Genomic DNA, 122,030 nt, shown 5'->3' on the forward strand with positions numbered 1-122,030 from the left:
AGCAAGATCCTGGGCAAGGGGAATGCTCACCAGCAGCCCAGCTGCAGAGGTCCTCAGAATGTGATTAAAGTTGATGTAGAGAAAACACCTGACCTTGGGGTTGCAAATTCATGTCCACTACACATTCGCCACATGTGAGGTTATCTGTTTAATGTTTGTCTTCTACGGGTACTCTGTTAGCTCCCAAAGGATAGGGCCATTCTGCCCTGCTCTCCTATCGCCAGGGCTTCCAGGACTTTGGACAGTGTCTGGCACGGTGTGGTGTGGCGGTGGGCCGTGTGGGTTGCTAGCAGCAGCAAATGCCTGAGATCAGATTATAAGAACTGACAGAGCCTGCTCTGTGCGTTATTCTAAGCACTTTACATACATTATTTGTTCCTCACCACAACTCTGTGAGGGAGGTACTATTATTTTCCCCCTATGTACATGACAAAACAGAGGTGCAGAGAGGTTGAATAACTTGCCAGAGATCATGCAAATAGAAACTGGCAAATAGTAGCAGGTGGAGCAGGGATTTGAACCCAGGCAGTCTCACTGCAGAGACTACTGGGCTATACCTCCAAGAGATGTCCTGAGACAGCTACTGTGTTGAATCTTAGATTTATTTCTAATCAATCAATGTAGAAAGGACATATGGTTCTCATTTTCTGACCAAAGGGAGCATAAAAATCAGTCTGGAATGCCCAAGGTTTCCTGGTGCTAAATTCTCATATGGGGGAGTAAGCGTTAGTGGGAGTTCCCCAGACGTGAAGAGCTGCTGAGAGCCTCCGAGATGGGTGTCTCCGGCTCAGCTTGCCTCAGTGCTTGGGGCCAGCTGGTTCCTCCAGAACTCATCGCAGCCAGTGATGACTTTCAGGCTCTTTGGGGCCAGGGAGCGGCAGCTATCTCAACTGCCAGCCCTCCCACCTGAACATCTCTGCCTCTTCCCACAGCCTTTTCTCTCCCTTTCCCCTCAGAGGAGGTGTCCCTCCACTCTTCTCTGTCCCCCATCCAGCCATCTTCTGGGACCCTGTTTTTGCCTCTTTCCCCGACTCTCTCTGCTGGAGACCAGATGCCTAGGTGTCCCATCTTAAAAAATGTCTCCCTCTTCCCTGGGGTCTCTCTAGCCCCAGCCCCACCTCGGATAACAGGGACAGTAGGGCTCACTGTGATCCAGTCTGCTTTCACTGTCTCCTCTCCCTCACTCCTGTTCTCTGTCCACCCAGGGAGGCTTGCTTCCCTGAGACTTAGGACAATTCTCTGCCTTTATTCTGCTTGGCTTCCAGGCTGCAGTCTCTGCTCCCTGCTCACTCAGTGGGGTCGCATCCATTCTCCCTACCCCCTGACCACAGACGCTGGTGATTTCCAAATGGACACCTCTCCTTGCAGGGGCTGTCAGAAGAGCAGGAAGGAGGAAAAGCAGAACACCAAAATGCCTTTAGAAGTCTCACCTGACAACTTTCGTTTACACTCTTTGATTACTCTCACCTGTAATGGAGTCTGGACGTATAGTCTTCTCCCCTTTCCCTGCTGGGCACATTACCCAGGTTTGGCTTAGTAGGAAAAGAATGGGAGAATATTCCTAACATGAGCCAAAGCCTTGGAACCACCAGACTGAGTTCAGGAACCTGCTGAGAGAAACTGCCTCCAGGAGACGTGTTTCGTGGGACAAGGCAATTCCTGTGCAAGAAGCAGTGGCCACAGCCTTTGAAAAGTGCACGTAAGATGCCTACAGACAAGATATGGCAATATATTTCTTTCCATTGTGCCATTTGCAGAAACCACACCTAATGCAGCAATTGGATATTGGGACTATGGAACTTAACGGCAATCAGGAAATTAAGATGTTTGAAACATACACGAAGTGGGGAAGAAGGACTCCTCAAGTAAGATCCGATGATGAAGGTTTTGTTATTGCATGTTTCTCCATTTTTCCAAAAGAAGAGATTGTTCCACACCCTACTCTCTGGAAGAGCAGGCAGCATGCAGAGGTGGAATTCCCCTACTGCTACCATATGCAGAGGACACAGTCACTCTCAGCAGGAGAAATTTCACAATAAGTTCATAGGTTGTGGACTTCGGACATCCAGTGCAGTGCCAACCAACTGATGATCTGGTGAGGCCAAAGCCAAGAAGCCTTTCTCTCCTTTTCCTACTAATTTTCCTCCAGCTACCTCTGAAGCCCAGCTTTGCCTTTTGGGAAAACCAGAGACTTGATTGTATTGAGTACTGAGCTCTGAGAAAGTAAACCAGAAAAAAAATACTGTTTTCTGGGTTAACGGCTTGGAAGGGTGGGAATTTGCTATCATTTTCTAAATTTGTTGGGTGTGGGTCCGGTGCAGTGATAATTTGAGAGTCCTGTTGACTCTGGGGAGCTTTCTTGCCCTTCTCTCTGTTCCTCCATCTCTGAACTCTCAGGGCCTGTGTGTCTAAGACAGTGCTTCTCTATAAGTGTGTCTCTTGTGCAGATACAGGCTGTCCTGCAGGCGGGTTTCCCAAGGTCTAGACCTGAGGAGGGTGTTTGTGACAGACACTGTTGGCCATCTATCCATATTCCATTTTTGTTTTGGGCAGAATATAGTCAAATGTGTTCCTTTGTTATCATGTGATGCATTATTATTTGTCTGAGCCAATCATGACATTCGCATTCCACACTTTCCCAGTTTTCTTGAGAGCTTCCCAATCTTGGCTAATAAGGTATAAGGCGAGGTCTGATGAGACATATCTGGGACAGCTTTCACTCATCTAATAAAAGGGACCAATGAAGCTGGTGCTGTCTCTATTTTATTTCTACCTGGGATGCAGATTCAGTGCCTGGAGATGCATCAACATCTTGTGATAAGAAGGGAAAGGCTGTTTCAAACCTTGTTTCTCCTCCGCTACCCACATATTTCTGGTGCTGAGTGTCATAGGAAACATTCGTATCGTGATAGGACCTCTGACACGTGATAGGACCGTGTCACGATGCGGGGTTGGCACACTGTGGAGTAGGAGTATTCCTGGAAGCCATTCCTGTACCGAGACATTTAGGTATAACTCAACAATACACAGGAATAAACTGTAAACCACAATAAATCAAAACTAAATGTTCCTCAATTCAAATTTCCCTTAATGGGCCTTAAAAAATGCCTATGACCACTCCAACATCACCTGACATGGAGGGAGTTGATAGAAAGATACATGGTCTTAACAGTTTGAGGTTAAAATATTTTACTATTGTAAATTTTATGAAAACACATGGTGTTACTAGCACCCCTCCCAGGGCCTTGGGATGGATCTGTGCAAGTGAAGGATTCTGAAACTTAAGCCTCATTGGCTTCCTGGCAAATATGCCTCAACATACCTGTGTATTCAAGTTTGAGAGAGGGAAATCATCCATATAAATCTCCTACCATGTAGTAGTGACTTGAAAAATGTTAATTCTCTTTTCTCTCTTCAGCTAGCTACAGCCAATACATAATGAGCCCTGCTATGTGCTAAGCATTGGCAGTATAAAGATGAACAGGAAGTGGCCCTACCAAAAGGTGACAGACAGAAAATAGGTGTTTATAATACAAAGTGGTGAGTAATGCAAGAGGGATTTGAGGGAAGCAGACTCTAAGGGTGATGTCATTCTCACCGAGGTTGAGAGAGAGACAGAGAGATCTGTCAAGAGGTGGATCTTAGTGACCAAAAATCAAATGAGGCTTGGATTCTAACAGATGTAAAAACAGCAGATGAAGAAACCGAATTTCACCTTAGTATGGAACCACCTGGTTGATAGGGAGAAAGCGAAGAGGTCAGAGAACATGTCCTTGGATACAGCAGGATATACAGGGACCCGAGGGATGCAGAAGAGAACACAAGTTCAGGGCAAGGTGGCCTTAGGGCTTATGGCTCTATAGTAATATCAGGAAATGCCATCTCTTGGGATATTCTTTTCCTCTGCCAGGCTCATGTCCCTAAGATATACACTCTGTTCTGAGATAGAACTTCTCTACTGAATTCCTATCTCCTGTTCTCTGATACAGAACTAAAAAATAAGAAAGGATGTTCTAAGATTCCCAATCTCACCAGAACTAGTCACAGTAGTATAAACTTATCCCAGGTTAAATGGTGAACAGTTTACAAATGCCCAGAAAAAGGAGCTGTGGAAGCAACTCAGTTTGAAGACAATTGTTATTTAGCCTAACATAAGTGGTTTGTTCTTTGTAAATACACAGATTTATATCTTTGAGTTTTCTTTTGCTTTTCCCCCTATTTATTTCTGAAAATGCTTCTTTTTGAATAAGTCAACTTTTTTTCAGCAGAACCAAGGGGAAGAGGAAACTTCTACATGTGCACTGAGGTAGGGTGGGGTAGTAAGGTATCCTTAGGCACACTGTATGGAGGAAACAGTGGCCTTCTGGGTTTGAAAAAGTGGAAAGGAGCCAGGTGAGCTGGAGCAGAAATATAACAACTTAGGGAAAGAGAAAGCATGGGCAGCTCAGGTTTCTATCTTCCCTTCAAACAAACGCTTGTGCTAGTGTTTTGGACTCCACCCTTACCGGATACAATGTGCTCATGCTCTTTCTAAGAATTTGTCCCTCCATGACACTTCTGATCCTGGCTTTGAAACAGGAAAATGGAATGACGATACAGAAATCTTCCCTCAGCCCCCTTCTACTTGATGAAAGCAACCTGTTCAGGCTCTATGGATGAATAGAGACAAGTGGAAAGATGTATATTCACACAAATTGCAATGACTGATCCCACAACCGCAATCTTGTGCCACTTGAAGTGTCTGATGAATGGGTCTGTGGAAGCCTGGAGGTTTTTACTGGGCATCAGGTATGTGATCAAGACCCTGCATAGACAACAGTGTAAAATCAGAAGGAGTGACATCATAACATGGTGAAATAAGAGTTTTCTACCATCTCCCTCACAAAGAACACCAATTCTAACAATTGTGAGAGGGCTTTTGTAGACATTTAGGTGTCTAGTGGAAAAGTTCCAGCACACCCTTGGAGCAATTACAATCCAGCAATTCTATTCATCTCCACAAAAAACTTATGTAAGAATGTCCATAGCAGCCTTTTCATAATAGTCCCAAATTGGAAAAAGAGAAATATCCACCAATGGAAGAGTAGATAAATAAGTTTTGGTATATTCATACAGCTGAATACCACTCTGTGATAAAAAGAAAACAACTACTGACAAACCCAACAAAATAAATGAATCTCAAAAACATCAGGCTGCATGAAGAAAGCCAAACACAAAAGGTTCATATTGCATGATTCTTTTAATAAAAAATTCTAGAAGAGACCAGCTAATCTATGGTGATAGAAGTCGAGAATAGCGGTTGGCCCTGGGGTAAGGAGTGGATTGGAAGGGGACATGAGGGAAACTCATGGGATTATGGAATGTCCTTTATCTTGAATTAGGTGATGGTTATATGGGTATATACATTTTTCCAAATTAATTATATACTTAAGATCTGTGCATTTGACTATACGTAAATTATACCTCAATAAAAAGGAGGCAAACAAGGACAAGAGAAAAGAAAAATATATATATTCATATAACTCATAACTAAATTCTAGATAATATCAACATAGTAGAGGTGGTGCATGGGGTAAGATTAAGAGATGTGAGAGTATACTAAAGTACTCGTATTGTTCAGTGGGAAATATACAGATATTGATAGACTTAAGAAATCAACAGTGGTAAGTAAATATAAGCCTAAGTTTATAAGACTAAAATAGAATGTAAAATATTTAAATAATCAGAAAAATATTGATTCATTCATTGGAAAGTAGGGAAAGAGAAAAAAGAAAGTACAATAAATGGAAAATTTGAAACAAGTGGAAGAAACAAATTCTAATTTATATACTGTCATTGCAGTAACTGTAAATTGGTTAAACTCACCAATTAAAAGACATCGGAGTGCAATCAAAAACATGTGCTCTCAGTAGACATCTTATTTCCCCAGAAATCATGGAAAAGGAGGGGCTGGGCTTACCACACCCAGTCTCTCCAAAACTAAAAAGTGTACTTTCATGGAGGAAATATCTTCCTCCTCCTTTGAGGCTGGACTACAGAGAAGGGCAGGATTAAGTGGGGCACGGACAGGCGTGCCCCTAGGTACTGCCCTGGTGGCTGGTGATATGTTCAAGTAGGAGAGGACCAAGGACTTGAGGCAGAGGCTGAAGAAGGACCTGTGGCCCAGAAGCAAAGTTGAGGGAGGGCCCATAGGACTACTTATATGGGGCTTGGGGACTCTTTCAGGTTGTCTAGAGTCAGAGAGAGATGTATTGTCTGGAGCTTGAGAACTGGGACTTCCATCATCCGGCATGAATCCTGGGAGTGGCAAAGAGCTAATGCTGCCAGACTCAGTGACAACTTGGCTGTTGGTGAGGATGGGGGACCATCAAGCTGAGGATAAACTGAGACTGCTTTTGACTTTCTGCATTGACTTCTGCCTGTTCTCTAATTCAGAGCTGCAAAGAGCCCTGAGCCAGGTGACAGTACAGCAAATGAGTGGTGTTTCCAATCTCATTGTAATTTTCCATATTATTGTCTCCAACAGAGTCCATATGGGGATTGAGTAAATCTATAATACGCAAGTGTGATTAAAGTTATGAGACCCTGTAAAATTGTGAAGCAGGGACAATGGCAGTAACACAGTAATAGCAGGAACACAGGACACATGGCAGATTTTTAGCTTCCACTCAAATGAGGATGGGAGGTAAGGGGAAGGGTATGAAAGAGCTTCAGTCCCCTAATTGCTATTACCAAACTCAAGATACACTCCCATTTCATCTATTCTCTTGGAACAAGGGAATCTTCGCCTCCAGTTCCACCCACCTACTCACCTCCCTCACCTCCCACAAGCACCTATAAATTTCACCCCTGCTTCCTTGTACCTATAATGTTGGACAGGCTTCCTTAAGATCTAAAAGCCACCAACACTGCCCTAGTAAATCCAGTTGTCTTACACTGTCAGGCATCTGTTTCCAGCATGATTACCACAGCATGTTTCTTCAACATCTTATAAAACCTAAGGCAAATATTAATAAGAGAATTTAACTTAGGACAGAGCCAGTTATCTCTTCTCTGCCTTCATAAAGCAGCTGCTGCCTAACCTCTTTTTACTCCCACTCCAGCCCCTCCTTTAGCATAGAGCTTATGTCCTTCTCAGCACTTACTCTTGAAGCTGATGAAAGACCCAGGAATCCAGACCATTATCCCTTAAAAACTCCAGACCATTATCCCTTAAAAACTCCAGACTCGGTTGATCCTTTTCACTCCCGGGATGAGGTTGCAGGCTCCATAATCTCTCCAACATAACCCTGGGACCCAGGCAGGTACATTCAGCTAGAGAAGACCAAGAAGAGGAATCAACCTACCGAATTGTCAATGATGTCTAGGGCAGAGTCAAACCCCAAAGGGATGCCAGCAAAGCCATCTCAGCTGATGAGTGAACAAGTTGCTGCATACATAGACCAGAACTTACTGTTGGAATTGAGGTGGCAATCATTGTGCATGGTTCCCCAGCCAGCACTGTATTCAGGACCGTCTAGATGATTGCTGTGCATCAGATAGTGTCAATAGAGGCAAAAAGGGAAATGAGAACCACAGTGGTTGAGTCCTCTGCTGGTGCCCAGTGCTACCTCTCTCTCCCCTTTGGCCCACTTCATGAGTAAGAATGAGCATGCAGGGAAACCATGAGGTGGGCTTCAAAACCACAGGGTCAGCTAGGGGCCTATTGGTATAGCACCACACACTCCAAGATATGTTAGCCTCATCCCTGGCTCTGCCTGGTTGGATGCTGGCTACCAGTTTTCAAGGGGTGAACAGCCAGGATCCTATCCTAGAGACACTCCACATCTTTTAGAAGCAAAAGCTCTATCTCATCTCTCTCCCAACTGTGAATCTACTCCCAGTTCTCCTCAAGGTTTCCAGTGCTAATTGTCATCTCCAAGATCTCTTTCTCCAAGTTCTCCATAGCATTTTTCTCAAGTTCTCAGCAGTATTTTAAACTGTTGACCACCTTCTCCTCCTTGAAGCCCTATGCAATCCTAGTTTTTATAACTACCTGAGTCTCCTCTCTTCCTGGTCACTCACATGCTGCCCCATACCCCTATCTGTGGATGTTACCCAAAGTTCTATTTGTTAAGCCCTGAACACATCACTTTCTTGAAATCAGGCACCATATCTTGTGCCCTTCCGTGTATTCCACACAACATTAGGGACAGTAATTTGCCCAGACTGTGATTTTTTTTTTAGGAGGAAGTTGGGAGGGGTTTTTGTTTTGTTTTGTGTTGCAGGGAAAGATTCATCCTGAGTAACATCTGTTGCCAATTTCCTCTTTTTTTTCTCCTCAAAGCCCCAGTGTGGTTGTACATCCTAGTTGAAAGGCGTTCTAGTTCTTCTACGTGAGCCACCACAGCATGGCAACTGACAGATGGGTGATGTGATTCTGCAACCGGGAAGTGAACCTAGGTGGCTTGAAGCAGTGAGTGCCAAACTTTAACACTAGGCCATCAGGGCAGGCTCAGCCCAGATTATGATTTTAATCCATCCTGGTTGCTTGGCAAGGAGACTAAATGCTCTGTTCTGTAAACCCGAGTCTGCCCACATGTCCACTTCCTCTGCTCACCTTTCCTCTCTGAGCCTAAGCCCCTTACCTCATGGCAGGATATCTCTCAGTTCTTCTCCTTCTTTCTCTCCTTCGTCTACAAAGTCCCCAAAGTCTTATTTCTTCTCCTCATAGCAACTCACAGGATGATGTCCTGCTGATGCTTCAGCTGCTGCCAAAGTACAGCACCTCCAAACATGCAGATTATGTGGCCAGTCAGGCACCCAGAGTGAGTTCAAATGTGGAGAGGGGGCAATTGCACTAGGAAAGAGAGAGCCTCGCTTCTTGGCAGAGTAAACTTAGAGGCTGAGAACACAACAGCAAAGGAGAAATGTGGGAATAAGGCTGCAGGCAAGAGGAGCTTAATGCCTGTAGAACACTGGTCTAAACCCCCAGACAAAGAGAAACAACTTCCTCTTCTCACTCACAAAAAGCCTTTCTACTGATGTCTGTAGAAAAAAAGCAGGGTCCTGGGAAGAGGGCCATTTATGTCTCCTTTCTAGATAAAAACTAGACTGGGAGTCCATACCTGAGCAGATGATGGAAATGTGCAGGGGATGGCATATTGTGTTCTTGCTTGAAGACTGAGTGCTTTTTCCCTGAGTCTGAATTTTCCTTGTCTTCTAAGTAGCATTCAGCACTAAAAGGAGAAAAGGGGCTCAGGCTGAGGGCTGGGAGAAGGACTCCAAATGCCATGACTGTAAGAAATGAGTGAGAGGCTGGGGAAAAAGAGAAACTTTGAAATCCAGAGTTTGCATAGGAAAACATTATTTCTATTCTAGTTACAAAATATACCGATGATTTGATTAGAGAAGATAAGAAAGATCGATTTACAAAAAGGAAAACTCTGAAAGTAGAGAGGACAGCGTATCAATCTGAGTCCAGTAAGGAGACAGAAATCACAGTCGATTTTAACATAAAAAATTGTTAACTGGGTATAACGAGTTGTTCATAGGTAACCCAAAAGCAGAACAAGAACACTAAGGTGTCACGTAGGTTGCAACTGCAGGAAGCAGCGACCACTCTTGTGACTGAGAGAATGAAGTGAAGGCATTGGAATGGTGAAAACTTAGAAAAGGAGTCCCATGGAGATAAAACTCAGACCTCTGGAAAGGGGTGCTGCTCAGCTGGTTCTGCAAGTGTTGGAAAAACCACAAACTAGATTCAGCTTCTGCTCCTGGAAGGATAGATTCTGCCAGTGTGAAGAAGGTTGCTGATGCTCAGAGGAACAGGACACAAACAGCAATCCCATATGCAGCATACAGGCAAAATAACAAGTCCTTTTATTTCCTCCAGGCTTGCAGTCTCCCTCTAGCATCCTCTATCGAAAGATCCTAATAGGCCACCAGCAAGTAGAGCGGAAATGTTTTCAGAGTCCCAGCCCCAGACTCACAAAGTAGAGCATAGAAGGATGTGTTTGAAGCTGAGAGACAGTAGCTTAATTACTGGCAGAGGTAGATAAACCAGTAATTAAACTTGTTGCTTAGAAGTTGCTCCACATGAGCAATAAATTTAGCTTTAATTTTTCTAGCGTCAAGGTTAACACTGAACGATATAAAACATGTCTTTTCCCAGCAAAGCTACAACTTTGGGGAAAAAACTCCCTGTCAACTAAACTGTAGAAGACAAAGGGAAAAGAACAGAATTGTTTTGGGGAGAACTTGAGATAACAAGGTCCCTGAGGGAATGGAGAATGGCTGGATAGGGTCCTAGTTGCAAGGACTAAGAGAGGGGAGTCGTGCTCAGGGGTTTGCAAGGTAGGGATTCAGCATGCTGGTTTCTTTCCAGGTCAGCAGTTTCCATCATGGGCTATAGTCACCTTCAGCTAACTGTTCCCTGAATGTCCAGGCAAGTTTGGGAGCTGAACACAAAATAAAAACTCACCTAAAACCGTTTCCAGGTATTGTCAAGGTGTATACCTTTTCCTGGGGTATACATTGCAATGCATAGGCTCTAGCCCTGCTAGTAGTTCAGGAAACAACTTTGAGCATGGTATACAAACTCCTCAGGGATTTGTCGCTTAATTCTGCTATCTCACCTCTTGCCTCATCCTATCCTCAATTCAAAGTATTGCCATGTTATTTTGAGCACCCTTTCTTCCCAGACTGAAATGCCCTTTGGATACTCTGTGCCTAGCTAATCCACAATCCTCTTTCAAAACACAGTTCAAGTATCTCCCTTTGTAGAATTCTTCCCCAGACCTCAAAGGATGGGTTACATCCTATCCTGTGTACTCTCATAGCTCACCTCTATTATAGCACTTACCATATGAAACTGTAGTTACCAAATATCGGGGACAGCATAATCACATACTCTGATTAATCAGAGTTCTTACTTTCCAGAAATGGAAGATAATTCTGGTTGATTAAAGAGTAAACAATACCAATAAAAGGCTCCTGGGTAGCCCGTGTACTGCTGGGAGACTGGAGAAACAGGTCTGAATGCTAAGCTTCCAGGAACTATACCCTTAAACCACGCTCAGAATGCACCTGCTGAGACCTTCCCTCTCCCCCTGCACTGCCCACTGCTGCTGCTTGACTAAGCAGTAGGGGAAATTCCCGCTATCATTTATACCACGGATGCCATTTTTGCTCCAGGGGCCTGACCTTGCAACCACCACCAGCACTATTGAAAGCCAAGTACCTCTGATGCCACCCTCCCCAACAAAGTGGATCCTGTGTGGACCTCATTTTTCAAGTTACATCTGGATTGAAGGATGCGATATTATAGAAGCCAAGAAAAGAGAGGGTTTCAACAAGGTAGGAGTGGTCCGTTATGCAGACAAAACTCAAAAGGTAAGTGCTGAAAATTCTTCATTGGATTTACCCTCAAAGAGGTGCCTAATTACCTTGGTGAGAATAGTTTTGGCTGATTGGAGGGGAAGTGGATTGAGAAGTGAAAGGGAGGGAATGAAGTTGAGGAAACAACTCTTTCAATAATAGCAGCCTTCCAACTTGAAGAGATTCTCACTGGCCAAATCTGGAGTAACTTGAGAATCAAAATTAAGAATGGTGATAATTGACGTAGACCATTGAATAATGAGCCCATATTGATATAAATGAATGAACAAAGAAATAAATAAATGGGAGGGAAAGGAAAGCTCTTCCTTATTACAGTAGAAAGCCACCTAATAAATACATGTAGAAGGAATGATGGATTGAGAAGAATCACCATTTACAGCTATCAAAGTAATAATGGTTTTAGGCAAGAAACCTCAATGTGTGCTAAAACTATTACTGGCTCTTAGTTCATATCAGCTCTGATACTGGTTCCCCTACAGTGAACCTGGCACATATGGGGTTAAAAGTAAAAACCTGCATTCCCAGTTCCCTGGGTCTTTAGTTATGCTCATGTGTAAACGTTTGTTTCTTTAACCTCTAACTCCCTGAGCTTTACAACCAAACAGAAGTTACAAACTGTTAAAGTCCAGAAGCATCAAACTGGGCAAACTAAAGTTATAGCTAATCCCAGGACCTTGAAGTTCTTTAACAGAGAAACTGATGTCCAGATCATATCAAGAAACCAAAACTTCCCAGGCCCAACTCCTCGCCGTTCTGACGTCAGAGTCTACCTCCAAAAGGAAGATAAACAGCCATGGACACTTATCTGAGAAATCCTTTGTCTCTTCTGCTGGAAGCAGCCCCAGACACAGGCTGATGAGAAGACGCTGACCAAGAAATCCACGGTCCCCCTCCCCTACCTAAAACCCCAAATAAAAACCCCTATCTGTTTCTTAAGAGGGAGAAAGCAACTTTGGGGGCACTAGCCCTTGCTTTGCTCCCTCTGCCTGGCAAGCTAAAGCCTTTCCTTTTTCCCCCAAGACTCTGTTCTCATTATTTGGATTGGCATCGGGATCAGAGACCCAACCTTCAGTAACAAAACTGATAGATGAAATCTTGGTGAGGAACGTGGTGTTTACATACTCTCAAATATCTCCCCACACATCATTTATCAACTGAGATGGGAAAATTGTAACTTTACAATGGAAAAAGCTAGTGGACGCACTTTAGTTAAGTGGTGAAAGTAACATCACCAATATTGGGATAAACCGACGTTGTGTGCTTCCTGATGAGATGAACAGAGAACAATACATCACTCCCGTGGGGTTCATGCTAAAAAATGCACAACCTGAAGTTAATTATTAAGGACATCAGACAAACCCAAATTGTGGACATTCTACAAGACAATTGCCCTGTATACTTCAGAAATCATGAAAAAATTTTAAAAGCTAAGGAACAGATGAAAGGAGACAAAAGACACATAGCAACTAAATGCAATGCATGACCTTGTTTTGGATCTTGAGCCAGGAAAAATAATATCTATAAAGGACATTATTGGGGCAATTTCTTAAGTTTTAATATGGACTGCGGGCAAGATTATATCCATATTAAATTTCCTGACTTTGATAATTATACTCTGGCTTCATAGGAGAATATCTTTGTTCTCAGGAAGTTCATACCAAAGTATTTAGGGGAAAAGAAGTATGACGCATGCAACTTCCTCTCAAACAATTTCGGGAAAAAATGAAAGAGCAAAAAGAAGATCAAAAGTTCTGGATGTGAGGGCAAGGATTTTGCTTGGGTTTCAGAGGAGAGTGATTGAGTAGAGCATCAGCCTTATCATAGAGAATCAGCCTTATCTCAGGACAGTGTTCCAACAACATTTAACTTGTTTTTCTTACTCCTACAGATTTTATTATTATTTCATATGGTTCTTTAAAAAATAGTATCATAAATTTTTACCACCAAATTGATCTTCATTTATTCTTACACATTAGGTCTTCCAACTGGAGTGATTTTATTCCTGGCTAAAGTATAGTCTTTAAAATTTTTCTTTTGTAAAGACCTACTGGTAAAGCCTCTATCAATTTATGTTTGTCTGGAATGTTTTAATTTTACTTTTTGTTATGGACTGAATTGTGTACCCCCTAAAATTCATATGTTGAAGCTCTTCCCCACAATGTGACTATATTTGGAGATAGAGCCTTTAAGGAGGTAGTTAAGGTTAAATGAGGTCGTAGGGTGGGACTCTAATCTGGTAGGACTGGTGTTCTTATAAGAAGAGGAAGAGACACCAGAGATCTATCTCCCCATGCACGCACAGAGAAAAGGTCATGTGAAGACACAGTGAGAAGACAGCGATCTGCAAGCCAGGAAGAAAGGCCTCATCAGAAATCAAATCCTTAGCCTCCAGAACTGTGAGAAGATAAACTTCTGTTCTTTAAGAGAGCCCATTTGTGGGGGCTGGCCCCGTGGCCGAGTGGTTAAGTTCGCGCGCTCCACTGCAGGCGGCCCAGTGTTTGGTTGGTTCGAATCCTGGGCGCGGACATGGCACTGCTCATCAGACCACGCTGAGGCAGCGTCCCACATGCCACAACTAGAAGAACCCACAACAAAGAATACACAACTATGTACCGGGGGGCTTTGGGGAGAAAAAGGAAAAAATAAAATCTTTAAAAAAAAAAAAAAAAAAAAAAAGAGAGCCCATTTGTGATATTTTATTATGGCAGCCCAAGCAGACTAATATACCTTTATTTTATAAAAATATTTTTTCTGGTTATAGAATTCTACATTGAAGGTATCATTGTAGAATGATATTCACCGTTTTATGACTTCTCATGGCTGTTTGAGATGTCAGCTGTCAGTCTATTCTTCCTTCGGAGGAAATCTGACTTTTTCCTTACGTAGTTTTGAAGATTTTTTCTTTTTTTTTTAAATATGAGAGTTTTATTTTGCCAGCAAGATTTCAAAATTCAGCTTTATATGTGCCTAAAAATATAGCATAAAATATATAAAGCAAAGATTAATAACTACAAGAAACACACTAATTCATAATAATGAGAGGTTTTAGCACAACTCCTCTCTGTACAGACAGAACAAACAGACAAAATAAATTGATAAGGATATAGAAGCTTTAAACAACACCATAAGCTTTACCTATTGGAACGATATAGACCACTGCCTCCTACAACTGCAGAATACACGTTCTATTCAAGTGCATATAAGCATTTTTAACTAATTGACCATCTGCTGAGTCACAAAGCAAGTGTGAACCAGCACTAAATGATTTAAAACATTCATACTGTGTTTCTAAACATAGCATAATTAAACTACAATAACTACAAAAAGATAACTTTAAAACTCCATATGTTTGCAAATTCAAGAACAAAATTACATTTTTAAATTACCCATGGTTCAAGGAAGAAATAAAGTAGAAATAATAAAACATTTCTTAATGAATGATAATGAATATACTTGATCTTAAAAGATCTTTAGTGCAACTAAAGCTTTACGATGAAGAAAATTTATAGCCTTAAATGTATATATTTATAAAAAAGGAATGCTGAAGTTAATTATCCAGAAATTTACTTAAGAAGGTAGAGATGAACAACAAATTAAAATCAAATTGTACAAGTAAAAAAAAGATAGAAAAAAGCAGAAATGAATAAAATATAAACACACACGAAAGGATGAGCAAAGTTAAAACTAGTTTATAGAAAAATCTGATAAAATTTATTCTCTGAAAGACTAGTTAAAACAAAAAGTTAGAAGTTGCAGAAAAAGGGAATCAAAAGTGTTATCTACCAGAGCATAGAGAAATTAAAATAATTATGAATGCATAGGATGAACAAATTACACCAATAAACTTGAAAACTAGATGAAATAGTAAAATTCCTGGAAAATACAACTTATTAAAACTGGCAAAAGAAGTAATAGAAAATTTGGACATTGCTATGAATACTACATAAGTTCTATCTTTAATAAAAACCTTCCATAAAAGAGAGCTTCAATTTAGATGGCTTGATCTGTATTCTTAAGAAAAAAAATGGAAAATTTACAAGCTCAAGAAAACATAAAACAGTAACTCTGATATAAAAACATAAAGAGTAAAGAAAATTATAGGCTAATCCCAATATTGAATTAGATTTAAATATTCTGAACAAAATATCTCCAAATCAAATCAAGAAATATATGAAGGATATAATATCTAATCAGCAAACAGATTTATCCAAGAAGTGAGAATTTAACCAGCATCCTAAACTCAGTTAACATAATTCTCTACATCCAGAAATTAAGGAGGAAAAATAATTTGATCATCTCTGCTGACAGAAAAGCATTTGATAAAAGCATCAATTCTTTTTTTTTTTTTTTTTTTTTTTTGAGTTTTCAAAGATTTGATTGCTAGGACATTTTGTGAAACCAGTTTATAATAACAAAACAGTTAACATTTATACAATGCTTTTTATGTGCCAGCAGTGATGACAAGCATTTTTTTAATTGCAGTAACATTGGATTATAACATCATATAGCTTTCAGATGTACAACATAACATATTTTGAATTCTGTGTAGATTACATCATGTTCACCACCCAAAAACTAATTATAGTCCATCACCTCACATGTGAGCCTAATCATCCCTTTTGCCCTCCCCCCTCCTCCCTTCCCCTATGGTAACCACCAGTCCAATCTCTGTTGTAATGTGTTTGTCATTGTTTTTGTCTTCTACTTATGAGTGAGATCATAAGGTATTTGACTTTCTCCCTCTGAATTATTTCACTCAGCATAATATCCTCAAGGTCCATCCATATTGTCACAAGTGATGGGATTTCATCATTTCTTATGGCTAAGTAGTATTCCAGAATGTATATATACCACATCGTCTTTATCCATTCGTCCCTTGATGGGCACCTAGGTTGCTTCCAAGTCTTGGCTATTGCGTATAATGCTGCAATGAACAGAGGGGTGCATGTATCTTTATGCATTTGTGTTTTCAAGTTCTTTGGAGAAATACCCAGCAGTGGGATAGCTGGATCCTACAGTAGATCTATTCTTAATTCTCTGAGGCTACTCCATACTGCTTTCCATAGTGGCTGCACCAGTTTGCACTCCCACCAGCAGTGTACGAGGGTTCCCTTCTCTCCACAACCTCTCCAACACTTGTTGTTTCCTGTCTTGTTAATTATAGCCATTCTGACCGGAGTGAGGTGATATCTCATTGTAGTTTTGATTTACATTTCCCTGATAGCTAATGATGTTGAACATCTCTTCATATATCTGGTGGCCATCCATATTTCTTCTTTGGAGAAATCTCTGTTCAGATCTTCCGCCTGTTTTTTAACTGGGTTGTTGGGTTTTCTGTTGTTGAGATATATGAATTCTTTGTATATTTTGTATATTAACCTCTTATCTGATATATGGTTTGCAAATATATTCTCCCAACTGTTAGGTTGTCTTTTTGTTTTGTTGATGGTTTCCTTTGCTGTGCAGAAGCTTTTTAGTTTGATGCAGTCCCATTTGTTCATTTTTTCTTTTGTTTCCATTGCCTGGTCAGACATGGTGCTTGAAAATATGCTGCTAAGATCAATGTCAAAGAGCATACTGCCCATATTTTCTTCTAGAAGTCTCATGGTTTCAGATCTTGTCAGCTGTCAGTCTGTTCTTCCTTTGGAGGAAATCTGACTTTTTCCTTACCTAGTTTTTAAGATTTTTTCTTAATGAAATGTTTAGATGGCAATTTATCTTTTGATAAATTTGCTTGGACTTCATTAAGTTTTTTGAACCTGAGAATTGATGTCTTTCAACAGTTCTGGAATGATCTCAGACATTATTTTTTCATATGTAGCCTCTGCCTCATTCCCTTTCTCCTCTTCTTCTTATGGGACTTCAATCACATCTAACATCTATTTTATATTTTCCATTTATTTTTCTCTTTCTGGGATGGCATGGAATAAATTCTTCAGTTCTTACTTGCAATTCTTTTTCCAGTTATGTCCAGTCTTTTAAATATCCACTAAGCTTTTAATTAATTGTTATATTTTTCTTTTTAGGAGTTCTGTTTTGTTCTTTTTCAAATATTCTTTTTTATCTACATTTTAAAGCCCTCTTTTCTTTTATTAAGGTGGTTAAACATACTTATTTTATGGGGTTTTTTTCTAGTTATCCCAATATCTGAAATTTTTGTACTCTTAATTCTGCTGTTTTTTCTGCTCTTTCTCACTCTTGGTGTCTTGTTTCTTGTGTGTTTCATGATTTCTAAATGTGAACAGCTCTTGTAGTATTATCTTGGGAATGTACCCTTGTAATACTGTCTGTGGAAAATTCTTTGAGATCTGAGATAAATGTAGGTTTCTCCAGAAATCATATGTATTTGCTTCTGTAAGGTGTCTGGAGGTAACATGAATCTAGAACCACTTACATTAACTTTGATCTAGAGACTTTTTGAGCCACTCAAGTAGTGTCAATTTAGGCTGAAAACGAGGATGAGGACCAGCTTACAGTTACAAAGTATTAGCAAACATTGCTCGCCCCGCCCCATCTACATAGCAATTTTCCCAAAATTAGTTTTCACTGTGCTCCCTGGGTCTGGGGTTATAGTTCTATATTACCCTTAGCCTGAGGATAGAGTCCTTTGAGACCCCAGTTTATCCAGGGCTCTCCTATTAGACTTGCCACATTGGAGAAAACCTTAGATCTTGTCTTCCTCCCTTTGCAAGGCTACAAAACAGATGCTAAAGAATTAGACACAGGGACTGGCCCAGTAGCATAGTGGTTAAGTTCGCATCCTCTGCTTTGGCGGTCTGGGGTTTGCGGGTTCAGATCCCAGGGGTAGACCCCTACCACAGCATGGCTTGCCAAGATTACAAAATATCTGGCACTCTTCTATGTGCTTTCCATGTATTATTTCATATATTCTTTTACAAAAGTCCATGAAATACTATTCTCATCTCCATTTACAAGTGGGGACACTGAGGCACTGAATTGTTAAGCCATTTACCCAGGATCAAGAATAGTGGCCTGGGGTTTGTGGGTTTGGATTCTGGGTGTGGACCCACACACCGCCCATCAATCCATGCTGTGGTGATGTCCCACGTACGAAATACAGGAAAACTGGCACAGACATTAGCTCAGTGACAATCTTCCTTAAGCAAAAAGAGAATAGTTGGCAACAGATGTTAGCTCAGGCCCAATCTTCCTCATCAAAATGCAAAAAAAAGAATTAGACATGAACATATACATGGGACAAAGCTGCATAAAACTCAATACTTGCCCATACAAATAAACACAATAAAACTGGGGAAATCTGAATAAGATTGGTGGATTGTACCAATGTTAATATCCCAGTTGCGATATTGTACTGCAGTTTTGCAAGATGTTACCATTGGGAGAAACTGAGGAAAGGGTATGAGGGATCTCTCTGTATTATGACTTACAACTGCATAATCTACGATTAAACCAATAAAAATTTCCAAAAAAGAGAATTAAAAAGAAGGCATGGGGCCGGTCTGGTGGTGTAGCATTTGAGTTAGCACCCTCCACTTTGCTGGCCCTGGGGTTCACAGGTTCAGATCCCGGTTGTAGTCTTATGCACTGCTCATCAAGTCATGCTGTGGCAGGTGTCCCACGTATAAAGTGGAGGAAGATGGGCACGGATGTTAGCACAGGGCTGATCTTCCTCAAAAAAGAAAAAGGCATGTAAAATATCATCTCATTTATGTAGAATTACACACATATATGTGTGATGCATAGGCAAATGTATGAACAGATGGTCACCAAGATGTTAACAGTGATTAACCTTAGGTAGTAAGTCTTGGGTTAATCACTCTTCTCTGAATCACTGCTAGTTCAGGGTCCCATCATGTCTCCGGTCCTCTTCACAATCCCGACGGCCTCCGTCCACACAGCCCCAAAACCTGCAGGAGGGCTTAAGCGCGGCAGATGAAGGAGAGGAGGACGTCCACCTCGTTGCTGACGATAAGCCGTCCTGGGTGGATGTTGTCGGGCAGGGCCAGACTGGAGGTCATTTCCCAGGCGTCCACAAAGGCCACACGGAGGTCAGCAAAGGCAGCTCGGAGGAGCCGGTTAATCTGCAGGGTGAACCGGTCGCTGTCATACACGGACTTGTAGCCGGTGTTGGCCAGTTTGATGATCACAAGAGTGCGGGGTTCCCGGGCCAGCAGTGCAGCCACGGCTGCCCGGATCCCTGCCAGTCGTCGCACAAAGATGGATGGAGGGAAGGTGGTGAAGTGAGCACCCAGGCCCAGCACCACCACCGTGTGGGGGCCCCCGGCCAGGCCGCTCAGCTGCTTGGCCACGGAATGCAAGGAGGCCACTGGTGCACGGAGGCAGCGCAGGGGCCAGCCGTGGGCTCACCAGTTTAACGTGATGCCCCGAGCTGGTTTCCACCGCCATCAGGGGCCCTGCCTGATGTATGGCATGTAGATCCACTGGCTTCAGAGCTGTGGGGAGAAGGAGAGAAGAGGCTTAAGGGTTGATACAGGACTGTGTACCATCCTCTTGTACAAATACGATGTCTAGTCCCTACTTCCCAGGACATAAGCATTCTGTCCCTAAACCCTAAGGCCACCTCCCTAAATTTTAAGATTGCCAAGAATCTCACTATTATCCATCAGAACTCTTTTTCAGTTTCCTTTTAATTCTCTAAGGCATTTGGCTTCCCTATGCTGGTTAACCTCTTCCGAAAATCTTCCTTTCCTTTCTTGTCTTTTGTAGCACTACATTATCCCATTTTTTCCTACCTTTCTGGTCATTCTTTGCTCAATTGTTTGCTTCATGTTTTGCTTGCACTCTGTAAAGGAAGGCGTTCCCTGAAATTCTATCACTATCAACCACATTTCTTTATCATTTACCTTGTGGGGATTTCACTTCTGCCGCTTCAGTTTTTGTCTAAGAGCTGATATCTTCCTGACCTTTGAGGCCACACTTCCCACTGCCCATTCAATATTTTCTCTATATTGTTCCATTGCTTGAACATTCTATACATTGCTGTGATAAATGAGTCTATTATCTCTGCACAAATCTTTCTTTCTACGTCCTCAACTTCCCCCTACTGTGCCATATCAGTCAGCTATTGTTTTGGATGACTTTCCAATGTTTTATCCTTTTTTCTTAGCTCTCCATGGGGAGGGTTTTAGTCACATCTGCTACCTCTCTGCGTCTTAATTTGAAGTTAAATTATTCAAGTCCAGCGGCCGGTGCCATGGCCAAGTGGTTAAGTTCACGTGTTCTGCCTTGGTGGCCCAGGGTTTTGCAGGTTCAGATCCTGGGCGGGGACCTAGCACCACTCATCAAGCCATGCTGAGGTGGCGTCCCACATAGCAGAACTAGAAGGACCTACAACTAGAATATACAACTATGTACTGGGGGGCTTTGGGGAAATGAAGAAGGAAAACAAAAAACAAAGATTGGCAACATGTTAGAATAGGGCCAATCTTTAAAAAAATAATTAATAATTCAAGTCCTATTCCTTGTTCATTTTTAAGGTTTCCTATGTCCAACTCTTGCATTCGACTTTGAGTTTATGCTCATAATAATCTTGGCTGCATTCACCTAACAGTATTCCCCAAGTACAAATTGGCACTGTTCCTGGTGCTTTTGTAAACAACGGTGAAAAAGAGATGGAAGTCTTTGTCCTCATGGAGCTTACTGTCTCTTTGAAGAGAGAGATTTCCTGACATAGAAGGGGAGGTGGAAATCTTGAGAAACCAAAAGAAGGTTGATGCTCTCGGAGCATAACGAATGGCATTAGGTGAGGTTAGAGATATAGGCAAGTTCAGGTCATGTAGTCTCTTGTACATCATGTTAATGATTTTGACTTTTTCCCCAGGAAAATTAGAGTCCAATGAAGGTGAGTAACACGATCCAATTTACATTTTAAAAAGCTCCTACTTGCTCTTTTGTGAAAACCTGTTATGAAGATATCGGGACTAAGAAGTGAAATAGGAAGCCCAGTTTAAAGGACTTTATAACAGGCTTGGCAATGGGCAAGGATGGAGAGAAGCAGAGACAGAGGGAACAGAGTGGGTTCCAGATTTATATATATATATATATATATGTATTTTTTTTATTCTTTTAGTAGCTAAATTTTTTCCAGCTTTATCAAAGCATAATTGACAAATAAAACTGTGTGTATTTAAGGTGTACAACATAATATTTTAATACACATATGCATTGTGAGATGATTACTACAATTAAACTAATTAGCATATCCACCACTTCACACAGTTGCCTTTTTCTGTGTGTATGATGAGAACACTTAAGATCTACCCTTTTACAAGTTTGAAATATAAAATAGATATTATTAACTATAGTCACCATGCTGTACATTAGATCTCCAGATCATATCCTGAACAACTGAAACAATATATTTTTGATGTAGAGTACACAGGACTAGATAATTGGTTGGATGCTAGCATCAAAGCACGGGAGATATCAATGAGTCCCAGATTCCCGGTTTTAGCAATTGGGAGATAATGGTACTTACTGTGTTTCCGGCAGTCTAGATTACATTTTAGTGATTGGGGAAGGAGGAAGGTGATCCAGAAGTTAGTGCTATATTGAACTTTTGGATGCTTGAGAGGCATCCACATGGCAGTTGGAGTTCAGAAGAGAGGTCTGGGTCAGAAAGATTAATTTGGAATTCATTGTAATTATGGATGGTGTCAGAGCCATAGGAATAAGAAAATCGCTTAGGAACATCATGGGATAGGGAGAAAAGAGGAAGTCCAAAATTAACTTCAAAGAACTTCATTATATAAAGCAACTATGCTTACTATGTTCAAGGAAATAAAAGTCTAATTTGAAAATCTCAGCAATGACCCAGGAACTATAAGAAAAGATTTTGGAGATTTGAAAAAGAATCAACCGAAATGATGGAAGTAAAAAACTACAATACCTAAAAGTTAGAACCAGTGATTGGGTTTAACAGCACATTGAACACAACTGAAGAGACAAGCAGTGAGTTGCTACACACATTGGAGAGAAAAATCCAAAAATAAGTGAAGAGGGAAAAAGACAAAAAGCACAGAAGAAAGGGAAGATACAAAGAATAGAGTGAGAAAAATAGAACATAATCTGATTGGAGTGCCAGAGGAAAAAAGAGAAAAAATAGGAATAATTACTATTGGAAGAGATAATGGTGGAAAATTTCCCAGAAACAAAGATGCAATGAAGGGCATCAATCTATTCTTTCAAAGATCCCAACAAAGCCAAAGTAGAATTTGTTGAAAAATCCATTTCTTATCACATTTAACTGAAAATATAGAAAAATCAAGTGAAAAATAAGAGAAGACAAGAATTACCAATGCCAGGAATGAAACAGAGGCTATCACCACAGACTCCGCGGACATCAAAAATATAATAAGGAAATACTACAAACAACTCTGCACCTGTAAATTTGACATCTTAGATGAAATGGACCAATTCATTGAAAAGCACAAACTATTACAAGTCACCTACTAGGTAATAGCTAATTTGAATAGCACTATAACTATTAAGAGAAAGGTAGGTGACTTAACCAAATGCAATGTGTGTACCTTGTTTGAATCCTGATTCAAACAAATCTAGTAGGAAAAGATACATCATGCAAATAGTAACCAAAGGACGTTGGTATAGACCTTAATGCAAACCTCATTTGTAGAAATAAGAAAGGTTTCTCTATAATGATAAAAAATTCAATTTGCCAGGAATGCGTAATAATTATAAATAGCTATGCATCTAATAATATGGTGTTAAATAAATAAAGCAAATTTCAAAATACACCCTAACACATGGACAAGCAGACAAATTCACAATCATCCTGAGAGATTTTCATACATATCTCTCAGTATTTGGTAAAATAAGTAGACAAAAGATTGGTAATGATGTAGAAGATTTGAACAACATGATTTTAAAACCAGTTCTATTTATAAAGCTGTCAATTATAGAATACACATGTGGAACATTTACAAAATTGATTGTATACTGGGTAAAAAATTGAGTCTCACTAAATCTCAAAAGACAAATTATGTGAAATACGTTTTCTGGTCACAATGAATTACATTAGAAATAAATAACAAAAATAGTATTAATGGAAAGATACACCATGTTAATAATATCTCAGTTGATACCAAATTAAACTACAAATTCAATATAATCACAATTAAAATCTCAACAGCAATTTTTTTTAATTCCGCAAATTGATTAAAAAGAGTCATACGAAGGTGCAAAAGGCCAAAAAATTGCCCATGCCCTTTTAAAGAGGAACAAAAATGCAGGTCTTGTCCACCAGAAATCCAAAATTATTACAAAACTATAGTAATGCAGACTGCCTGGTATTGGTTCTGGGGTAGACAAACAGATTCACTGAACGGAATAGAGAGCCCCAAAACAGACCCACACATGGACACATGATTCATGATGAAGATGCACTGCAGAGCTATGGGGAAAGGATGGGCTCCCCAGTCAATGGTCAATCAGGTATTCAAATATCCAAAACTTAAAATAAAATGTGTAATCTCATAAGTAATCGAGAAATTGAAGTTAAAATCACACGAGCCACTACTACACACCCAGAATTTGTGACAAGTATTTAAAAATGGTAATATCAAATGCTGGCAAGAATGTGGAATGACAAGGACTACTGGTGAGAGAGTCAACTGGTAAAATCGCTTTTTAAAAATAGGCAGAATCCATAAGTCTAAAGACACACCTACTCTCTGATCAGCAAAACCACTGCCAGGTGACACCCTACAGAAACACACGCTCATGTGGACTGTAAAGTTACATGCACAAGAATATTGATCGTGGTATTTTTCCTGATAGCCCCATCGATAGTAGAATGTAAAATATAGTGTAATATAATCATACAATGAAATACCACATAACAGTGAAAATGGATGAAGTACTATTACATGAGAGAATACGGATGAATCTTAAATACATACGATTGAGCAAAAGAAGCCAGACACAACAGAATTCGCAGTGTATGTTTTCATTTATATGAAGTTGAAAGTCAGACAAAATTTACATATATTGTTTAGGAATGCCCAGTAAGTTGGCAAAACTATAAAGAAAAACAAGGGCATAAATATTATAAAAGTTAGAATAATGAGCACGACTAGAATAATGGAAGAGAGAGAAGGAGTTATAACTTGGGAAAGACATGCTATCAGGGGGCTTCTGGAATGAGGGTCTTGTTCTCTTTCTTCCTTTGGGTGGGTGTTATATGGGTGATCATTTTATAACAACTTGTTAAACTGTTTTATGCGTTTTCTCTCTGTTTTGTTATATTTTACAATAAAAATTTAAATAAAATTATGTACACCCATTAATATATATACACACATGCATATAAACAAAATGTTATATTTGTAAAAAGAAATATCTGATGGATAAATAAGAAATCAACAAAATAGTTACCATAGATGGAAGGGAAACAGACTTTGCGAGGAAGGTATGTAAACAAGACTTCTCTCTGGGTAATTTTCTGTATGGTTTTGACTTTTTCTTTCTTTCTTTTTTTTTTTTTTGAGGAAGATAGCCCTGAGCTAACATGTGCCGCCAATCCTCCTCTTTTTGCTGAGGAAGTCTGGCCCTAAGCTAACATCCATGCCTATCTTCCTCTACTTTATATGTCGGACACCTACCACAGCATGGCTTGCCAAGATTACAAAATACCAGGCACTCTTCTATGTGCTTTCCATGTATTATTTCATATATTCTTTTACAAAAATCCATGAAATACTATTCTCATCTCCATTTACAAGTGGGGACACTGAGGCACTGAATTGTTAAGCCATTTACCCAGGATCAAGAATAGTGGCCTGGGGTTTGTGGGTTTGGATTGTGGTGTGGACCCACACACCGCCCATCAATCCATGCTGTGGTGATGTCCCACATACAAAATACAGGAAAACTGGCACAGACGTTAGCTCAGTGACAATCTTCCTTAAGCAAAAAGAAAAATTGGTAACAGATGTTAGCTCAGGCCCAATCTTCCTCATCAAAATGCAAAAAAAAAGAATTAGACATGAACATATACATGGGACAAAGCTGCATAAAACTCAATACATGCATATACAAATAAATACAATAAAACTGGGGAAATCTGAATAAGATTGGTGGATTGTACCAATGTTAATATCCCAGTTGCGACATTGTACTATAGTTTTGCAAGATGTTGCCATTGGGAGAAACTGAGGAAAGGGTATGAGGGATCTCTCTGTATTATGACTTACAACTGCATAATCTACGATTAAACCAATAAAAATTTCCAAAAAAGAGAATTAAAAAGAAAGCATGGGGCCGGTCTGGTGGTGTAGCATTTGAGTTAGCACCCTCCACTTCGGTGGCCCTGGGGTTCACAGGTTCGGATCCCGGTGCAGACCTACGCACTGCTTGTCAACCATGCTGTGGCAGGCATCCCACGTATAAAGTGCAGGAAGATGGGCACGGATGTTAGCACAGGGTTAATCTTCCTCAAAAGGCATGTAAAATATCATCTCATTTATGTAGAATTACACACATATATGTGTGATGCATAGGCAAATGTATGAACAGATGGTCACCAAGATGTTAACAGTGATTAACCCTAGGTAGTAAGTCTTGGGTTAATCACTCTTCTCTGAATCACTGCTAGTTCAGGGTCCCATCATGTCTCCGGTCCTCTTCACAATCCCGACGGCCTCCGTCCACACAGCTCCAAAACCTGCAGGAGGGCTTAAGCGGGGCAGATGAAGGAGAGGAGGACGTCTACCTCGTTGCTGACGATAAGCCGTCCTGGGTGGATGTTGTCGGGCAGGGCCAGACTGGAGGTCATTTCCCAGGCGTCCACAAAGGCCACACGGAGGTCAGCAAAGGCAGCTCGGAGGAGCCGGTTAATCTGCAGGGTGAACCAGTCGCTGCCATACACGGACTTGTAGCCGGTGTTGGCCAGTTTGATGATCACAAGAGTGCGGGGTTCCCGGGCCAGCAGTGCAGCCACGGCTGCCCGGATCCCTGCCAGTCGTCGCACAAAGATGGATGGAGGGAAGGTGGTGAAGTGAGCACCCAGGCCCAGCACCACCACCGTGTGGGGGCCCCCGGCCAGGCCGCTCAGCTCCTGGGCCACGGAATGCAAGGAGGCCACTGGTGCACGGAGGCAGCGCAGGGGCCAGCCGTGGGCTCGCCAGTTTAACACGATGCCCCGAGCGGTCTCCACCGCCATCAGGGGCCCTGCCTGATGTATGGCATGTAGATCCACTGGCTTCAGAGCTGTGGGGAGAAGGAGAGAAGAGGCTTAAGGGTTGACACAGGACTGTGTACCATCCTCTTGTACAAATAAAAGCTCTAGCCCCTGCTTCCCAGGACATGCATACAGATGCACAAAAGGTTATATTTGTAAAAAGAAATATCTGATGGATAAATAAGAAATCAACAAAATAGTTACCATAGATGGAAGGCAAATGGAGTTTGAGAGGAAGGTATGGAAACAAGACTTCTTTCAGAGTAATTTTCTGTATAGTTTTGACTTTTGATTCATGTATATGAAACTATTCATGTATATCCATATTCAAAAATTAAATCTGAAATGTGCAATCCATGAAACTGGGAACATAAATGAAAGATAGAAACCTAAATATTTATGAAACTGATAACAAGCACACAGAGAAAGAATTTATTTCAAGTGACTTCACAATACAGTTCTTTGTACTTAGGGAGATGCATTCTAAGGACAAAAAGAATTACAAAGGAATATTGCAGTTTGCTCAGATGGTACAAGTTTCACGCATTGTGATTGGTGGTTACGTCTCTCAGATTTTTTTCAATCTATCAGCTTCCCCTCCTCCACCTGCTTTTTTTTTTCCACTTGCAATTCTTTGTCAAAGAAACCATGTTGTTTGTTCTATAGTTTCCCATAGTTGGCTTTGAACATCAATAGTGTTTAACATTTTCCTCTATCCTCTGTATTTCCCATAATTAGTGGTTAGCTCAAGAGGTTTCATCGAATTCAGATTCCATTTTTGGGGGCAGTGCTTCATTTTGGGGAGCAATGCTTCACAGGTAGTGATTGTGTGCTTCCATCAGGAGCCACATATTGTCTGGATAGCTCCACTCTGTGATGTGAGCAGCTATTGATGATAATGGACTAACTCCATTAATTCATTAGGGGTTACAGAATGATGATATTCTAGTGTTACCATTCCTTCTTTATTTGTTAGTTGGAATATTTTTATAGAGAGAAATTTCCCCTCTCCTGCCATTTGGTTATATAGGAAAGACAGGATAAAGACTTGATTCTCTTTACTTATCAGTTATTAAAATAACAAGTTGGTTGCCTAAAATTGTCCAAAACGTTATCATTATAAATCTGTGGATTTAAGCATGTCTGTTGTGTTTCAATCCACTGCAGTTTTTTGTCTTTGTTGATAATCAAATGTTCTCTTTTGTTTTTATTTTTGGTCCAGTGCAAGCTGACTTCTGAGTCCTTTCAACACAGCCCTGGTCATCTATAAACAGATCTTTCAACTGCATTCAGTGGTTTTATTGTTACTAGTAATGGCGGTATTGTTACTTTGAAATTACTTTTTTCTTTTACTATGATAGGATACAGCAGGTAAGTAATTGTGTTTATATATTTAAATTTAGATTTTTGTACATGTAAATTAGATACAAATATAAATTCAAATAAAATAAAACACTAATTCTAAAATCAATTTGAAATGTCAATATGACTTCATGATTTTTAGTCTATCCATCTATCATCTACCATCTATCTACATCTTCTGTCTGTTGAATGGCCTAGAAATAATGATACCCCAATAATAATGAGCACTTACAAAGCTCAGATATTGATTTCTAATTTCCCATGAATTCTTGAAGAATCAACAAATTCCAGGTCTAGGGCAGACTAGTACAAAGTGAGCCTACAATAACTCTGTGCCAGAAATCAAGGAACCTTTCTAATGCTGGAGGTCTGTCAAAAAGGACAAAGGAGCCAACTTGGCAGAGATTGTGAAAATTAGAATATTAGAGAAAATAATGAAAGAAAGCACTTAGAGAAAATAATGATTTTATAATAAAATACAGGTTCAATCACACGAAAGTTATAAAAATCCATGTATCCATAATGATATTCATAAAAGGAGTCATTTGCCACCATTTTAAACCAGCTCTTTTAATGGTAATTTGGTAATTAAAGGGAAATAGTTTAACATTTTCTTGCCCTCCCAGGAGAAGCTATCTTTCAAGGTAACCTATTAGCTCCACTTAATGAGAGAAAACATTATTTTTACTTAAAAAGGCCAGCTAATAGTGTAGAAAGAACAATCAAGTTAGAAAATCACCCTTTTGTAACACATATATAATGATTGATACAGGCAATAATTGTCAGCTGTGTTAAAATCATTAGGAGAATAGTTAACGGAGAGTTCTGGAATTCATACAATGCTAAAACAACACCAGTAGATTCCTTTCTGGTCCAAAGGGGAAAACATAACTGTACCGTGGAGGGATCGGGTTTTTACCCCCTTATCCAGTGGTTGTTCTTATCATCACTCATGGTAAACAATCAGATACTATACATCCCCCAACGTGCTGCAAACAGAACTTACAACATCACTTATGCCGATGCTCAAGTTGAATCTATCAAGCCTTTAACTCTAAATTCCAGTTTATAAGAAATAGAGGGCAAACTAAATGTCACCATAAGGAAGCAATCAGAAATATCAGAAAGTGAAATATTTGACAAGACAACTGGTCCTGACTTTTCCTTAAAGAAGGGTGAAGGAAAGGAAGGACTAGCCTGGATTTAAAGAAATCAAGGGAGCAAACAACCAGGTCCTGGAATGGATTTGGCTTTGAAAAGACAACTGTATAGATTTTTGAAGGACAATAGAGGAAATTTGAATATCAGCTGGATATTAGAGCTAAGGATTATTATTCATTTTGTTAGGCATGATAATCTTATTTTGATTATGTTTAAAAATATTGTTTTTAAAAGATTTATACTGAAATATTTTGGGGGTGGAATGTCATGATGTCTGTAATTGCCTCAAATACTTAAGAATATGAAAACAAAGTAAAAAGTCACATGTTTATATGCTGGTGGGCATGTGATGGAAATAACGCAGTTCAGAGGAAAGATGATTTAGGAGGCAGAGGGGGAAACTGGTAGAGAGATGTGTTTGAGTAGGCAAGAAGGGATGAGATCTGGAGCTGAAGTTGAAGGACCAGCCGTGGAGAAGAGCATGGAGAGCTAATTTACAAAAGTAGGTGGGAAGACAGAGAATACCAATACTGATGCTGGTAGATGAGGAAATGTGGTAAGAGGGTGTAGAATTTCATTTCCAGTTGCCTCATTTTATTCAAGAAGATATGTTAGATCATCAGCTGAGTGCGAGGTTGAGGCAGCTTTCAGGAGAGAGGAGAAGCTGTGAAGTAGTCAACTAGGAGAGTGATATCTGGGGGACCTGGGACCAGAGCAGTGGCTCTCGAAATTCAGTGCCCATCAGAATCACCTGGAGGGCATGCTGAAGCACAGACAGAGCTCCTCCCCAGAATTTCTGATTCAGTAGGTCTAGGGTGGGGTGTGAGAAGTTGCATTTCTAATAAGCTCCCAGGTGATGCTGGGGAGATCCAGGCACCACATTTTGAGAACCACCTTGATTTCTGTGCAGCATTAGGGCCCCTGGAGGTTCATGGGCATGCATTTCAAGAGGGAGCAGCCAGCACGGTTGAAAGTTTTCCTCCAGTTGTGTTCAGGTGCACAGGTATAATTGGGAAAGAGGCAGAGGGTTGAATGAGTCAGAGATTATTACTAAGATCATCACATAACTGGCTCCTTCTTATCATTCTGGACTCAGCCCAAAAGAAACTGTCTCAGAAGCACCTTCCCTGACTATCTAATCTATCTTCCTCCTCCTCTCCATCTTGCATTTTCATATTTTTTTCACAGAACTTTTCACTATCTGGAATTGTATGTATATTTATTTCGTTACTTGCTTCTGACACTTTCCACTGGAGCTTACACACAACAAAACAGGAATCTTGAATGTGTGTGTGTGTGTGTGTGTGTGTGAGGAGGATTGGCCCTGAGCTAACATCTGTTGCCAATCTTCCTGTCTTTGCTTGAGGAAGATTGTCACTGAGCTAACATCTGTGCCCATCTTCCTCCATTTAAAGTGGAAGGCCACCACAGGACGACAGCATGGCTTGATGAATGGTGCCAGCTCCACGCCTGGGATCCGAACATGCAAACCCCGGGCCGCCAAGGGGAGTGTGCAAACATAATCGCTACAGCACCAGACCAGCCCCAGCAATCTTGATTTTTTGTTTTGTTCACTGCCATATTCCTAGAACAGTGCCTGGACATTGGAGGTGCTCAATAAATAGGTATTGATGAAAAACGAGAGAAAAAGCAAAGAAAGAAAGGAGGGAAGGAGGGAGGCAAAGTGGGAGAGAGGGAAAGACAAGGGAAAACAAAAGGCTACACAAGAACCTAAATCACTGTATTAGTTTTAACTATGAAGAGAAAAATATTTACATGATTATAAAAATATAAACACAGTTAACTGATACGACTAAAATTAATGAAAATACATTGGAAAGTATTGGAAAAACATCGGAAAGTACATGGGAAGAGGAGGCTAGCTAGTTGCTCATGACCTCATTTTCTTTGTCTAAAGACTATGTTTCCCAAATTCTCTGTTTGGACCATGACCAGGTTGTGGTGATGGAACTTGGGCAACGAAGACGTACACCACTTCCACGCCTGGACATAAAGCATCCCATACAACCCTCCACTCTCTCTCTCACTTTCTCTCTGTCTTTCTCCCTATCAGTGGGCTGGGTGCAGAGGATCCTCTGGGGAGGCCCTAGGGGATAGTGGAGACAGAGGATTAAAGGGACCTGGGTTCCGAAGTCACAGCTTTGAGGACAGCAATGCGGAAGGCTGCTCCCAAACAATCACTGGCCTTTGGGTGGGTTTGAAATAAACTTTCAGTGTGTAAAATCGCTGAAATTGCAGGGCTATTTTTATTACTATAAAAATGAGAAATGTCAAAAGTTGAATCATTAGAAATTACTAGTGTTTCAGTCAAGGTCCAATCAGGAGAAAGAAATTGCACATTAATCTGAACAGAGAAAGTGGATATAAAGAGTTATTAACTATAACAGGGTAAAGAGTATTCTACAGAATATTATAGTGCTGAGGGAGATGACCTGAATTCTGGAAGAATCCTTTAGCTTACTAATTTTTCTAATGTGGTATCCATTCTATGTATTCCACCTACTGAGTGTTTTTGAAAAATATCTCTGAGATAGCTAATTGGTTCTTTGTAGTATGGAAAGAATCAAAGTGATATTTACATCAAATCAAAGAAAATTGACTCCAGGAGGGATCTGAGCCTCCACTCCCAGCTGGAAGCCAAATAGCAGAAAAAGGTGGAGAACAGAAATGCTAGTTGGCACTGTGCTCCCTGCCCTTCATGTCAGCAGGGCAACGTATGGAGCTGAACTTCACCTTCACCCAGTGACAACGAGGCTGTGGGAGCTGGTGCTCCATTTTCACTGGGATGGCACCAGCAGGCCTCAAAAGGGAGCTGAAAATACACCCACCTGAACCTGCACAGTACATCTACACAGAGTGACTATCTGCTGGGAAAACAAAGGTAAAATGAGATCCAGAGACTCACAAATTACTACTCAAAAGGTCCTGCAAACAACAGAAAATCCTTCATGATGCCAACAACCCACACAATCACAACTTGAATGAGAAAGGACAATCAGCAAGTGCAAACACCAAGGTTACTCACATGTTGGAATTATCTGAAAAGGGTTTTTAAAGCAGCCATCATAAAAAATGCTTGACTGGGCCATTATTAACACTCATACCTATTAGTAGAGTTAAAATTTAAAAGATTGACTTCTCCAAGTATGGGTGAGAATACAGAGCAACTAGAAGTTTCCATGATGGTGGGAACGTAAAATGATACAACTAGTTTGGAGAAAAGTTTGGAAGTTTCCTAAAAAGGTAAATATACACCTATCACATGGTCAGGCCATTCCACTCTAAGATATTTACTCAAGAGAAATGAAAGCGTATACCCATACAAAGACTTGTACACAAATATTCCTAGCAGGTTTATTTGTTATAGCTAAAACTTAGAAACAACCCACAGGTCCATCGATAGATGAATGGGTATTCAAATAATGGTATATCCACACAAGGGAATACTACACAGCAATAAATAAGGAATGAACTAATGCCATACACAGAAATGTGGATGAATCTCAAAATAATTACGCTGAGTCAAAGAAGCCACACACAAAAAAGAGTACACATCATATGGCTCCATTTATATGAAGTTGTAGCAAATGCAAATTAAGCTAGTGAGACATGAAGCAGATGCGTGGTTGCCTGGGGAAGGAGGGTGGAAGTGAGGGAGTGGGAAGGGTGAAAGAGAGGAGTTAGGAAAGGCCAGGGGAAACTTTTCTGGGTGATGGATATGCTATTTTATTTGTGGAGATTGTTGCCTGGGTGTACACATATGTTATAACATCAGCTTCTAAGCTTTAAATATGTGCTATTTATGGTTTGTCAATTACACCTCTTTAAAATAAAGAGGAACCACAAATTAGGCCTAGTGACTGAGGGTGACAGTATGGCAAATTTCTAAACTTTGCAGGAAGACAGGAATGTATCTGTGATTTCTGTCTGAGATGGGAAATAAAAGCTTAGGTGGACTTTCCTCAAAAACGCGGTAAGCAAGCGATACAATTAGCCAGCTGCTAATTTGCAATTGAGTTCACAGAGATTACGATCAATGAACGGCAGCCCCAGTCTGACGGGCGTTCTGGCTAGCTCTTCTGTTCCACCCTCCTCCTCCTCACATATCTTCAAGACTTGTAATATTTTTGTACCAGGTACCGCTTGCTTAGGACATCATCTTACTTAAAATAACCACTACAGATGCTAAGCATTGGTTTTCTTTTCTAAATGGGAGGTAACTCACAAGTCTTGTGATAGTTTTCTGTTTCCCATTAATCTTGACTATGTAGACAAATGGTACACGTGGAAGATTTGGGGTCAGATTAATTTGACTTTGGAGAGGCTGAGGAAACTACATGCATTCAGCAGAAGTCACTTGGGTTTTAGGTGCAAAGAGAACCAAATTTCCACCAGCTGCTGGTCAGGATGCAGCAGCAAGCAAAAAAAATAAAAGAAAGAAAGAAGTTGAGGTGGGATGGGAGACAAAAGTTTGAACTTTCTGTCCTTCACATGTTGATTTTACTTAAGAGAGGAAATGGGGTTTTTAATTAGAAACTAAATGGGGGGACTGTTTTTGAATTATCAGAAATTGTATTATTTGAAAGGTGTTTTTTTATGCTGTCATTTGAGCTCATTACATAACTTCTGGTAAACTAAACCGGAAAGGTAATAATTACATCCTCCCAGCTCTGATTCCCTTGCTCACTTGCCCTTGGAAAAGTCCCAGCATCCTGCCCCATGTCTCTACCACAAACACAGGAGTCTTGTCTCTCAGAGCCCTCCCTGTTCACCTCTTCCTACATGGGGCTTCAGGTGTCCTGCCCTCTCCCTTCACAGCCACTCACAGGGGACCTTGTCTCGCAGATACTCCCACCACTGCCGAAGCGTGGAGTCCCCGATCATGTGGATGACGTGGCCAGCCAGGCAGCCCAGGATGCTGTCAGCAGTGGAGAAGGAGTGGCCGGAGCAGGACAGTGAGTGCCACACATCTTGGTGGTAGAAACCAGAGGGCTTTGAGGCCGGGAGCCCAGGGCGGCAGGGGAGCTGTGGGGACAGGGCTACAGGAAAGGAAAAAGCAGAACAGAGCTCACATTTACAGCTTACAAAATACCAGGCACTCTTCTATGTGCTTTCCATGTATTATTTCATTCATTCTTTTACAAAAATCCATGAAATACGATTCTCATCTCCATTTACAAGTGGGAACACTGAGGCACTGAATTGTTAAGCAATTTACCCGTGATCAAGAATAGTGGTGGGCAGTGGTAGCATTTGAACCCAAGAAGTCTGACTTTACAGCCCATGTTACTAACCACTATGCTACACTTACCTGGCAGGGGGGCTGTGGTTAAACTCTCAGTCAAGGAATAGAACCCTTCTAAGTCTTTTACCCCTACCTCCCTCCACCCAGCATGTGCCAGTCCCACTCACCCAGGCTGCTGTTCCCTGTGGCTGCCATTCTGATCTGGATTGGAGAAATGCCCTGTGGGAGCACCTTGTCTGTCACATTCCTAGAGAAACACCAAGAGTGAGCACTGAGGGAAGGCAACCAGTGTTAGCTTGAGTCCAGTATGGGCATACAATGGTTGGCTTGTAATTTCTCTTCTTCCTGAGTCCAACAGGGTTTGAGCTAGTTACAATATAATTAGCACGTTTACAGTTTGAGGCAATTACAAAAAGGAGTTCCAAAAAAATGATGGAAGGAAGAGAAAATCGTATGCGGAATCTGGGAGAAGGACCTTCAGTAATCAACCCACCCATTGGCCCTCAGTTCACTAACAGTCCAGGTAATAAGAGTACACCCGAGCTGGAGCATGTAGTTCTTCTCTGATCAAAGGGAATGGACAAGCGTGCCAGGAGAGACAAAGGTTTCCTGGCACTAAATTCTGGAAGGAACACGGAGCAGAATCATTTTTGTTACATAAATGCTCAGACAATAGGGATCATAACCCCCAACTCCTGAAGTGTGGGCTGTACAGAGTGATGTCCAAAGATGGGATGGGGAAAGTAGCTTTGCAGGGGAGAAATCTGACAAACACTGCCCCCGCCAAGTGACTAGGGCAACATCAAGGCTCCTAAATCGTGGTGACAGTGTGTACCCTTGATATGATGTGATGACAATGTAACTTTACCTCTGTGATCTTCCTGCCAAAACCCCATAACCCTCATCTCATCATAAGGAAACCATCAGACAAATTCCAACAGACAGGAATACTACACTATAATTAACCAACACTCCTCAAAACTGTCAAGGTCATCAAAAACAAGGAACGTATGAGAAACTGTCACAGCCAACAAGAGCCTTAGGAGACATGACAACTAAGTGTCATGAAGTATCTGAATGAGATCCTGGAACAGAAAAGGGACATTAGGTTAAAACCAGAAAGACCTAAATACGCCGCGGACTTTAGTTAATAATAATGCATCGATATTGGCTCACGAATTGTAGCAAATATACCACATCAGTGTACGACGTTAATAACGGGGGAAACTGGGGGCGAAAGCAGATAAGGGAACTCTCTGTACCATCTACTCAATTTCTATGTAAATCTACAACTGTTCTAAACAATAAAGTATGGTAACAAAAAGCTTCCAGCAATTCCACACACAGGTGTTTATCGAAGAGAAACAAAAATATTTGCCTGCAGAAGTCTTATACCTCAATGTTCACGGTAGATTTATTCATAACAGCCAAAACCTGGAAGCAACCCTAAATGTTCATCAAGAGGTGAATGGACAAACAAACTGTGGTATATCCATACAATGCAACACAATTCATGAATAAAAAGGAAAAAATTACTGATGTACAACTACAACACGGATGAACCTCAAAAACATTTTACTGAGCAAAGAAGCCAGACACAACAGTGCATACAGTCTGATTCCATTTTTATGCAGTTCTAGAAAAGGCAAAATTAATATATACTTTCAGAAAACAAATCACTGTTTGCCTGGGGCTAGAGATGAGTGAGGGAAATTGGCCATGAAGGGACGCAAGGGAATCTTAGGTGCAATGGAAATGTTCTATATCTTGATTGTGGTGACAGTTATGTGGGTACACACATTTATCAAAACTCATGGAACTGCACCTTGGAAACAACTACGTTTCACTGTATGTAAATTACACTTAATGAAGTAGATTTAAAACAATGTTTTCAATTGAAACAAAAAACTCAGACCATAGGATTAGGCTGTAATTAAACAAATAGCTATTAAATAACAATAAATATTTGTTGCACAAATGTATGAACTGCTGTCTCTAGAATTGATGGGCTGAAGCCAGCTGGCCTGGTGGCATAGTGGTTAAATTCACGCACTCTGCTTTGGCAGCCTGAAGTTCACATGTTTGGATCCCGGGTGCAGACCTACACATTGCACATCAAACCATGCTGTGGTAGCATCCCATATACAAAATAGAGGAAGATTGGCACAGATGTTAGCTCAGTGACAATCTTCCTCAAGCAAAAAGAGGAAGTTTGGCAATAGATGTTAGCTCAGGGTCAATCTTCCTCACCAAAGAAAGAAAGAAAGAAAAAGAATTGATGGGCTCCAGTTCTGGTGACGCTGGAAATACTATTGGGCAGTCATTTCATGTGTTTCCATGTAGATGTCTCTGCCATTCCTCAAAGCTGAGACTGGGCACTCACCTTATCTTTCTCTCTTCACATCCAAGGGCAGGAGAAAGAGAGGTGGGGACAGTACCTCCTTATTTACAGAGGAGCTCTCTCAATATTAACTCCCTTACCAGAAAACATATCAACTTCTACACCCATCCTTACTTCCTCCTTACCATGTTCACAAGAAGAGGTGACACTGAACCCTAACGCTATCTCCTTCTGTATCTTTTAGATGGCACCACTTTCCTTTTTTGCACCATCTTTAACTTCTTCCCTTGAGTTCTTTCTTTCCAGAATATAAAGATAATCACAACCTACTCCACTGAATCAAGCCCCTCTTCCATTACCTCTTCCTGTAGCTACAACTCCATCAGGTTCCTTTCCTTCACAGGACAACTTGTTGAAAGACATCTGCCATGGTTATCTGTCTTCTTCTCCTACCTTCTAGGCACATTTTCAGTTATTTTATTGTGTACTCAACATCCAGCTCTATCATATTTTAACATTTTGCCACGTTTGAATTAGATCTTTCTTTAGAAAGAAAGAAATCCATAGCTAAAATAAAAACTAGTGTTAACACCAAATGTTGCAGAGGTACAGAGAAACTGGACTTCTCAGGCATAGCTGGTGGCAATGTAAAATGGTACGAACACTCTGGAAAATAGTTCGGCAGTTTCTTATAAAACTAAACATCCACCAGTTGCACAACCCAGCAATCGCACTCAGGCATTTATTCCAGAGAAATGAAAATTTATGTTCACGTAAAAACCCATATATGAATATTCATAGAAGCTTTACTTATAATAGTCAAACCCCAGAAACAACCTAAATGTCCTTCAAAGGGTGAATGGTTAAACAAACTTATGCAATGGAATAACAGGCAGCAATAAAAAGGAATGGATTATTGACACATGCAATAACTTGGATGGATCTCAAAGGCATTATGCTTAGTGAAAAAAGTCTATCTCAAATGGTTACAGACTGTATGATTCCACTTATATAATATTCTTAAGGTGACAAAACTATAGAGATGGAGAACAGATTGGTAGTTGCCAGGTGACAGGGACAGGAATGGGGGTGTGGGAATGACTATAATGGGATAGCATGAATGAAACATTTCTATATCTTGATTGTGGTGTTGGTTACGCAAGTCTATACATGGGGTAAATTTGCAAAGAACTACACACACACGCACACAAATAAATGCGTGTAAAAGCTGGTAAAAACTGAATAAGGTCTGAAATCTAGTTAACAGTCCTTTACCAATGTCAGTTTTCCTGTTTTCATGTTGTATAACATATATGAGATGTCATCATTGGCGGAAGCCGGCTAAAGTGTTCACGAGACTCTATATACTATTTTCACAACTTCCTGTGAGTCTGCAATTATTTCACAATAAAAAGTTAAATAAAAAAAGGAAATAGATCAAAGTTACCACAGATTCGCCTTCCACAATACTGCCTTTTCCATTCCGCTGCCCACAAGGATGTAGTCACTATCATAAGCATTCATGATTCTCATCCACATCTTATACATTTTATATATATTTATGTGTCTAAAATATTCAATAGTATTGTTTGCAACTTTTAAAACTTTACATAAATGGTATCATATGTGTGTACTGTTACTTGACTCCTTATGCTTTCAAGATTTATAATTATAAAATTATAAGACATAGGTGCTCTTTATTCATTTTAACTTCTATATGATTCCATTGTTCCAATACACTATAATTCATTTATCCATCTCCTATTGATTGTCACTTAGATAGTTTCTAATATTTTGTTATTACAGACAATGTCTGCAATGAACATTCTTTCACATGTGCCCTGGGTCTCATCTGAGAAAGTTTCTGTACAATTTCTACATAGAAAGCAAATCTTTGGATGGTAGATTATATGAATCTTCAATTTTACTAGGTATTGTTAAATTGCTCTCCAAAGTTGTTATTTACACGCTCACCAGATGTATATGAGATATTCCATTTCTACATATCCTCATCACACTTGTTTTTGTTGGATGAAAAAGCTTTGTGAGGGAGGCCAGCCTGGTGGCATAGTGGTTAAGTTCACGTGCTCCACTGGAGCAGCCTGGCATTCACACTTTCAATTCCAGGACACGGACTTACACACTGCTTATCAGGCCATGCTGTGGCAGCACCCCACACACAAAATAAAAGGAGATTGGCACAGATGTTAGCTCAGGGACAATCTCCCTCAAGCAAAAAGAGGAAGATTGGAAACAGATGTTAGCCCAGCTCCAATCTTCCTCAGCAAAAAACAAAGTTTTGTTAGTATAAAAATTATTAAAGGATATCATATTTTGGTTTTAATTTAAATTTCCCTGATTACTCATGAGTTTGAGTATATTTTTAAATTTTTTCTACTGTGGTTTCCTGTTTATATCTTTTGCCCATTTTTCTATTTAGCTGTATAATTTTTTTATTGTTTTGTAAGAGTTCTTTTTTTAGTTAAACTTTTTTTCTTATAATGATAGACTTTTAAGATCTGTTCTCTTAGCAACTTTCAAATATACAATACAGTATTATTAACTATTGTCACCATGCTGTACATTACATTCCCATGACGTTTATTTTATAACTGGATGTTTGAACCTTTTGACCATCTTCAATCATTTCACCCAGCCCCGATCCTCCACCTCTGGCAACCCCCAATCTGCTCTGTGTTATCTGTGATCTTGGTTTTTGTTTTTGTTTTTTAAATTTCACATGTAAGTGAGATGACATGGTGTTTGTCTTCTTCTGTCTGACTTATTTCACTTAGCATAATGTCCTCAATGTCCACCCATGTGGTCAGCAAATGGCAAGATTTCATTCTCTTTTTTTATGGCTGAATAGTATTCCTTATAAGATTTCTTTATCTATTGTAAGTACTAATCCTGTACCAATTATTTGTGTCAAAAATATCACCTTCCAGTCTACATCTTGACTTAAACTATGTTCATGGGACTTTTTGTAATGGAAACATTTTTGATTTATATATTGCCCAATTTATGAATATTTTATTTTATGAGTTGTGCCTTTGTTATACCTAAAATAACATTTTCTTAATCCAAAATCATAAAGATATTTCCTGCTATTATCTTCTTTGAGTTTTAAGATTTGCTTTTTCACATTTAGGTTTTTAATCCCCCTGGCATTGATCTTTATGCATATACTGTGAGGTTTAGATCTAATCACATTCTTTTCTTTTTATTTACTATCCAATATGTACCCCATTGGTTTGAATACCTACTATGTTTAGATAAAGTTAGTTATGTTTATGGATCTAGTCTCTTCCATGATTTATGTAACTAGGTCTAAACAAATCCCACAATGTCATGTCAAGAGACTTGCCTGAAACTATTTCACAAAGAAATTTTGAAATATAAAGACATGAAAAAAGTATACCAAGAAAATACTAAGCAAATAAAAGCTATAATAGCAATATTCATTGTAAAAATTAGAACATAAGACAAAAAGCAGGAAAGTAAAATGAATAATTTACTAATAACATAAAACACAATCACAAAGTTGAATGTACTAAACAATATAGCCTTGAAATGTATAAACTGTCAAATCTATAAAAACAGTATAATACATTTATGTCTGAAACTAATAGATTAAGCAGACACAATATTAGTGAACATATACATGTTTGGGATAAAAAAAAATAAGCTAAATCAAATAGGTTCAGAATTCCATTCTGAAGGAATAGAAAATACAAATTATTTTCAAGGAAACATAGACTATGAAGGAAAAATCAGGCATTTGCTGCATCACAAATAAATTCTCAACAAATTTCAAAGAATCAATATCATAGAAACCATATTTCTTGTCATAATGCAAATAAATTAAGAAAAAAACATACAAAGATAGCCACCTCCCTACTTTCTATTCAGAAACTAAAAATAATTCCTGAACAATTCATGAGTTAAAGAGGAATTCACTGTAGAAATTATGAAACATGTAAAACTGAATGAAAACAAAGCTCTCATACAAAAATTGTAGGATACAGCTTAAGCTGTAGTCAGAAGGAAATTTATAGTCTTAACAATTTTTACTCCATATAAGAAAGATTGAAATAGATGGATTGATTGTTCTGGATCATGAAACTAGAAAAAGGTAGGAAATCCTAAAAGAAATAGGAGGAACCTATTTCTGAGAAGATACCAGCAGAAACAAATGAAATCGAATGGAGACTTCCTTTTCGTAGTAATATGGCAGACCCAGGTATTCACACCAGCTCTTACATTGAGAATGATTAAAAGTTATGGACAAATATCTTTAAAATCTATTTAAATAATTGAAGATCTAACAAAATAATAAGGAATGTTCAGATGAAAATCTAAGTGAAGATAGCAATTTAGATAAATGAATGACACACTCAAGCCACTTTTGCCCTGATGTCGTTTGCTCTGTCTTGAATACCTTATCTCTTATCTTCCCTGGATAACTCATATTTTTCCTTTAAACCTCAGATCAATTGATAGGCTGACTGGTATAATGTAGTATATGTCAGTCTGGAAATGTCTGTCATATAACAGGTGTTCAATAAGCATGTGTTGAATGAGAGTATAAGTAAATGAGTGATGTAAACTGAGGGAAGGGCATTGGGTTACAGGGACAATATTTAGAAGGAAGGGTGTGGCTTAGGGTTGGGGCAGACATCCTGGATTCTGAGTTTCTTACCATGCCAGCAGGGCCTCATCATGTGGTACAGTCACTTTCAGGTAACTCCCACTTGAGTGTCCGACCAAAGAGTTGCAGGGCAGGGTAGGTGGTTGAGCACAGAACCAGAGCTCACTTGAAACCACATCCCTGTACTGGCAGGTAGGCCCTTTTGCTCCAGTTGACTGGGGGTCAACATTACAAATCACAGTCTCTTCAGCTCCTGTGGGTCCCCGGAAATACCCTCTAAAATCAACTGTGGCCCTTTTCTCTCTCCAGATTCTTCGTAGAACCCCAACTGCCTCACTGGAGTGGATCAGCCGCACTTGTACACGGGCCTGCCCAGCCCAGAGCAGAGGGAAAGACAACAGGTATGTGCCATTCTCCAGATCCTGGACATCCCCAGGGACCCCCGCCTTCAAGCCAGGACCCAGCAGCTGTGCCCGAAACAGATCCCCACCATGGGTCTTGGGCCTGCCCCGGTGGTCTCTGGCCACAAGGATGGCCTCCAGGTAGCCTCCCAGGGCATAGCTGGCCTGGGCAGGACCCCTTAGGCGGTAGGTGGAGGTCTGGGGGCTGGTGGAGGCCAAAATGTCCCCTTCATCCCCTGGGGTTGGAGGCCAGTACAGAAGATGGGTCAGGTTGGCGAGCTCCTGGGGGAGAAAGGACAAGTGGGAAGGATATTCTGTGGGCTTGCAGGCAGATTTAGAGGCAGCACGGGGTCCTGGGGGCCGATGGATGGTGCTGTCAGGCAAGGACAAGATGAAATAGAGGATCTGTGGGTAGAGAAAGAGAAATCTATCAGTGGTTTATGTTTCCCTCACTTTCTTCTGAGAAGGAGATTTCCATTCCCCAAGGCTAATCCCTTCTGCCAGGTAGGACCCAGGAGGCCTGTCCTGCCTGTGCCATCATGCTGTCTGTCACTCATCGGCCTGGGGTATGAGTCACCACCATATTTATTTGAAAGGAGCATCTCATGTGAAGGTAAAGTTAGATCTCTGGTTTAGCTCAACTCTCTCCTTATCTCAGGCTTATTCCTTCCGCTATCATCTTCCCTCCCTCCCACATACTCCCGCACAGATATGTGTGTGGGCCTGCACTCAACCCTCACATCTCTAGCTTGAGGACCCCTCACAAGTCCTGCTTCCCTCCTAGAACCTGGCATTCTGAGTAAGTGTCCCCTTTCCTCTTCTTCTTCCTTCTCTCCACAACTTCACTGCCACAGTCTCCATCCCAGATTTCCACTAAAGATTCAGGGGCGGGTGAGCTCTTTAGTCACTGCTACTGAGGGTTATAGAAGAAGGAGACAAGAACGTCTCTTAGGGAGCTCCCCCTCTAATTGAGCTAAGTTGGCAGGAAGAAGCAATTCAACCACAGAAACCTCTGGAAAATGAAAACCTGTAGAAAAGCACAGACATAAAGGTGGGTTGGAAAAAGGAGTGAGATATGGCAGATTCTTTTCTGGGAAGACATGGTGTTTGCTATGACAAGAAGTCCCATCCTGGAGCCCAGAGGTCTCTGGTCTCATATTCTGAGAAACACAAAGTCACAGATACAGACCAGAGAATATAAGGATCCAAATCGGAAGAGTAGTAGAAAAAGCCCATGCTTTGTGTGCTTGTGGTGGTGGATGTGGGAGGGAGTCTATGCACTCGGCCTGGTTACGTCCCGATAAGCTCATCACAAGTTGAAAATATTGCTAAGTCAAAAATGCATTTAATACACCTAACCTACCAGACATAATAGCTTAACCTAGCCTACCTTAAACGCGCTCAGAACACTTACATTAGCCTATAGTTGGGCAAAATCATATAATGCAAAGCCTATTTTATAATAAAGTATGCAATATCTCATGTAATTCTGCTGTACTGAAAGTGAAAAACAGAATGATTGGATGGGTACAGAATGGTTGTAAATGTATGGGTTGTTTGCCCTCGTGATCGTGTGGCTAACTGGGAATGCAGCTCGATGCCACTGCCCAGCATCACAAGAGAGGATCACACCACATATTGCCAGGCCAGAAAAAGATCAAACTTCAAAATTCAAAGTACAGTTTCTACTGAGTGCGTCTTGCTTTTGCCCCATCATAAAGTAAAGAAATTGTAAATTGAACCATTGTAAGTCAGGGGCCGTCTGTAATAGAATTAGAAGTGTGAGCTTGAGAGTCATGATTATGTTAAACTGTATAACAACCCTCCAAGATGTCCACGTCCTGACCTCCAGATCTGTTGAATATGTTACCTTATATTGCAAACCAGATTTCACAGAAGTGAGTAAGTTAAAGATCTTAAAATAGGGAGGTTATCAGATTATCCTAGATTATGCAGCCCTCAATTTAATCACAAATGTCCTTACAAGGGGGAGGAAGAAGATTTTACTATAGAAGACAGAGAGTGATGTGATGATGGAAGGAGAGGAACAGAGCCAAAGTGAGAAAGAATTGAAGAGGCTGTGCTGTTGGTTTTGGAGATGGAGGAAGGGGCCATAAGCTAAAGGATACAAGCTGCCTCTGGAGGTGGAAAAGGCAGAGAAAGGGACTGTCCCTTGGAGCCTTCAGAAAGAAAGCAGCCTTGTGGACCCATGTTAATAACTTCTGATCTCCAGAACTGTAAGAGAATAAACTGTGTTATTTATGCCACTAAGTTTGTGAAAATTTGTCACAGCAGCCATAGGAAGCTAATACAATTACTACTCAACTAATGAAGTCCAGAGGAACTGAATGGCCTGGCAGCTACTGAGACTGAAATGGAGCTGTTTTATAACAGAACTCCAGAGCTAGTAATCAAGGACTGTGATCACTCATAGACTAAGGCAATTTAAGATACTAGTAACCAAATCAACAGAAGGGAAGGTGCAAAAATGCAACCCCCAGAAGGGGACTCACCTCAAATCATCCCTCCTGAGGCTTGACCCTGGAGAACAATGGATAAAAGACACCCTTTCCAAAAGACAAAACCAAAGCAACTCTTTGGCTGACCAGAGAATTCACTGCACTACCCAGAACATGACTTCTTGCTATCTTTGCCCACCAAATGAACTTTGTGCTCTTAACCCATGACCGTGTACATTGATTTTCCTTTAATTAAATTAGAGTTTATATTGTGGTGACTTATTCCCCCTCCACCATTGTATGGTGAGTGTGTTGGTAGAGATTAAATTTATGATGTAAATAAAAGTTTCAGGATTATAAGGATATGTATCCATTCCTGATGAAGAGGAATCCTGGATTTGAAGCTGAATATACAACTGAATGGGACTTTTGCTTGTCTCATTTGGAGAGGTTGAGAGCATTCTTAGTTTTACATGGGATAGTTGTTTCACATTAGGCTATGGCAGCACATGGGAGGTGTGCTTGTGGCTGCAGTTTCTGTTTTGATTGATGGAAGAGAAAACACTTACAGGATTGGCTCATCTCTGGGCTGGAGAGGAGCAGGGATCAACATTATAGAGTCTAGTATCTGATCCAGTACCGCATGGTTCCTTGGAATGCACTCCAGGCCAGTGTAGTCTTGGGGGAAAGTGTACCTAGTAAGGTATCTGGTCCTGGTGTGGCCTGTTCACAAGCCCTCACTCTGGGCTAGGAGAATATCAGGGGAACAATAAACTGAGAGATCACAAGTCAGAATGGCTTCCTGTCTACACCTTGATAAAGGGCAAAAATGTGCAAATGAACATGTCCCATGTTCCCAGGAGAAAAGATTGTTTTTCCTTCTGTCACTTGCAGCTTTGCCACCACACAAAGGGTCCTGAAGATTTTAACTGAACAGCAAGAGTGGCCTAGACTTCTGGTTACAGCAAATTTGAACAGATCTGAGAGACAGAGACCAAGAATATCAGTTCAATACAAAAACAATTATTAGATGTGGGAGGTTATGTGGATTTTTTTTTTTTTTTTTTTTAAGATTTTATTTTTTCCTTTTTCTCCCCAAGCCCCCCGGTACATAGTTGTATATTCTTAGTTGTGGGTCCTTCTAGTTGTGGCATGTGGGATGCTGCCTCAGCGTGGTTTGATGAGCAGTGCCATGTCCACGCCCAGGATTCGAACCAACGAAACACTGGGCCGCTGGCAGCGGAGTGCACGGACTAAACCACTCGGCCACAGGGCCAGCCCCGGATGTTTGTTTTATTATTCTTGATATGTCATATACATTTTATATATATTCTCCGGTACGTGTGAAATACTTCATAATAAAAACAAATTAAATTCTCTTAAACAAAAGTGGAATTATAAAAATAAAACTACAACCTATCTAGATAGAAATAAAAAGAGAACCTTCAGGAGTAGCATCTTTATGATGGTGGAGTAGGAAGCCCTGGATCATCTTTCCTCCCATGAATACAAAGATTCAGCAACAATTCACAGACTAATTCCCTCTGTGAGAAATACAAAAATTAATTGAAAGGCTTCTCCACTGCAGGAGAACACAAAATTAGACTTGCCAATGCTTGTAGGCAGATTCAGGACACTCTCTTGGCAGGATCCCTACCCCTGGGAGAGTGCCATGTGATCAGGAAGAGAACCCCAGCTCCCAGCTTCTACTAAGGGAAAGAGAGAGTTGGTCTACTTGTCTAGAACCCCAATCTTTCCATGAGGCTCCCCAGAAGACTGGCTTCTATCTTGTCAGTCTTGGAATGCTGATAAGACCAGCAGAATCTAGCTGCCTGGGAAAGAACAAAGACTGGCTTAGGCTGGTAGTCACCATAGCTCCTCCTCCCAGCTCAGCACAGATTAAGCAGACAAAAACTCCAGCTCCTAGATTCTCCCAGGGGTGGGAAAGAGTTGGACAGAGCATAAAATGATCCAGCTTTTCTGGGGGTTGCTTGAAGCATTAGCTTCAGTCTCCCTTGTCCCAAGGGACTGATGGGACCTGGCATACTCTAGATATGTGGGGGCTACAACAAAAGTAGGCAGGTTGGAATAGCACAAAGTTTTGAGGGGCCTCAAGAAACTCTGGGTGAATGGGTGTGAGTCTTCTCCTGTACAAATCCAGTCCAGGACAACTGGGAAAAGTGGCTGCTTTGTCTAATACACAGACACCAATACACAGAGTCAAGGGAGAAGAAGAAACAGGAAAATATGTTTCAAACAAAGGAACAAGATAATCTCCAGAAATGGATTCTGATGAAATGGAGATTTATAACTCACAGAGAATTCAAAATAACCATAATAAAGTTACTCACCAAGGTAAAGAGAACAATGCATGAACAAAGTGAGAATTTCAACAAAAAGATAGAAAATATTTAAAAGTACCAAACAGAAATCATGGAACTGAATAATACAATAACTGAACTGAAAAATTCACTAGAGGGATTCAACAGTAGGCTAGGTCAAACAGAAGAAAGGATTAGCAAACTAAAGACAGTTCGTTGAAAGTTATTTAATCAGAAAAGAAAAAAGAAAATGAATGAAAAAGAGTGAAGAAATCTTAAGAGACTTATGGAACACTGTCACACAGACCAATATTCACATTATGGGAGTCCCAGAAGAAGAAGGGAGAGAGAAAGTCTCAGAAGGCTTATTCAAAGAAATAACAGCTGAAAAATTCTGAATCTGGGAAAGGAAATTGACTTCCAGATCCAAGAAGCCCAAAAGAACCTAAATAACATGAATTCAAAGAAATTCACACCAATATATTATAATCAAATTATCTAATGTCAAAGAAAAAGAGAAAATTTTGAAAATGGCAAGAGAAAAGCAACTTGTCACGTACAAAGTATGCCCCATAAGATTATCAGTGGGTTTCTCAGCAGAAACCTTGCAGGCCAAAAGGGAGTGAGATGATATAGTCAATGTGCTGAAAGGGAAAACCTGCCAACTAAGAATACTCTACCCAGAAAAACTGTCCTTCAAAAATGAAGGCAACATGAAGTTTTTCCAAGACAAACAGAAGCTGAGGGAGTTCATCACAGTTAGATCCGCCCTACAAGAAATGCTGAAGAGAGTTCTTCCAGTTGAAATGAAAGGACAAGAAACAGCAACACAATAGCATAAGAAAGTATTAAACTCATTGGTGAAAGTAAATATGTAGACAAATATAGAAGAATATAACATTATCATGATGGTGGTTAAATCACTTTTAATTCTAGTATAAAAGTTAAAATACAAAAATACTAAAAATAACTGTAACTAAAAAATATGCTAACAGATATGCATTGAAATAGATGTAAATTATGACGACATGAACATAAAGTGCGTTGGGGGGAGAAGTAAAAGTTGAGTTTTTGTATGTGATTGAATTCAAGTTCTTATCAGCTTAAAAGAGACTGTTATGAGTATAAGATATTTTATGTAATCTCCATGGTAACCATGAGAAAAATATCTATAGAAGTTACACAAAAGAAAAACAAAGAAATCGAGGAATATCAATACAAAAACTCAACAAAACACAAAGGAAGACAACAACAGAGGAAAAGATGGACAAAGAACTACAAGACTAATAGAAAACAATTTAAAAAACGGCAATAGGAAATCTTAACTGATCAGTAACTGGTTTACATGTAAAATGATTAAACTCCCCAATCAAAAGCCAGAGTTGCTGAAGGGATAAAAGAAATGACTCAACTATATGTTGTTTACAAGAAACTCATTTTAGATTTAAGGACACACATAGGTTGAAAGTAAAGGGATAGAAAAAGATCTTCCATGCAAATGGTAACCAAGAGAGCAGGTGTGGCTATACTTATATTAAACAAAATGGACTTGAAGTCAAACACTCTCACAAGAGAAAAAGAAGGACATTACATAATGACAAAAGAGTCAACTCACCAGGAAGATATAACAATTATAAATAGACATGCACCCAATATCAAAGCACCTAAATATATAAAGCAAATATTACCAGATATCTGAAGGGAGAAATAGACAGCAATACAATAATTGTGGGGGACTTCAATATGCCACTTGCAATAATGGATAGAATATGCGAACAGAAGATCAACAAGGAAACAGAGGACTTGAAAAACACTATAGACCCAATGGACCTAACAGAGATATACAGAACTTTCTGCCCAAAAGCAGCAGAATATGCATGCTTCTCAAGTGCATGCAGAACGTTCTCCTGGGTTGATCACGTGTTAGGCCACAAAATGGGTTTTAACAAATTTAATAAAATTGAAGGTATACCAAGTATCTTTGCTAACTACAATGATATGAAACTAGAAGTGAATAACAGAAGGAAAACTGGGGAATTCACAAATATACGGAAGTTAAACTACATAAACTTGAACAACCAAGAAGTCAAAGAAGAAATCAAAATAGAAATTAGAAGATATCTTGAAACAAACAAACATGAAAATACAATGTACCAAAACTTACGGAATGCAGCAAGGCAGTACTAAGAGGGAAGTTTATATTGATAAATGCCCACATTAAAAAGGAAGAAAGATCTCAAATAAGCAACCTAACTTTACACCTCAAGGCAATAGAAAAAGAAGAACAAATGAAGACCAAATTTAGCAGAAGGAAATAATAAAGATTAGGGCTGAAGTAAATAAAAATAGAGAATAGGAAAAAAATCAGCAAAACTAAAAGATGGTTTTTTGACAAGATAAATGGAATCAACAAACTCTTAGCTACACTAAGAGAAAAAGAGAAAAGGCTCAAATAAATAAAACCAGAAATGAAGGAGGAGACATTACAATGGACACCTCAAAAATAAAAAAGGATCATAAGGGACAATTATGAAAAATTATATGCCAACAAATTGGATAACCTAGAAGAAATGGATAAATTCCTAGAAATTTACAAACTACCAAAAACGAATCAAGAAGAAATAGAAAACATGAACAGACCAATAACAAATAGGGAGATTGAATCAATAATCAAAAACATACCAACAAAGAAAAGCCCAGGACCAGAAGGCTTCACTGGTGAATTCCTCCAAATATTCAAAAAAGAATGAATATCCATCCTCTTCAAATAAACTCTTCCAAAAATTAGAAGAAGAGGTAATACTTTCAAACTTATTTTCTAAGGCCAGCGCCACCCTGATACCAAGGCCAGACAAAGACACCACAAAAAAGAAAACTACAGGCCTATATTCCTGATAAACATAGATGCAATAATCCTTAACAAAATACTAGCAAACCAGGGCTGGGCCAGTGGCGTAGTGGTCAAGTCCACACACTCCACTTTGGTGGCCTGGGGTTTGCCAGTTTGGATCCCAGCCAGAGACCTACACACCACTCATCAAGCCATGCTGTGGCAGCATCCACATACAAAATGGAGGAATATTGGCACAAATGTTAGCTCAGTGCCAATCTTTCTCGAGCAAAAAGAGGAAGATTAATAATGGATGTTATGTTAGCTCAGGGCCAATCTTCATCACCCAAAAAAAAAAAAAACCTAGCAAACAAAATTCAACAGCACATTACAAGGATGTCACACCATGACAAAATACAATTTATCCCTGGAATACAAGGATGGTTCAACATACACAAATCAATGTGATACCTCACATTAACAGAATGCAATTAAAAAACCACATGATCATCTCAATAGACATAGTAAAAGCATTTGATAAAGTTCAATATCTATTCATGATTTAAACTCTTAATAATATAGATATGTAGAAAACTCCAAAAACTCAACAAAATAACTGTTAGAACCAATAAAAAAAATTCAGCAAAGTTGTAGGATACAAAATCAACATACAAAAATCAGTCATTTCTATACACAAACAATGCACTACATGAAAAGGAAATTGAGAAAACAATCCCATTCAAAAAGCAACAAAAAATAAATAAATGAAATACTTAGGAGTAAATTTAACCCAAAAGAGGAAAGATTTGCACATTGAAAATTATGAAACATTGATGAAAGAATTTAAAGAAGACACAGGTAAATGGAAAGACACCCCATGTTTATAGATTGGAAGAATTAATGTTGTTAAAATGTCCATACTACCCAACGTGGTCTACAGATTCAATGCAATCCTCATGAAAATCCCAATAGCACTTTTTACAGAAATAGAAAAACAATCCTAAGATTCCTATGGAACCACAAAAGACCCCAAATAGTCAAAGCAGTCTTGAGAAAGAAGAATAAAGCTGGATGTATCACACTTCCTGATTCCAAAAAATATTACAAAGCTACAGTAATCAAAACAGTGTGGTGCTGACATAAGAACAGACGTATAGACCAGTGGAATAGTATAGAGAGCCCAAAAATAAATCCACACATCCATAGTCAACTAATCTTCAACAAAGGTGTGAAGAACACATAAATGGAGAAAGGACAGTCTCTTCAACAAGTGGTGTTGGGAAAACTGGATATCCACATGCAGAAGAATGAAATTGGACCCTTATCTCACACCATATACACAATCAACTCAAAATGGATTAAAGACTTAAATTTAAGACCTGAAATCATAAAACTACTGGAAGAAAACAAGGATGTAGCTTCCTGACATTGGTCTAAGCAATGATATTTCTGAATATGACACCAAAAGCATAGACAACAAAAACAAAAATAGACAAGTCAGATTGCAGCAAACCAAAGAGCTTCTGCACAGCAAAAGAAAGAATCAAGAGAGTGAAAAGGCAACCTAAAGAATGGGAGAGAATATTTGCAAACCATATATCTGACAAGGGCTTAATCTGTAAAATATATAAGAAAATCCAACAACTCAATAACCACAACAACATAAAACTAATAACCCAAATAGAAAATGCGCTAAGGACTTGAACAGACATTTCTCCGAAGAAGACATACAAATGGTCAACAAGTATACGAAAAGATGCTCAACGTCACTAATCATCAGGAAAATGCAAGTCAAAACCACAATATCACTTCATACTTGTCAGGACGGCTATTATCAAAAGAAAAACAAAAAAACAAAAGAGAAGTGTCTGCAAGGATGTGGGGAAATTGGTACCCTTGCACACTGTTGGTGGGAATGAAAAATGGTGTAGTCATTATGGAAAACAGTATGGATGTTCCTCCTAAAATTAAAAACAGAACTACCATATGATCTAGTAATCCCACTTCTAGGTATTTATCTGAAAGAATTGAAATCAGGATCTCGAAGAGATATTACCACTCCCATGATCATTACAGCACTATTCACAATAGCCAAGATGTGGAAACATATCCGTCAACAGATAAATGGATTAAAAAATGTGGTATGTACATATAATGAATATCATTCTGCCTTAAAAAAAGGAAAAAGGGGCCGGCCCGGTGGCAAAGCCGTTAAGTTCGTGCGCTCTCCTTTGGCGGCATGGGGTTCACTGGTTCCAATCCCACGTGTGAACCTAAACACACTTGTCAAGCCAGGCTGTGGCAGGTGTCCCACATTTAAAATAGAGGAAGATGGGCCCAGATGTTAGCTCAGGGCCAATTTTCCTCAACAAAAAGAGGAGGACTGGTAGCAGGAGTTAGCTCAGGGCTAATCTTCCTGAAAGAAAAAAAAAAAGGAAGGAACTTCTGCAATATGAGACAACATGGATGAACCTTGAGGACATTATGCTTGGTGAAAGAAGCTAGTCACAGAAAGACAAATGCTACATGATTCCACTCATATGAAGTATCTAAAATAGTCATATTTATAGAATCAAAGTATGGAATGGTGTTTTCCAGGGGCTGGGAAGAGGGGTAAGGGCATAAATTTCAGGTAAGCAAAATGAGTAAGTTCTAGACATCTGCTATAGAACACTGTACCTATAATACTGTGCCATATGCTTCAAATATTGTTAGGTGGGTAGATCTCACATTGTGAGATCATAATAAAATAAAATTTAAAAATAAAAAAATAATTTCTTTTGATCAAAAGACGCTATTAGAGTGAAAGGCAGACACAGCACAGAGCTGGAGAAGATAGTTGCAACATATGTAAAAAATGAAGGGACTTGTATCTAGAATCTACAAAGAATTCCTGACAATTAATAAGAAAAAGACAGACAACCCAATTTAAAATAGACAGAAGATACTTTCATAGGCGTTTCATAATAGAAGAAATTCAAATGACAAGAAATACATGAATAGGTGCTCAACTGAATTAGTAAGAAAAAGAATGCAAATTAAAACCACAATGAAATACCTCTACATATTCGAAGAAAGGCTAAAATTAAAAGACACACAATACCTACGTTAGTGAGGATATGAAGCAACTGAATCTCTCATATTGTTCTGGTGAGAGCATGAACTGGGAAAACCACTTTAGAAAACTGTTTGGCAGTATGTACCAAAGTAAGCATATCTTAGGACCAAGCAATTTAGTTCGTTGGTATAAACCCCACAGAAAGCCATGCATATGCACACCAAGAGACATGGACAAATATTGCATATAAGAGCAATATTTGAAATAGACAAAAATTGAAAACAACCTAAATGTCCATCATCAGTAGAATGGATAAATAAGTTCTCATATATTCATACACTGAAATACTATAATGAAATGAAAATTAACAAATAGCAGCTTTATTCTACAACATGGATGAATCTCACAGAAATATTGAGTGAAAGAAGATACATATAAAAGAGTACACAGTGTATAATTACATTTTATAAAATGCAAAATCAGGCAAAAGTAAACTATAATGTTTATAGTTGAAAAGAAGAGAGGGCGGTAGTGAGAGGGAAGGAGACATAAGAGGAACTTCTCGGGGTACCAGTAATTTCTATTTCTTGACTGGAGTGATGATAACATACACAGGTATGTTATCTTTTATTTCATTGAGCACTTTCAACTTATATATTTTTATGTAAGTTATAGTTCAATTGTTTGTAAAGGTGCAAAGTTTTGGCTGCTGCATCTGGAAGTCTCATTCCTTCTCACAGGGAAAGGTTACTCAGGAAATGAAATCAACGCTTTCTTTGGACCTGATTGTTAAAGAGTGAGGGTTCCCCTGCCAAGCTCCTTCATGCTCCTAGAATAAAGACCAATTTATTGAACCCATCTTGTCAGATCAACCACTTAACAGGAACCAGAAATCAATATTTTCATGTGAAATCTCCTACTGTTTAAATATTAACAACCCATTCAACTGTTTTCAACGGGAGTTTGAACAGGCCAAAGAAAATCCATCTACAGCAACATGAAGGCCCAGAACTCCAGTTTTGACCTAAGGACAACAGGGAAAGGCTTTCTTCTGGAGGCATTCTTAGCTTTGTGCCATTCCCAAGCTCCCAAAAGACAAAACAAAGTCGAGTCCCGGCAATTGTCCATTCTCTTTCCAGACAGGGATTTTTTCTTTCTGAATCTGTGCTTCTTTTTCTTCTGCTAAAAAGCAGAACTGGACATCATAGACTATCTTTTTTTCTTACGCTGGGGCAGAAAGGAAAACACCTTTGAAGGGTGAGAGGACTAAGAACAAGGGGAATTGCTTTTTTTCCCTCCGTTGGCATTTCCTGGAACAATTGCTTCCGGGTTTGTGTTCTGTATTCCCTCATAGACCCCAACACACAACCACTGACCCTCCTCCTGAGGATGACATCCCACCCTACAACTGTTGCTCCTAGAGTCACACAGGGGCAGAGGTAAGGAGATCAAGACCTTCCCTCAGTCCCCTCTCCCAGATTAAAGAAATAATCAACCCAAACCTGAGGTTGCAGGAGGAGAGAACAAATGAGCCAGCGATCAGAAGGAGCAGAGGCAAGGGTAGTACTCACCCAAACCAGAAAAACCAATGCCACAATCAGGTTCTTGTACCCCTTGAATTGCTCCACGAATGGACCCATGGCAGCCTAGACTTTTCTCTGAAATATCCAATATGAACCAAGGACTCAGGTAGAACATAAAGCAATAAAACTTTAACAGAGCCCTGCAATAAAATAAAATGTGTTAGCTCTGGTAACTTTCCACAAGAGGACGTGGAAGTTTACAGCCCTGTTTCTCTCAAAAATACACATTTATAGGTCCTAGTTTCCCCCTAGAACTTGGAGTCTCACTTTCTGCCCTTTGGAACCAATGCAGCTTCCTGTAAGCAGGCAGATTCCATTCTAGGTTGCCAAGGACACCCTTGGGTCTTTACACTAAGCCAGGTTTACGCAACTGAGGCATTACCTCTTTCACAACTGTTTTAAATAATAATTCACCATATCCAAAAGCCATCAGTGAGAGAACTTACATTTTGTCATCCATTTGTAAATTTTCATAAAATGTATTTGGTGTTCATTGTAGTTTTTTACTGATATATTGTGACCCTAAAATGGGAGGACTTTGGCATGACAAATTCCCAGTGTAGGGAGAGTGTATCTACCTGAGAGTGTCAGCGTGGATTATTCCAGAGGATCATGGAGAAGTGACTTAGGTCTGCGGGAGTCAGGGTGGGGTTCAGCATGCGTCAGTGCCCACTGTCCTGAAATACATACGGTAAAATAATAATAAGGTAGAATAGAGAGCTGGAATATCAATCCAAAGAAAAATAATATAAATATGCCAAAACAATGATCAACATTCTTATTGTTGATTGTGATTCAAATTTGATTCCGACGCTCTGAATCAGCTGGGGTAGAAAGAGACAGTGCAAACCGTATCAGTATTCCCTATCCTTCAGTCATGCACTAGGAATTTCATATGATTTTGTCATATCCATATCCTGTCTACACTGTTTTTTACTTAACATTTTTCCTTAAACTTACTCATTGTAAAAATTCAAAGACATTCATTTTGAAGAGAAAAGCAATAATACCTACAAAATTAAAGGTGCAGTTATCCATTATCTTTATAAAAATTTCAAACCTACAGAGAAGAATAAGAAAATTACAACTAAGCCTTGGTGTGCCAGCCACCCAGCTCTATCAAATTGCAGCAGTTTGCCGTACACACCTCAAATTTGTGTAAACAAAAAATACTTCCTCGGTTGTTTTCCCTTCAACCTCTCCCAGATAACATCAGGACATTTATGATTTCCATATATCTTTCATATTGATACCAGCCCTGATATTGATTTCCCTACATTAAACCCAGCATATATGGGGGCAAAACCGAAGCACTCATTCCCTGCTTACTCCCTGGCTCCAGAATCCACTATTCTCCATGGAGACAGACACAGCCAAGGACAAGAACCTGGATTCATTATCTCCTCCCTGCAAAGAGATACAGGCTGGTGGGAAAGCTGCTGACCAGCAAGGCCATATGCTCCCCCTCCCCTACCTAAAACCCCAAACAAAAACCCATCCTGTTAGCTTTTCAGAGAGTTTGGGATTTCAGCATTAGCTGCCCTCTCTCCTTGCTCAGCGCTGTGCAAAAATAAAATTCCTACTTTCTTCCACTACGCCCAGTGTCAGAGATTGGCTTGCTGCACAATGAGTGAGCAAACTCACTTCAGGTTCAATATCAATTTGGCGACCGAGAAGGGACCATATCCCAAGTGGACGTCTGTTGTCTACAGCCCCAAAGGGCAAGGAATGACAGGTACCGCCAAGGCTACTTGGTTGTTTAAGCAATCAAAGTCTATTGATAAGGGGAAAATAACAAGGAGTAGGGATAAAGGGGAACAACAAATCGGTATTTACAACATCCACACCACAATCAGCCAGGGAAGTCCCAATAGTTTGTACGGTGGATGGTGGGAGCTCCGATTGTCTGGGTCTGAGGCAAAGTGTCCTTTCCTCAGTGAGACTCCCAATTGTTCTATGCCTGTGACTCCCTTTTATCCTAAGGTTTCTCTAGGTTCTGACTCAGGGTTTCAGACATTTGGATACTTTTGAGTTATTTCTTCTTGTTCCCACGGATATGGTGTTTCTATCTTTTTTGTTCCCACGAATGGGATGTTTCTAAAGTCCTGTCAGATGCCCTTAGGGGTGGCCAGCCCAGACAAGGAACATGATGCAGGACATACTCTTTGTAACTTGTGCCTTAGAGTCAGGGCCAAAGTGGCCATCTTTGGCCCCAAGCCCAGACACATTCCTTCATGTAGGGCGCAGGCCCAGTGTCCCTGGAAGGCGGGGAGGTCAATGAACTCTGGACAACGCCTCATGTGTTGCACACTAACCTCTGGCCAAAGCCCTCTCTTGCAAGCTGTCCTGCAGCTGCCTGAGCCCCTTGTCTCAGGGACAGCCCCAGGCGACTGGCTGCTAACCAGACATCATTGGCCCACGGGGCTTTTGCTTTGGTGGTGGAAGAAACTAGGTTCAGGACTTAGGAAAATGTCTCTTGTAAGTAGCTGGTAGTTTTTGTTTTTGTCCTTGTGCTAACCTTTTCCAACAGGACAAGCTAGAAATAACGGGTACCTGGCAGCCCTCTGGGCTCCGTTTATTTTGAAGTCGTGATGCCCCAGCCAGACTTTGGTAAGTCCCTCGGGTGTGCACAACCGAGGTCCCTTGTCCTTGCTCATTTGGGAAGATCTGCATGGCGCATCTTCATTTGTTGGGCGCCCACCGAGTGTAGGACACGGACTAAGCTGGGACTGGAAGCACTTTGGTTTTTAGTTTTGGTTTTGGTTTTGGTCTTTATTCTGGCTTCCGTTTGTGGCCGAGGGTTTTGGGGAAAGTGCACTTGTTTGGTATTTGCTGTTGTTTGTCTGTTTGTCTGTCCTTTTAAAAGTGTTAACATGGGAGGTGCCGCATCTATTCCACCTAAGAGCCCCTTGGGAAAAACTTTGGCTGACTGGTCAACCTATAGCTATAAGCCAATGTCTAAAGAGGGATGATTATCTTTTGTAACACCACGTGGCCACAACGCTCTTTAGACTCCAGAGAAAGAAAAATAGCCAACAATGGATCCTTAAGTTGGGAAACTTTTTAGAGAGCTCTCATGATAAACAGGTGTTTTATGGTACCTATAAAAAGACTAAATTAAAAGAAAAATGTAATGACTAGTCTTAAAAACTTAAACTTGGGGGGGGTCTCAGTTTCTTCTCATTGTCTTACAGATGCTAATGAAAACATTAAGTTAACAAAGAGAAATCAGAAAGGGAAGAGTCACAGAACTCACGCCAACAGGATGAAAATCTTGAGCTAGTTATTAAAAAGAAAAATGGGATAAATGAAACAGACACGAATAAATTTAAAACAAAGGTTTTAATAAAACACTGCCTAAGGTTGGATGGGCTAAAGGGACCCCCCCCCATTGGCTCCCCAACATTAAAGGACATCAGACAAACCTGTTCTATTTACCCCACTTTGAAAAATTTAAAAGGTCAGGAGGCAGAAATCAGAGTGAAAAACCTGACCAGCAATTGTTTGGGGCAACAGTTAGGCTACTAATGTTAATAAGACCATAAAAATTAAAGTGTTTAAGCTAGTATCATATGAAGAGGTTATGTCAACTTTTCCTGGATATTTGCTTTGGGAATAAATGTTCTGTCTAACTGGGAATGCTTCCCCTACACAATATTGTAATACCAAAACTTGTTAATGGAATTCTAATGTAAGTTATAATTAAAAGTCTAAGCATTAGTATAACTAAGATAAAGTTTTATAGAAATCGATAAACTTAAATGGGCCAATTTCAGTTCACCCAAACTGGTGTATTTACATATGCAGTTGGAAAAGCCAGCTACAATGGGAAACCTGTTTTAATCTTTTGAGGCTTCTAAATAAAAATCAGAAACACTTTACTTCCTCTTTAAGAGAAAATAATTAAATAATTTAAACATGCCAGCAGCCCAACTCAGATCTGCTGCTTTTGTTTACTCTCTTGCTGAGCTTCCCAGCAAGCTGAGCTTCCCTTCAACTTCCCAAAATTCCTGATCTAAAAGTGAAAAAGTAAAAATATGTAAACTTTTGAGATAATTTGGAATTGTAAGGGCCGTTCTGGGAAACCTGAAAAGAGAGGATTCAAAATCTCTCATAGTAGAATACAGTCTTTAATTAATATGCAAAAACTTCTAAGAGACAAAGTTATTTAACATGATAGAAAATGATCTTTGATGAACGAAAGCCTGTCTAAGTTTGCTGGTTTGATTTAAAATACACATGTCCTCAAAGTTATTGGCACTGGGTATGATGTAGACATACAGCCTGGGTCTACTGGTCAAATGAGCTCATGTCATCTCTGTTACAAAGTTTATCAGCAAAACTAATAACTTAATATAATAGCTGACTTTGTTTAATGTTTCATGAGGTTTTTGTGGACAATCTAAATATAATTGTTGAGAACAGGTAAACTAAATAAATGTAAAAGGCTAAAAGTTTTTGGAAAAAGTATTTAACAATAAATTATATATATTATGATGTATGTACTTAAAACAACTTAAAATGATGGTTAACTGCTTTAGTGTCACATAAAGTTTTTAAAAGTAATTTAAACATAATTATTAAAACTGGATAAAAGTTTTTAAGTACAATAATTAGGTTTTATAGTCTACATACTTAAAAAACAGCTTCCAAAATCTTTTTGGAAACAAACTTTATAGCTTTACTAAGTTAAGTTAAATAATAAAAGTGTATTGGGTATCTAAGTCATTTCCACATAAGATAAAATATTAAAGGTTAACTACTAAGCATAGATTTGTCTACCTTTGGTTTCTTACATCAAATAAATTTAAAAATACTTGGGTTTATTGATAAACATGTTTTATGTATGCTGAGGAATTTTCTATGAGAAAACACATATTTCTAAAAGGTCTGTATGCAAGGAAAATAAAATACATGTTTTCTGTAAAAAGGTATAAAAATTAAAAATATTTTTGTTTCTTGAGTTAAGAAAGATAAATTTGCCCTAAAGTACTGGGACAAATTCTGAATGTAAAAAAGCAACAAAAGGTTTGTGAAAGCAAAGCCCTGTAAAATTTTGTGCATGGTCAATTTGGCTAAGACTAAAGTAAATCCAATTAAATAAATTTATATGTCAAAAGTAAACTGGTACAAAATTAAAACTTGGTTTCCTCTTTCTTAAAAGGATAATTTTCCTAAACTTGTAATCTGCTCTTGATAAAAAGATTATAAAAAGGCTTTTTGGACTATTTTAACTCTGTTTCCCTTTGATTGGTTCTGTGGTCACTTTAAATAGATACCTGAACATGGTTTCACAGTGAGCTTTGTTTCCTGTCTAAACAGATGTTTTAAAGCTTTTAATATATTCTTTTTAAAGATTGGCATCTGAGCTAACAACTTGCCAAGCTTTTTTCTTTTTTTTTTGCTTTTTCTCCCCCAATTCCCTCAGTAGATAGTTGTATACTTTTAGTTGTGGGTGCTTCTAGTTGTGACATGTGGGATGCCACCTCAACAGGGCCTGATGAGCGGTGCCATGTCCGAGCCTGGGATCCGAACTGGTGAGACCCTGGGCGGCCAAAGTGGAGCACGCGAACTTAACCACTCAGCCGCAGGGCCGGCCCCAACTTTTAGTACTTTTGACAAGCTTCCTACACACACACAAATATTCAAGTCCTGAATAAAAGCTTTCTTTTGACCCGGATGAGGAGGGAAATTTTCTCTGGGGATTTTCAGAGGGCCCCTGGGACTTCTCAGAGAGATTTGCTCTCTTCCTCTAAGAAAAAATGCTTATTTAATTAGGCTTGTTTGGTATGTTAAATTACATGGGAAGCATTGTCAAATAAGTTATGATAAACTTTCTTAAATGGTATTATGTAAATGAGTGTTATTAATATAAGTATTTTTAAACTTATCTAAAATTCTGATCTGTTCTGATTGTCAGCCATGATTCTGGTTATGATCTCAAAATGTTATACGTCATAGGAATGGTCAAGTGTCTATGTCAATTACCATTTTTGAATGTTTTGTTATTTACAAACAGTTGTTTAACTTTGATGTTTTTACAAATATGTTTCATCTTCAGAGAAATTCATGGAAAGGACTCTGGTGCTTACTCTAGAGTACAGGTTCTGATAAATGTTCAGATTGCAAAACTAAACTGGGTAGAAATTACAGAACTCTAACAGAGAAACTGGTGACCTCACAAACTGCTAACAGAAGGTTAAGATCAATAACCAATTACACAGGACAGAATAAACTGATAGGAACGATTATAATTTTTATGACTTTTTGCCTGACATATTACTGATTTTTGATGTTTTGGTTTTTTTCCAGATTTAAGAAAACCTTTTTCTCTATTCTCTTAAGGAACTATGATTTATAACAATTTATAAACAAAATTGAAGCATTTATCTTTCTCTCCCTACCTTAGCCTTCCAGAATTTGGAAATTCTTAGTGAGTAGGTATTCTTATTCTCATGGCAATATGGTTGTTTGCATAAGTCCAATAAGAATTTGTTCTTCTTATATCAGTACACAATTGGAAACACTGGTTATAATACCAAGGCTTTGACTAGAACATCATATTTGAAAAAAAAAATACAGGCTTGGATATAAGAAGACAGCTTTTGAGGAACAAAGGTTGACTTTATGGAATAAAGCCATTTGGAAATATTGGCCTGGTACCTTGCATATGGGTTCAGTAACCCGGTAAGGTTGAGTAAAGGCTGTCATTCCTTCTGGCAGATACAAGGAACCTCAATATTTCAGGGAACCTCACAAAGAGAGGAATTCACCCAAATCTGTAGGTACTGCAGGCAAAATCTAATGACAAGTTCTTGGTGTGGCTTTCCTGGTCTTGAGAGACCCTTGAAATTCAACCTGAGATTCCTTATAAAATGTTCCAGCAAAGCAAATTTAAAAGAGTCTATGTGATCAATTACTATTCTTGCAGTACTTAGGTAAATAATGATGCCAAATTTATTAAAACTAGACTTATTTTGCAAACCAGTTAGTCTTAATTTGGCCATCTTTATAAAAGTGAGGGTGATTTTAAAGAGAAAGATTATGTTTCAATAAAAACTATAATACACCTTTGTGGATATTGGATTTTGGTTCTGTCAATTGCCTTTAAGATCTTTGTTACATCTGTTGACTAGACTGGATCCTGAATACTTCTAGTCTACTGAAATATCTGGCTACAAACCTCCAAACTAACATTTTCAGGTTTTTTCCATCATTTTCATTCAGAATCATTAAAAACTAAATCTACCCTTTTCCTGAAGCCTTGCAAACTGAAGCTGGAGGACTTAATATAAACTTAAGAGGGATTCATGTCTGCTGCTGTGGAAGCCACTCAACAAGCTACCTCAGTTCCCGATGACACCATCAGAGACATTTCAAACTGCAAAAGGATGCTTCAATCCTGACTTCTAGAAATCTTGATTGGCTGACCCCTGGGTTTAAGAACTAGTTTACAATTTGCTCCAACCGTTAACCTTGTTTTTCTCTTTTTGTTTCTCTAGAAAAACTTCTTATTAAATACCTGGTTCCTTACTTACATGATACAGGTCTAACTTTGGGAGCCTACCTGCATCACCACCTTATTAAAAGACTGGTTCAGTGAAATGACACAACCTGTGCCCCAATTCAGCAGGAAGTAGCTAGATTGGTCACCACCGCAAATGCCTCAAGATTGAGGGATAAACATAAAATGGGGAGGGGGATTGATACTAGCCCTGATATGGGTTTCCCTACATCAAACACAGCATATATGGGGTTAAAACCAAAGCACTCCTTCCCTGCTTACTCCCTAGCTCCCTAGCTCCAGAATCCACTATTCTCCATGAAGACAGACACAGCCAAGGGCAAGAACCTATTTTCATTATCTCCTCCCTACAAAGAGATGCAGGCTGGTGGGAAAGCTGCTGATCAACAAGGTTATGGGCTCCCTCCTCTCTGCAAGTCATCTCAAGGCCAAACACAGGCTGGTGGGAAAGCTCTGACAAACAAGGCCGTATGCTCCCCCTCCCCTACCTAAAACACCAAACAAAAACCCATCCTGTTAGCTTTTCAGAGAGTTTGGGGTTTCAACATTAGCTGTCCTCTCTACTTGCTCAGCACTGTCCAGTAATAAAATTCCTACGTTATTCCACTACACCCAGTGTCAGAGATTGGCTTGCTGCACAATGGGTGAGCAAACTCACTTCAGGCTCAATATCAATATCATTGATAAAAGAAAGAGATAAGAACAAGGCCAGAGTGGACATGACAGTTACAATGACTACCTCAAGGTGGAACTACGAGCAGAAACAAAAAATTACATTTGAACCTTGATTGTCACCAGATGGCCAGAGAACAATGCAGTAGCCTTTCCCTGCAGTTAGGACATTTAGAAAGCCCCAGACGCAAGATACACTATAGCTGGAAAGGGAAACCAATCAGAACTGGACTCAGCCTTAGTCTTGCAAACTCTGCACTTTTTGCCTTTAAAAACTGGCCACACAGGGGCTGGCCCGTTGGGGTAGTAATTATGTTTGTGCACTCTGCTTTGATGGCCCAGGATTCACAGGTTTGGATCCCAGGTGTGGATCTATGCATTTCTCATCAAGCTATGCTGTGGAGGCATCCCACATAACATAGAGGAAGATTGGCACAGGTGTTAGCTCAAGGTCAATCTACCTTACAAAAAAATGAAGCAGCCCCCCAAAGACCAAAGGGTAGCTCACCTATCAACTTGAGGGTTGAGGTGTACCTCCCCAGTTTGCAAACCTTTTAATAAACCTCACTTTTCTGTAAAAATTATCTTTGCCTCATAAAGCTGCTCATTTCAGTTAACATTTCTGGTGATGAGGATGGGATGTGAAATGGCTACCAGATTTCCTCTTGGGGGTCTACTGGACATTGCATGCTGGCACAGCCCAGAGCCCTTTGACTGTTCCTCCACATCTCCAATGGCCTCAGGAGGAGGATCAAGGTAAGGCCCTCTCGCATCCTTGAGCTCCCATACTTTGATAGAGGTCTAGAGGCTCCTTAAGAGGGGATTCCCTAATAAGGTTCAGCTGCAGCTGGTTTCCAAGGGGGTTTCTCCAGGGAATTTTCTCCAGGGAGGTGTCTCCAATACAGGGAGGTGTCTCCATTCAGGATGGACTTCAGAACAATCTTTTGTTCTAAAGATTGCTCAAGAAAAGTATAAAATGGCCAACTGCCTGCCATCACTCCTGCAGCATTTATGTACAAAAATTATTGACCAAACAGTTGCAAGTTCCTTCCCCTGTGGGTCCAAATTACTAGAGATGATCTAAAATTACACTGGCCACAATGGAGCTCCTTTGATATTCCCAAATTGGTTTCTTTGTGTGCTCAATTGGAAAAAGGGGGCTATCATACCTCTCAAAAACAATGGAATGCATTCTTTGATTAATATACAGAAGCTTCTAAAAGATAAAATGACTTCAAAAACAGCTCTAAAAAGGATCCTTACCACAAAAGAAAAGAATTTTTAGTAAAAAATCTTTAGCCATCTGAACAGGTGCAACTGCCAGGAAGCTATCTGGCTCCAAAAATTCTTTCGAGTTTTGTGCCTGAGATGTGGCTAAAATTTTAGAAGTCTCTGTCTATATCTGTGTGTGTATTGTAGGTGAGGAAGACATTTCCTCTACCCACTCTAGGTCCTTCTGGCCAGATTACAAGTTAAATTCATATGAGACAGAATAACAGGAGAAAATTAACCAAAGCTTTATAACATGTATTCATGGGAGAGACCTAGAAAAACTGAGTAACTCACCAAAATGGCAGAAGCTGTCGCCTTAAATAACATCCTCAGCTAAAGACAAAAGTAGGACGTTGGGGGTGGGAGGAGTCAGTTAGAGGAGATTACCAGAAAAGCACAGTAAACCGAGTGAGTTTGTTATGCAGATTTAAGTCCTTGCCTTCCACATTAAGAGTTTCTAGAGATAAAGGCATCTTCCCTTCTTCCTGGTTCAGAGAGGGAGACACCTTTACAGATGGAGATTTCCTTTACAAATGTAAATCTCTCTTAACAAAGGGTAAGTAATTTCTACTCTTCAGAGTTTGTCTCATGTCTGCAGTTTTTAAAAGTAACCAGCCCCAAATAATCCTCATACCAAAGACACATGTCTTGGGGTGGCCAATTCCACTCCCCCACAGTCCTGCCTTTGAAATTTTTAAGTTTCACAGTCCTTTGAAATTTTAAGAAGTTTCATGGTCCAGAAGTTGAGTGGTAGATTATTTCATCTCACTGAACATTTCTTAGTCCTGATAATAGATCAGTCCAATTAAATTCATTTTAGAAGGTGATGATGCAGGAGGTCTCCCAAAGTTGGGCCTATTTGTGGAAGGAAGCAATCAGGTATTTAGTAAATATTTCTATGGAAATAAAAAGAAAAACAACGTTAATGGTTGGAGCAAATTATAAGCCAGTTCCTAAGCCCAAGGGGCAGCCAGTCAAGAAGATTTCTAGTTGTCAGAGTCAAAGCATCTTTTGCAGCTTGAGATGTTTTTAATGATGTCATCAGGCATTCAGGTATCTTTCTAAGAGGTTTACATCTTACCATTGCTGTGTATGTTTATATCAAGTTGTTTAGCTTCAGTTTGCAAGGCTTCAGGAAAAAGGGCAGGTTCAATTCTCAATGATTCCAAATGAAAATGAGGGAAAAAATTGAAAACATTAGTTTTTGGGATTTGTAGTCAGAAAGTTCAGGAGACTTGAAGAGTTCAGGATCCAGTCCAGTTCACAGGTAGAAAAAAACCCTCAAAGACAATTAACAGAACTAGGATCTAATATCCACAAATGTGTATTATAGTTTTTTACTGAAACATAATTTTTCTCTCTAAAGTCACCCCCATTTTTACCAAAGATAGACAAATTAAGACTAAACAGTTTCAAAAAAACTTGGCCCAATTATTCACATAAGTGCCCCAAGAATAGCAATTGATCACATAAGCTCTTAAATCTGCCTTGCTGGAATTTTTTATGAGGAATCTCAGATTGAACTTTAAAGGCTTCTTGAGGCTGAAAAAGCCAAGCCAAGGACTTGCCATTAGATTTTGCCTCCCTGTAACTACAGATTTTGGTGGACTCCTCTCTTCTCGAGGTCCCCCAAAATATTTTGAGGTTCCTTGCACCTGCCAGATAAGTGAGCTTCCTTACTTACCAGATAAGTAATTGCTGGAATCTCTGTAAAAAAGGTACCAAGCCAATATTTCCAAGTGGCTTTATTCCATAAAGTCCAATCTTTGTTTCTCAAAATCTGTCTGGTCATATATAAGTCTATGCCTGTTTCTCTCAAATATGACATTCCAGTCAAAGCTTTGGTAAGATAACCAGTGTTTCCAATTGTGTCCTGTTATAAGAAGAAAAGATTCTTATTGAACTTATGCAAGTAACTATATTGCCATGAAAATAACAATACTTACTAAGAGTTTCCAAATTCTGGAGGGATCAGATAGGGAGAAAAAGACAAATGCTTCAATTCTGCTCACAAAGGTATAATTTCACCAAATTGCTATACATCGTAGTTAGCATAAGAGAAAAGAGAAAAAGATGTCCTTAAATCTGAGAAAAAAATTAAAAAATCAACAATATTTCAAATGAAAAGTCTTAAAAAATTATAATCACCCTCATCAGCTCATACGGTCTTATATAATTGATTCTTAATATTAATCTTCTATTAGCAGATTTATGAGGTCATTAGTTTCTCCATTAGAGTTCTGTAATTTCTTACCCAGTTCAGTTTTAAGATCTGAAGGTTTATCAGAAACCTGCATTCCAGAGTAAATGTCAGAGGCCTTTCCATGAATCTCTCTGAAGATGAAACATATTTGCAAAAGCTTCAGAGTAAAAGAATAACTGTCTGTAAGTGACAAAAGGCTTAAAGATGACAATTGACAAAGAAACTTGGTGATTTCTGTGACATACAACACTTTAAGATAATAACCAGAATTGTGCTTGATAACCAGGACATATCAGAATTTTAGGAATGCTACATAATTTTTTAAACACCTATATCAATAACATTTACCCACATAATACCATAGATCTCTTTGAAACAATGTTTAGTTATCCATTTAAGCATAGTGACAACTAAAGATTTTTAGGGAAATCCAAAAGATTAAATAGCTTTAAGACCTTAGCACCTGTGGTTAAAGACTTAATAAACAATATGGGAAATTTATTTTGATAAAACATAAAATCCCTACCCTTCTGCTAATCTACTTAAAGAAAAAGCTTTCCATACTCTCTTCACCAAGAGCAGACTAAAAGTTCAGGAAAATTATCCTTTGAGAGAATACCAAATTTTAATTTCTTCACCAGCTTATTTTTAACATTAAAACTCATTTACTTAATTGGATTTACTTTGATCTTAGTCAACTTGACTAGCATAAAACTCCTTTCAGAATTTCTCCTTCAAAAACCTTCTACAGCTTTGTTTTTACATTCAGAATTTGTCCCATGCCTCCTTTCTTCCTTTCTAGGAAGACTTTAGGACAAATTTATCTTTCTTAAGCCAGCAAACAAAAATACTTCCATTCTTTATACCTTCCTTACTGAAAATATACATTTTACTTTCCTTGAATACAGACCTGTTTTCCTTATTAGCTTTCGGTAGTTTTAATTACATATATTAATTAGAATTTTAGCCCTTAACAAACCATAGTAAAAACTAAAAAGGTGAGCAACTATGAACTGTCTTTTATATGAGCATTCTAAACACTTTTCATAATTTCTAGGAAACATACTACTTCAAGTAATAAAACACAAGGCATGTTTACTAATAGACTCAAACACTGTTAGCCTCTCTGCAATGAGAAGCCAAAAGTAGATAAACTTACATTTAATAATTAATGTCTAATATCTTATTTGGAAATGATCTAGACACTCAATGAATTTTATCATTTAAATTAACCTAGCAAAACTTCAAAGTTTCAAGTTACCAGTGATTTTGGAAGCTATTTTAAATACACATGCCATAAACTATAATTATTGCTAAAATTTTATCTACAAACTCTTATTTCATTTATATCTAAATCATTTGTTCCAAATAATTATGTTTAGATTACCCACAAAAACTTCATGAGACATTAGACAAAATTAGCTATCAATCTAAGTTATTATGCTGACAAATTTGTAACAGGGATAACATGAACTTTTTTTCTTTTTTTTACTAGTAAACCCAGGCTGCACACCTGCATCATATCCAGTGATGGTAAGTCTTAAGACATGTCTATTTTAATCAAACCAACAAACAAACAAGTTTTCATTTACCAAGGATTAATCTATATCGTGTTAACTTAAAAGACATTGGGTTAATTTCTATTGCATTTAGAATTTATGTAAGTGCTTACTTTAAGCCAATTAAACAGAGCTCTTAATTTTGGCCATGCCATCTGGGGGTAAAATAGCACACATATATAACATACATATAGACATACATAAACACGCAGGTAGACACAGACAGAGATGTTAAATTTTTGTTATGAATCAGGTGCAATACAAAACTCACTAGTTTCTGAGAAACATTTGCATTTCAAAGAATGGCTCTCATGTCCTAGAGAAGATGGGAGCAGAAAATTTACGTCATAAAGATACAGAGAAACCAGTCAAGTTTTCTTAAAAATGGGGTTTCTGGGGCATACTTGCCCTATCTATTTCTAATGTCTTACTCTTTTGTCTCAACTAACATCTGGGAGCATTTTGAGGAATGAAGGGAGGCTTTGCAATTGGCAAAAGACAGCTGCACTTTGAACTTCCCGCTAGAACCACACATCCGGCCTTGCAGAAATTTGCAAGACAAAAACCGCTGCTTCCAGTTCTCCCAAAGAATAGCATTACAGCCTGAAAGACAAAAAAAAAAAAAAAAAGAAAGAAAAAGAAAAGGCTGACTCACCCCTCCAGCTACACCCTTCCAATTGCTTATTTATATCAGGAAAATTTTTAACTTAAGAGGTGAGTCAAAGATTTGTGTTTTCTAAAACTTTCAGGACAATGTGTCATACTTTTAAGAGTCTTACAATCAGGCAGGGGAAACATTCCCCAGTGAGACAATGTCTGTCTGCACAATACAATCTATAATACAATCAAGCAAAAAGAGATACAATCACTTTACATAAACCCCATAAATATATCAATTTTCTATAAATTTCATCTGAATCCCATCAACTCATATACCTCTACTAATAGCTTTCATTAGGACTTTATCAATAGGTGTTCATTTTATAATACTGGATAGGGGAAGTATCCCCAGCCAGACATTTTAAAACATACTCAGGTAAAGTCGATATAGCCTCTTTGTTAAAAAGTCAGCTCAAGCATTCCTACCTTTGTAATCTTATCAGCACTTAGACTTTTACATTTAATCAATTCAATTGTAACCTGAGTCAGGGCCTTAAGGCTAGTCATTATTTTTGTGTGTGCTTCCTTTTAATTTGGACTTTCCATAGGTACCAATAAAATTTATGATGAGAGCTCTCACAAACTTTTTTCCTCAATTTAGAAGTTTTTCCAATTTAAATGATCCATCATCTTGCCACATTGACAAATAGGATCTTAACAGCAACTCATACCAATAAGCTTAACCATGGGTGCAAGAGGCATCCCCAAAAGAGATCCAGAAAATTCACTCCCAAAAATAGTCTAAGAAAGTAAAGACCTTCATTGCACAGCAAGCAATGAAAGTTGAGATGACAAAGACCCCTTATGAAAGCAATTGGGATCCCTTATTACAAACTCCCCTGAGAGCTGACACAGCTGGACAAAGACAGTCTGTCCCAGAATCCCAGTCTACTCGACTGGCCACCAAGATGTGTCCCAGTACATGCATCCTCTGATGGCAGAGACCAGAAAGGTCACAAAGCCAAGCTCTCAAGACATAGAACAAGACAAAAGGCCCAGACAACAGGCTTATAGAGATGCCTGTGTCTTATGACAAAAAAAGAAAAGACAGAGGGGCTGGCCCCATGGCCACATGGTTAAGTTCGCACACTTCACTTCGGCAGCCCAGGGTTTTGCCAGTTTGGATCCTGGGCGCAGACATGGCACCACTTGTCAGGCCATGTTGAGGTGGCATCCCACATGCCACAACTAGAAGGACTCACAACTAAAATATACAACTATGTACTAGGGGGATTTGGGGAGAAAAGCAATTAAAAATATTTTAAAACAACAAAAGACAGAGACAAGGAAAGTACTATCTCTGAGAGGAAAAGGATCTACAACCAAGGAGTATTCAACCAAATTCTAGAGTAGCTGAATCCAAGAAGCTAGCCTCACCAAAATTTTCTCCTGCTAATCTAAATTTAGAAAAGAAAAAAAACCTCATCATTCTTGCTTCCATTGGACCCTGCAGGCAGAGATCCGGGAGACTGATGTGGTAAGAACTCTTACCTCTTGCCAGCTCTTGTTAGGGGCCCAGGATCTCTCAGCTGCAGAAGTCCAGGAGTGAGCAGTGTCCAGCCAGTGAAATTTTATCACACCCTGATCACCAAACTGTAGGTGAGGAAGACATTTCCTCTACCCAACCTGGGTCCTTCTGGCCAGACATCGAATTAAATTCACATAAGACAGAATAACAGGAGAAAACTAAACAAAGCTTTATAATGTGTATACATGGGAGAGACATAGGAAAACTGAGTAACTTGCCAAAACAGTGAGAGCTGTGACCTTAAATAACATCCTCAGCTAAAAACAAAAGGAGGAAGTTAGGAGTGGGAGGAGACAGTTAGGGGAGATTACCAGAAAAGCACGGTAAACCTCGTGAGTTTATTATGCAAATTTAAGTCCTTGTCTTCCACGTTAAGAGTTTCTAGAGATAAAGGCATCTTCCCTTCTTCCTGGTTCAGAGAGGGAGACACCTTTACAGATGGAGATTTCCTTTACAAATGTAAATCTCTCTTAACAAAGGGTAAGTAAATTCTACTCTTCAGAGTTTGTCTCATGTCTGCAGTTTTTAAAAGTAACCAGCCCCAAATAATCCTTATACCAAAGACACATGTCTTGGGGTGGCCAATTCCAGTCCCCCACAGTATGTTTATGTATGTGAGTCTCCCTCTATATATAGTTGTCTGCCTCTGGATGGTAAAATTTCTAAAGCAGCTCTATTTAATTGGCTTGAAGTAAGTGCTTATATAAATTATTTCTAAATGTAATAGAAGTTAGCCCAGATATCTTTCAAGTTAACATGATATAAAAATAATCTTTAGTGAATAAAAGCTTGTTTAAATTTGCCGGTTTAATAAAAACAGGAATGTCTTCAGAGTTATCAATATTGAATATAATGCCAACATACAACTTTTTCTACCTGGGTTTACTGGTTGGATGGGCTCATGCTGTTTCTGCTGTGGAATTTTTCAGCAGGAAAAATAACTTGGGGTAATGTTTAACTAGTTAATGTCTAATCCAAACATAATTGTTAAAAAAAGTGTTCAAATAAATGTAAATAAAACAAAAACTTATACTATATTAAACTTAATCATGGATATTCATTAAATATCTAAATCATTTCTGGGTAGGATGGAATACTAAGATATTGGTTGCTAAACATAAGTTTGTCTAGTTTGGGCTTCCTAGTTTTTTTACAGAGGCAAACAAATTTGGGTATATCAATAGACATGTTTTGTGCCACATTAATAAATTTTCTGTAAAGAGAAACATGCTTTTGGAAATTATAAAATGTGTTTATGGGTTTGCTAAACTACTACAGGATGTTAATATATGATAGACAGTTCACAATTGCCTGCTTCCTAGTTTTCAATGGAAAATAAAGATGACAAATAGTTTTTTTAGTCTTTTTTTTTTTTTTTGAGGAAGGTAAGCCCTGAGCTAACTGCTGCCAGCCCTCCTCTTTTTTGCTGAGGAAGACTGGCCCTGAGCTAACATCTGTGCCCATCTTCCTCTACTTTATATGTGGGACGCCTACCACAGCATGGCTTGCCAAGCTGTGCCATGTCCGCACCCGGGATCCGAATTGGCAAAGCCCAGGCCACCGAAATGGAATGTGCGCACTTAACCACTGTGCCACCAGGCCGGCCCCCAACAAATAGTTTTTTTTAAAGTTGAAAAAAGCTGAGAATACAAAAGGAATCAAAGAGAAAATGTCAGAACACTTAGAGTAATAATCATAAATTAACTCTATGAAAACAGGGCACATTGATGCTGAGAGGGTGCAGACAAAGCACCACAAGCCCCTTTAAAAGATGAAAAACAATGGAACCTTGATAAGAGCTTTCTCCTACTGTGGAGGATTTACTGTAACTTCCTATTTTTCAAACTATGATAACAGACTATTGATAACTTATAAGTAACATTTATGTAAATAAAAAATGTACATGGCATCTACATTTATCAATATGGATAAATGGATGATATATATTTTTCAATTTTATTTATAATATATAGATAAATTTATTATAAAATCTACATATTTAAGTGAAAGACAGTAATTTCGCAAAATACATGTATGGCATATACTGAAATAAAAAATACATGTCAGTTTAATAAATGTTTATTTCTGTTACTTATATGATTTTATGTTTATATATAGGCACATACTGGACCATAACATATAGTACATTTCTTACCATGATATGATCCAACATGTTTAAAAGCCACTGTTCTTATACCACAGTAAATTGAGCAACACAAGGGGCTACACAGCCAGATAGAGAGGGCCATACGGGAGCAACCACCCTTTCTGTCCTGTACACACAGTGATAACTCCTCAAGGCCAAGCTGTAATCACTCTCTGACAGGCTCAACCTCTGCTGCCTTGTCTTTTAAGATTTATAGCCAAACAATAATCTTTGTTTAAAAGAAATTCCCCCATTTCTTATAAGTACTTGCTAAAGTACTGAGCTAAAAATTCTGGTGGTGGCTTCCCAGATATTTGTAGCTCTGCCATCAGTTTCAAAGCTATTATTCCATCTTTCAAGTCTTTATTCTGCTTACTCAGTTTAGAGCAACCCCTTTCAGCAATAATATGGGGATCTTCTTGCCTCTGCCTGTTCTATCACTCCCAGTTTAGCAGAGCAATGTCAGGATAAACCTATAGACACAAGGGAACCTCATGTTGTTATTTCCAAAAAGTGTATGGCTTATTTTAATTATATGATATAAAAGAAGTTTATATTCATTTGATGTAGTGTATAGGCAATTATGCTATCCTCTAAGTATAAAATCTGTAATTATTCTATAACAATTGCCTTGCATTTCTTTTCTAGGTCAGCTTTGTAACTTATAAAATTGAGAAAATGGACTATATGTGAAAAGTAGAAAATAGGATATGTGTCTTCGGTAAAGAAGTATAAAAAATAAAAATATTTTTGTTTGTTTTATTTAAAAGGACAAATTTGTCCTCAAGCACTAGAGAAAGAAAAAAAGGACATGGGACAAATTCTCAATGTAAAAAAATGCGACAAAAGGTTTGTGGAAGTAAAACCCTGAGGAAAGAGTTTTGTACATGGTCAAGCTGGCTAAGATTAAAATAAATTTTTTAAAAAATAAATTTTAATATCAGGGGCTGGCCCCGTGGCCGAGTGGTTAAGTTCACGCGCTCCGCTGCAGGCGGCCCAGTGTTTCGTCGGTTCGAATCCTGGGCGCGGACATGGCACTGCTCGTCAGACCACGCTGAGGCAGCGTCCCACATGCCACAACTACAGGAACCCACAACGAAGAATACACAACTATGTACCGGGGGGCTTTGGGGAGAAAAAGGAAAAAATAAAATCTTAAAAAATAAATAAATAAATTTTTATATCAAAAGTACACTGGTACAGCAGCCAGCCCCATGGTCTAGCAAGTGATTTCAGGACACTCCACTTTGGCAGTCCACTTTGGTTCCCAGGCACGGACCTACACCACTTGTCAGTGGCCATGTTGTGGCAGTGGTGACCCACATACAAAGTAGAGGAAGACTGGCACAGATGTTAGCTCAGGGCGAATCTTCCTTGACAAAAAAAAAAGTACCCTGGTGCAAATTTAGAATTTGGTTTTTCTCGCTATTAAAGGACAAAGTCTTCTCAGATTATTGGTCTTCTCTTAGTAAGAAATTGTAAACAAAGTTCCTTTACCTTTAATGTAATCTGCCTAGGAAATAAAGAATCTGTGTTTTGTCTTATTAAGTCCTCGAAAATTTGTTATCCTTTTTGATCAAATATATTTAAACCTTTTGACATTTTTAACAAACTTCCCAGAGGGTTCAAATCCTAGATAAAAATCTTTCTTATGACTTAAAAACAAACTTTCAGAATTTCCAATCAGCCCTGGGATTTCTCAAAGAACTTGTCCTCTCTTTCTATAAAGAGAGAAATATTAAGCTTATTAGACTTGTTTGATGTGTTAAGTTACATGGGAAACATTGTCAAATAAATGATAGTGGACCTTCTTAGATTATATTATGTGGGTAAATGTTATTAATATAAATTTTTTTTAATTATATGATATTCCAAAAGTTATGATCTGTCCTGGTTGTCAGTCATAATTCTAGTTATTATCTCAAAGTGTTGTATGTCACAGATAGCCAAGTGTCTTTCTTTCTCAATTGCCATTTTTAAGTGTTTTATTATTTCCAGATAGATGTTTTGCTCTGATGTTTTTGAAAATATGTTTCATCTTCAGAGAGATTCATGGAAAGGATTCTGACACTTGCTCTAAAATACATGTTTCTGGTGAACTTTCAGATTATAAAACTGAGCTGGATAAGAACACTGAGAAACTGTTGGCCTGATAAAACTGCTAACGGAAGACCAAGATCAAAAATTGATTACATGGGAATAAATAAATTGATGTGGATGATTATAATTTTTATGACTTCATTTGAAATATTGCTGATTTTTTTATATTGTGTTTTTCCAGGTTTAAGGAGATCTTTTTCTCTTGAGGAACTATGACTTATAGAAATTTGCAAGCAGAATTAAAGCATCTATCTTTTTCTCCCTATCTAATCCCTCCAAAATTTAAAAATTCTTAATGAATGAATATTCTTATATTCATGACCATATAGTTATTTGCATAAGTTCAACAAGAATCTGTTTTCTACAGGACACAATCAGAAACACTGGTTATATTACCATGGCTTTGACGGAATGTCATATTTGAGAAAAACATACATAAACTCAGATATGGCCAAACAGCTTTGAGGAACAAGGGTAGACTTTATGGATCAAATAAAGCCGCTTGGAAATATTGGCCTAAAATCTTGCTTACAGGGTTCCCAGCAACCTTCCCAGGTAAGTAATGAAGGTCAATTCCCTGGCAGGTGCAAGAACCTTAGGGCATTTTGGGGACATCAAAAGGAGAGGAATTCACTCAAATCTGTGGGTATTGCAGGAAGAGTCTGATGACAAGTCCTTGGTTGACTTTCCAGGCCCCAAGAGGCCTTTAAAGTTCAATCTGAGATTCCTTATAAAAAAGTTCCAGCAAAACAGATTTAAAAGACACTTTATGATCAATTGGTATTTTTATTGTACTTATGTAAATAATTGGGCCAAGTTTATTAAAACTAGACTTATTTTGCAAACCAATGAGTCTTAATTTGGCTATTTTGGGTAAACATGAGTGTAATTATTTTTAAAAATTATGTTTCAGTAAAAACTATAGTACACATTTTTAGATAGTGGATTCTCATTCTATTAAGTATCTTTGAGGTTTTTGTTTTCCACCTATAAACTGAACTGAATGCCAAATTCTTCTAGTTTCCTCAAATATCTGGTACAAATCTCCAAACTAATGTTTCCATTTTTTTTCATCCTTTTCATTTGAAATCATTGAGAATTGAGGCCACCCTTTTTTCCTGAGGCCATGCAAACTGAAACTGGATGGCTCGGTATAAACTTAAGAGAGATCACTATGATGGCCTATTTTAGACAATCTTCATGGCTGTAGCTGTATAAGCCACTCAAAAAGTTTACCTGAACACTTGATGACATCATCAGAGACATTTCAAACTGCAAAGGATGCTTTGACCCTGACAGCTAAAAATCTTCTTGACTGGTCATCCCCTGGGCTCAAGAATTAATTTATGATTTGCTCCAACCATTATTCTTGTTTTTCTTTTTGTTTCATCAGATTTCACTTGAGTTTCCAGGCCCTAACCTCGATTGGTTTATAGACCTCTTCTCTTGGATTCCCCAATAATTCAGGTCCATTATGGAGGGGATTCTAAAGTTTCAACTGTCTATTTTGCTAATATGTGTGGTCATCTATATAATTATAAAATATAGACTTAAGTGTTGTCCCAAAGCCATTGATCAAAGTGCTAAAATATTAGTCATGCAAAACATTCCTTGCTCTCCCCACCTGGTACCCAAAGTATTTTAAATAAAGGTAGAACAATTTCATTCCTCTGACCCTGATCTTCACCTTTTAACAGCAGGAAGTAGCTAAAGAGGTCTTCCCTCCCATTCCCCAAGACTGAGAAATGATTAAAAAAAAAAAAACAATAGGATTGAAACTGAGATTGAAAGAGTTGTATTTTTCCCTGGATTATGGTAAAACCATGCCTCATACCCACAAGATTGACATGGGAAACAAAGTAACCAAAGTTTCTGAGCTTGTTTTGCAGAACAACAGGAGGACCTCTGATAAGAGGGCAGCTTGCTGACAGTTCCTCCACTCACCTGATCAAACATTGTGCAGTAGTATCTGGATGTCACCCACTCCAGCAACCCACACAATGCTGGTTCAAGCCACAACTTACGTTCAGCCGATGTCACACTCTGATGCTTCTCATGTAGGACTAGATGGAGCCCAAGCAGCTGGGGGGGGGGGGACTTAGATTTTGAGGGACCTGAATACTCCCTGAATTGATCAAAGAAGTCACATTGTCAAATCTATGATCAATAGGGGGAAAAGAAGAGAAAAAGAAAAGAACGAGGCCAGAGTTGACATGAGGGTTATCATGACTACCTCAAGGATGAACTATGGGCATAAGTAAAAAACTACATTTTAACCTTGACTGTCACCAGATGGTTGAAGAACCATGCAGTAGTCTTTCCCTGCGGTTAGGATGTTTAGAAAGCTCCGAACACAAGACACACTGTAGCTGGCATGGGTGACCAATCAGAACTGGACTCAGTCTTACCTGGCAAAGGTTGTACTTTTTGCCTTTAAAAATCAGCCACCCAAAGACTGAGGGGGTCTCACCTATCAACTTGTGGGTTGAGGTATACTTCCTTAGTTTTCAAACTTTTTAATAAAGACTCACTTTTCTTTAAAACTTACTTTTGCCTTGTAAAGCTGCTCATTCGGTTAACACCATCCACAAAATGTATCCATAAAAATATATATAAATAAATATATATATAATTGTATCTGCCTGATTTCAACATGTATAGAAGTGGAAGTTGTATGTCTCCTTCTGCAACTTGCTTTTTTTCTCAATATGTTTTTGAGATTTATTCCTATTAATATATGTAGTTCTGGTTCACTCATTTAACAAACTGAATCATATTCTGTTGTGTGAATATGACAACTTATTTATACTTTCTCTTGCCCATAGGAATTTAGGTTGTTTCCAATTTTTCATACTTAGAAACAAAGCTGCAACTCACATCCTTATGCTTGTCTGCTTGTGGGCAAGTGTGATGACTTCTCTAGAACAATACTTTGCAAACTCTCCGTGCTAAAGGACCAGGCTAATTTTCTTTCTGATCTGTCATGAACTGATGCTTTTGTAAAATATATTAAAAATAAATTGCCAGAAAAGAGAAATGAAAAATACCAGACGAGCATTTTTCATTATTTTACCATACAAACATGTACCACTAAATAATCATAATAATTGCATGTTATGAACATTATATAAAAGATACCATTCTACAACTTGCTGTATCCCCGCCACTTAATTATTTTTGAGAATTGTGCATATAGCCCTAATATATTCATTTTAACTGCTGTTTAGTAAATGATTGAATAAATAAAATATAGTTAATTGATTCATTCTCCTGGTGTTGCACATTTAACTTGCTTCCAATTATTCACTCTTGTAAATAGTGTTGAAATGAATACTCATACATGTCTCCTTGTGAGCAATTCATGAAGAGTTTTCTACAATTTATATCAGGGAGTAAAATTGCTGAACTTCATAAGGTATATGCATCTTCAGCTTTGTTAGGTGTGGATAAATTGCTCTCCAAAGTGACTGTACTATTTATACACTCACCAGTAATGGTGAGTTCCTTTGCTCCACATATTTACGAGTATTATCAGACTTGCTAAGTTTTGCCAAGCCAGCGAATTCTAATGGTACCTCATTGTGGTTTTAATTAGGAGTTCTCTGATTACTCATGAAGTTCATTATGTTGTCACGTGTTTATAAAGATTTTCTCTTCTATAAATTTCCAGTTCATGTATCTTACTCATTTTACCATTGGGTATTCTTAACTTAGCAAAATAATCATTGGGTTCATCTAGGGAAAAATTGTGCAAAAATCGCCAAGAAAATGCTTAAATAGTAACGAGAGGTAGTTTGATATTAAAATATGCTTTAAACTAAAATGTGCTATGATAGATAAGAACACATACTAGTAACAGACTAGACAGACTAATAAAACTACATAATCCAACCATATGCTGAAGAGAAAGCCTAGACTCAGACCAAGCATGGTAGATAGCATGTGACAGAGGTGGCATTTCAAACCAGTGCAGAATAAAGACATTATTCAATAGATGGTGTTGTGATAATTTTTGATTAAAGTGCTAAAATTTTAATAGTAAAACCAAAACCCATTATTTTTTGAAAATTAAGATTTATATAATATTGCACTGGAAAGGACTTTTTATTGTGGTAAAATATATGTAACATAAAATTTATCATTTTAAAGTATACAATTCAGTGACATTAAGTGCATTTCCGATATTGTGCAACCATCACCACTAACTAGTTCCAGAATTTTTATATCACCCCAAAAGGAAATCCCATATCCATTAAGCAATCACTTCTCATTCCCCACTCCTCTTCCCATTAAGCACTAATCTACTTTCTGTCTCTACGGATTGGCCTCTTCTAGACATTTTATCTAAATGAAATTTTAGATACAATAAAAGTACGATAAGTAAACATACAATAAGTGGCCTTTTGTTTCTGGTTTCTTTCGCTTCACATGTTTCCAAATTCATCCATGTTTCAGCATGCATCAGTACGTCATTACTTTTAATGGCCAAATGATATTCCATTCTATGTATAATACTACATTCTGTTTATCTATTCAGCAGTTGATGGACATTTTGTTTGTTTCTGCCTTTCGGCTATTGTCAATAGAGACGCTACAAATATTTATATACAAGTTTTTGTGTGAACACATGTTTTGAATTCTCTTGAGATATACCTAGAAGTGGAATTGCTGGGTCATAGAATAACTTTGATTTTAACTTTTTTTTTTTTGTAAAGAATATTGTCCCTGAGCTAACATCTGTTGCCAGTCTTCCTCTTTTTGATGAGGAAGATTGTTGCTGAGCTAACGTCTGTGCCAATCTTCCTCCACTTTGTATGTGGGACACTGCCACAGCATAGCTTGATGAGTAGTGTGTAGGTCTGCACCTGGGATATGAACCCACGAACCCCAGGCTGCCGAAACAGAGCGCATGAATTAAACTACTATGCTACTGGGCCAGCCCCTCATTTTAACTTCTTGAGGAACTTCCAAACTCTTTTCCACAATAGTTGCAACATTTTACATTGCCACTAGTAATGCATGAAGACTCCAATTTCTTTGCATTCTTGTCAACAGGTTATTTTCTGTTTTAAAAAAATTATGGCCATCCTAGTGGCTATGATTTGCATTTCCTAATGACTACTGATATTGAGCATCTTTTCATGTGCTTGTTTATCATTCATAAGTATTCTTCAAATAAATGTCTATTCAAGTCCTTTTCCCACGTTTTAATTGGGTTATTTGTCTTTTTCTTGTTGAATTGTAGGAGTTCTTTATATATTCTAGATATTAGGCCCTTATCAGAAATGTGCTTTGCAAATGTTTTCTCCCAGTCTGTAGGTTGTCTTTTCACGTTCTTGCTAGTGACCTTTGATGCCCCAAATTTTTAATGTTGATGTACAATTTATACATTTCATCTTTTCTATTTGTGCTTTTCGTGTCATATCTAAGAAACCTTTAACTAATCCAAGGTCAGGAAAATTTACCCTCATATTTTCTTCTAGATGTTTTACAGTTTTAGCTGTTATATTTAGGTCTTTGATCCACTTTGATTTCAGTTTTTAGAGGGTGTGAAGTTTCTTTTGCATGTGGATATCCGGTTGTACCAACACCATTTGTTGAAAAGACCCTTCTTTCCCTATTGAATGCTCTTGGCATCCTTGTCAAAAACCACTTCACCACGGGGCTGGCCCCGTGGCCGAGTGGTTAAGTTTGCGCACTCCACTGCAGGCGGCCCAGTGTTTCGTTGGTTCGAATCCTGGGCGTGGACATGGCACTGCTCATCAAACCACGCTGAGGCAGCGTCCCACATGCCACAACTAGGAGGACCCACAACGAAGAATATACAACTATGTACTGGGGGGCTTTGGGGAGAAAAAGGAAAAAAATAAAATCTTTGAAAAAAAAAAAACCACTTCACCATGGATGTATGGATTTATTTCTGGAGTCTCAATTCTGATTCTTTGATCTGTATATCTATCTTTATGATGGTACCACAATGTTTTGATTACTGTGACTTTGTAATAAGTTTTGAAATAGGGACACGTGAGTTCTTAAACTTTGTTCTTTTTCAAGATTGCTTGGCTACTCAAGGTCCCTGGCAATTCCATATGAATTTTAGGAGTGACTTCCATTTCTGCAAGAAAGGCCTTTGGGATTGTAAAGATTGTGATGACTCTGTAGATCACTTTTGACGGTATTCTCATCTTAACAATATTAAGTCTTGCAATCCATTAATATGGATGTCTTTCCACTTATTTAGATCTTCTTTAATTTCTTTCAGCAATGTTTTGCAGTTTTCAGCGTACAAGTCCTGCACCTCCTTTGATAACTTTATTTCTAACTATTTTATTCTTTTAGATGCTTTTGTAAATGACATTGTTTTCTTAAATGTTCTTTTTTGATGGTTAGTTGCTAATGAACATAAATACAACTGACTTTTGTGTGTTGATCTTGTGTCCTGCAACTTTGCTGAATCAATTTATTCAATCTAGTAGTGTTTTTGTTGATTCTTTGGAATTTTCTACATGTAAAATTATGTCATCTGCAAATAGAGATAGTTTCACTTCTTAATTTCCAATTTGGATAACTATTTTTTCTTGCATAATTGCTCGGGCTAGAACTTCCAACACAATGTTGAACAGAAGTGGTGAAAGCAGGCATCCCTGTCTTGTTCTTGAAAGATTTTAGTCTTTTGCCATTGAGTATGATGTTAGCTGTGGGTTTTTCATAAATACGTTTTATCATGTTGAGGAAGTCCCCTTTTATTTCTCGTTTCCTGAGTGTTTTTGTCACAAAAGGATGTTGGATTTTGTCAAATGTTTTGTATGCATCCACTGAGATCATCATATGGGGATTTTTTTCCTTCATCTATTCTTGTGGTGTATTACATTGACTGATTTTTGTAGGTTGAACCATCTTTGCATTCCTGGGATAACTCCCAATTGGTCATGGTGTATAAGCCTTTTAATATGCTGCTGGGTTCAGTTTGCTAATACTTTGTTGGGAATTTTTGCATCTATATTCATAAAGGATGTCAGTCTGCAGTTTTCTTTCCTTGTAATGTACTTTTCCAACTTTGGTGTAAGGATAATGCTGGACTAATGGAACGAATTAGGAAGTGTTCCTTCCTTTTCTATTTTTCGGAAGAGTTTGAGAAGAATTGTTCATACTTCTTTAAATGTTTTGTAGAATTTTTCAGTGAGTGACACCATTGAAGCCATGTGGTCCCAGACTTTTCTTTCTTGGGAGGTCTTTGACCATTGATTCAATCTTCTAACTTCTAATAGGTCTATTCAGATTTTCTATTTCTTCCTGAGCCAGTTTTGGCACATTGTGTTTCTACGAATTTGTCCATTTTATCTAGATTATCTAATTTGTTGGTATAGAACTGCCGATAATATTCTTTTACAATCATTTTTTTCCAGTAAGGTCAGTAGTAATGTCATCGCTTTCATTTCTGGTTTTATTAATTTAAGTCTTCTATTTTTTCTTAGTCTGGCTAAAGGTTTGTCAATTCTGTTGATCTTTTCAAGGAACTAATTTTTGGTTTAATTTATTTTCTTTATTCTTTTTATATTCTCTACTTTGCTTACTCCTCTCTAATTTTTATTATTTTTTTCCTTATACTATCTTTGGGTTTAGTTTGCTCCTCTTTTCTAGTGGTGTATGTGTGTGGGGGGGATACTTTATAAGCCTGACACCACAGAAAAAACTCATAAAGAAAAAAAATGACAGCATAATTATAAGAAAAAAAATTTAACTCCTGCTCATCAAAAAAAAAAAAAAAAAACGCATGAATAAATTGAAGGGCAAAAAACAAACAGGAAATATTTGAAATGTTTGTCAGATAAAGGTTAACATTCTAAGAGCTCTTGCAAATCAATCAAATGAACACACTAGAAAAAAAAGTGGGAAATAGACAGGCCTAAGAAAATGAAAGAAAAATCATTCTAATGACCACTAAACATATAATTAATCACACTTGTAAATAAGGAAATTAAAATAAAAGACATAATATAGTTCCAGGTTAATTTTTGTGTGTGTGTGAGAAAGATTGGCCCTCAGCCAAAATCTGTTGCCAATCTTTCTTTTTTTTCTCCCCAAAGCCACAGTACACAGTTGTATATCCTAGTTGTAAGTCCTTCTGGTTTTTCTATGTGGGATGCTGCCACAGCATGGCCTGATGAGTGGTGTGTAGGTCCGCACCCAGGATCTGAACCAGCAAATCTTGAGCCACCCAACAACTATGCCGCTGGGCTAGCCCCCCAGGTTAATTTTTTTTATTGAATTGAAATTCACATAACATAAAATTAATCATTGCAAAGTGAACAACTCAGTGGCATTTAGTACATTTACAACATTATATAATCACCACATCTATCTAATTCCAAAATTTTGGCATCACCCCAAAAGGAAACCTACTATCTATTTGGCACTTACTCTACATTTCCTCTCCTCCCAGTTGCTGGCAACACTGATCTAACTTTTCCATCAAGGAGGAATTAAAGCAGTGATAATCAATCCAGTTGTACATCAGAATCACCTGGGAAGCCTAAAAAATTCCAATGCCCAAGGTCACATCCTAGACCAATTAAATCAGAATCTTTTGGTGTGGGACCTGGGTATTGCTGGGCAAAGGGCATGATCTGCTCACCACAAGACAAAAACCAATCCATCAAGAGGCAAGATGGTGGTAGAGAAAGGACTTTTATTAAGTGAAAATCCAGCTAATCAGAAGACAGTGGACTCATGTCCTAATGAACCATCTTAAAGAGAATACAGAATCTTGAAGCAGCTACATAGGGCTAGTGGGCTACAGAGGAGGAGGTTCAGAATGTTGACCATCTGGCACTGCAAACTGGGGGTCACCACACCATCTGGTGCTGTACACTGCGGGGGACACCACATCAGACCTTTCAGGTGTCATTTATGATGTATGCCAGTATAGAATCTCTCTCTGGGGGGTGGTGAAGGAAAGAGTCAAGAATGTTGTCACCTGGTGCCATAGACTGAGGGTCACTACATTTCTAAGGAACTCAAAAGAACAAAGTTACTGTCTTATTGCAGCTAGGAGGTATAAAGCTAAGAAGGGGTCATAAGTCATAATGCATGCAGTTTTCTCTATTTTTCAGTTATTTATTATCTAGCCTACATGAAAGCCAGAGTATGTCCAGCTGGGTTAATTACTTAGAGGGTATCCATAGTGACAACACTGTTCCCTTTCTACAAAAATGCCTTCCCTTATGTCAAGCTTGTGTGGAGCCAGTATCAGTATCAGTATTTTTAAGCCTCCCCAGGTGATTCCAAAGTGCAAAGTTGAGGATCACTAATTTAAAAGAGTGATAACACCTGATATTAATTCAAGTGGGAGTGTAACCTGATATAGAGTGCTTTGTAATTTGTACTGCTTTTTGAAAGAGCTCTCTGGCAAATAATATCTCATGTTTATTGAGCTTTTATCATGTGCCATACACTAGGCTAAGTGTGTTATTAATTTTTTTTATCCTCACAATAGTGCTAAGGTGTAGTGTGATATCACTCTTGTAGGGGAGGAAGAGAATTCTACCCATCTAGGTCCTTCTGGCTGGTCTATGAATTAAATTGACATGAGACAGAATTATAGGAGAAAATCAAACAAAGCTTTATAACATCTATACATGGGAGAAACCTAGAAAAATGAGCAACTCAGACAGAATGACTGAAACTGCCAACTTAAATACCATTTTCAGCTAAAGACAAAGGAGGATTTTGGGGCTGGTGGTTTAGGGCTTCAAATAGGAGGAAGGCACTCCATATGGAAATGGAAAAGTAAATGTTTGGCAGATAAGAATCAGCTTAGCAAGGACCTTCACAGTCTACCAGTACCCAGAGTTATCCATGGTGATGGCCTGTCCCGGGGACAGGGCTTTTATCTTAAATTCTTTTAGGCAGTTGGGGAGAAGGTCAAAGTTTCGTTCAGAGTCTTTTGTTCTTAAGAATAATCAAGGCAAAGAGATATGTTTTGGGGTAGCCAATTCTGATCCCCCACACCCTCATTTTACAGATGTGGAAATAGAGACACAGAGAAATTAAATGACTTAACTAAGTAACACAGCAAATAAGTGCTTTTTTTGTTGTTGTTTGAGGAAGATTAACCCTCAGCTAACATCCACCACAAATCCTCCTTTTTGCAGAGGAAGATTGGCCCTGAGCTAACATCTGTGCCCGTCTTCCTCTACTTTATATGTGGGACACCTGCCACAGCATGGCTTGATGAATGGGGCTATGTCCACACCTGGGATCTGAACCAGTGAACCTCAGGCTGCCAAAGCAGAGCATACGAGCTTAACCACTGTGCCACTGGGCTGGCCCAGCAAATAAGTGCTTTTAACTCATGCTTTTAGCCACTACTCTACATTGTGTCCTGGCATCCTTTAAAATGCTCCTTCTAGGAAGTTATTCTAAGGAAATCATCCTGGATGTGCAAAAGAATTCTCAGTGCATGTATCTAAAAATGAAAATTATAAACAATTTAGTAACCCAGTGTACAAGAGGAAATTATTAAATTATATAAATTATATAATTGAATGCTAGTGTGGAGGATCAGAATTGACCACCCCAAAATGTGTCTCTTTGGTATGAGGATTATTTTGGGTTGGTTACTTTTAAGAAGCTAGAGGGACCCAGCCCCATGGCCGAGTGGTTAAGTTTGCATACTCTGCTTTGACGGCCCAGGGTTCATCGGTTTGGATCCTGGGCACAGGCCTACACACCACTCATCAAGCCATGCTGTGGTGGCATCCCACATATAAGAACTAGAATGACCTACAACTATGATATACAACTATGTCCTTGGGCTTTGGGGAGAAAAAATAAAAGAAACTGCAGATGAGGGAGAAGCTCTGAAAAGTAGAAGTTACCCTTTGTAAGAGACATTTACACTTGAAAGGGAAATCTCCATTTGTAAAGATGTCTCCTTCTTTGTACCAAGAAGAAGGGGCTATTGATACCTGCCCTCATATCAGTTCCCCTATATTGAACCCAGCATATATGGGGTTAAAATCAAAGCATTTTGCCTGCTTACTCCTCAAGGACATCCCTTATGTCACAGGCTCTCTCCTCCTTGCAAGCAGCCTCACAAGGCCAAATGCAGGCTGGTGGAAAGACACCAACCAGCAAGGCTGTATGTCCCTCTCCCCTACCTAAAACCCCAAATAAAAACCCCTTCTTGTGGCTTTCCGAGGAGTTTTGAATTACAGTGTTAGCTGCCCATTCTCCTTGCTCAGCACTTTGCAATAAAATTCCTGCTTCCTTCCACTATACCCAGTGTCAGAGATTGGCTTGCTGTGCAATGGATGAGCAAACTCACTTCGGGTTCAATATCAGGATGACCTTATCTCTAGAAACTCTTATCAATGTGGAGGGTAAGGACTTAAATCTGTATAATAACCCTATTCTTGTTTACTGTGCTTTTCTGGTAATCTCCCATAACTGACTCCCTCCACCCCTAACATCCTCTTTGTCTTTAGTGGAAGATGATATTTAAGCTGACAGCTCATCCGTTTCCGTGAGTTACTCAGTTTTCCTGGGTCTCTCCCAAGTATACATGTTATAAAGCTTTATTTGACTTTCTCCTATGATTCTTTCTTGTCTCAATTTAATTCATCACCCAACCAGAAGGACCTAGAGAGGGTAAAGGAATTCCCTTCATCCCCTACACTAGGTAGCTATTTTAAGTGTGTAGTTAAAATATATGCATATATTTTATGGAACAATGGTTGAATTATTGTTAGGCAAAAAAAATTATAAAATACTATGAACAATGTGTGTTTATATATGTCTGGTAGACTATACTCCAGATGGTAATAGGTATCTCTGAATAATAGATTGTGGGTAACTTTTATTTTCTTCTTTTTGCTTATGCATATTTCCTAAATTTTTTTACAATGCTTATGTATTATTTGGTTTTTAAAACATTAACTGCCTTCATTAACAAACTTCCTCCATTCTTTTGCCCTTGGGATAGAGTTATAGGGGAGGAAGACAAGTCTTCTACCCTCTTGGTCCTTCTGGCTGGTCTATGAATTAAATTGACGTGAGACAGAATAACAAGAGAAAATCAAACAAAGCTTTATAACATGTATGCATGGAGGAAACCCAGGAAAAGTCAGCAACTTGCTGGAATGACCGAAGTTGTCACTTTAAATACCATCTTTAGCTAAAGACAAGGGAGGATGTTGGGGGTGAGGGGAGTGAGTTATGGGAGATTACCAGAAAAAGCATGGTAAACAAGAGTTAGGTTATTATGAAGATTTGTCTTTGCATTCTGGATTGATGCGAGTTTCTAGAGATAAGATCATCCCTCTCTTCCTGGTACAGAGAGGGAAATATCTTTACAAATGGAGGTCTTCTTTACAAATATAAACGTCTCTTACAAAGGATAACTTTTACTTCATTTTCAGAGCTTTTCCCCATCTGCAGTTCTTAAAAGTAACCAGCCCAAAATAATCCTCACGCCAAAGTGACATTTTGAGGTATTGAATTCTGTTTCTCTACACGTTTTAGCCTAGAGATCCTACACAAAACCCACCATACTCTCATCTTCCTCTTCCCATTTTGCACCTTTCGGGTTCCAGTCTGTACTACCCCAAGCTGTCTCTAGTCCAGATGACAAAAGAATGAGATGTCACTATTTTCTTTCACCCTAAGTCTCAACTTGTTTCCTTTCCCCCTTACACACTTCCTCTGCCTTCATTTCTCCAAAACAAATAACCTCAAATCCATTCTCTAGTGTTGTAGGGTTGAGGAGCTAAATGTGACAATTGACCTAAGAGAAATGCATAGAAATAAAACCTACCCCACCCCTGCTCAAATATTTTTCTCCCTCCTTTCTTTTTCTGGAGGGAGGTGGGGGGGTCTTCTCCTTTCACTTGATCTTTTTTTTCCTTTTCTCTGGGAAAAAATATATAATGCACCACCACCACTCCCCTCAAAAAACATCCTGGATTCAGGTCATACTCACTGTTAGTATCTACTTTCTTATTATATATCTTACATAACTTGTTTAACCTGTTTCTTCTGCAAGTTAATTAATCATATCTACCTTATTCACATTACAAAGTAGTCGTGTTGGTAAATATAATCTGTGAATGCTCTAAAGACATAAAATGCACTTTATAAATTCTGAATGAGGCATGATTTTTTTCCTCTTTAATCTCTTCTTTTGCTCTCATGCCTCTTTGACCACATATTAGGTTTGACAAGAGATTTTCACATATTGAGGGATATAGGGTAACTATTTGGGTTCAAAACTGATTCAGCTTGAACTAAAAAGCCTGACTTATGGCCTATTAAACATACATTGCACATCTGCTTACCAATTAAAGTAAATAATGCACTCTCTTAAGATAAGAATCCATACTTCCCCTCCTACACCCTATTGGTAATCCTGGATTAGTCCCTTTCCCGACATCAGCGTCTTGTTGACCTGCTAATTTGCAACTGAATACCCTTTGAAATTTTGATGAAAATGTATCTTGGATGTGTTTAATGTATGTTCTTTGTTCTAAAAAGATATAAGACTGTACTGAAACCCATGCTTCTCCAGAATGCCTTCTAAGGCTTTCCCAGGTTATAATACTCACTCTGGCTCATAATAAACTCACCCCAATTTTGATTTATAAGTTGGTTATGGATTATTTCCTTTGATTTTTTGTAGTGTAGTCATGGCAGGAATTTAGAGAAACCCACCGGAGACCACCTAGAATCTACACTGAACCTGCATTTGGTACCAATAAGGTCCCATTGAGCACCCCCAGAGCACTGCACTCTTCAGGTGACTCTAGTTCTCCTAAAACCCAGGCCTCCTTATTTTAAGTCTATGGCTCAGAGTTTATGTGAGCTGTTTCAAACCTTAAGACTAGGTGTCTTAATGGGATAGCAGTACATACCTAGGCAAGAGGGAGCTAAGGGGGGAATTACTAGGACAGACGAACCTAGGGGGAATTTCCTAGGCATGGGAAGCCTAGAGGGAACTTTGGAGTGGAAGGCTGATCTTTTTAATTTGGCTTTAAATCGGAAGGAATTTTGTTTATAAACTCTGAACAAACTGTTTGATAGAGAAATAACAGAGTGAATGTGTTCAGCTCCAAAGAAAATGGACATTGCTCCTCTAGGCTGAAAGGCATTCTCAGGTGACTGAGAACCTGAGTAGTAGGTGTGTCGGAGGGTCAAATCCTCACGATGTGTAGTGATCCCATAGGGAACTCCACTATCATTCACGTTAATTAATTAAAGGCTTCTCCGGGGAAGCTCACATGAGGGTTGGTCACCCAAGTTCTGAGCCCTGTGGAGGATTGGAATTGGCCACCCCACGATCTGCCCCTTTGACATGAGGATTATTCTGGGCTGGTTACTTTTTAAAACTGCAGACATGAGAGAAACTCTGAAAAGTAGAAGTTACCCTTTGTTAAGAGACATTTACATTTGTAAAGGAGATCTCCATCTGTAAAGGTGTCTTCCTCTCTGTACCAGGAAGAAGGGGGGATGACCTTATCACTAGAAACTCTTATCAATGTGCAGGCAAAGACTTAAATCTGCAGAATAACCTTTCTCTTGTTTACTGTACTCTTCTGGTAATCTCCCATAACTGACTCCCCCACCCCCAACATTGTCCTTTGTAGATGAAGACGGTATTGAAGATGAGAACCTCTGCCATTTTTGGGAGTTACTCAGTTTTCCTGAGTCTCTCCCATGTATACTTGTTATAAAGCTTTGTTTAATTTTCTCCTCTTATTCTGTTTCATGTGAATTTAATTCACTGTCCAGCCAGAAGGACACAGAGTGGGTAGAGGAAATGTCTCCCTTCCCTACAGCCCCTGTGGCAGTTTTAGTCTACCAGCAGGAAAAATCAAGGCACATAAGAGAGTGTTTATGACTTTTTTTAGAGAGTAACACTCACAAGCAGCACACTTCTGACCCACTACACTGTCCGTGGGAATTACTCAGACTTTATGGCAAAACAAAACTAAAAGAAAAGTGGGAAATTGAGCTTCTAAAAGCCTGCTAGTTCCCAAATGGGCAGCCTTACCTCCGAACTCTGGCTGGCTTCATGCTGTGACTTGCAAGTGCTTAACAAAATAAGGATAGCTGTAAATGGCTGGCAAGATAACCTGGTATAACTTGACATTTCAGTGGCCACTGTGGGGCTTCTTTTTAAGAGCCAGGTAACAGATCTTTAAAGAATTGAGCTTGCCAATTTCCAGCACAATTGCTCAAACTAAAGGTTCCGGAAACTGTAAATACTTACAAAGAACAGCAAAAAAAATCTTACTAAGTTTGTTTCATGTCCTGATGGCTTGGCTTAATAATCAGTAGGTTAGAGGTCCCAAAATATGGTCAGACAAATGTGGTTGCACCCCATTTTGCAGTCAGAGATAGTCAGACAGAAATGTTGGTTGCTCTCCATTCATGGCTAACGGTCCTACTAAACTGCTGCCAGCCTCAGGGGAATCACATTGGCCATTAGAAGGAAAATTCCAATTAAATAAGATAATTTAAGAAGTGCACTTAAAAGCAAAGACTTTAAAGTTCCAAAATAATCTTACTGAAAGTTTTGTTGCAAATAGAAAATTAAGTTATAAATACTACTTAAAGAAAAATATTAGGCCATGACTTTAGAGACAAACCTGTAATCTACTCTTCTAGTCAATGAAACTTTGAGAGATTTTCTGGGAAACTGAAACTTTAAAGATTACTGGAACTGTTCAATTCCACCAGGAAGTTACTGTTTGTCCTGGCTGAAAGCTGACAAGGTATTTGAAAGGATTTAGCAACTTAGGATCAGAAACTTGGCCAAACCAGAAGCTGATAGTCAGAGCCTGACAGGGATTTTCTTTCCAGGCCTTCTTGCTTAAGCTAAAATAAAACTAAGCACCCAGGGGAAAAAGCAAAATAGGGTGACACAGTTGGAGAGGTGTCTTCAACTTACAAACCCCTGTGAGACTGGAAAAGTGGTTCTAGCGGCAGTTCAGATTCCACACAGTTCTTTTATCTCAGAAGAAGATTATAGCCTCGCCTCTCTGGGAACTGTTATCTAGCTCATCACCAATTCCTAAAACTGAAGAACAAAAAAAGGGGGGAAAGGCCCGAAAAATGTCCATAAGAGCATCTTGCCCAAAATCTAGCATCTTGAGTGTCTTCTCTACAAATATTAGTAAAAAATCTTAAAACAAAATTTGGATTCATAACTAGTGTATTCTTGTAACTGATTCATGGCAGTAATGTTAAAACAATAGCTGTGGAGACTCTATGTATGTGTGTCTATATGTATGTTATATATGTGTGATATTTTATCTCCAATGGTGTGGCCAAAATTAAGAGCTCTGTCTAACTGGCTTAAAGTAAGCACTTACATAAGTTCTAAATGTAATAGAAATTAACCCAAATGTCTTTCAAGTTAACATGAGATAAATTAGTCTTGGGTAAATGAAAGCTTGTTTAAGTTTGTTGGTTTGATTGAAATGGGCATGTCTTCTGAGTTGTCAGTATTTGGATACGATGCAGGCATGCAGCCTGGGTTTACGCGTCAAATAAGCTCTTGTTATCCCTGTTACAAATGCGTCAGCAAAATAACAGCTTGAAATGATAGCTAATTTTGTCTAATGTCTCATGAAGTTTTCTGAACATAATTGTTCAAAACAAATGCTTTAGATGGATGAAAATGAGCAAGAGTTTGTGGGTACAATAATTATGTTTTATGATATGTATACTTGAAAGAAACAGCTTCCAAATTCTTTTTGGTAATTTAAAATGTTAGAGTTTTATTAAATTAGGTTAAGTGATAGAAATTTATTGAGCATCTAGGTCATTTTCAAATAAGATAAAATACTGAAATATGATCACTAAACATGTATAAGTTTATCTCCTTTTGGCTTCTTATTACAGAGAAACTAAAAGATGTTTGGGTCTATTAGTAAACATGTCTTATATTTTATTGAAAGATTGTACTACAAAGATAACACGTTTCCAGAAATTATAAAAGGTATTTATAAATTCACCAAGCCCAAAAATGCTCAGGTAAAAGAAAGTTTCTAATTGCTTACTTAGTTTTTACTTAGAAATTAAGGTCTATAAGGGTTAAGAATTCTAATTAATATGTGTAATTAAAGCTATTAAGAATTAATAAGGAAAACATCATTGTATTCAAGGAAAGTAAAATATATGTTTTCAGTGAAGAAGGTATAAAGAATGGAAGGTTTTTGTTTGTTAAGAAAGATAAATTTTGGGGGCCAGCTCCATGGCCGAGTGGTTAAGTTCATGCTCTCCACTGTGGCGGCCCAGGGTTCAGATCCTGGGTGCAGACATGGCATCACTCATCAGCACACATTGAGGCAGCGCCCTATATCCCACAACTAGAAGGACCTGCAACTAAGATATACAACTATATACGGGGAGGGGGGGGCAGTTTGAGGAGATAAAGCAGGAAAAAAAAAAAAAAAGATTGGCAACAGTTGTTAGCTCAGGTGCCAATCTTTCCAAAAAAAAAAAAAGAAGAAGAAGAAAAATTTGTCCCTGAGTACTAGGAAGGAAAAGAAAGGCACTGGACAAATTTTGAATGTAAAAAGGAAGTGACAGATGATTAACAGAAGTAAAACCCTGAGGAGTTTTGTGCATGGTCAAGTTGGCTAAGATTGAAATGAATCTAATTAAGTAAATGAGTTTGAATATAAAAAGCAGCTGGTATGAGAATTAGAATTGGCTTTCTCCCTTAAAAGGAATAATTTTCTTAAACTCTCAGTCTGCTCTTGATAAAGAACTAGTAAAAGGTTTTTCTTTATGTTTGAGTAAGTCTACCTAAAAGGCAGAAAACCTGTTTTGTTAAAATAATTTTCTATATTAACATTTTTTTCTTTCTTTCTTTCTTTCTTTCTTTTCTTTTCTTTTCTTTTTTTTTTTTAGGAAGATTAGCCCTGAGCTAACATCTGCTGCCAATCCTCCTCTTTTTGCTGAGGAAGACTGGCCCTGAGCCAACATCTGTGCCCATCTTCCTCTACCTTATATGTGGGACGCCTGCCACAGCATGGCTTGACAAGCAATGTGTAGGTCTGCACCCAGGATCTGAACCAGCAAACCCTGGGCTGCTGAAGCAGAATGTGCAAACGTAACTGCTGCACCACCGGGCTGGCCCACTATTAAGATTTTTTTGGCTGTTTTAACTCACTGTTTGACCTTGACTGTTTAATAGATAACTGAGCATTGTTTTGCAGTCAGCATTGTTTCCCGTTTGAACAAGTGTTTTAAAACCTTTTGATATTTTTGACACGCTCCCCTGCAAAAAATATTCAAATCCTGAATGAAGGCTTTCTTTTGACCTGGAAGAAGGAAGACAATTTCTTTGATGATTTTCAGAGGGTCCCTGAGACTTCTCAAAAAAATTTATTCTCTCTCCCTTTAAAAGGTGGTATACTAATTAGGCCTGTTTGGTGTGCTAAATTGCATGGGAAGCATTGTCAAGTAAATGATGATAAACCTTCTTAGGTTATATTGTGTAGGCAAATACTATTTGCTATTTTAACCCTGTTATCTTGCTTCTCAACATCACAAGAGGAAAAGACGACTGCATTCTCTTATTTAATTGGTTTACAGATGGGTCTTACTTAAATGATAAGCAGGGATGTCATCAAGCTGTATATGCTGTCCAGCTTTAAGAATGCCTGCTACTTTCTATTAACTCTGCTAACCTGGTAAAAGGTTTCCTTCTATAGGCTCAAGAAATTGCCACAGAAGGAAACAAGCAAGGGTGGCAACAAAAGGGGGAAAACAATACTTTTGGAAACTTTCTTCCACAGTGGCTTAAAAAGCCTATACTCATTGCGCTATATGCCCAAAGTATAATCTAGGGAAATTATTTCATGAATCACAGGGCCACTTTCCCCTTCCTAAGGGATCCTTTGAGGTATGGCAATTGGACTTTGTCCAAATGCCACCACCTCAAGGATAAATATATCTTGTAACGATCTGTTTGTTCTCACATTGTGTTCAGGCCTTTCCTTCAGAACAGCAACGGCTATAGGTAAATTATTATTGGAAAGCATAATTCTTGTTTGAGAAATTCCTACTGAGTTACATAGTGACTAGGGAACTCATTTCACCAAATAATTAAATCTATTTGTAACATTTGGCCAACAATGCAGCATTTCCACTGCGCTTACCATCCCTGATCCTCAGGATTAGTGGAAATAATTAACAGCACAATCAATTGGCAATTGGCAAAGCTTTCAGAAGCAGTTACTCTCTCATGGCCAAAAGCTCTTCCTCTAATGCTCTTCAATCTTAGATCCACACCCTTTGGTAAACATCGGCTGTCTCCTTTCGAGATCATAACTGGATGGCCTATGCAATTAGATGAGGAAATATATAAACCAACTTTGCTTAAGGGAGATATTACATTGTTATCACGGTCTCATTGAGATGCTTAAAATAAATGAAAGGTTGGTAGCTGATTCTTTTCACAGAGAGCTCCGAGACCTTAAAGATCATGGACTATGACCTGAAGAATTTATTTATTAGAAGAGGCAGCAGATAAAAGACTCTTTGCAGCCCTGTTGGAAAGGACCATATCAGGTACTTTTAACCAATTCACCCACTGCAGAATCAAAAGACATAGACTCATGGATTCACATTGATCATTTTTAAAAGCCCTCTCCACTTGAGTCAGTTTCAGTTCCTATTTCTGATACCCAACTTCAACTAATCAAGACAAATATCTCCAAACCAGGGTGAGAAGATGGCATCTGTTGTAGACAGCTGTCCCAAAGACTCTGGACCAGACCTGTATTCCCAACCTTGTGTCTCCTCATTTAAACCTTTGTTATGCTTAAACTGTATACCTATTTTATAATTGTTCCATTTAAGTTTTCAAAATACTATCATACTTGAATAAAGTGACTGATTTGGAACAGACTGGTCTTAAAAGCCAGGCATTTATTGGGTGGCTCCTAATGGAACTCAGTGGTTATGTAGAACAAGTCTCTGGCCTTGGCTACTGCCTGGATGGCTAAACCACTACACCCTGAGTTTCCCTTGGATGCAGGGAAGGAGCCACACTGAGCTAACACCTGTTGCCAATCTCCCTCTCCTTAAGGCCAGATGGCCTCATTCAGTGTTCCACTGGTATGACCACTGAGCAGCTAGCTAGTTGCTCCTTCTTTGAGGCTAGAGGATCTCACAGCACATACAGAAACCTTTAACAGTAGTCAAGCAGGAATACCCTTATTATATACTGAAATGCCTTTTATGAGAAAGGCTGTTCTTCAAAATAGAATGGTCTTAGATACTCTTACAGCATCCCAAGGTGGTACATATATAACACTCAAACTGAATGCTGTGTTTTCACACCTGATGAGTCCTCCAGTGTATGGTCTCTGCTAAAGCACATGATAAAAAGGAGGTTAATGCCTTGAGCAATCCTATACCTGGTCTTGATTTGTTTGGTTGGCTCCCTTCTGGTATTGGCTTCCATTTTTGGCCTGGATTGCAATTCCTATTTCGATTGCTCCTTGGAATTCTTGTGTTAGTCATAATATTAAAACTAATTACTATTTTCTCAGTGTTGTATGACTGGCATGCAAGCTATAGTAATGATTTCTCAGTGACTTGAGGTGGTTGATTGATCTTACAACCCTGGATGAATCCCTTTTCTTATTAAGGCTGTGCCTAAGAGTTCATTTTTAAGCTAGTCATTTCAAGTACTTGTTCTATAATTGTTATAAACAATATAACTATAGGAATTCATGCAAAAGCACAGGTTCAACGTTTGTGCAATAATCTAAAAATAATTGACAAGTTACATAACCTATAAAAGACTTCTCCTGTTAATATATACCTCTATGCTTGTCCACCATATCTGACTATTTGCCCCCAGTGTGGATAACTGGGAAAATCAACAAAGTAAAAGCTTAACACCAAGGGACATGATGGACCCAGGGCAGGCAACAACCACTCTGGCACCGAGAGACAATATTTTGATCAGCAGTGCTTTCTATCAAAAGATTATTGATCAAGGGGGCGGGACCAAGATAGTGGAGTGAGAGGTCTTCTTTGTCTCTCCCCTGTTGAATCTACAACTAATTGGACATTCACCGATTAACAAAGGATATCCAGATAGCATCTCAAGACACCTAAAAGTCTCGTGCTACTACATATCAGAAGGCGGATGGACTTCCCCCCGGGAGGAGGTGGAAACAAGTGAAAACTCTCTGAGCCCTGACCCCCAATTGCTGGACAGCCTAGTTCCTGCAGGAGGCTCTCTTCCAGCAGACTCCCCCATAGCATCACCACACACCAAGGGCAGGAGTGTGCACTCACCAGCAGAGCGACGGTGGAAACAGGTGACAACACTCCTACCCAAGCCCCCCGTGATCACACCTAAGCCCAGAGGGAATTCCCCAGGGTCCCACACCCACCAGCAGGGAAGGCCTCTGCTTGCCATTAGTAGGGAGGCCCCACCCAGAAGCCAGAACAAAGAGAAGCTCCTGGCAGGCCTGGCATGGCACCAGACCGCTCACGGTCTCCGGCGCACGGCTCAGTGCAGGAGGCGCCCGGACTTCCTGTAGACGTGCTTGAGGACACGTTTGGAGCTCCAGTGCCTGGCTCTGCAGCGCAGGGGAAGGATCCGGGGATCCTGCACCTCCCTGGCAGAGAAAGCCTCTGCTCACCATTAGCACGGAGGCCACACCCAGAATCCAGGACAAAGGGGAGCTCCTGGTGGGCAGATGCCCCTGGGCATCTCCAGACTACAAGGTGCCACTGGGCTCACGGTCTCTGGCACACGGGTCACTGCAGGGGGTGCCTGGACATCCCGTGGACATGCTTGGGGACTGGGTGGAGCTCCAACACTCGGCTCTGCAGCCCGGGGGGTCACTCCAGGGTCCCACATCCCCCCAGCAGGGAGGGCCTCTGCACACCATTGGCAGAGAGGCCCCGCCCAGCATTCGGAACACCAGGAAGATCCCTAGAGCAGAATTACCCACAAGGCAGCAGCTTAGAAGCCACCGCCAGGCCCACGGACTCTGGCCGTGTCCCAGACGAGGCAAGGGGCTCCCAGAGATCCCGTGAGAGTGAAGTGGGGCAGAATACAGCTCTGGTGAAATGGCTACGTAGCCCAGGGGGGAACTCCAGGTTCTTACAGCAGACTTAGCGAAAGCCTCTGCACAGCACTAGTGGAGAGGTCCCGACAAGCAATCACAAGGTGGAAAGACCCTGGGGCAAAAGTAGCACAGCTAGGTGAGCTAATGACAGACTGCAGAAGATATCCATAGCTCTGCTGGGAGCTATAGTGGACAAGTGTGATCTGGTGGGCTCTGTTAGGGACAAATCAGAGATTATAGGTGATCCTGCTCCTGGCTGATGGGAAAGCCCACAACACCGCTGCAGACCACAAGGAGGGTGTGCGTCTAGGTGGGCTTCAGCAGTAGGTACCAGCAGCCTGAGGCCCCCTTGCGACTGCCCCCACAACTGACAAGGGACCCCACAGGACCACTGTGACTACGAGGAGGGGTTCAGGCCCAGTCAGTAACAGCTGGCAGGGTTTCTGGTTGGGGCAGTCTAAATAGCTGTCCCTCCCCCACACCAGTCACAACAAGTGGAAGCAGCGACTAAACTCTATCCCTATGTGGAGGCACAAATCCATGCCATCAAGCAGGATGAAAAAGTATATTAAATCTCCAGAACAGAAGGAAAATGATAAGCACGCAGTAAACAATCCCAAAGATAATGAAATCTATAACCTAAATGACGATGATTTCAAAACCGTCATTATGAAAAAACTCAACGACCTAAAAGAGAATTCAGATAGACAACTCAATGAGTTCAGGAGCTATGTCACAAAAGAGCTTGACACTATAAAGCAGAACCAATTAGAAATATTGGAGATGAAGAACACAATGGAGGAGATTAAGAAAAATCTGGACTCTCTGAACAGTAGGGTCGATAATATGGAGGACAGAATTAGCAATCTGGAGGATAGGAATATAGAAATGCTGCAGGCAGAGGAGGAGAGAGAATTAAGACTAAAAAGAAATGAAGAAACTCTCCGAGAATTATCTGACTCAATTAAGAGATGCAACGTAAGGATTATAGGTATACCAGAGGGAGAAGAGAAGGAGAAGGGGGCAGAAGGCCTGTTCAAAGAAATAATAGCTGAGAACTTTCCATACGTGGGAAGAGAGATGGAACTTCACGTGACAGAAGCCAATAGATCTCCAAACTTTATTAACGCAAGAAGACCAACCCCAAGACATATAGCAGTGAAACTAGCAAAAGTCAACTACAAAGAGAAAATACTAAGGGCAGCCAGGCAGAAGAAAATAACTTACAAAGGAAACCCCATAAAGCTATCAGCAGATTTCTCAGGAGATACCTTACAGGCTAGAAGAGATTGGAATGAAATATTCAAAACTCTGAAGGACAAAAACCTGCGGCCGACAATACTCTACCCAGCAAAAATATCCTTCAAATATGATGGAGAAATAAAAACTTTCCCAGATAAACAAAAGTTAAGGGAGTTCATCACCACAAAACCTCCCCTTCAAGAATTGCTCAGGAAGAAACTCATTCCTGAAAAATCAAAAAAAGGAAAGGGGTTACAAAATCCAAAACAAAGGAGATAAGCAGAAGGTCAATAACACAAAGTAAAAGCTCTACATCAGGACAAAATGCAAAAGAACTGGAAAACAAGTGATAAAATGGCAACAGTAGGCCCCCACATTTCAATAATCACACTAAACGTGAATGGATTGAACTCTCCAATCAAAAGGCACAGAGTGGCAGGATGGATCAAAGAACAAGACCCAACAACATGCTGCCTCCAGGAAACACACCTCAGCCCCAAAGACAAACACAGACTCAGAGTGAAGGGATGGAAGACAATACTCCAAGCTAATAATGAACAAAAGAAAGCAGGTGTCACCATACTTATATCAGACAAAGTAGACTTCAAAGCAAAACAGATAAAGAAAGACAAAGAGGGGCAGTATATAATGATGAAAGGGATGCTCCATCAAGATGACATAACAGTTATAAATATATACGCACCTAACACAGGAGCACCAAAATTCGTAAGGAAACTATTAACAAAACTAAAAGGAGACATCAACAGCAATACAATAATAGTAGGGGACCTCAACACCCCATTAACACCAATGGACAGATCATGCAGACAGAAAATCAACAAGGAAATTATAGAATTAAATGAAAAATTAGATCAGATGGACCTAATAGATATATATAGGACACTTCATCCAAAAATAGCAGGTTACACATTCTTCTCAAGTGCGCATGGAACATTCTAAAGGATAGACCATATCTTGGGAAACAAAGCAAGCATCAATAAGTTCAAGTGGGTTGAAATAATATCAAGCATCTGTTCTGATCACAATGCTATCAAATTAGAAATCAACTAGAAGAATAAAGCTGGGAAAGGACCAAAAATGTGGAGACTAAACAACACGCTACTGAACAAACAATGGATTATTGAAGAAATTAAAGAAGAAATCAAATACTATCGGGAGACAAATGAAAATGAAAACACGCCATACCAAATTATTTGGGACGCAGCAAAGGCAGTCCTAAGAGGGAAATTCATTGCAATACAGGCTCACCTCAATAAGCAAGAAAAATCTTACATAAACAATCTCAAACGACACCTAATGGAATTAGAAAAAGAAGAACAAACAAAGCCCAAAGTCAGTAAAAGGAGGGAAATAATAAGAATTAGAGCAGAAATAAATGATATTGAAACAAAAACGACAGTAGAAAGGATCAATGAAACAAAGAGTTGGTTCTTCAAAAAATTAACAAAATCGAGAAAACCTTAGCCAGACTTACTAAAAAAAAAAAAGAGAGAGAAGTCTCAAATAAATAAAACTAGAAACGAGAGAGGAGAAATCACAACAGATACCAAAGAAATACAAAGAATCATAAGAGAATACTATGAAAAACTATATGCCAACAAATTTAACAACCTAGAAGAAATGGATAAATTCCTAGACTCATACAACCTACCCAAACTGAATCAGGAAGAAATAGAGAATCCAAATAGACCAATCACAAGTAAAGAAATAGAAACAGTAATCAAAAACCTCCCCCAAAATAAGAGTCCAGGACCAGACGGCTTCTCTGGAGAATTCTACCAAACATTCAAAGAAGATTTAATACCTATCCTTCTCAAACTGTTCCAGAAAATAGAGGAATATAGAGTACTCCCTAATACATTCTATGAAGCGAACATCACCCTGATCCCCAAACCTGACAAGGACAACACAAAGAAGGAAAACTACAGGCCAATATCACTGATGAATATAGATGCAAAAATCCTCCACAAAATTTTGGCAAACCGAATACAGCAATATATCAAAAAGATTATACACCATGATCAAGTGGGATTTATACCAGGGACACAGGGATGGTTCAACATCTGCAAGCCAATCAACGTGATTCACTACATTAACAATATGAGAAACAAAAACCACATGATCATCTCAATAGATGCAGAGAAGGCATTCGACAAGATCCAACATCCATTTATGATAAAAACCCTCTATAAAATAGGTATAGAAGGAAAGTATCTCAACATAATAAAGGCCATATATGACAAACCCACAGCCAACATCATACTCAACGGACAAAAACTGAAACCCATCCCTCTCAGAACAGGAACAAGACAAGGGTGCCCACTTTCACCACTCTTATTCAACATAGTACTGGAGGTGTTGGCCAGAGCTCTTCGGCAGGAAAAAGAAATAAAAGGAATCCAAATAGGCAACGAAGAAGTAAAACTCTCGCTGTTTGCAGATGACATGATCTTATATATAGAAAACCCCAAAGAATCCATACAAAAACTATTAGAAACAATCAACAACTACAGGAAAGTTGCAGGGTATAAAATCAACATACATAAATCAGTAGCATTTCTATATGCTAACAACGAACTAAAGAAAAAGATTTCAAGAACTCAATCCCATTCACGACCACAAAGAAAAGAATAAAATACCTTGGGATAAATTTAACCAAGGAAGTGAAAGATTTATACAACGAAAACTACAAGACCTTCTTGAAAGAAATCGACGACGACATAAAGAGATGGAAAGACATTCCATGCACATGGATTGGAAGAATAAACATAGTTAAAATGTCCATACTACCTGAAGCAATCTACAGATTCGATGCTATCCCAATTAGAATTCCAATGTCATTCTTTACAGAAATCGAGCAAAGAATCCAAAAATACATATGGGGCAACAAAAGACCCCGAATTGCTAAAGCAATCCTGAGAAAGAAGAACAAAGCTGGAGGCATCATAATCCCTGACTTCAAAACATACTACAAAGCCACAGTAATCAAAACAGCGTGGTACTGGTACAAAAACAGATGCACAGATCAATGGAACAGAATTGAAAGCCCAGAAATAAAACCACACATCTATGGACAGCTAATCTTTGACAAAGGAGCTGAGGGCCTACAATGGAGGAAAGAAAGTCTCTTCAACAAATGGTGCTGGGAAAACTGGACAGCCACATGTAAAAGAATGAAAATCAACCTTTTTTTTTTTTTTTACCATTTTTTTAATTGAGTTATTGATAGGTTACAATCTTGTGAAATTTCTATTGTACATTAATGTTTGTCAGTCATGTTGTAGGTGCACCACTTCACCCTTTGTTCCCACCCCCCACCCCACCTTTCCCCTGGTATCCACTAAACTGTTCTTGGTCCATAATTTTAAATTCCTCATATGAGTGGAGTCATACACAGATTATCTTTCTCTCGCTGGCTTATTTCACTTAACATAATTCTCTCAAGGTCCATCCATGTTATTGCAAATGGAATGATTTTGTTCTGTTTTGCAGCTGAGTAGTATTCCATTGTATATATGTACCACATCTTCTTTATCCATTCGTCTGTTGATGGACACTTAGGTTGCTTCCACGTCTTGGCTATTGTAAACAGTGCTGCAATAAACATTGGGGTGCACAGGACTTTTGGGATTGCTGACTTCAGGCTCTTTGGATAAATACCCAGTAGTGGGATGGCTGGATCGTATGGTAGTTCTATTTTTAGTTTTTTGAGGAATCTCCATACTGTTTTCCATAGTGGCTGCACCAGTTTGCATTCCCACCAGCAGTGTAGGAGGGTTCCTTTTTCTCCGCAACCTCTCCAACATTTGTTGCTATAAGTTTTAGATATTTTTGTCATTCTAACGGGTGTAAGGTGATATCTTAGTGTCGTGTTGATTTGCATTTCCCTGATGATCAGCGATGATGAACATCTTTTCATGTGCCTATTGGCCATCAGTATATCTTCTTTGGAGAAATGTCTGTTCATGTCTCCAGCCCATTTTTTGATTGGGTTGTTTGATGTTTTGTGGTTGACTTGCGAGGGTTCTTTATATATTATGGATATTAAGCCTTTGTCAGATATATGACTTGCAAATATTTTTTCCCAGTTAGTGGGTTGTTTTTTTGTTTCAATCCTGTTTTCATTTGCCTTGAAGAAGCTCTTTAATCTGATGAAGTCCCATTGGTTTATTCTTTCTATTGTTTCCCTTCTCTGAGAAGGCATGGTGTCCGAAAAGATCCTTTTAATACTGATGTCAAAGAGTGTACTGCCTACGTTTTCTTCCAGAAGCCTTATGGTTTCAGGTCTCACCTTTAGGTCTTTAATCCATTTTGAGTTTATTTTAGTGAATAGTGAAAAAGAATGGTCAATTTTCATTCTTTTACATGTGGCTTTCCAGTTTTCCCAGCACCATTTGTTGAAGAGACTTTCTTTTCTCCATTGTATGCTCTCAGCTCCTTTGTCAAAGATAAGCTGTCCATAGATGTGTGGTTTTATTTCTGGGCTTTCAATTCTGTTCCATTGATCTGTGCACCTGTTTTAGTACCAGTACCATGCTGTTTTGATTACTGTGGCTTTGTAGTATGTTTTGAAGTCAGGGATTGTGATGCCTCCCGTCTGGTTCTTTTTTCTCAGGATTGCTTTAGAAATTCGGGGTCTTTTGTTGCCCCATATGAATTTTAGGATTCTTTGTTCTAATTCTGTAAAGAATGTCATTGGGATTCTGATTGGGATGGCGTTGAATCTGTAGATTGCTTTAGGTAGAATGGACATTTTAACTATGTTTATTCTTCCAATCCATGTACATGGAATGTCTTTCCATCTCCTTATGTTGTCATCCAATTCTCTCAGAAAGGCCTTGTAATTTTCATTATATAGGTCCTTCACCTCCTTAGTTAAATTTACCCCAAGGTATTTTATTCTTCTTGTTGCGATTGTGAATGGTATTGTATTCTTGAGTTCTTTTTCTGTTGGTTCATTACTGGAGTATAGAACTGCTACTGATTTATGCAAATTGATTTTATACCCTGCAACTTTGCTGTAGTTGTTGATTACTTCTAAGAGTTTTCCAATGGATTCTTTGGGGTTTTCTATATATAAGATCATGTCATCTGCAAACAGCGAGAGTTTCACTTCTTCCCTCCCTATGTGGATTCCTTTTATTCCTTTTACTTGCCTGATTGCTCTGGCCAGGACCTCCAGTACTATGTTAAATAAGAGTGGTGATAGAGGGCATCCTTGTCTCGTTCCTGTTTTCAGGGGGATGGCATTCAGTTTTTGCCCATTGAGTATGATGTTGGCTATGGGTTTGTCATATATGGCCTTTATTATGTTGAGGTAGTTTCCTTCTATGCCCATTTTGTTCAGAGTTTTTATCATAAATGGCTGGTGGATCTTGTCAAATGCCTTCTCTGCATCTATCAAGATGATCATGTGGTTTTTATTCCTCAGTTTGTTGATGTGGTGTATCACGTTGATTGATTTGCGGATGTTGAACCATCCCTGTGTCCCTGGTATGAATCCCATCTGATCCTGATGTATGATTCTTTTGATGAATTGCTGAATTCTGGTTGCCAAAATTTTGTTTAGAATTTTTGCATCTATGTTCATCAGTGATATTGGCCTGTAGTTCTCTTTTTTCGTGGTGTCCTTGTCAGGTTTTGGTATCAGCGTGATGTTGGCCTTATAGAATGTGTTAGGAAGTGTTCCATCTTCCCTAATTTTTTGGAATAGCTTCAAAAGGATAGGTATTAAATCCTCTCTGAAAGTTTGGTAGAATTCCCCAGGAAAGCCATCTGGTCCTGGGGTTTTATTCTTTGGGATGTTTTTGATTGCTGTTTCAATCTCTTTCCTTGTGATTGGTCTGTTCAAATTGTCTGCCTCTTCTTGAGTGAGCTTTGGGAGATTGTAGGAGTCCAAGAATTTATCCATTTCCTCTAAGTTATCCATTCTGTTGGCATATACTTTTTTGTAGTATTCTATTATACTCTGTTGTATTTCTGCAGAGTCTGTTGTTATTTCTCCTCTTTCATTTCTGATTTTGTTTATTTGAGCTTTCTCCCTTTTTTTCTTTGTAAGTCTGGCTAGTGGTTTGTCAATTTTATTTATCTTCTCAAAAAACCAGCTCTTTGTCTCATTGATCCTTTCTACTGCCTTTTTCATTTCAATAGTATTTATTTCTGCTCTGATTTTTATTATTTCTCTCCTTCTGCTGACTGTGGGCTTCATTTGTTCTTTTTTCTCTAGTTCAGTTAGGTGTGCTTTAAGGTTGCTTATTTGGGATTTTTCTTGTTTGTTAAGATATGCCTGTATTGCGATGAATTTTCCTCTTAATACAGCTTTTGCTGTATCCCATATGAGTTGGTATGGCATGCTATCATTTTCACTTGTCTCCAGGTATTTTTTTATTTCTTCTTTAATTTCTTCAATGATCCATTGCTTCTTCAGTAGTGTGCTGTTTAGTCTCCACATCTTTGTGCCTTTCTCAGTTTTTTTCTTGTAATTAATTTCTAGCCTTATAGCACTATGATCTGAGAAGATGCTTGTTATTATTTCAATTTTTTTAAATTTGTAGAGGCTTGCCTTGTTTCCCAACGTATGGTCTATCCTAGAGAATGTTCCATGTGCACTTGAGAAGAATGCGTATTCAGCTCTTTCAGGGTGGAGTGTTCTATATATGTCTATTAAGTCCAATTGTTTTAGTTTTTCATTCAGCTCCACTATTTCCTTGTTGATTTTCTGTCTGGATGATCTGTCCATTGATGTGAGTCAGTTGTTGAGGTCCCCTAGTATTATTGTGTTGTTTTTAACATCTTCCTTTAGGTCTGTTAATAGTTGCTTTATGAATCTTGGTGCTCCTGTGTTGGGTGCATAGATATTTATAAGCGTTATTTCTTCTTGATGAAGTGTCCCTTTGATCATTATATATTGTCCCTCTGTGTCTCTCTTTACCTATCTTATTTTGAAATCCACTTGGTCTGATATGAGAATTGCAACACCTGCCTTTTTTTCCTTGCTATTTGCTTGAAGTATTGTCCTCCACCCCTTCACCCTGAGTCTGTGTTTGTCCTTGGGGCTGAGGTGTGTTTCCTGGAGGCAACAAATTGTTGGATCGTGTTCTTTAATCCATTTTGCCACTCTGTGTCTTTTTATTGGAGAGTTCAATCTGTTCCCATTGAGAGTGATTATTGATGCATGTGGACTTAATGCTGTCAATCTGTCACTCATTATCTTGTTTTCCTGTGTTTCTTTTCCTGTGTGCTTTAGACTACCCATTTAATACTGCAATTTCTTATGCTGGGTTTCTTAGATTTTTCCTTATCTATGATTTGTGACTCTGTTCTGTACTTTATTTTACTGTCTACCTTGAAGTTTGCATTTAGAATCTCGTGTATAATATAGTCTATTCTCTGGTGGTCTCTTACCTACTTGACCAATACTGATTTAGACCCTTTGCTCTTCCCCTCCTAAATAATTATTTTCATTTTTTATTCCAACTCGTCTTATTAATTTGTAGTTAGAGTGCTAAGATCATCCTTGTTTTGGTAGTTTCCTTACTTTTACCCTAATGCTATAGTTGAATATTTGCTATTCTGTTCTGGTTCTATCCATTGGTCTCCCTAGTCTGTGGATTGTGTCCCCTTTCTCCCTTTTTTCTTTTTTCAAGTATGAGAGCCTTCTTGAGGATTTCCTGTAATGGAGGGCTTTTAGTTACAAATTCCCTTAACTTTTGTTTGTCTGGAAAAGATTTAATTTCTCCCTCATATCTGAAGGAAATTCTTGCCGGATAGAGTGTTCTTGGCTGAAGGTTTTTATCCTTTAAAGCTTTGAATATATCACTCCATTGTCTCCTAGCTTGTAGGGTTTCTGTAGAGAAATCTGCTGACAGTCTGATAGGGGCTCCTTTATAGGTTATTCTCTTTTTTTTCCTTACTTCTCTGAGTATTCTCTCCTTATCATTCCTATTTGCCAACTTTACTACTATGTGCCTTGCGGTGGGTCTTTTTACATTGACAAATCTAGGAGATCTAAAACCCTCCTCTACACACATTTCTCCGTTGATCCCTAGATTTGGGAAGTTCTCTTCAATAATTTCATTAAGCACACTTTCTGCTCCATTTTCCTTTTCCATATTCTCGGGAATTCCTATGATCCTTATGTTCTTACTCCTCATTGAATCCATTATCTCTCAGAGAATTTCCTCATTTTTTTAAATTCTTAGTTCTCTTTCTTCCTCTGTCTGGCACCATTCAGCCTGTCTGTCCTCGATTATGCTAATTTTCTCCTCTATGTTGTCTACACAGGCATTCAGGGAATCCGTATTCTGTTTTATCTGGTCCATTGTGTTTTTCATCTCAAGTAATTCTGTTTGATTCTTCTTTATGAGTTCAATCTCTTTTGTGAAGTAACTCCAGAACTCGGCTTGTTTCTCTATCTTTCTCTCTACCTTATTGAGTTTTTTGATTATAGCTGCTCTGAATTCATTATCACTTAGTTTACCTAATTCCAAGTCCTCAGGACTTAATTCTGTGTTTTTATTGTTTTCCTTCTGCTCTGGAGCTTTTATAAATTGCTGGATGGTAGAGGAGCGGTTTTTTCTCATGGTGGTAGAATTCAGTTGCAGTTACAGCCTGTCGCCACTAGATGGGGGTCAAGAGCGGCGTGTTAGCTCTCCGCCTTGGGGCAAGATGGCTGCACCCACTGGCTTTGCTGGGGGGGAGGGGCTGTTACTCACACGCGCTGGTCTGGGTTCAGATCAGTTCTGTTCTCTGGTCTCCCAAGGCCCTTGATTTATGGGGTCCCCGCGGATGGAAGCTTTCCCCCCATCAGCGGGTCTCCACTGAATCAGTGGCAGGAGTCCTGGATGAACCCCTGGTCGCGCAGCCCCTCCTCTGCTCCTTCCCGACCCGCGCCGCAGCGATCGCAGACTCTAGGGGAGCAAGCGATGTTTTCTCCTACCGTTCCAGCACCTCTGAAGGTGTAAAGCTAGTCAACCATTCTTTTTCACCATTTACTAAAATAAACTCAAAATGGATCAAAGACCTAAAGATTAGGCCTGAAACAATAAGTCTTCTAGAACAGAATATCAGCAGCACACTCTTTGACATCAGCTTCAAAAGAATCTTTTCGGACACCATAACCCCTCACATGAGGGAAACAATAGAAAGAATATACAAATGGGACTTCATCAGGCTAAAGAGCTTCTTCAAGGCAAGGGAAAACAGGATTGAAACAAAAAAACAGCCCACTAAGTGGGGAAAAATATTCACAAGTTATGTATCCTACAAAGGGTTAATCTCCATAATATACAAAGAACTCACACAACCCAACAATAAAAAATCAAACAACCCAATCAAAAAATGGGCAGGGGACATGAACAGACATTTCTCCAAAGAAGATATACGGATGGCCAATAGACACATGAAAAGATGCTCATCATCACTAATCATCAGGGAAATGCAAATCAAAACTGCACTAAGATATCACCTTACACCTGTTAGAATGGCAAAAATATCCAAAACCAAGAGTGACAAATGTTGGAGAGGCTGTGGAGAAAAAGGAACCCTCATACACTGCTGGTGGGAATGCAAACTGGTGCAGCCACTATGGAAAACAGTATGGAGATTCCTCAAAAAGTTAAGAATAGAAATACCTTATGACCCAGCCATCCCACTACTGGGTATCTATCCTAAGAACCTGAAATCAGCAATTCCATAAGTTCCATGCACCCCTATCTTCATTGCAGCATTATTCACAATAGCCAAGTCATGGAACCAACCTAAGTGCCCAGCAACTGATGATTGGATAAAGAAGTTGTGGTGTATATATATATATACAATGGAATACTACTCAGCCATAAAAAAGGACAAAGTCGTCCCATTCACAACAACAGGGATAGACCTTGAGGGTATTATGTTGAGTGAAATAAGCCAGACAGAGAAAGACGAACTCTGTATGACTCCACTCATAGGTGGTAGTTAACATATGGACAAAGAGAACGGATCAGTGGTTGCCAGGGGAAAGGGGGGTGGGGGGAGGGCACTAGGGGTGAAGTGGTGTACCTATAACATGACTAATAATAATGTACAACTGTAATTTCACAAGGATGTTAACTTTTATAACCTTAATAAAAAAATTTTTTTTAAAAGATTATTGATCAGAAGGGGAAATTGACAAGAGATTTTCACATATTGAAGTATATGGGGTAACTTTTGGGTTCAAAACTGATTTGGCTTGAACTAAAAAGCCTGACTTATGGCCTATCAAACATACATTGTACATCTGCTTAAGAATGCATACTTCCCTTCCTACGCCCTATTGGTAACGCCCGGATTAGTCCCTTTCCTGACATCAGGGTGGTGTTGACCTGCTAATTTGTAACTGAATACCTCTTTGAAATTTTGATGAAAATGTACCCAGGGTGTGTTTAATGTACGTTCTTTGCTCTAAAAAGATAGAAGACTGTAGTGAAACCCATGCTTTGCCGAAATGCCTTCTAAGGCCTTCCCAGGTTATAATTCTCACTCTGGCTCATAATAAACTCACCTCAATTTTGATTTATATGTTGGTTATGGATTATTTGCATCAACAGGTTTTCTTCCTTTTCTGCTCTTTCTCTTTTCCATTTTCTCCTTCCTCATCTATCTCTTTTTATTTATTCATTCTGCAAACATGGATCAACAACTGGTTTGGATATGCTGCTGGGATGCTTTGAAGAGCTCACAACTAAAGTGGGGAACCCCAGCTCATAGACTAGTAGCAGCAGTACGATGTTGTAGAGACTAGAACAGCACAGAAGACCCTGAGATTAAATCTAGTGACAGGGAAATCTTCACAGAGGAAGTGGTGGTTTGAAGAGGGCCTTGAAGGATGAAATAGTGCACAGATAGACAGAGGCGGGAAGAGCATCCACATAGACGTACCATATACAGAGAGACCAAGATGGGTAATCCCAGGATGGCAGATGCAGAAGATGCAGTTAGAATGGAAGGTTGCAGCCAGATCATGAAGGGTTTTTTTAATACCTCACTAAAGAGTTTGGACTTAAAACCCAGTTCAGGGTTTCTTGGTTTTGTTTTTGTTGTGGTCTTGGGAGAGCACTCATAGGATCATTGAGGGGTCTCCCTACCTAGGTGGGAGGGGTTTGCAGGGTACCAGCTGTGTAGAGACATTTAGCATCCTCTCATCCCAAGCACTTCCCAACCCTCACCTTCCCCCCCTACACCTACTTGCTCTTTACTTCTCTCTTCCTTTCTTTTTCTCCCTCCTCTCTCTCCCATTCCTTCTCCTTCATTCTCTTTTCCCTTGTGCCCTTCACCACCCTTGGTTCTCACTGCATTTTTGGTGGGAAAGTTCAATCAACAGCAGCAGGAATTGTTTGCAAAGGCACTGGTGCCCACATGGTAAGGGCAAAGAGTGGTGGGGGAGATGGTGAGCAGGGGTCCCCACAGCAGCTCTCAGGCATTTAGGGGAGTCATATTTGCTCACACATACATACTTGGTCATGCGGGAAAATGAAATAAAGCACAAGGAAACAAAAATGAAAGCAACAGGCACAGGATTTGTGGGAGGGGTTTTCCGCCAGAAGAGGCAAGAGGGAATACATGTCCATGCTTAAATTTTTTTAATGCAAGTAAACAAAGTGGGTCTGAAGTGTAGATTGTCAGGAAGTGAGATCTCCTTCACTCGTGCCAAGTTCCTGAGCAGATTCTCAGAGTGATTCAGGGCCCACCACCCCCAGGATATCCAGCAATCATGATAAACAGGATGGACTACAAAATTTGCAGGGTCCAGTGCAAAATGAAAATGTGGGGCTCCTTGTTCAAAAATTATTACGAATTTCAAGATGGGGACAGCAGAGCATTAAACTCAGCAAAGGCCCTTCTAAGCACCAGGCCTTGTGCAACTGTACGGTTTCAGCACACATGAAGTCAGCCCTGATGAAAGGCAATAGTAATATGGACGTGGCAGGCACCATACACAGGAACTGATGGCGGGAGCTGCTCAAAGAGGGTCACAAAGGAAATGAGGCAGTCGGGTTCCCACGGTTGGGTTTGTGACTATCTGTGAACTATTTTCAGCATTTAAAATACTTAGTAGAAATGCTTGCTGGAAGTATCCAATATCCAGTGGATATTGGAAGTAGAAATTAAAGTTTTGAAAAACAAAAGTGAGGAAAAGTTTACATCATAATGTAATTTTTCTAAAAAGAGACTAAGAAGGATGTCTTAGTTCCAGCTACTATAACAAATTACCGTAAACTAGGTGGCTTCTAAACAACAGAAATTTAGTTCCCGAAGCTGGAAGTCTGAGATCAGAGTGCCAGCGTGGTTGGGTTCTGGTTAGAGCCATTTTCTGAATCGCAGGCTGCTGACTTCTACTTTTATCCTCATTTGGCAGAGAGCAGAGACAGGAAGGAAGCTCTCTCCTGTCTCTTCTTGTAAGGGCACTAATCCCATTCATGAGGGCTCCATCCTCATGACCTAATTACCTCCCAAAGGTCCCACCTCCTAATACCATCACATTAGGGGTTAGGATTTCAACACATGAATGTGGGGGGACACAAACATTCAGTCCATACAAAGGAGGTCATTGGTGATGAAAAGGTTAAGAATCATGAAATAAAATTCAGTCATCTCATCACACTACAATCTCATCAACTTTGGAGGAGTTTTTGAGGGGAAAGACAATATCAGAAAGGATTCTCACTCAAGTCTAACCAAGGAAAGATCTCTCCAATGGAGCCAATCTCCCCCATCTCTCTGAGATGATTTGGAGCTCAGTTGGACCCCCACACCCAAGCATACACCTCTCTGGGTTCACATTCCTGTCCCACTCCCTATCATACTCAGCTCCTTCCTTGTCTCCCATTCTTCTCCCTGTTTCTGCAGGGGCCATGTTGTCATTTCTTTGAGGCAAGCAAAAGGTCACCACATTTGGCTGCCTTATCTCTTGTGAGTGGTCTCATGGAATGGGAGGTGAGGATGAAGGAGAGGGAGGATTCACTGGGAAAAAGATAGATGGAAATTATGTTTGTGGGCCTGAATTTTGTTTTATTTGGTTTTGTTTTGTCTAATGTTGAGACAATATGGCCCCAGTTTATGAACTTGTTCTTAGTTTGCAAGTTTCTAATAGCAGCCCTGAGCTGAGGTTTCAGAGACTGAATAGAGGATGCTTTGATAATGTCAAATACAGGTAATATAAGGCTATTTCTCTACAGATGCAAGGGAAGTCCACAGTGATGCCAACAAACCAACTGGATTCCCATCCTTTCAGCCAGTATGGGGTCACTTGTACTAGCAGCTCTGAGAATTTTCACATCTCCGTCTTACCATCAGCATCTTTCAGATACAAATGCCTGTCCCAACCAGTACACACTCCTCTTCTCATGAAGCCATAAGAAGAGCCTTTCCTTACCCAGGCTCCCAATCTGCTTGGTCACTTGGCTGTCCCTCGGTGGCTGGTTCTGGGCCTTGGCCCTCCAATGCACCATGCTGCTCCACTGAGATCACATTTGCTCACCCTCACCTGCCTCACTCCCAGCTCCACTTCTTTGACCAAGAATCGGAGTCAAGCTAACAATTTTTCAGGGCCTTTATGATCCCACTGCAAGTTGCTCCTGCTATCTACCAGCCACCATGTACTTCCTCCTTACTTCTAAACAATGTCAGCATCTGGCTCAGTGTCACTCTCTCCAATTCCCTATCTGTCCTAACACTCAGCAATTTCAAAATCCATGTAGGTGAACCTTTCAACACTACAGCCTTTCTGTTCAACGAGCTGCTCTCCACCAATGATCTTGTCATCCACACTTTCTCAGCCACTCACTCTAGGCTGACCATTTCACACCTGGGTCTCTGTCTTCAAACTCCAATACCGGCTCTTATCCTCTCTCTCAACCAAAGACCACAGTTCCCACTTCTGAAAATATTCCACAGACTCCCCCACCCACATTTCTACCCACCTATCAGCATCTGCATCCACATAATCGGCCTGCACACCAATTACCATGGATGAACTGTCTATACTCTTATCCAAGAAGACCCTTAACCGAAACCCCATTCTTTCTCACCTTTACAAGGCCATTGCCCCAGAAATTCTCCTTGCATCACCAATCATTTCCTCTTTTCTGAGTTATTCCCATCAGCATACAGCTACACTTTTATTCTCTCATCTTAACAAAACCCTCCCATGAACTCACTGATCACTGAGGTCTGATCTGATCACTGATATGCCTTCTACCAACTACTGCTCCGTTTCTTTGATCCCTTTGCAGTAAACTCTTCAAAGCAGGTGCATTTACTCAATGTCTTTTCTCCACTCCCATTATCTCATGATCTGGTTCCAATCAGACTTTGTTCTGACCACTCCATTGAAACTGATCTTCTCAAAGTTACCAATGACCTTTATGTGCATAATCCAATTATCAATCAAATACCAAAGGTTCTCAGCACCTATGAGCAGCATCTGCACCGGCTCCCTGATACATGCTCTTCACCTGCTTTTCAGGACATCTCACTTTCCTGGTTTCCTCTTACCTCACGGATTGCTCCTTCTCAGACTCCTTTGCAAGTTCCTCCTCTTCCCTCAACCTCTTGATGTTGGCATGCTCCTAGGATCAGTCCTCGGTTCTCTTCTCTATTTATACTCACTCCCTTGGTGAGCTCATCCAGTCTCATGACTTTAAAGACCATACAGGGGCTGACCTGGTGGAGCAGTGGTTAAGTTCGCACGTTCTGCTTCGGCAGCCCGGGGTTCACTCCTTCAGAGCCTGGGTGCGGACCTATGCACTGCTCGTCAAGCCATGCAGTGGCAGGCATCCCACATATAAAGTAGAGGAAGATGGGCATGGATGTTAGCTCAGGGCCAGTCTTCCTCAGCAAAAAGAGGAGGATTGGCAGCAGATGTTAGCTCAGGGCTAATCTTCCTTAAAAAAGAAAGAAAGAAAGAAAGAAAGAGAGAGAGAGAGAAAGAAAGAAAGAAAGAAAGAAAGGAAAGAAAGAAAAAGACCATCCATCTACCAACAGTTCCCCATTTAAATCTCTATCCCAGAACTCTTTCTTGAATTCCAGACTCATATATCTGTGTACTCAAAATCTCCACTTGAATGTGTAGCAGATTTCTCAGATAGATGTGTACAAAACCGAACTCCTGATTCCACCACCACCACCCACTCTCCAAATAAACCGCTCCACCCTTAGCCTTTCCTTTCTAAGTTGATGTCATCCTTCCAGGAGCTCTGGCCAAGAACCTTAAATCATTCTTTTGTTTTTCTTCTTTTTTTTTATTACAGTAACATTAGATTATAACATTATATAGCTTTCAGATGTACATCGTAATATATTTTGAATTCTGTGTAGATTACATCATGTTCACCACCCAAAAGCTAATTATAGTCCGTCACCTCACATGTGAGGCTAATTAAGCCTTTTGCCCTCCCCTCTCCCCCTTCCCCTACGGGAACCACCAATCCAATCTTTGTTGCTATGTGTTTGTCTGTCATTTTTATCTTCTACTTATGAGTGATATCACACGGTATTTGACTTTCTCCATCTGACTTTAAAATCATTCTTATCTCTTTATTTTCTCTCACATCCTACATTCAGCTCATCAGGAAATCCTTTTGGTTTTACCTTCAAAATATACTCAGAATCTGGCTACCTCTCATTACCTCCACTGCTATCACCCTGGTCTACGCCACCATAATCCCTTACCTAACTGGTCTCCTTGCTTCCACACTTGCCTTCCTACAGTCTTTTCTCAAAAAACAGCCAGAATGATCCTTTTAAAAATGAGATCATGTCATTCCTCTGTTCAAACTCCCCAGTGACTCCGTATTTCTCTCAGAGCATGCATTCTCAACAGAAGCAATAGCATCTCCAAGGGGATGAAAGTTGTTTCCTGGGGGGCGGGAGGTGAAAAAATCTTTGATATTACAATGGTTTGTGGCCCTCAAAGGGCCACAGTACATAAGCAAGTGTGTGTTATATCTATGGTATTAAAATTTTATGAAAGGGTAGCAATTAGGAAGATAAAATTGTCTAAAAAGGCTCCTAAGTGGCATACTTATGGGGGAAAAAAGTTGACAATCACTAACTCAGAAGAAAAATCAAATTCCTACACAGCCCTACATAATCTGGCCCCCATTATCTCCCTGAGCTCATCTGCTGTTATTCTCCCTCCTGATCATTCAGCTCCAGCCACATTGGCCTCTTTGCAGATTCTCAAGTACATCAGGCACACATGTATGTGCACACATTGAGCCTTAGCATTCGCTGTTACCTCTGCCACAGCTACTCTCTCCCAGGTTTCCTCCTGGCTGATTCCTTCACCTCCTTCCAGTCTTTACTTGACTCTTCTCAATTCTCCTCAGAGAGACCTACCATGGCCACCCTATTTAATGCTGCAGCATGCTCCCTTTGCTTCCACACTCTGGACCCAATCACCCTGATCTACTTTTGTTTTTTTTTTTTTCTTATAGCACTTTTCATCTTCTAACACGCTATTTAACTTTCCTTTTATGTGTACTGCTTGTTTTCTGTCTCCATCCACTAGAATACAAGCTCCATGAGGGTAGAGATCTTCGTTCTATTCACAGTCCCTAGAACAATGCCTGGCATATAGTACCTCTCAGTAACGGACAAATGAATCCTTTCCAGCACGAGGGGAAAAACTTAAGTCCTAGAAGGCACTATAAATTCAGTTGAGTGTGATTTATAACCAGAAAAAAAGTATGAGGCCAGGGCCTGAGGATGACTCATGACCATATTACTAATTCTGCCTGAGACCTCATCCTTAGGGTCATAAGAATAACTAGAAATTGAGGCATATTAAAGCTGTGTCTGGAGCCTAGGCCAAGGCGAGAGGAACTTTTTGCCTGGGCCTCACATTCACAAAGAGCCTCAAATGCAGGTTTTGAACTTGCCCTCTAAAGTTATATATTCAGCCAGAGACACAGCCACAAGAAATGAAGAAAACTTTGAGCTTAGAACTTAACTGGTGTCTCATTACAGCATCCTCCCCATGGATTAACTTGGTAAACCCTGTAATTATTGCATGACCATCAAAATCATAAAGCTTTTAATGTCTCTGTGTTGAAAGCATTCCTTTGTTAAATGTTAACTATGTCAATCATGCCACAGTTTTGGTACTCTGTTTTTGCTTCTCTTTGGTTTTTCACGCACTACTGAATTTGAGAAATAGAAGTGGCCTGGGCTTTAAGACAGCCTTCCTATATCAGATAAGCTTTGTTCCTTCTTGGGCACAGAGAAGCAAGGAGGTGGACTCTGCAACATTACATGGGCTCCTGGCACTCACAGGCTGCTATGCCCCAGAAACCCAAATGCTTCCTCCCCTTCTGGCTTATCAGTGCTTCCCCCAACAAAGGTACTTACAAAGCACATTCCTTCCCTTTTGCTCAGTTATCCCATAATACTCCTGGGTGGGGGTGGGGGTAAAAGAGGGAAAGCCAGTGGGAAGGATTACCCAGGAGGCCCAGGTATGAATGCTGCCACAGAGACTATCACAGCCAAGGGGCACCCATCCTTTTTGGGTTTTGTGGCTGTGATGGTTCATTTTATGTGTCAACTTGGCTAGGCTATGGTACCCAGTTGTTGGGTCAAACACCAGTCTAGATGTTGCTGTTGATGGAAACCAGAATATGTCACCCCAAAATATGCCTCTTTGACATAAAAATTATTTTGAGCCAAAGGCATTTTAAAAAACAGTAGGTGCACACACACCAAAATAAACTCAAAATGGATCAAAGACCTAAAGATTAGGCCTGAAACAATAAGTCTTCTAGAACAGAATATAGGCAGTATACTCTTTGACATCAGTTTCAAAAGAATCTTTTCGGACACTATAACTCCTCAGTTGAGGGAAACAATAGAAAGAATAAACAAATGGGACTTCATCAGACTAAAGAGCTTCTTTAAGGCAAGGGAAAACAGGATTGAAACAAAAAAAACAGCCCACTAATTGGGAAAAAAATATTTACAAGCCACTTATCCGACAAAGGGTTAATCTCCATAATATACAAAGAACTCACATGGCTTAACAACAAAAAAACAAACAACCCAATCAAAAAGTGGGCAGAGGACATGAACAGACATTTCTCAAAAGAAGATATAAATATGGCCGATAGACACATGAAAAGATGTTCATCATCGCTAATCATCAGGGAAATGCAAATCAAAACTACACTAAGATATCATCTTACACCCGTTAGATTGGCAAAAACATCCAAAACCAAGAGTGAGAAATGTTGGAGAGGTTGTGGAGAAAAAGGAACCCTCATACACTGTTGGTGGGAATGCAAACTGGTACAGCCACTATGGAAAACAGTATGGAGATTTCTCAAAAAGTTAAAAATAGAAATACCCTATGACCCAGCCATCCCACTATTGGGTATCTATCCTAAGAACCTGAAATCAGAAATCCCAAGAGTCCCTTGCACCCCTATGTTCATCGCAGCATTATTTACAATAGCCAAGACGTGGAACCAACCTACATGCCCAGAAACTGATGATTGGATAAAGAAGATATGGTATATATACACAATGGAATACTACTCAGCCATAAAAAAGACAAAATTGGGCCATTCGCAGCAACATGGATGGACCTCGAGGGTATTATGTTAAGCGAAATAAGCCAGTCAGAGAAACACGAACTCTATATGACTCCACTCATAGGTAGAAGTTAACATATTGACAAGGAGATCTGATTGGTGGTTACCAGGGAAAAGGCGGGGGTGGGGGGAGGGCACAAAGGGGGAAGAGGTGTACCCACAACATGACTAACAATAATGTACAACTGAAATCTCACAAGGTTGTAATCTATCATAACATTAATAAAAAAAATAAAAAAATGAAAAAAACAGTAGGTGCAAAAAAGGCACTCAGACTCTCCCCTTCTTCTTCCAGAAAGCGGGAGATAAGAACTTAGTATGGGAAATGTCCTCCTTATCCCGGAAGGAAAGTAACATTCTTATCATCAAGGATGAGAAGTTGAGACCTAGAGAATTTTGTAAAACAGATCTTATTAAAATAATTCTGGGGGGCCAGCCGGTGGCATAGTGGTTAAGTTCACACACTAAGCTTCCACGGTCCCAGGGTTTGCAGGTTCGGATCCCAGGTGCAGACTTAGCACCCCTCATCAAGCTACACTGTGGCTGCACCCCACACAAAATAGAGGAAGATTGGCACAGATGTTAGCTCAGCAACAATCTTCCTCACAAAAAATAAAAATAAAAAAATAAAAAATAATTCTGATCATTCTGTCACCTCCCCACATATTTTAGTTGCTTCTTCACAATTGCTTCTCTTTGTTCAACCTAGTATAAATGCATTTAGGTATTGCCACTTCTTTGGATCTTTATTTCCTTGTGAGGGCTCCTGTGTCACATAAAACATATGTTAAATAAATTTGTATGCTTTTCTCCTGTTAATCTGACATAATTTAATTCTCAGACCCAGCCGAAAACCCTAAGAGGGCAGAGATACAATTTTGCCTCCCTTACACTGTGAAAGTATTTTTTAGATATGATGAATATTGAATTCTCTTCAAGGCTATAATAACATAGAAACCCTGTCTGAGTTCCAGCCTGTGGAATTCAGACTCAAGACTGCAACGTCAACTCTTCCCTGTTTCCAGCCTGCTGGCCTGTCTTGCAGATTTTGAACTTGCCAGCCCTCACAATTGCATGAGCTAATTCCTTAAAATTTCCCTCTTTCTCTCTCCCTTATTCTCTGGAGGGCCCTAAATAATACTGTGGCTAAGTTATGGCTAGTTTCTGTTGGTTTCACGTCTTTGCTGCCTCCCTTAGCATCATTCTTCTTTTCGATCCAGATTTTTTTTAATTTTATTGCTTGCTTTGAAACTAGACCTCCTTGCCTCTTACACACAGCCTCCTCTCTTATTTTCCTAGTACCTATTATTACCCTATTGAAGAGCCGTCAACAAGCTTCCCAAGTCCAATTCTGCCTTGCTTGGTTCTCTTAACCTTGACACATCCATTCAAACAGTACTTTTTTAAGACCATGGGGTAATGGTCATGTGCTTTGGAAATAAAATATTGAAAACATCACATCCCTGACTCCCAGGCTGCTCAGCTTGTGCATGAGTTGGCAGGCAAACACTCAGTCGCAGTGAAGTGTAGTAAGCGCTGCACTAGAGATGGGAGTCTCTTGAGATCCTGGTGGGACAAGGTGTGTGTGTTTGAAAGAGTTGAGTTAGGGGTAAATAAAGGAATGTGTGCTCCCCAGTCAGGACGCTCTGCTAGGCTGAGAGAGGGAGTGTTGTGGCTCTTTGCAAACAGCTTGGACAGGAATGAGGAGGCCAGCTCTGCCGCTGGCATGGATGTAAATACGTTTATTTCACATCTCAGGATTCCTTCCCTCCTTTTCAAAAGAAGAAAGAACCATGGAAGGACAAAGAGCAGAGTTAGACACCATGAGACCAAAGAAAAAAATCTCTGAAAACCAGAAAGTCCTGGGAGTAGCTGGGACAATATAGAAAAAAAGCATTCAACTCGAAGGTTAGCAACATTCTAGGTACTGAGGTAGACACTGGAATTTTAAAGGGGAACCAGATCCTTATCTTCAAGTATTCATAGTCTAAGATAAGCTCATTGAGCACTCACAAGAGTATTCTTTCCCCAGGTAGATACCACAATTGTGCACTCCCTCTGGGCTCTGTTCAGTTATCACTTCATCAGAGAGGTCGATCCTGCCCATTTCATATAAAATAGCACACCACCAACCACCCTGAACTGCTGTATCCTCTCACCCAACTGTGTTTTTTAACTTTTTACTCAAGTATAATATACATACAGGAAAAGCTCACATGTCACAAGTGTAGAGCTTACTAAATTTCCCAAACTGAATGCACATATGACACCAGCATCCAGATCAAGAAACAGCATTACCAGCCCCCAGAAGCACCCCTCTCATCCAGTTTCAACCCTTCCCTCATGGATAACCCTATCCTGCTTTCTAATGGTATACATTACTGTTTTTATACTTCACATAAACGGAATCACACAAAATGTATTCTTCTGATTGACTTCTTTTGATGAGGATTTTAGGCTGGTTACTTTTAAAACTGCAGATGAGAAGGAGGCTCTGAGGACTGGAATTTGCTTGCCCTTTGATGAGAGGCGTTTGCATTTGTGAAGGAAGTCTCCATCTGTGGGGACTCCCTCTCTGCACCAGGAGGAATGCGGGATGGCCTTATCTCTGGAAACTCTTAATGGGGAAGGCAAGGACTTAAGTTGTTTACTGTCTGGCAACCTCATGTAACTGAACGCCCCCCTCCCCCCAACATCCTCCTTTGTCTTTAGCTGAAGATAATATTTAAGCGGTGGCTTCTGCCATTTACTTAATCTGGTTTGACTCTTATCTAAAAGTTATAGGACCACCCAATAACCAGATCCTACCAGCACTGATACCATTTTAACAAGTCTTTTTACATATTCTTTCCTTTGTCCTGTAAAGAGATAACTCACATACCTATGCCTTAAATTTAGCCTTACTCTCCACCCATTTTTGCAGCAGCAGCTCTGACTGCCCATGAGTCCTGTCCCCATGGCAGCAGCAGCAGCGGTGGCAGCAGCAGCTCTGACGGCCCACGGGTCCTGTCCCCATGCTATTCCATACTATTATCTAAATAAAAGAGCACTACTGTCAGCCCTTGAGAGTCCAAGAAATCTTTCTTTCGACTCCTCAGCTCACCGACCCCACATCACTTTCACTCAACGTCAAGTTTGTGTGTTTCATTCATGCTATTGTGGGTAGTTTTAGTTCATTCATTCTCATCGCTCTATAGGGTTCTATTGTGTGAATGTGACACAATTTATTTATCCATTCGACCACTGATGGGCATCTGAGTAGTTTCCAGTTTTGAGCTTGCATGAACATCCCAGTACACGTCTTTGAGCGAACATACATACACGTTTCTGTTGGGTATATGCCTTGGGGTGAAGTTGCTGGGTCACTAGACCTACTTTACTTTTTTAAATTATTAGATCTTTCATGTATTAAAAACAGCATGTATGGGGGCCAGCCCTGTGGCTGAGTGGTTAAGTTCATGTGCTCCACTTCAGCAGTTCAGAGTTTCACAGGTTCGGATCCTGGGCAGTGACCTAGCACCACTCATCAAGCCATGCTGAGACAGCGTCCCACTTAGCAGAACCAGAAGGACCTACAACTATAACATACAACTATGTACTGGGGGGCTTTGGGGAGAAGAAGAAACAACAACAACAACAACAAAAGAAGATTGGCAACAGATGTTAGCTCAGGTGCCAGTCTTTAAAAACGCTTTTTAAAAAAACAGTGTGTATGTATGTACACAGAAAGAGAGAGACAGAGAGACCTAGAACTTAAGAAATAGAATGTTACTGCCATAGTCCATTCAGGTTGCTATAACAAAATACTATAGACTGGGTGATTTATAAACACAAACATTTATTTCTCACAGTTTTGGAGGCTGGGAAGTCCAAGATCAAGGCACTAGCAGATTCAGTGTCTGATGAAGGCCCACTTGCTGGTTCATAGCCTGCCATCTGCACTGCATCCTCACAAAGTGGAAGGCGAGGGGTCCTCCAGGGTCTATTTTATAAGGGCATTAATTCCATTCATGAGGGCTCCACTCTCATGACCTAAGCACTTCCCAAAGTCCCCACCTCCAGATACCATCAAATTAGGGATTAAGTCAATATATGAATTTATGGGGGTGGGAGACAAACATTCAGTGGACGTATAGAAATTATCAACACTTTAAAACCCTCTGTGTGTCTCTCTATCCCATTCCCCTCTCTATCCCAGAAGTAACCATTATTCCAAATTTTATTTATCATTCCCTTATCTTTTTTGTTTTGAGATACAGTCATGTGCTGCATAATGATGTTCCAGTCAACGACAGACTGCATATACGACAGTGGTCCCATAAGATTAGTAGCACATGGCCTAGGTGTGTAGTAGGCTATGCCACCTAGGTTTGTGTAAGTGCACTCTATGATGTTCACACAACAATGAAATCAGCTAACAATGAATTTCTCAGAAAGTATTCCTGCCCTTAAGCAATGCATGACTGTATATGGATAGATATAGATAAGTAGATAAATCACTAAATAACACCCTATTATTATATAATACATATTAATAATAATATAGTAAATAATGCTACATTAATATATAATATATCATACAATATATAATTATTATATAAATAATAAATTATCTCGTTTTTTCTGTTTTTGAATTTTATGTAAACGAAATTCTGCTTTATTTTTCTTCATAGCACTTCTCACCACTTAACATTTACTTTCTCATTTATTGATTATCTGGCTCACCCTCTCCCTCACAGCTCCTTGAAAACAATTTTAAAATACGTCTTCTTTTTATTCACTGCCATACCTCCAATTCCAAGAAGAGTGTCTGATACATAGAAGGTGCTCGATAAACAGTGATTGAATGAAAGAATGAGCGGCTTTGCTCTCTACAGCAGTAGTGTGATTCAAGCTGTTTGTGAAAATGAAGCAAGTTCTAACGATGGCTGACGAGCATTGTCCTGCTAAGGGTTCCCCTGTGTCAAGACAGATGAGAACAGGGAATTTCTGAGGTAAAATTAACTGTAGCTTAAAAAAAATAAGAAACATAGTTGGCTGATGGAGCAATGGAAAAAGCATCAGCCTCAGCGTCAGCAAACTTAGACTGGAATTTGGCTCTGCCACTTGCCAGCGTGTGCCTGTGAGCAAGGCTCAAACTCTCTTGTTGCCACTTCCCCGTCTGCAAAATGGGGATGCTATTATAGGGACGTTAATGAGAGGGTTAGGGGAGTGTATCAATGAAAATGCCTTGACGAGCAAGTGCAAAGAAAATGATACTACAAAGTATCGACAATATCCAAGGCCAGGAAAGGATTGCTAATCAAGATGTCCACAGAACTTTCTATACATCCTCCTGCAATTTAAAGTTCATATTATAAACAGACCCCACTTTTAAAAAGGCACCCATCTTCTCCAACTAGCTTTCTCCTCAAGGAACAGTACTTAGTTTTATTTTATTGCGATATAATACACATACTGTAAAACTCAACATTTTAAAGCGTACAATTCAGTGGTTTTTATTACATTCACAGGATTGTGCAAGCATCATCACTATATAATTCCAGAACATTTTCATTACCCAAAAAGAAATCCCATACCCATTAGCAGTCACTCCCCGTTTCTCCCGCCCCCCACCCCCAGCAACCACTAATCTGCTTTTAGTCTCTACTGATTTGCCTAGTCTAGCATTTCACATAAACAGAATCATATAACATGTAGCCTTGCGTGTCTGATTTTTTCAAGATTTTCAATACCACGTTGTAGCATGTATCAGTATTTCATTTCCTTTTATGGCTGGATAATATTCTATTATATGCACATGCCCCATTTTACTTATCTATTCTTCAGTTTATGGATATTTGGAGTGTTTCCACTTGGGGGCTATTATGAATAATGCTGCTATAAACATTTGCGTACAAGTTTTTCCGTGAACATATGTTTTTAATTCTCTTAGGTATATATTTTGGGACGGCATTGGTAAGTCATAGAGCAACCCTCTATTTAACTTTTCAAGGAAACGCTGATCTGTTTTCCACAGCAGCTACACCATTTTACATTCCCACCAACCATGTATCAGGGCTCCAATTTCTCCATGTCCTTGCCAACAAGTACTAATTGTTTTACTTCTTAGAATCATCCTTTTTACCTCACCAACCCAGCCTCAGTCACATTAGTATTGTAGCAGGTCTAGAAACTACTTAAATTAAAACAAAAGATTTCTATGTTACATTCATATATTAAAAAGATGACTCCAGATAACTTTGTAATTTTTCCTGGCAGAGAATTTCAGCACTGCAGCGGCTTTGGCTAGCGGGAGACTCAATTCACCATCACACCGTTCCTCACAGAATCCCTGGACGAAAAACGACTTTGGAACAAACCCCCGTCTTCGC

The 122,030-nt window shown here is 39.3% G+C and overlaps 1 protein-coding gene and 2 long non-coding RNA genes across 8 annotated transcripts in view; 1 reads left to right on the top strand and 2 right to left on the bottom strand.

Annotated features, from left to right (window-relative positions):
- LOC139074699 (uncharacterized) overlaps positions 1 to 7,544 on the bottom strand; it is an 11,991-nt gene extending 4,447 nt beyond the window's left edge. The window contains exons 1-2 of the long non-coding RNA XR_011524350.1: positions 7,454 to 7,544; positions 7,146 to 7,314 (exon numbers count right to left, since the gene is read on the bottom strand). This is a non-coding gene — a long non-coding RNA (uncharacterized lncRNA). The remainder of the gene's footprint in view (positions 1 to 7,145; positions 7,315 to 7,453) is intronic.
- Positions 7,545 to 18,235: 10,691 nt separating this feature from the next.
- LOC103567379 (NXPE family member 3-like) lies at positions 18,236 to 112,143 on the bottom strand. 6 transcript variants are annotated; one of them, XM_070566278.1, is made up of 8 exons: positions 111,566 to 112,143; positions 54,590 to 54,688; positions 54,000 to 54,151; positions 41,411 to 42,165; positions 34,535 to 34,614; positions 33,949 to 34,161; positions 26,111 to 26,607; positions 18,236 to 19,814 (listed from the first exon to the last, which is right to left on the bottom strand). In XM_070566278.1, exons 3-8 carry the CDS (start codon positions 54,066 to 54,068, stop codon positions 19,809 to 19,811), a joined length of 1,620 nt encoding a protein of 539 aa, XP_070422379.1. In that variant the 5' UTR covers positions 54,069 to 54,151; positions 54,590 to 54,688; positions 111,566 to 112,143; the 3' UTR covers positions 18,236 to 19,808. The 6 variants fall into 6 exon arrangements, with proteins under 6 accessions (XP_070422379.1, XP_070422378.1, XP_070422374.1 ...); XM_070566277.1 differs by lacking the exon at positions 111,566 to 112,143 and adding an exon at positions 69,394 to 69,679; XM_070566273.1 differs by lacking the exons at positions 18,236 to 19,814; positions 111,566 to 112,143 and adding an exon at positions 69,394 to 69,679 and having other exon boundaries at positions 24,850 to 26,607; positions 54,000 to 54,086.
- Positions 56,317 to 76,941, top strand: LOC139074700 (uncharacterized). The gene is made up of 4 exons (XR_011524351.1): positions 56,317 to 56,489; positions 67,179 to 67,216; positions 73,683 to 74,231; positions 75,566 to 76,941. It is a non-coding gene; the product is annotated as an uncharacterized lncRNA (long non-coding RNA).
- Positions 112,144 to 122,030: the final 9,887 nt, after the last annotated feature.

Source organism: Equus przewalskii, chromosome 12, assembly GCF_037783145.1.
Source record: "Equus przewalskii isolate Varuska chromosome 12, EquPr2, whole genome shotgun sequence".
Lineage (NCBI taxonomy): Eukaryota > Metazoa > Chordata > Mammalia > Perissodactyla > Equidae > Equus > Equus przewalskii.

What these genes read in the sequence shown, in the direction of transcription:
- LOC103567379 (XM_070566273.1), bottom strand. Translation starts at nt 54,068, where the DNA reads ATGGGTCCATTCGTGGAGCAATTCAAGGGGTACAAGAACCTGATTGTG. An exon ending in GATGAGGCCCTGCTGGCATG is followed by an intron (nt 34,615 to 41,410) that starts GTAAGAAACTCA and finishes GTGTTTCTCTAG; the next exon opens with GAATGTGACAGACAAGGTGC. An exon ending in CACAGGGAACAGCAGCCTGG is followed by an intron (nt 34,162 to 34,534) that starts GTGAGTGGGACT and finishes CCTTTCCTGTAG; the next exon opens with CCCTGTCCCCACAGCTCCCC.